The sequence below is a fragment of the Haemaphysalis longicornis genome, unplaced genomic scaffold, assembly GCF_048455015.1.
Source record: "Haemaphysalis longicornis isolate Haplotype H1 unplaced genomic scaffold, Haemaphysalis longicornis Haplotype H1 scaffold_8, whole genome shotgun sequence".
Classification (NCBI taxonomy): Eukaryota; Metazoa; Arthropoda; class Arachnida; order Ixodida; family Ixodidae; genus Haemaphysalis; species Haemaphysalis longicornis.
Window position 1 is genome coordinate 79,366,724 of NW_027526445.1, and position 144,179 is coordinate 79,510,902.

The 144,179-nt window shown below is 44.8% G+C and overlaps 3 long non-coding RNA genes across 3 annotated transcripts; 2 read left to right on the plus strand and 1 right to left on the minus strand.

Annotated features, from left to right (window-relative positions):
- The first annotated feature begins 8,546 nt into the window (after nt 1-8,546).
- On the plus strand, nt 8,547-51,225 carry LOC144148736 (uncharacterized). The gene is made up of 4 exons (XR_013318043.1): nt 8,547-8,684; nt 12,447-12,506; nt 37,630-37,806; nt 50,839-51,225. It is a non-coding gene; the product is annotated as an uncharacterized LOC144148736 (long non-coding RNA).
- Nucleotides 49,308-108,106, minus strand: LOC144148737 (uncharacterized). The gene is made up of 3 exons (XR_013318044.1): nt 107,864-108,106; nt 64,799-64,984; nt 49,308-49,564 (listed from the first exon to the last, which is right to left on the minus strand). It is a non-coding gene; the product is annotated as an uncharacterized LOC144148737 (long non-coding RNA).
- Nucleotides 108,107-108,126: 20 nt separating this feature from the next.
- Nucleotides 108,127-118,262, plus strand: LOC144148735 (uncharacterized). Its single transcript, XR_013318042.1, has 5 exons — nt 108,127-108,141; nt 108,202-108,370; nt 112,817-112,861; nt 114,438-114,614; nt 117,968-118,262. It is a non-coding gene; the product is annotated as an uncharacterized LOC144148735 (long non-coding RNA).
- Nucleotides 118,263-144,179: the final 25,917 nt, after the last annotated feature.

Here is a 144,179-nt window from a genome sequence, read left to right on the forward strand (position 1 = left end):
CGTCGTCTTCTACGTGTGGAAGCATGGCGTCAATCTTCGTGGTTGGGCGTCTTCCGTAGACAAGCTCGAATGGTGTCATCTGCGTAATTTTTTGGATAGCCGTGTTGTATGCAATCGGGACATACTGCAGCACTTTGTCCCAGGTCTTATGGCTAACGTCGACGTACATAGACAGCATATCCGTAATCGTCTTGTTAAAACGTTCCGTTTGTACATTCGTTTGGGGGTAGTACGCAGTACCTTTTCGGGGATCCGTGTTGCTGTAGCGTAAAAATACTTGCATCCGCTCCGTAGTAAAGACCGTTCTGCGGTCCGTGATTAGGATCTCAGGGCGCCGTTTCGCATCTCAACTTGGTTTATGAACTTTACGACTTCTTGTGCAGTGCCCCTAAGAAGAGCGGCGGTCTCTGCGTAGCGCGTGATGTAGTCTGTCGCTACGACAATCCACTTGTTGTCGTATCGCGACGTAGGAAACGGCCCCAGAAGGTCCATTCCCATCTGCTAGAAGGGCCTCGATCGGATGGCGATTGGCTGCAGGAGTCCGGCGGGTCTCGTAGGCGGCGTTTTTTGTCGCTGGCTGTTACGGCAGCTCTAATCGTAGCGGGTGACATTGGATGTAAGGCGGGGCCAGTAGTAGTTAACCTTGTTTTTTCCAATTGTGCGAGCTGTGCCGAAATGTGCGGAAGACGGGTTGTCGTGGCACGCTTCCAAAATTTCGTCACAAACATCAGCCGCGATGAGAAGAAAATATTTCCTTGTCGCACAGGGGCTGAAATTCTTCACGAGGACGGTGTTTTTTAGGCTGAATGCTGGTAGGTTACGTTTGAAAGTCCTAGGCACGGTGACGTTGCATCCCTCGAGGTAGGTGATTATGACGCACAAGTCGGAGTCTGCACGCTGTTGAGAGGCTAGATCGCTTTTTGTCACGACTCCGATGAACGCGCTGTCTTCATCGGTGTCTTGTTGTAGTGGTGGTTAGACTACGGAAGCACGGGAAAGGCAGTCGGCGTAGGAGTTTTTCCTCTCGGAGTTATAGACGATTGTAACGTCGAAATCTTTCAGCCGCAAGCTCCAGCCCCCAAAAAGCCCATAGGGGCCCTCAAATTAGCTTTCCAAGACAGAGCATGGTGGTCTGTCAAAACGTTGAGTGGTATACCATACACGTATTGGCGAAATTTTGAAATTGCCCTCATATTAGGGAGGCACTCTTTCTTAGAGGCTGAGTAGTTTTTCTCCTCCTTCGACAGACAACGGCTTGTATAGGCGATTATTTTCTCGCAACCGCCTTGCTTTTGGACGAAGGTGGCACCCAAGCCTATATTACTGGCGTCCGAGTGCATTTCTGTTTCGGCGTTTTCGTTGAAATGAGCGAGCGCGGGCGTGATGCAGCTCGCAGAATTCTTTTTCTTGGGCGTCTTCCCAGTTTAAAAGGGTGATATTCTTCGTCAAGCGTGTGAGTGGCTCTACAATGCTTGCGAAGTTTGCGACGAAGCACCGGTACTATGCGCAGAGTCCGAAAATCTTCGCGCGCCTTTCTTGTCTTTGGATATTGGGAAGTTGGCTATGGCTGACGTTTTTGCCGGGTCAGGCAGGACTCCTACGGCGTTGATTAGGTGCCCTAAGAACTTGAGTTCCTCGTGCGCGAAACGGCAGATTTCAGGCTTCAGTGTCAACCCCGACGTACGAATGGCCTCGAGAACAGACTCCAACCTTGCAAGGTAATCCTCGATAGTTCGGGCGAATACCACAACGACGGCATGAGCTTGAACTCGTATAGGCCGTCCGAGGTTATAAATGCAGTCTTCTCTCGGTCTGTCTCATCCACTTCAATTTGCGATTAGCCAGTCTTGAGATCCATCGATGAGAAGTACTTCGCGTGGCAGAGGTGGTCGAGGGTGTCGCCGATTCGGGGGAGGGGGTACACGTCCTTTTTGGTGATCTTGTTCAGTCGCCGGTATTCAACGCAAAACCTTAATGTGCCATCTTTTTTCTTCACCAGTACGACCGGCGCCGCCCAGGGGCTTTTCAACCTCTGTATAATATCGTCGCAGAGCCTGTCGTCGACTTGAGTCTGGATGGCGTTCCGCTCGTGTGAAGAGACGTGGTACCGTGACTGTCTGGAAGGTAGGGCTCCCTATTCAGTTAATATTTTGTGCTTTGCTAAAGGTGTCTGACCTAATTTTGACTTCGACGAAAAGCACTCTATGGCGACGTAACAAATCTGAATATTTCTTCCGTTTTTCTTGCAGTAACGCCGGATTCAAGCAGAAATGATTCGAAAGCTTAAACCCATTTTCGCGTGCGCGTTGAATGCCGGCAACCACGATCACGTCACTTGCTTCTTGCATTTATTCGAGGAGTGCAATTGCAGCGCGCCTGTTTGTATGCCTTTATTCCTCGCGGGAATGAGTGACCAAAACTTGGGATTGGCATTGCATAAAGCGTGCAATGCCTCTTGCGACGGAGACACTGCCGTCAAGGAGCAACCTTTGGTCGCTGTATACGGTAGGGTAGACGTCAGCAACAGCATCTTCGCCGTAGATGGGGATCATCAAGCTTGCGCGGGGTGGCAGGTTAACATGATCATCGGGGATCCTTAAAGGAGCACGGTGTTCAGGGTTCGGTTTCGGCGCCATGGAGTGATGTGAGGAAAAACTTATGAACTTGGCCTGTAGGTCAATTATTGCACCGTTGTCCGTAAAAAGTCTATTCCAAGAATTACGTCGCGGGAGCAGTTAGGCAACATGACGAACACAGCAGGGTAGGGCTGCCGTCTATTGTGGCGCGCGATGTGCGCGTTCAACTTGGCGTTAGGAGATTGCCTCCTGCTGTCCGTGTGTGCGGACAGTCCTAGGGTGTCGTAACGTTCCTCAGCTTGGGTGCAAATTACCCGCTCATTACTGAGTAGTCGACTCCCGTGTAGGTGAAGGCGACTACATTGGCGAGGGCGACTCATTATTGGTACTGCTGCTCGAAAATTGCTATGGCTAGGGCGATGGCGAAAGGCGGCGACGTCCAACTGGATGTCAGACGCCGGTTACCAAGAGTTTCGGGTGCGTCAGGGCATCGTATCTTGGGTTGTGCGTGTTGGCGTTGCGTCATTATGAGTCGTCGTTATCGTCGTATTCTCAGCGGCAGGCTTGGCCATGTTGGGTAGGCATCGCTTCGAGTCGTTGTCGTCGTGTTCGGGAGTCACGTCCGAGTTAAATCGGGTCGTCGGGCTGAGGGCATTTCATTAACCATGGTCTTCGGCGAGTCGTTGCGTCTTTGGAAGGTTTTCATTTTCCGGTGTCGTGCAACTTTGCCTGCAGAAGTTGATGCTTTTAGGGAAGCCTTCCACGTGCGAAGTCATCATTGGTACTGCTGCTCCAAAATTGTTATGGGTAGGGCGATGGCGAAAGGCGGCAACGGGCTGGGCCACGGCTGGGTTGAGTTAGGTAGTCGTCGATCTCATGTGGTCGCTGCCCAGGGAGAGGGAGAAATGCGTCGATTGAGAAACCACGAAGTGCGAGTGTCTTCTATGTGCAGCGACGGCAGATGTATCGGCCTCTCCACGGTGGTAGCACAGAGGACAATTATCCGTTGGTCACAACACTTCCGTCTTAATCGGCACAGGGGACGATTATCGTGCGTTCGCTGTTGTGAAAGAAGATGTTCTCCGATCCCCGCGCATGCTGCCATTATCATCATCATTATGTAAATAGAATTCATGGTTCCCTCTGCACGTCCCGGCCCTTTGTCTCCTGGTTTTCCAAAACATTGGTGCCGAAACCCCGGAACGAAACCCCCTCGACGACTCGGAAGTATCCGACCTTGGGTTCAACAACGATGGAAGCCAGAGGCCCCACCGATGCCGACGGACGTGCCTACATACCGAAGGGCCTATGAGAACTGTTTACTACAGCGGAATCTCATCGCGTGTTGTGGAATTTGGGTGAGTCAATCGAGAGCCGCATTTCACTGTGGAAGAATATGATGGCGGACTAGGGAAACGAGGACAGTTTATTGAAGCTTCCTGCTATCAGAATCATTACCATAAAACGACAGGCACTTCGTGCAATAATACAGAATATTCGAGCAGAAGCCCTTGCCGCAGTGACCTGCGCGCAGCCCAGTGACCTAGCGCTCAAAAGCCTTCTTTATCGCCTCCAAGAACACGAAGCCAAGCTGAAACAGCTTGACAAAGAGCTTGAGCCTCACGCAGCCCCCGAATGTCTCGAAGAGGAATTTACCACATGCTTTGAATATGAGGAGATTATCATCGACACGAGAACAAGATTACGGTGCGCCTTACAAGACGGGTTCACAACAGAATATCAGCGTACTGCTGATGTATTATCCGGCATCTCCGACTCTTCGCTCGTAAAGAAGTCTTCAGGTAATCGTGCTCCGCATAATTCAATTCTGACACCGCCCATTACAATCGAGTACCCCGCTAATGAAGCCGTTCCGGGTTTCGGCACCAAGATGTGAAATAACGCGAGAAAGAGGAAGAAGTAGGTGTGGCGCTATTAGAGAACACCCGGCCCTTGTCTCCTTCTCGCGTTATTTCACATTCGCCAGACGTCCGTCTTCCTCGGGTTCTGGTTTTGGGCTGCAGGGGGTCATGCGGGTGACAGTGGGCGGCCGTACGGCGGATCTTCTTGAGGACGGGTTGGATCAGGCCGGGGTAGACGAACAGCCGTGGAGTAGGTCATGGCTTGTGGTTCGTGGGGTGCTGCCGACGTCGTAGAAGTTACCTATGTGTATTGGACTTTTGGGATTACGTCGGTCAGGGAAGCATTTGAGGTTGCGCCGCCATTTGAAAAAGCTTCCGAAGCTCCTCCCTGACCACTGCTCGGATGGTCTCCCGCAATGTATCGGAGCTTGCAGTTGCGGAACCGATGGTCTCCAAGAACAGCGGTTTGACAGGGCGGTAGTACTGCTTTGTTCGTATTAAACGCAGAGCATTTCTTTAACTCACGATGTCACCCGGCGTTGGCTTGCCTCGGCGTCCGCAACAGCCGTTCCAGGTGCGCCCTCTCCCGCATCACGTTACCCTCCTCGCTCTCAACAACAGGTCCGCAGCCCTCCCCCTACACTATATAAAAAATAATAGTTACCGGCGCCTGGCTTCGATCCCACGACCCTGCGGGCGGAACGCAAGGTACATGGTGCTCTACCTACTGCCCCACAAAGCCGACACAGAATGAAAGGCTACGAACGCGCCTTATATCCTTGACTCATTCGAACTACGTCTAGAAGCTGCTGATACAACGCATTCACTACCTGTGGGCGGAACGCGAGGTACATGGTGCTCTTCCCACTGCGCCACAAAACCGACACAGAATGAAAGGCTACGAACGCGCCTTATATCCTTGACTCATTCAAACTACGTCAAGAAGCTGCTGATACAACGCATTCACTACCACCAACTCCCAAAACACTAAACGGTAACGCATTACACCCACCCCTATGCGACGCATTTACCCGAGTCCCCCCCGCGGGGAGATGGGCCCTGTTCTATGGTTGTCACCATCGCGGCAGCTTCAGACGCGAATTCTTCCACAGTTTTAGGGGGGTGGCTTACAAGGCAAGCAAATAGTTCTTGCTCTACTCCTCACATAAGAAATCTCAGTTTGCTTTCTTCCGTCATTTCCGGGTCCACACGGCAAATTAGCGCTTCATTTCTTCAACAAAGATCACCACTCCCTCATTGGCGTGCTGCGTTCGAGTTTCAAGCAAAAGTATAGCTCGTTCTTTTCTCAACACGGTAGTGAAAGTCTTAAGGAACTCGCTTTTCAATGGACTCCAGTCTGTCAAAGAGCTCTCATAGTTCTCGAATTAGATTCGAGCTGCATCTTCTAAGTAAAAGAGGACATGCCGGAAATTTTCTTCATCGTCTGACGTGTTGAAGATGCGGACGCGATGAAGTTTCTCCAACCATTCTTCGGGGTCTTTCACCATTTTCCCCGTAACGATGGCGGTTTCCTAGACTGCTGCAGGACGATGGGAGGAGTGGCTTGTTGCTTCATTGTGTTGGTTGCAGCGTTTGTTCTCTTAAGCCCTTCTGGCAGAACACCGAACACGGGCATTAAACCTTGCAATCGGCGGCTCGCTCTAGTTGGACTGACTTGGCGGCTTCCACACGTCGTATGGAGCATTAAGGGTGCGTCCCCACACCTTCACCAGCTGTGATGAAGCCACAGACGATGCAGGTGTCTTGAAGGAAAATACATTTATTGGAGCGAACGTGAGCTCCACAAACAACTCAAAGAATACACAGGCGGAAACCGCAGCGGGTGCTCTGGAGGCTTTTACATTTCGCGCGAGTACTTCTCCAACCGTGGATTTACATCCACAATATTGTAGATCACAGAAGATTTTTCGATGCTTCTGACGATACCGCGAAACGCTCTTCGTATCAGAATGAGATAACCCGTGCTGCCTAAAAATATAGAATGGAACACACGCTCCGCTTGGACACAGATAACACAGCTGGGCGCGGCCGGGCAGTAAAAACAAAGCATAAGCAAACAAACCCAATGCTTAGTTCGCGTCAATATATATGAGCACCTACATCTGCGTACATTCGTGCATACAACGTTACTCTATTGACATCGGTGCTATTGTCCCAACTTAGCGTGGGGAGGCAGAAAGACAAAGACTTAAGAATGTGTGAAAAATTTGTGAGAGGGAAGCATAATACCGATCCCGCTCGAGACAATCCACGGTGGCAACCAATCGCGAAAGTGTGAGGAGGAGACAGTGCGACATGCTATTCGAACACGGTCAAAAGGTCATGCTGGACGCGGCCGTGGCTACAATGCTCTCATAGGAAGTTGAGGAGGAGACTTGCAGCGTTGTCACTCTGTGCGCGAGCGGACGTACTTGATCACAATGGTGTATATCCCCGCCAGTAGTAACGCGGGGAGTCTTGCACTTAATGATGAGGCGCGTTGAATTCCTGAGGCTCAGTTCGCGGTACCATTCTAAAGTGCAGATCGCGCCGCTGACGCAAACACTGACCATCGCTTCCGTAGAGAAACGCCGTAAGTTGTGTCGCCTAGCGCACTGCAGAACTCAAGATAGAGTGAGGACAACGAGTGATGCGACCGGTGGATGTACTTCGCGTTCTCTTAGTTACGTGGCTCACCCCAAACCCATGACATTTGCGCGGCAGGATGATGCACAATTTACTGTTGCATGCTCTGCGACGGCGACGCGCTGCGAGATATCGGCACATAAGCCTGCGACGAAGCGGTTTTGGTGATCACGCGATGGATTTCGGAGACGCAGCAGCTATTCGCCGTGAACGAGAAGACTGCAGTTCGTGCTGCGAACAGATTTGGCATTAGGATGTAGAGCAATCGTCAGGCATTTTTAGTTTGCGCAAAATGTTTTGATAAATCCTAAACCACAAGAATATTTCACGTACAAAAAATATACAGGCGGTCTTATCTCGGCAGCGGGCCTAAATCCATCGTATTGGCTTGTTCCGGCCAGTGGTAGCCTTTGATTTTCCCAATATGTGTCACCCATTGGGCGTAGTGTGCCGATTGATGCTACTTTGATGAATAGCAGATCATTTGCTGTTTTCTGCCTAAACAAGGCTGTTTCTACTTCAGTTATGCTTTTGTCCCCCTTTTCGCCATTTGTTCTGCAATACAGTAGGCCAAGAAGCCCCTATAGTTTTTTTATCATCTTTTATTCGTGGAAACACACATTACAATGGCAGAAAACAGAAACTTTTAAATTTGACAGACTTGTGAAGTTTTTAATATCTGTATAAGCTTTCGTGCGCCATTGCTACGCAAACAGTGCCGAGATATCTTACGCCCTGCCCAATTCTTAGTATTATGAAAAACCGACCTTTGAATTTGTATTTGCACGCCGTCAGAGCAGAAAGATTGCTCTGGCTGTTTTTGTCCCTTGTAATGCAGAAATGCACAATGGGGCGGCAAAGTGCAGTTATGGGTAGCGAGCAACAAAGCAGACGAACCCAATTCCCGCAATTTTAAATCACAAGTGTGAAATGGACGAAGACATTTTTTGATATTTTGGTCTTCTGATAAAAGACATACTGGCCGAGTACAATATTAGCGCCCGTCTTTTGTTCTCGGTTCTTTCATGCCGTCCTTTTCGCTGTTGTTTCTTCAGTATAAAGTTATTCGAACGTGCTTGTGTCGTTGGCTGTAGGCGGGCTCCCACTAATGGCTGTGCGAGAATGCCTTTATCCCTCCTCACATTTTTTTGTATGTGCAACAGTGTAAATGTAAAAGCGAACTTCGCAACCCTAGAGGCAGCAAGAAAATACAGATTCCAATATGCCACTTTTGTAATGACCTTTAGGGATTGTTGACAAAAATTTTGCTTCAATTTTAATTATTTTTTGTAAACTTTTGTAGGTTTTTGTTTTTGAGCTCCTGATAACTTGTCATAAGAGCAAGAACAATAAAACTAGAAACTTGAGCCGCGCGACCCAAGTATTATGTTTTTCATAGCTTTCAGTAGCTATGACACCCTTGCACGCACTTCTGACGAAATCACTTGATACAACGGCCGGGCCAATAGCATTAGCGACGGTTGCTAGATTACTTAGCGGCTAAAAGTTATTATTTTACTGTTCGCAGAGTCTGGACATTTCTAACAGGAACTCCCCGCAATGAAGATAGCGTTTTGCGTTGTTAGTGTGGCTTTCGTAGGTAAGCCCAACATTTTTCTTGCGTTTGTTGTATGCACCAAGACCCATGAACTGTAACTTATTAGCCTACGAGAAACAGGAACAGAATAAATTAGAGACAGCGCAAGGATAAAGTATGCATGTTTTTAATAGAATACCGAACTAAAATAGTAGTATATATTGAAATGACACTTAAGACTTCTTAATAATAAGGATTTGCAAAGGCTGTAATAGCCCTATCATTAATATAGCGTTAATCTCTCCGGTTGCATCTTGCCCCTTCTTTTCTAATTTACTATGCTTCAGCCCCTACTCATCTTCGAGAAATAGAACACGTAGCTAAAACACACGTTACAAAATGCCATATTTGCTCATCTGTAAATAGCCTAATGTCTTTACCTCGATGTTTCCCTGTGTTTGTTTCTGACGTGCGTCCATAGCTAGAACCCAGACGGCATTCAATACACGAGCAACTGCCTCACCCTCTTGGACACCTTTCTTTTTTTCTGTACTTAATTGCGCCACAATACCCTGTTATCCTCCTGATTCAAAGAAAGACGTACGAAAAACGTTTTTCGCTTCTTTCCTAATTAGGTTATATATTTTGCCACATTCAAAAGATTTGTGCAACCGTCAGTGCATTTTCGCGACACCCATTTCTATCTCGAAAGATGTAACACGATTAGCTGTACCTTTACCGACCACGAGTGTTTGACATCTGAGGTTTCTGTAGGTGCGTGTTCCCTTTTTTAGAGTCTAGTGTTTCCTATTGGGATCATAATTGAACGTGCTTAATTCTCCTCTGAAGTAATGTTCTCGCTTTGTTAACTTGTCCACCGTTGAGCAGGGTACCGTCAATGCACGTACGCCCTACCTTTTGTATGTACTGCTTGAGCAATCGTGATTTGTTTGTCATCTTTCAGTAATTTTGAAGTCCGCTTGGCGTGCCAGGGATGTTCCACTGTTTACCCGCCGTGTTAAGCAATTTGTTCACAACAAACTGTGCGCTTCAAACAATTTCTGTCAAGTTACTCGCATGGAGCCTTTTTATCCTAATAGATTATTAGTGTCAGCACGACAAATGCCAAAAATTATTGTTTTTTATCTTTATATACGCAGGTGTACTAAAGAGCAACGGCAACCTTGTACTGCTGTTAGCCATTTTCAAACATTTAATTTCAATTCGAGAGTAATATATCGAATAAATTGTGTTTGAAAATTGTATTTTCAATTACTATTCATGTAGTTATTAACTTCTTTCGCAATTCTAAGCGGAGGGATTCAATTTTTGATACCAATTGGCTAAACGACTCTTGGAAGATTGAAAATAATTTAGGTTAAAAAACCTCACTGTACATTCCTGCATTACACGGCGTAAAAAGATGTAAATCGTTGCACTTGGTGCTTATGTCTTAATATGAAGAAGTGGCCTCTTTTTATAATGTTGGAGCAAAAGCTGCGGTGAACAATACTATAATGGTCATGTGGTCCATTTGGCTTTGTAAGAACTACGAGCATGATTTTCCAACGGCAAACGCTGCGACTTCAGGAGGATTTCATCATAGGAATAAATGGTCTATTGATCGATAATGTTGTCGCCCAGCTGCGTAGGACTTGCGGCATCTTTTTGCGATTTCCCAGTATCCCCAGATTAGAGAGAACCCCAAGGTACTCTTTACTTTGGAGTTCTATTTCTCATTTGAACATGAGAGCAGAAATAACGGTTGGAAATAGCCTTTTTACCAACCTTTTCCTTCATGCTTCCTATAATAACATTGGCTGTGAATAACGTGTATTCTCCTCTTTTCGAATTAGTGTATGACGAGAATTTACTCATGAAAAAACGGCTGATGTTCCTCATTTCAGACAGAGAAGATGAATATTCTTGGTGACGTGCGTGATGATATTACTCGGTAGAAGGTCCATGCCGTACCAAAAGAACTGGTAGTAGAAAAATCGCCATTTGGCTGCTACAAGATACATAGCTTATTCAAATAGTGGAGCGATAATAGGTCTTCCAAAAGTGAAACAGCTACTAATCCAGCAATGACCTCCAATTCTTAGTTCAAAACAGGCGATTCCATCAGGGTGACCTAATGAAAAAAATCACTGATGTTGTCTATCGTGAGCATCTTGTGCGCTCATTTGTGCCGAGCACAACCTTCGATACACGGTTTTTCCACTTCGAGACTCAGAAGCAGAGGAGCTAGTGGTTTTCTTGAATGACTGCATGAGGTCCTCCATTGTTTCACCGTAGTACGTGCCCAATACTTCTTGTGATATTTCTTTCAAATATATTTACCAGCGAAACACGTGTAGAAAAAAAATAACACAGCCTTTTATATAATAAACAACAAATACCTGTACCCAGGATTTTACACTGATGTATCCAAGTCTTCTTTCTGCGATGTCTTGTGCTGCCCATGGTCCCTATTTTTACAATTCAAGGACCTATAACAAACTGCACTGTTTTTACAGAAGATGCACACTGCATTTCATTTGCAGTATAACCCATCAACAAGCTAAAGTACAACATTCCGTAATCGTTACAGACTCTGTAGTGGTAATTGCAGCTTTCCGGCACTGCAAAACAAAAAAGTGTTCTCAACCAGCTAATTAAAACACCAAGAACCGCCCTTATCTCAAACCTCCGAATAATTGTTTCCTGGTTTTCGGTACTTAGCAGTATTTGGAAGAACCAAACTTCTGAACGGAATGTCATTGTAGCCACCCTTTGAGGCAGCGTATATTTACCTTGTTTCCCCCTACTTCGACCTGAAAGCAATGTTAAAAAGTGTTCTTTGTAAAATCTGGGCAGGAAACCTGGTATCAACAAAAACACAACAGATTACTTGCTTAGAAATTCATGTTTAAGCCGAATTATAACACACAAACCCAAGCGACACACGTAAGTGACTTTACCTAGGCTACGGATAGGTTACGTGCAATTGACACTTGTACTACTTCGGTGAGTCCTCAACACCCCTGTGTAGCAAGTTGGGCGAGGGCACACTTGTAGTCTACACACTAATTACATGTAAGGCACTCAAAACAACATCACGCAACACTTCTCGAAAGTCTACGGACCACAACTTCCACTCCACGAATCATGCTTTTCATCCGACTATCCTATGTATTCTCTCAAATACATTTGCAACCAACTTGACATAAGTTCTCGATTTTTCCTTAAATGCAGGTTTTCGTTACATTCAGGGTTTGAAATAAAGCTCGCGGGAATGAAGCAGAAACGAAGCCAAAATGCTAGACATAAAATAAGGTGAACTCACGCTTCAAGGATATATTTCTCAGCAATAAACTGAGTTTCGCCTCAGGCTGTCGGAAGAGTTTAGGCACCAAACGGTGCTCCAAAGCAGCAAGGTCACTTACTCCGTAATAAAAAAACTCGCTGAACAACCACATAAAACAAAATGTCACTTTTGAAATATATCACTTTTTTTATTGCCCCAACTAATTCAAAAATTGCTACACCAATACGCAATGTGTTATGCTTCTCACTGTATGGAATTTCACATAAAGGCCTCTGCACAGGATAGCGAACAACATCATTCTACTCGTATCATATATAACATAACGAATAATTGCAAACATTTTGCTTGCTTATTGTGAACAAAGTTCAGCCACTTGATATACCGTTATGTATTACAGTTGCTATCAGTATGCCTTGAATTTTGGATGTGTTAGTGTGTATTTAGGATTTCAATTGGTTGTGTGTTAGGTGACAGAAACGGCACACATAGTTACATTTTTCTTTATCTTTTTAAAGCGGTAGTCTGTATTCAATCAAGCGCAAGCGATATGGATTCTGTGGAGGTTACGACTAAAGGTGAGTGTCTTCCAAAAACATTTGAAACCGTAAATATGGAGCCGTGGAACCTTGAGAGATCTCACGCCAGACTTTCATATTGTCTGGTACGTTTATCAATTTCAATAATAAATGTAAAAAACTCAAGGACGCCAGTTTTATTTGAAAAGTCCATAAACTTAGCCTCAATCAAGCCACCGGTTTTTATTGAGTTTATTAACTCATCCGTAATATAAACACAAACTATGTGACAAGTGTGGGGTATTGGGCGTACAATTCCTTTTCGAAAATACGTTTTGTACCAAAATCTACGTTCCTCAGAATCCAGAAATAGTTACCGTGCACATTAGAATTGTAATGTGGGATTGCATATTCTTATAATTAGAGTTGAAACGGGGTTGATTTCTTTAGCTTCTCTGTGTATGTAGTACCAAAGTCAGGGTTTTTTTATGTACAAATAAATGAAACGACAGAAACTAAGTTTTTTGAAACACATGGTGTTGTAAACCCACAAGAATATACTATCATAAAGGCTGTTCAAGCGGAGTGTTATCCTTACGCCGCACCAAAAGATCTCTCGGAGCGATGACATGAACTGGAGTTGCCTTGCAACCCCTTGGGCCGCTGTTCATAGCATCCCTCTCGCTTCGCTAGCCAAGAAATGGCTCCCTTTGGAGTCACCGGTGACCGTTAGGCTGCGACGTGAAATGCTTTAACTTCTCGAGTATAACCGAATCGTCCATTGCCCAGGCTTGTGCGTGGAAGTCCGCCATGGTAGTAGCTCACAGAATATACTGAGTGCCAGAGCGTGCGCGCATCGTGAGGAGCGCCCAGCGTCGGCCAGCTCGAGCTTAGATAACAATCGGCGCAACATTTGTGCCGTAACCTCTGGCATGCTCTTCTGCCCACCAGTTCAAGTGCGTTTGCACCTGAAGTGGGGCGCACCAATGGAGAGTTCCCACTAGAGACGCCGAGTTCTCAAAGCCGGTTCACGACAGCTCTAGCACGTGCTTACAGTGTCCAATTTTGGGAGAGATGATAAGGCTGCGGACTTTTCAAACCATCCGGCCCTGTCAGGCTTTGAGAATTTTCAGTGCAACGTTCGAAAATTGTTGTAAAGTGCATAAGACAGATTTCCAATGAAGAGGGGCCGCCAGTTCTGCTGTTTTCCAGCCTTGCGCAACTAGCGCAAGCTGGGACAGTTTTTTTGTCATCTTAAACAGAAAATATTTACTTGGCCTTTTGTGCGAAAAACCTATTTTAAAGAAAATCTTCTGGCATGACGCAAAGGGTGCACAAAATTATCATTAAGCTCTACGGGTTCCCGGGCGTGAGACTCGGGAATGAAACACTAGAAACTAGCTCACCCGCTTCTTGGAAATGCTGGGGCATAAGAAACAGCGGGAAAGGTCGTACACCAAAGGGCAGTCATGATCTAAGCGGCATCCGCTTTGCTTGATTAGTTCACTTTGGAGAAACAGCAACGCCATCACAGAGCAGTTGGGCCGACGAAGCAACTGCTGCCGCGAAACAACGTCGATCCACCGGGTCTAAAGGCCAAACTAGACGCCTTTACTGGGTGAAACAGTTAGCGAGAAATCCGGCTTTCGCACTTAGACATCGTAAGAGATGCAATGTCGACCCCGTTGCCTTTTCATTATGCGCGACACTTCGGAAAAGTTAGAACACTTTACTATCATGCTAAAATAGTTGTGTTGCGTTAGGAAAGCGTCAAAGTGCAATACTTTGCAACAATGTTTCTCAGAGGGCCATTATTCTCCGGACAATAGGGATTATTAGCGGCAGTAAAAACATTTTCAGATGATGAAATAAACGAATGAAGTTACCTCAACAATTACTCTATTACTACAAACATGAGAAACCCTGCAAGTTGGATGAAAATATATAAGCACGCAGTGAATGGATTGAAGACACCAACAAGGGTACATGAAGGCATGATGTATTGGTAGGCCATGATAGCACGCGCACTGGCCGTATAAGCCATTCAGTTCGCCCTCTTCTTCTCATTAGAGTTAACACAGCGCAGTGCCCACTGCCGGCTTCTTCCCCCTCGTAGCAATAGCAAGCGCAAAATTGTGCATTGGCAAAGCTACAAATAAAATTGTGGTTGAAATTTACACAAGGGAGTGTTTCCGAAAACTGGCGTGGATTCTTCGAAGCTTCATTTTAAGGAAAGGGCTTAAGAAACAAGAATTGTGAGCGACATGCCAAAGTTCATTAGTGTTTTATGATTGTTTAGACGGGGAAGGATCATGCTGTACTGGCAGCTGGCCGCATCGTGGAGAGAGCAACGAGTACGCGCCGGCGATACATTAAAAAATTACTTATCCCTACTTCCCAGTGGGTAGTCATTGCGGTCAAAGTAATCCACACACAGTACCCATCGAGCGTTGACGATACAATTTCTGAGGCAAGGAAAATACTGAGGCCCCAGTACGCTGTCTGGAGAAGTCTGCCGGAATATAGCAGCTATAAAATGTAGGGGGAATTTTAGGGTAGCGAAAGCTTTTGTCGTGTTACCTTCGATGTCCGTGGCTTTCCTTGGAGACAACACAGCTCCGCTCAGTCCCTAAGACGTTCTTCCGCTGTGCGCCAGGACGCGGCTTGAATGACTCGTCGCGCTGTCTTCTTTTCATGTCAGAGGAAACAGCGAAAATTCCGGGGCAAGTTTATATCCACAGGAGGTCAAAATACTAAAGAGAGCCTTCTACCCCACACCTATTACCATGTCGGGGACGTGAGAAGACGTCCCCCTTCATTTAGTTAGGAAGGCCGCGTGGTTAACAGAAGACAATCTGTGGCGGAGATAGGCGAGCCAAGGCACCGGTGGTAATCCTGCGTAGCAGAGTGCGAGCGCCGTTCTGTCGGTGAGGTGTATCGATTCCAACTGAGAACCGCATAACTCGTGGCTCAGTGGATCGCGGCTCGGGACAGGATCTGCGGCCCCGCGGTGCACGGCTCCGGTTGCGCGAGCTCCCGCGGCTGCCGCGGCGGAGCTGCTCCAGGCACTCTTCCTCCAGTTGACTCGCGGTTTTGAGACGCGAGAGAACAAAGAACTGTAATGAACACAATATTGACAACAAAAAATGCCCTATGCACCTGTGCGCATTGCAACTATATACAAGTTCGTTAGAGCCCAGTCACACAAGGAGAAGAATGACATGCTGTAAACTATTTAAAAGTTGTGCCCAGTCCTTATCAGGCCGTTGAATCTGTCCGGTGGTTTGCCGCTAGATTGGGCATCATCTGAGGGTGCTCAGCGGTGGACGTGTCACAGGGCGGAAGATGTGCAGATGAGGTACAGGGAGCAAGGACTTGCGGTACGTCGTGGTGTTTCGCGGAAGACTTGAGAGCACTATTGGGACGGAACATGGCTGTTTAGGGGTGGAGCACCTGCGGTACCAATGACCGAAAGCTCATAATTTAAACCCAAGACGCGGTGTACCTGGGCACGCCTTTAGCAGAGCTCTCAGTTCAGGACATTCCAGGTGAAGGGCCTCTGTTTTGCAGCTGTGACGAACGTAATGTCGTTTGGTCCTGCGTTCTCATTGAACATGATGATAGAAGCCTCATGCCTGTGGTCGTTTGGGGTGGTGACAGATTACCAGCTGGTGCGCTGTCCTACCCGTCATTCTTGAAGACACGCTTGTCGAGGCGAAGGGCGTGCGTGAGCAAGTGTGTTGAATTACAAGTGGGAAGTGTGGTCCTCCAGTGAAGTTTATGATCCTTGAGATGGTGTTTAAAAGGCCTATCTCATGAGTGGAGGACGTTACCCGCACTTGTGCATCAGTAGAGACACAGTGCTTGCTCAGTGTTCCGGGCGTAGATCCCACGGGGCGCTTTGATGATGGCATTAGCAGGCAATGCAGGCAGTGAACTGATGGTCATTTCTCCGTCGTCGACGATGGTGCACTGTCATGAGTGCGGGGCGGACTCGGCATGTTGTCAGGGCCCAGTAGTGTTGCGAGTACTGAGCCTGGCTGTGGTGAATCCACGTGAAGGGGACTTAGGTGGCATAAACTCACTTGCGTTTGCGGTGGGGTTGTGGCAGGTGCGCAGTTAGGCATGCATCGCTGACTCACTCGTATGATGATGTCGAGACATGATGGGAACCCGCAGGTATGTCATTAGGAGTAGCCAGGACAGGTAGACATTAGGGGTAGACAAGTGTTTTTTCTGAATCCTGAAATACCGGCTATCTGGCTTTTTCTTAGATGAGGCCTGAGTATTTTTTCTGCATTACCCAAATCTTAATTACCTTGCCTTAAACGAGGACAATCAGAAAATGTGAGCCTAAATAAATCTTGCGTGCAGAAATCTCTCAATCAGTATTCTTGCTGAAAATTGTTCTCTGAAAGCCCGGGAACTGTTCGCCATGAGCATTAGTTGTGGCTATAGATATTTTATATAATAAAACTATTCTGATTGTCTAGTTGGGCATACCTTGGTCAATAACAGCTTCGGTGAAAAATGATTACTGTTATTTTACACCGTTAAACGGAACGATTACTGATTTGGTTGCTAACAATAACTAGTGAGCTTCACCTGCTAGGCTTTTGTGTTTCCAGCCCATTTCTGCGCTTGCTTTAGGTTGCAATAGCCCTTCATGATTGTTTAAAACTGTAGTGACAAAATTCACACTAGGAACAGCAACCCGAAATTTTAATACCAACAATGACAGATTTTCACGTTGAATATAGCCGTTGTGTAGTAACGGGAGGTGTTCCCGTTGTTGCTAGTGAATGTTTAGAAAGTGATCTAGGCCGTTGGAAGGACAAGCATGGTGAGGCGCAGCTTCGTTCAGGCGAAGTATGGGATCATCGGGTTTTTCGTTTTTTTTGCTTTGTTTTTCTAAACTGGTGGTATTAGTTGAGTATTGCTCATTTTGCAACGGTACTCACACAAACATTGCTGTTTTTGCTCGCCCATTCACGGGAGAATATACCGCTGACGAAATAGAACATATATACTGTTGACGCTTACGGTACGGGGCTCCCAACATAGCTTGTGTATAGGGTCGTGGATTGGAAACGTTGGCTGTCGTAAATCAATGGCGGTGCCACAATGATGAGACATTGAAGTTCGTGAGCGGGAAGCCAATGTTACTTCAATTACATGGGTAATTTGTTTTGCAAATAAATACCTCACACAAAGTTTTCAGTGTTACAATGAATTGCATTAGGCGCTATATTTCGCCTATGCGAAACAAATGCTATAATAAAGTTAACAGTTAAGATTGTTGCCTTCAGAACAAAGAAATAAAAATATTCGCCGTTGTCACAGTGAGTGTTGCTCTGCGTACGCAACCATGGTGTTCTTTTTAGCAAAGGCGCCACCGGTGCCGCATGAATATCTTTTCAGAAAACCTCATCGCCTTGAATATGTGTTTCTTGGGCAGGAGAACTAGTCGTTTGTCTCTTCGGAATCGTTTACTTTGAATCCTATTGTGCGAAATGATGTCTGAGTGAAACATTGAGAACCAAAATGCTCGTCCGTGAAAACCAAAGAGATCAAGAAAGCTAAGCGTATTTCTCTCCTACGGTGCAGCTGAGAGGCGCGTGCCCCTTCTAGCCAAGTATCCATCCCCGCAATTTTCTACGAATATTACCAGGCCTAAATTTTCGGAAAGACACGCATTACCATCGGTGGCTCCATCGTCCTGCCTACCGTTTCTTGCTGAACTATATCCAGGAGGCAAACTTAGTTACCTGGATATGGATCGGACTTTATACTTGTGTACCTATCCTTGAGGCTATTAATAAACAATAAAAACAAATTTGCCATGAGGTTGCTCGCATTTAATGCCGGTTCTTCCGATCTTCGGGTAAAGACACGTGCGTGCATAGAGCTTGTGCAAAGGTTGCACAATCAGACGCCACTAATTCACCACTCGGCACTTCTGCGGTAGATTTTTTCAATCAAATCTCTTGTTTCAAAGTCGGATCACCAGCGAGTAGCCCGGTAGAAGCCACGAGAATCCAATTACTCTAGCACTGTAAGAAAGTAAAACCCCATAAGCACACCATGATTGCGAAAGCTTCTGATACCGACCTTGATACTTTTTTAAGCCAGACCTACGAAACGATGCCAAACAGTTGCAACCAGAGAAACGACTGCAGATATGCTGTCACAACATTCGGCATTATGTCGCTATAAATTTTAGGAAACATTCTAGTCGAGTTGTTTTGTACCTTCATGATTCCCCCGACCCCAGACGGAGCCTAGTTGCGCCCAATCTGCAGAGACACCAGTCTACTGCAGCCCTGCTCCCATTCCTTGATCTCTTCTTCAATTTCCGCATTATAACCTGTTACATACAAACGCCCCAGCCCATGTTCCTACGAATATTACGGTAGCATTAACTCCAGAGTTTGATGTTCACCACTGAGTATATATTACGGATTCCGCAATAACGACGTTTATATGCTGAACAATAGTGACCAAGCTACATTCTGTCGTGACCCTCATGGTGTGATGCTAATCAGAGCTACGAAATGTCTAGTTTGGGCTGCAGGGCCACCAAGATGGCAATAATAAATTGTTATACCAGGCCATATACTTCATTTGACCAACAAAGTTTAAAATTGATTTTTCTAACGCGCAGCTAAGAAAAGTCGCGCTGTCTGCACATAATATGTCTGATTCGATAGCACGTTGCGACTACCACCATGTTTGTTCTGGACAAAAAGCGTTTCTTGGTCAATGCTTATGTCGACCTACCTGCTTTAGGGCGGAGTCATTTGATTCATAGCGCCGAATAAAAGGTGAAAATAATTTGGTTTTCGACATCAAGGGATCTCAGCGCATGAGATGTCCTGAGTGGCGCCCTCAACAAAACAGCTTTAGCCTCCTTAGCCTTCGACAAATGATTGCTGGAGCTCTATTGCCCGTTCCCTAGGTTGAAGTTTGAAGTGCGTGCGTATTAGTCTCCACGAATCCAAGTCTTTCGCGGCAGACATGCTATGCCAGCTGTTATGGCAGGCGTAAGCAATCTATAGCTGCATCCACACACGCTAAATGTACATATTGTAACGTGGCCCCATAACACATGAAACGAACCCATTAAGATGGTAGTTATGTACTACACTATTTACACGATGTTGGCAATGAGATAGCTCGCACAGCCAGAACTTCTTCCATTTCTTCTGTGAAAATTGTGCAAACGGACCTCTTCTTCTTCCCGTGACACATCCCCCTCTGCGAAAGTAACCGTCTCAGTGGAGGCCATAGAAATATATAGATTCCTTGACGATGCGCAATGAGAGAACAAGTGCAAAGTTCTCGTCACCACGATTGAGTATGATGGCAGTAGTTAACACTGAACCATCAACTGCAATGTCCGCTGACCCCGTCAAGCAACATCCAAAGGCCTCCGCGATGCGCCGGAGATCTGAGTAGGAAAACGGCCTCGTCTTCTGTTCGTGCCGCGGCTGGTCACGTCGGTTGGTTTCGGGAGGTCTACGGCTCGTCACACGGGACTTGGCAACAGTGCATGGGCTTAATTGGACACGTTATGCACTCTGCCCAAGGCCCCATTGAAACCAAAACTGCGGCCGAACCCTCCATTATACAAAACATTACACGATCTTTCTGTAGGGGATCCCTGAGTAGTATGCGAAGCAGGCATGGGGTCGATTCAAGTGCCCATTAGTTTTCAGTTTGTCGTTTGCGTGAGGTTGAGGTACGAATCTACCGTTATATTTACCCTTTGGTGTCCATGGTAACTACCACACTTTTCCCTTATCGAAACTAGGAAATGGGAAAATGCGTTGACCCCATGGGTGTTTTGCATAGTACTCAGGCTTCCCCTACGGGAAGATTGTGTAATTTTATTGGAGGGGGATGGAAGGTGTTACAGTGAAGAGGCACTAACAAGAGACGTAGTACGTTGTATGAGTTTTCTTTATTTGTGCATTATCATCGTCATGTTCAACGTAGATGACGTCCAGCTGTGGTTTGCGCTCCGCTTTATGACCACTTATGGTCTGGGAGATCCAAAGTCATGGGCTGTTGTGGATGAACCCTGAGTTGCTGAAGATGAGGTCGATGCTCGTTCCCCGGATGGTTGTGCGCTGCTTGCAATCACGGCCCGCCGATACGCGCCGACGCACGCCGCTGCCGAAGACGACGAAACGTCGAAGGCGCGTTAAACACGCTTTTCTGGTGCCGGCCGAGGAAGACACCGGCAACACTGCCGCACCAGGAGCCCTTAAAGGGGAAGTGTGGTCGCCTCGTGCCGGCCCAGAAAGACGCCGGCAACACTGCCGCTCCAGGAGCCATAGAAGGGACCAGGCGTTCAGCAAGCCGAGCATGCACCGTGGGGGTGTGTACGGCGCAACAGCAACGTCAACGACAAGGAGCGACATAGCCCCGACCATGAGATGCTTCGCATCTAAAAAACTGGGTTTGGCTTTACTGCACATTTCGACAATCCCTCGATATACCAACTCTGCCACGTCAGTCATTTTGCACATTCAGTGAACATTTCTGCAATTGCAAGCATCTCGAAGAAAGTGCGCGCAAGCCTAACTGCTGGGATGACATTTGAGTTTCCAGAGTCCTTCGTTTTATATTCGACGGTTTCAATGAACACTCGTTACCAAGGGTGATAAACACCGGTGGCATGATTATTAGCTTCAACCATTGCCTTTTGTGAGAATATTTTACGACGACAACGAAGTGGTAAGCGAAACAAATCGTTGCCTCAAAATTAGGATATTTCAGTCTTGATGGCTAAGGAACATAACGTCCTAGCGCATTCATCCTTGTCTTCAAAGATTCCCGTTTGTACACATCAAGTATTTGAGAAAAACCGCTGAACAGCTTTTGAACCCTAAACCGCAATGGTTTGAAACCAATACAGAAACCCCCCTTCCGATTTCGCAGCAGCTATAGTACGAGATCGGTTGCCTTGCACAAAAAGATTACCGGATGCGAGTATCAGTGCGTCCGGGATGTCTGTCCTACAAAGAAATGATGATGATGATGGTTGCGTGGTAATAGCGCATTGCCAACTGGGGCAAACAACGCCAAAACAATGGCTATATATGAGAGGTAAGAACGTAAACAATAAAATCACTCAGCAAGAACAAAAGTCAAATCAGTAAAATCCAGTGATGATGGCTGGTGTGTAAGGCCAGGTTCTCATCATGCATGGTATGAAATTCAGTCTAAAAATTTAACTTCTGCTATATATTTAATATCGCGTTTGACAGAAAATATGGGATCATCAGAAAGGAAAAAACGCTGGGTGTACGGGATGTGCTGTCTGTAAAGTTTGGTGAAGGGTTTGCGTCGTGTTGTGTCATGTGCATTGTGTTGAAGTAGTACATGGATGACTGTTAGGGCCTCTCCACACCCGCTACACAGACGTCTTGAAGATCAGCAGGATGGAAAGTTGGGCGAGTTGGTGTTGCGACATGGTGACTAAACAGCGCAGAAGACGAAACACAGAGAAGAGCAAAAACAGGACGAGCGCTGACTATCAACTGGGGTTTATTGGAAAAGAAACATATTTATATACAAGGTCACAAGTAAAAAGCGCGTGCACTCCGTTGGTATCACCTCAGACAATCAGAAAAAGAGTGAACAAGCAGAATCAAAACCTTTATCGGCAATCAAGAAAAGCTACTTCTTTCTCTTGCAAACATACTGAGGCATGGCTAATGCAAGCGTCACCGAGCTTTGTTATGTGTGAAGCCTCTATTATTTCACGTTTACGCTGATTAGAATGATTAAAAAGAATGACAGTTTTATCAAGAATGGGCTCGCATGAAGGCGTGGAGCATGACCGACAATGTTCTCACATGTGGGACGTCGGCGTTCCCTTCAACGAATTGAAGTGTTCCCTTAAACGTACATTAATACAACGGCCCGTCTGGCCGACGTATACCCGTCCACATGATAACGGTATTTGGTAAACAACACAAATACAACAAGTGACATACTTATTGTTGTGTTTAACCGAGCAATCTTTGTAGTTATTGGCGCCGGAACCTTGCTTCTTTCAGTTAACTAAAGCACACACTCTACCGAGTTTATTTGGGGCAGATATGGCAACCTGCACCCCATATCTAGACGCTATCTTCTTCAACCTATGGGTGGTCCGGTGAATATACGGAACAACAGCATACTTTTTTCGTTGATCTGGTTCCCTCTGAGTGGCGGGCTTATCACACCCTTTTACTAATTTGACCAGTTTATTACACGCTGAGGCCAAGGCACAGTTTGGAAAACCCGCCTCTGTAAGTTTTTTTACCTGTTCCTTAAAACTGGCGCCCATTGAGTGCACACATGATTTAAACAGGGCAGAACGTAGGCTAGAGAACGCTATAGAGTTTTTCACAAGTTTACTATGGCCTGACTTATAGTTTAACAAGGGCTTAACTGATCTGGGGGCGAATTTCCAGCACACATGTTCTTCGCCGAATTTTAGGGAGAGGTCAAGAAATTGAATGCAATTTTCTTTCATTACTTCAAATGTGTACTTAAGTCCCATACCATTTTCTTTAAATACCTTCAGTATATCCGCAATACTGCGGAGAATGGAACACTTATCAACAAACACAATATAATCGTCAACATACCTGTACACTTTTTTAACCATGCCCGACAATTCTCTCTCTAAGGCACGATCAACCTTACACAGAAAAATGTCACTTAATAATGGAGCCACCTTCGAGCCAATGCACACACCCGACTTCTGTAGAAAAATACCATCATTGAAACCAACAAACGTAGAATTCAAATAAAAAGAGAGCAGTTCTAGAAAGGATTCCACACTTATTCCACTACAGTTTCTGAAGGCCAATTCGTCATTATCGACCTTAATACATTCTTCCACTGCAACCAAAAGGGGGTTCTGAGGCAACGAGTAGTACATGTCTTCAACGACGATGCTAAAGGCTCCGATATTAGCAAGATGTTCATTTTCTAAATACTCTATTATCGTTTCTGAGTTCTTGACGAGAAAAGGCTGGGCAAGATTCAGAGACATAAGACATTTCTGCAAGTACGCGGACACGTGAATCTGCCAAGTGGCCCTCTCAGACACGACGGCGCGGAAAGGAATGTCGGTTTTATGGGTTTTGGCGGTAAAGAAGACCTCTAGATTTAATTTCGGGGCTTTTTTAACATATTGGGCTACACTCTCGAGGTTCAGATCCTCAAGTAGGGACAAGGCTTGCTGTTTCTTTTCCGCCAGGTTAACGCTAATCTTCTTAAAGTTCTTATCCACGGCAGACATGGCCTTCTCTTGATACATTCCTTCAGGTAAAACAAGAAAGAGAATTGTCGGGCATGGTTAAAAAAGTGTACAGGTATGTTGACGATTATATTGTGTTTGTTGATAAGTGTTCCATTCTCCGCAGTATTGCGGATATACTGAAGGTATTTAAAGAAAATGGTATGGGACTTAAGTACACATTTGAAGTAATGAAAGAAAATTGCATTCAATTTCTTGACCTCTCCCTAAAATTCGGCGAAGAACATGTGTGCTGGAAATTCGCCCCCAGATCAGTTAAGCCCTTGTTAAACTATAAGTGAGGCCATAGTAAACTTGTGAAAAACTCTATAGCGTTCTCTAGCCTACGTTCTGCCCTGTTTAAATCATGTGTGCACTCAATGGGCGCCAGTTTTAAGGAACAGGTAAAAAAACTTACAGAGGCGGGTTTTCCAAACTGTGCCTTGGCCTCAGCGTGTAATAAACTGGTCAAATTAGTAAAAGGGTGTGATAAGCCCGCCACTCAGAGGGAACCAGATCAACGAAAAAAGTATGCTGTTGTTCCGTATATTCACCGGACCACCCATAGGTTGAAGAAGATAGCGTCTAGATATGGGGTGCAGGTTGCCATATCTGCCCCAAATAAACTCGGTAGAGTGTGTGCTTTAGTTAACTGAAAGAAGCAAGGTTCCGGCGCCAATAACTACAAAGATTGCTCGGTTAAACACAACAATAAGTATGTCACTTGTTGTATTTGTGTTGTTTACCAAATACCGTTATCATGTGGACGGGTATACGTCGGCCAGACGGGCCGTTGTATTAATGTACGTTTAAGGGAACACTTCAATTCGTTGAAGGGAACGCCGACGTCCCACATGTGAGAACATTGTCGGTCATGCTCCACGCCTTCATGCGAGCCCATTCTTGATAAAACTGTCATTCTTTTTAATCATTCTAATCAGCGTAAACGTGAAATAATAGAGGCTTCACACATAACAAAGCTCGGTGACGCTTGCATTAGCCATGCCTCAGTATGTTTGCAAGAGAAAGAAGTAGCTTTTCTTGATTGCCGATAAAGGTTTTGATTCTGCTTGTTCACTCTTTTTCTGATTGTCTGAGGTGATACCAACGGAGTGCACGCGCTTTTTACTTGTGACCTTGTATATAAATATGTTTCTTTTCCAATAAACCCCAGTTGATAGTCAGCGCTCGTCCTGTTTTTGCTCTTCTCTGTGTTTCGTCTTCTGCGCTGTTTAGTCACCATGTCTTGAAGATCCTATGAGCAGGTGGGAGTGTGTAACGTGGGTGTGGCCTATCCATAAACTAGCAAGGGCAACTCCACTGTGTCTGTTGCGTGTGTCAGTGGTGCATGGTCCCAAGAGTGGCTTTATTATATGCAATTTGTTGTCTGTCTGTTGATTCCAGAATGCTCGCCATGTTTCGCGAAGGTGGTGTCTGATATGTGACTTGCAGTCAGTTTAGGGTACTGTTGCTACGCCCGGTGTTATTGTAAGTCCAGCAGCAGCGGCCATCTCATCCGCGGTCTCATTTCCGGAGATCATAGAGTGGCCTGGAACACAAAACAAGATAACCTCGAGATTTAATGCATACGCTGACCTAATGGTTTTACACACTATATTAAGAACATGGTCTTTACAAAGACTTGTTGGATGATAATGCATGTACAACACTCAGTGAATCTGAGAAAATGATAGACTTGGGTATTTTATGTTGAAATATGTGACTTAAGCCAAGCAAAACTCCATGGGATTCCGCTGTAAAAATCCTCTTTTCGAGTTTAGGAAATTAGGGGCCTTAAAATTGGGTTCGTGAGCGGCACACGGCACGGTAAGGGCAGTTTTTGATGCGTCGCTATAAAAGTATGCATGCCTGTATTTCTCTCTCACAAACAGGAACTCCTGAATAATTGCAGTTGTTGGCACTTGTTTTCTATCCATAACTAAACGACATGTCAAAAAGGTAAAAAAGAGATGATTTGCAGGTGTCTGCAAATGTGACACCAAAATTAGATGCTTCAGATGCACAGTGTGGGAACACAGCAGGAATAGATGGGGGATTCAAAAGAGGTTGGTAAGTAGTGGTATCAGAGATGGTTTAAAAGGATGGTTTGCAAGCAAAGAAACCTTAAACGCATATAAAAGATCCATTTACGTTCCCTGGTAATCCAGTGACCATTTCTCGCTTTAGACATGGAGGCTCTGTACGGGACTAGTCCAAAATGCACCCTAAGCAAGGCGAAGCCCCAAGTTCTCGACTGGGTCCAGCATGTTCAGCGCTGTTTTTGTGGCCGACCCCTAAGTCACACTCCCATAATCTAAGTGAGACCCCACCAAGCTGGCAGAACGTCGTAGAAGTAGCTGCTCGTCCGAACCATTCGACTGGTGCGACAAAACTTCTAGGGGGTTCATTGTTTTTAAACATTTATGTTTAAGTAGGCGAATGTGAGTAATGAAGGTGAGTTTTTCGTCCAGAACTTTTCTAAGAACTTTTGATCTTTTTTTACAGCAAGTAAGTCACCATTAGTTTAATGTCAGGGTCCGGGTGGATCCAACGGCTCTTTGAAAATATGACGCAGGTACTTGGGGGGGGGGGGGTAGAAAGCCATTTTCATCTGTTCGGCGAGCAAGACAATTAACGCCAAGCAGCACTCGGCGTTCACAGATGCACACCTATCAAGATTTAAAAAAATATGCACAACATCCACATACACAGAATAAGAGATTTTTGGTGGCAGTACCTTTCACAGTTAGTTCACCTTTCCAATAAACAATGTGCAGCTCAAACTCCCCCCTGAGGCACAGCATTTTCTTGTACGTTAACCCGACAAAACGAGAGCGTGCTTTCGCCCGAAGTTTTCGGTCACACAGGTAGCTTTCTAGAGTTTTAAACATGTTTCTTTATATTCCAAAAGATTTCAAATATCTGAGAATACCATAGCGCCATGCTGTACCATATGCTTTTTCGATATCGAATAATAGTCATGCAATATTGCTTATGTAAAAACCATCATTTATCTATGGTTCTATGTGACAAGTTGATCGTTGGTGGATCGCCCCACCCTGAAGCCTGCCTGGCAGTGGTTGAGGAGATCATTTTACTGCAAAAAGTCCTCCAGTCATAAGTTAATAATCTTCTCGAGCAGCTTGCACAGGCAGCTTGTCAGTGCAGTGGGGCGATAACTTGCGTGAGAGGAAGGGTCCTTCCCCTCTTTCAGAAAAGCCACTACCATGGCCTCCCTCTAAGACCCTGGAAGGTGCCCCGAAAGAAATATTTTGATTTAGAGGTGAAGGAGTGTTTCAAGTGTGCCTGCGTGCAAGTGCTGTATTATTGTGTGTGAAATCTTGTCTGCCCCTGGAGCTGAAGGTTTACAAGTACTGAGGGCGACCTTCAATTCATAAAGTAAAAAGGGGGTGTTATAAGACGAGGTGGATGAATTATTCTATTGCAAGGACTTCTCAAAGCATGTTTTGGGTTTTACGAAAGAGGTAGTGTAGTGCGCTGACTGGACACATGTCGGAAGTGTTGTGCGAGTGTATTAGCCTGGTTTTCCAGTCTGTCCCCGGTTGTACTAACCATGGGCAACCTGTGTGTCTGATGTCCCTTGCGTTTATGTCACCATCATCATCATCAACAACGTCACCACCAGCCTATCTACGCCCACTTCACGGCAAAGGCCGCTCTTATTATTCTCCAATTACCCCGGTGCTGGGCTAATTGCGACCAATTTACCCCCGCAAACTTCTTCATCTCATCTGCCCATCTAACTTCCTGAAGCCCTCTGCAACGTTTGCTTCTTCAGAAATCCACTCTGTTACCCTCAATGACCAACGGTTATCTTGCTTTCGCTTTACCTGCCCTGCCCACGTCTATTTCTTCTTAGTTTCTAGTAATATGTCCTTAACACGCGTTTATTCCATGACCCACTCCGCTCTCTTCTCGTCTCTTCATCTATTCCTGTCCAGACATTGTGTGTGTCCGTGTAAGAGTTTATAGATGTCAGGAAGCCTCACCAAATCTCCCTCTTTGCTTCACTGCCCACGCTCTTCCCCTAGGCCTTCACTCGTTTGAAAGATATCAGGTTATCTGAAGTGGGGTATCGGTGAAGGATACCCCACGCCTTGTTCTGGGCCTCTCGTGCCGGCCTGAACTCCTCGTTTCACCATGGCCTCCTTTGGTTGTGCGGGGCACTAGAGAACTGAGGAATTGAGTTTTCGGCGGCGTCAAGAATCTATGGTCTGAACTTTAGGGTTGCCTCCTCTATGTGTAGTTGTGTTATCGATGTGTAGTGTAGTTAAGATGTTTCTGTGGATGAAGTGCAATTACATCTCACTTCACTGAATTTCTTGTGGGAAGGGGAACTGTTTCGGCCTATATATGAGTGTGAGGTAGGCAAGTGGTCACTACCGTATGGATTCGTGTCCACCTGCCATTCTTAATATGGGAAGAGAACTGCTGAGCCAATAGCTAAGTCTATGTGTGAGTAAGGGTTGTGTGTTATGTTATGCTATGTAGGCTGTTTCTTGTTAAATAGAGATGCTCCTGATGATGTTAATAACCTTTCCATGAGGCAACCCCGCGCATCTGTGCGAGAAGAGCGCCAGAGTTAGTTGTGCACATCCAGGTCACCTAATAGTAGATAAGGTTCCGGTAACTAACATGGCACAATAGATGAATACTATAAAAATAAAGAAAGGACTGCAGGTCTTGCAATTGGGTTCAAAGAGGTACAAACTGAAGGTGTTCCAGGGCTACGCGCGCACATAGAGCTACGCGCGCACATAGAGTGGAACGCTTCTATGAAGATGTGGAATCGGCAATGGCTAAGGTAAAAACACAGTATACCGCAGTTATGGGGGACTTCAATGCTAAAGTAGGCAAGAACCATGCTGAAGACAAGGCAGTTGGGAACAATGGTCTCGGCTGTAGAAAAAAAAGGGGGACTTACCAGTCTAGTTCGCAGAAGGGAATAACGTACGCATAATGAATACCTTCTTTTGCAAACGGGAGAGCCGGAAGTGCATGTGGAGGAGCCCGAATGGTGAGCATAAAAAAAAACAGACCTCATATTATGCGATAAGCTCGGCGTCATGAAGGATGTGGAAGTGCTCGGAAGGGTGAGGTGTAGAGACCACTGGATGTTAAGATCTCGAATTAGGCTAGATTTGAGGAGGGACCGTAACAAGCCAGTACGAAAGAACCGAATAATGAGCTAAAAGTAAGAACTGGTATTCAGCTCCTAACGAGAAAGCAGACTTCATGACACAGGAAGACTGCGACAACCCTACAAGCATTATCACGGAGTGGCAGTAGAAGTCAGGGGCACCATGGCTAGACAGCATAATGGTAAACATTCCCAGGAGACGAAAGATCTAATTAGGAAACGGCAAACCATGAGAATCTCCACCCCAGCTGACAGAATAGAACTAGCGGTGCTTGCGAAGGTAATCAATAAGCGTAAGACAGCTGGCATACGGAACTATAATATGGGGAGGATCGAATACACTGTAAAAAACGGAGGTAGCCTGAAAGCAAAGAAGCGGCGCCATGGCATGATGAAATATAAGATGTAGCGCACCTAAAGACAAGCAAGGCAATGTCATCACAAATAGGGACAAAATTGTCATAGTACCAGAGGAGTTTTATAGGAATCTGTACAGTACCCGGGGCATCCAGGATAATGCCGAAAGAGAACGTGTTTCAGAGGAGATAGACATCCCACCAGTAATGACCAAAGAAGTAAGGAAGGCTTTTTAGAAAATGAAAGGGGGCAAAGCACCTGTTGAAGAACAGATCAGATCTGACACAGGATCAGAGGATCTGACCCAACCGTGTTGTTCAAGCACACTAATCAACATACTAGGGAAGTGTCTGAACCTTTTTTCCTATCGAAAAATTGCGAAAATTGTGTCAGCCAACCTTCTGTGTCCTTGCACAAAAGCGAGATCAGATAACAGCAGACCTCTGCAAGGATGGCGAAGAAATTGTACTTGAAAAACTGGCAATTATGTACACGCAATACCTAAGGACCACATGTATACCGGAACCTTGGCAGAACGCGAACGTCATCACAATCCACAAGAAAGGTGACATGACGGACTTGAAAAATTGCAGCTAATCAGCTTACTGTTAGTCGTCCAAAAGATACTTACCAAGATAATCACTAACAGAATTTCTGCAACCTTAGATTTCAGTCATCCTAAAGAACAAGCAGGGTTCCGTAAAGGCTATTCAACAATAGACCATATTCACACGATCAATCAGGTGATAGAGAAGTGCGCTGGGTATACTGGACCCCTATATATAGCCTTCATAGATTAGGAGAAAGCATTTGACTCGGTCGAAACCTCAACAGTCATTCAGGCATTACAGAACCAGGGTGTAGATGAACATTACGTAAGAATACTGGAGGATATCTTCAATGGGTACACAGCTACCATCATCCTCCATAAGGAAAGCAGTAAAATACCTCTAAGAAAGTGCGTCAGACAAGGCGACACAATCTCTCCAATGTTATTCACAGCATGTGTACAAGAAGTATTCAGAACGTTGGATTGCGAACAGATGCGAGTAAGGGTTAATGGGGAATACCTCAGTAAGCTCACATTTTCTGATGACAGTGCCTTGCTAAGTAACTCGGGGACAAATTGGAAAGCATGCTTTCTGCACTGGACAAACAGAGTAGAACCGTGGGCCTTAAAATAATATGCATAAAACCAAAGTATTATCAATAACCACGGGACAGCACAGCGGTTTGAGATAGATGGCGAAGCTGCGGAAGTGGTAACTGAATATATGAACTTAAGCCGAGTTTTGCCCCGGATCGCAAACATGACCGGAGATAATTCGAAAAATAAGGACAGGGTGGACTGCATACGGCCGGCATTCTCAGTTAATGAAGGGCAACCTACCATTGTCCTGGAAGAAGAAGGTGTATGATTGCTGCATCCTACCGGTAGTCACCTAGGGCGCAGAATCTTGGAGGCTCACTAGGAGGGTTCAACTTAAATTGAGAACAATTCAGCGGGCGATGGAGCGGAAGATAATAGGTGTAACATTAAGGGACAAGAGGAGAGCGGAGTGGTTCAGAAAACAAACGCGTGTAAAGTACATATAAGTAGAAATTAAGAAGAAGAAATGGACGTCGGCAGGGCATGTATTTCGAAGGCAAGATACACGTTGGTCATTAAGGATAACAGAGTGGATCCCTATAGATGGCAAGCTTTGCAGGTGGCGGGAGAAAGGTAGTTGGGCAGGTGCGATCAGAAAGTTTCAGTGGCTAACTTGGTCGCAGTTAGCACAGGACCAATGTAACTGCAGAATAATGGGAGAGGCCTTTTCCCTGGAGTAGGCGTAGGTAGGCTGGTGATGATGATGACTATGAACTAATCTATCACCATTTCGAAATGACAACTTTTTACCCGTAATGCGGAGGGATGTATAAGGACAATATTGTAACTAGCCTGTTGAGTATTATCGTTCGGATTGCTACACCCTCAAGGACAGTCCTCAGAGAGACTGGATGACATGCTAAGGATTTTTGGGCAATTATGGCAACACCATTAGAGAAAGTTGGGCACCCATCCCTGTCCCTTCTAAAACCAGATAATAGTTGAGGAAGTTGGTATGTTTCCTGTTGAAATGGGTCTTGTGTAAGCGCATGACACTTGTTTGGCTGGCATGCAGCAACTCGTATAGATAATCAAGACATGTAAGTTGGCCTCTGAAGTTTCATTGGATGATATTTTGTCTTCCCTTTATAGCCATTTAGGATCTATTGGAGAGTGTATGTGTGTGTGTGTGTGTCTGTGTGTGTGTGTGTGTGTGTGTGTATGTGTGTGTGTGTGTGTGTGTGTGTGTGTGTCCGCGACAGACTGGGCTTCCTGGACCTGGATGTAGCGCCTTGTCAGATGCTCTTCTCTTCAGCCACTACTGCTGAGGGCGTCGTAGGCACCGCGGGCTAGGCAAGTGTTCGGGCGAGGTTTGGGTAGTGCGCGGTTCCCTCTGTCTCTATTTTCTCAAGGTTCAGGGGTGTGCTTGAGACCTGTGAGGCAGGAAAGAAAGTGGCTCCGCTACATCCGCGTCAGTGGCCACCTCAACCACGGCCGGTCTAGCAAGTTGTGAGGTGCCCCCCACCAGACACCTCCCCCCCACTAGGCTGCTGCTACAGGCAGCCTAGTGGGGGGCAGGGACGGGAGCAAGTCAGCTGAGCTGTACTGCGTCGCCGCCAAAACCAGGCGCCGCTCCGTTCCCTAGCGAGCAGCGTCAGCGTACCTTCCGGAGCTGAAGAGTGCCAACCTCTCCCAGGCCTGGCCAATGCTTGTGTTTTCATTGACCTTCAACGTGATCATTTGCTTTTTGTTTGAACGTTTCGCACTGTCTCGAATATGCTGCGTGAAGTCCATGGCAGTTAGGGCAGGTGAAGGTGCTCGCGTTGAAGTTGTCTGTAAGATGGTAAAGTTTACCCCACTTTCCACAATTTGGTCTTCCCTGGCAAGAGTTCGTACCGTGCCCACACCACTGGCACTTGTAGCAGCGGCGTGGGTTTGGCACGTACGGGCACATCGGACATCACAGGTAATCTGCCGTCACGGATTCTGGTAGTGGGGCTCTGTGAAAGGTCAAAATGTGTGCTTTGGTGTGATCCTTTTGCCATCTCGTGTTACTGTGATGCGGCGGACTGCTGTGACCCCTTGGTCCCGCAGTCCTTTAAGTATGTCGTTTCGGTTTTGTTGATTATATCGAGTTCGGAGATAATGCCTTGACAATCTTTTATGGATCTCTGAGGTGTGATTGAATGTTTTAAAGGAGCTTAGTTGCCTGCTCTTTGTGGCTCAATTCAATCAGCACATCTCTAGGAGTAAGTTTTTTCGCCTTCTAGTTTTTCACAGCAAGACATTCATGGACTTTTTAAACAACGAAGAATGATTTTGACTTTCAGGGGTTTCTTTGTGAAGAGATTCTATATTCTGGAAGCGAGAAAAAATGTAATTCATTAGGAGATCAATGTTCAGAAGACCTTTGGAAGTTACTTCGATGCGGGCCCTTATCAGGGCGCGATCATTTGGTTTAGGGGTTTATAGAATATCATATCCTATAGTAGAAAGGAGGGGACTGGGGTTCTTTCCTTTCTTTATAAACCTTACCCTGGTAGCTTGAGAAGTTCCGCAGCTCCCTTCCTGGTAAACAGACAGTTAGCCCATCCGCCGGAGCTTGACCTGGGCTCCGACGGCCACCGTTGGAGGCTTCTACCTTTCACCTTACAACACATCGCCACGGTTGGTTCTAGCTTATGTTTGGGGCCTCGGGGTCGGTGGTGTCATCAATACCGTCACCAAGATTGTACGAAGAAATGACGAGGCACCTCAGTGGTTTTATTGTTTTATTTTTCTCCCCATAACAGGTATTTTGCGTGATTATATGACCAAGAACCTTAACCAGTATAATACGAATAATATTGTCGATTGAGCACAAAACCATTTCTGTATTGTTGCTCTAGTGATGTGCGATCTAAAAATATTAACAGGATTGCTTTATCTCAAACTTATTCCCACCATTATCACCTAAACTTTTTGAAATGGTAGACGGAATGCAATTGTAAACAAAAAATAATAAAAGTTCCGCTGTGCGGAAAAAAAGTAGAAAGCTTCGTGATTTGATCCTGGCCTGGGGAAGGATACAAAGAATTGCACAAAGGAATTCTGCAAGCTAATTAAAAACTTTTCACTGCTGGTTTTTATTGTTACCTTTAACAGCGCCACAATTTCAGCTGAAACCAGTCTACTTTAGATTGTGAACGTTTGTGCATCATGTGCAAGATATGCGATTGCTGAGCGCTATCTTTTTAAACGTCCCGCTGCAAAACAGGAAGGCCAGTTACGGGGAACAAATAATATTTTATTATGCAATCATCAAAATTGTGCTTTCTGCTATGTTACAGAACATGTCCTATAATAAAGCCATAGCTTCAATATTTTGTTCATGTTAATGGCTATTCCGTTAGTTTATTTAGGCTAATTAGCGTAAGAAACCACGTGCATTCCTAAACAAAGTTAAGCGATGTGATAAAAATAGGCGAAATTTTTGTTTCGGCGTAGGGTCAAAGCTAAGCCTAAGTGGCTTTGACACGTATGGCTCGAAATGGGAGAGTGGCCTTCAGACAAAAAAAAAACAAGATACAGTGAAACAACCTTCATACTTTTTTCACCGGAAGAGGAAAAAAAAATCTAAACACCAGGTAAACGCAGCAGCGAGGAAAGCTTCCAAAATGAATAAAAACAGTGTAACTTTGACTTCCAACCATGTATTTTTGCAACCTTGGCTTTAGAACATTAAAAATCGACTATTAAAATTGCCGCTTTTTGAGGTCTCTGAAAAGACTACACGTGGCAACGCAAGGTCCCCCGAGATGTCAACTCCCTTCCGCGCTCTCTGCTAGTGTAGTGCGTTTAGTATGTCAGGCTTTTCCTGAAGGCTGTGTCCAGCGGTTCGTCCAGGAAGCCTGTGGTTTTCGCGACGCCTTCAAGGCACGACAAATTAGCGGTTGCATCTTCAACGCTGCCCTCAAATCTAGAAACGCACAGTGACGACGATAGCTCGTGCTAATCTTGCGGTGGTGCGTTTAGAGGAAACACGTACATCCCGCATTCCGAAATGAAGCTTCGGTTGTAAGTGCAGTGATGATGGTGATAGCAAAGAGTAATTTAGGCCATCTAGCTGGGACGAATGGCACCCGCGTGTGGGTTCATGGAGTACGTTCCGTAGCCTAGCTTCGCCAATGCTCGTCAAACGTCAAAAAGATGGTTGTTGTGATGAATATTCCAGAACGTACTCTAAGCCACGACGTTAAAGTGAGGACTTTAATACATGCACTCTCTATGTTAGCTGCGCCGGGACAAGACAAAAACAATGTAGAATTCGGGAAAAGGCAGCTCTGAGGACCCTAAGAGCGAGGGTGTACTGTATAATCGAAATAAGACAATCAAACCACCACAAAGCATATTAAAAAATTGTAGTAATGCTGTAAAGGCTTTGTGTGGATGTAAATTTTATAGCAAGCGGTAACTGGACAAACCAATGCATAGTACAGAGTGCGGATTGGCATGTGTAGAATGTTTGCGGATGACGAGCATTCAACATATTAGGTATGTAGCGTGACCAATTACATGAAGAATACATCGACGAGTTGCCTTAGCACTTGATGCGAGAGAATATGCAGCAGATGGACAAAATAACACAGCAGTCAGTAAATAGGAATCTTAACGTGTAGGAAAACGCTATTGCGAATCCTGAAGGCATAGAGGTATTCTTATTCGTAAAAACTACTAACCCATTTTTACATTACCAGATGTGGATGTCACGTATTACATAATTGCGTTTCAAGCAGGGCCTTTTTATAGATACAAGTAATTTGTGAAATGCAGTCCTCCGCTTGAATAATACCGAACATTTAAGAAAACCGATAGCATAGGCTGGATTCTGGGAAAAGAAGCTGAAGAACGAATATTTTTACATTTATCTCGTAACAGAGGAAACTTTGCCGTGTAGAGCAGTTCAAGCATTGCGTACATTTTCCTGGATAGAAAACCACTGCAGTTAGTGCAACACATCTCTTACCGAACAACGCCAGACTACGAATCACAGGAATTTCATTACAAGGTTTAGCTACATGGGGACTTGTTCCACCTTGGCTGCGCGTTTAAATATATTTCAGGTATGCACTGTACACCCAGGACGTGGTCCAATAACTGCATTGCTCGGCCGGGTTCACCGCTTTGCCATTATGCTGCCCTTTACAGCGAAGTCAATATTGCGACCTTCAAATTCGATTTCTTTACTTTGTAAAAAATGTATTTGAAAACGTCCTGTGAATTTATCTGTCATGAAATCCTATGCCGTTTAAGAATGCGTGGGTTACATATCATGCTCTCTATCACATTAGTAGCTAGAGCTAAATCAGAATAGAACACAGTAATTGAAAGTAACGAAGCTAAAAAAGGGCCAACGTGTTTGATGAGGCCGGCAGAAAAATTAATTATTGCAGTGCAATCTTCCAATATATCAAAACCTGACTAATAAGCGGAACGACAAGTTGAAGACTGATTGAAGTAAGTAGAAAGACTAAGCAGTAGCAGACCACAAAAGACATCAATTTACATAGCAAGAGGCCAAATTCATTTCCGAATGACCATTCAAAGAATTTCCAGGCATTTAGAATGGTTCAATGGTGCTTTCGAAATCATATACAAGAAAAAGTTTACATTTTTTCTGGGCTAATTTTTGACCATGGGTTGGCTTTGAGGAAGCCATCTCTGTGGTTGTAGTCGCTGATTTCAAGGGGGGGGGGGCAGAAAATTGAGCGAGTCGTGCTTTTCGCCTTAGATACATTTTACTGGTCAAGCCACACTGGTCTTCACCAACATGCCATTTTGAAACTACGTGCAATGCTATGAAAATTCTAAAAGACTTGCTTTAGTAGTAACAATAAAGACCATTGTATAGCATTGCTGAAGAAAACCCCGTGGAACCGCCGGCAAGATTTTTTAACATGACGTTCAGAGCTCCGCTGGGCATACAATTAAACAGGGCGAAATCCACCAGGGCGTTTGTCCTTAAAAAAAGATCTAGGTGTATTAATCTGTGGATCTCTCTGCGTAAACCAATATCCGCTTCAATCCGTCAATTAGAGTCCAATTAAACACTACGCATGCATTGTTTTTGAAGAATCTTCTGGTCCGGACAACGGTCTTTTCATAAGCATTCAGTATAAAATCTCCTGCAATATTGAAGCTTTCAAAAAATCAGGCCGCAATTTCCAGTCTGCTTGTGGTCCCCATTGATAAAAGGTAGTTACGATAGGGAATAATGTGAGAAAAATATTGAATATTAGCTCGAGATTCGGGAAAAACGTGTTGTGAAAAAAATTTCCCCATCTTCCTGTAGGAGAACTCTGAGTAGAATGCGAAGCAGCCATGGGGTCGACTCAACTTCCCATTAGTTTTTAGTTCGATCGCGGCAATACGGCAGGATAATGAGGGAAGCGGAGCACGCGCACGTCATGTATACAGTGGCGTACAGCTACAGTGGCGGACCCAGCGGAGTATGCAGAGGCTACCGTCACGTCTCTAACCCCAAACTGCTTCGCATTATTGCGCACGGAGCCGCACGTGTTGCCATTCGTAGCGCAATCCCGGAAAAGATAGGAGCATCGGAGAGGAGAGGAGAAATAGCTCGAATACAACTGAGGGTACCCCTACCGGAAGATGATGACGGTGATTGAACGCGAAGCTCTTTCGTGATGGATTCTTTGGTTGGCCATTGCCTAAGGCATACTGTCACAATCATCATCAGCGGTGCCTCGCCAGGCATGCGCAGTGGGGGTGTGGTACTCAGGGTTCCCCTACGGGAAGATGACGATTGTGGTGGAACGCAAAGATATCTCGTGATGGATTATTTTATTGGCCAAGCCCTAGGGCATCCTGTCTCAATAATCATCAGCGGTGCCCGGCCAGGCATACGCAGTGTAGGTGTGGACGCCGCACAACGGCACCCACACAACGGCGGAGGGAACAGACAACACCATAAGCTGCTTCGCATCTAAAACATTCATTCGCATAATTCTTGGTATAAAATTTGCAACTGTCATTTAGGCATAGCACAGATAACTTTCATTTTGCTAGTCTTTTGAAACATAACATGTAACGTACTTGTGGTAATTGTAATTTTACCAATCATAGCGGCTTTATTATGTATAAAAAGTTTCACTAAGTTCAAATAATTGCGCAAAAATTGTTTGTTTCCACGCCAATTGTCTGCAAACTGTATATCCGGGAAGATCTGAATACACTAATCACAAATGCTGCTTCAACAATCGCTTCTTTTCAGGTCGAAGTATATGGGACATCCTTAAACTGTGTGAACCAAACATGTGGTACTGTAACCCACCGGCTCAGCTTTGTCACACATACTACAACGCTGGTGATAATTGCGATCGACTCCAGCAGGGACTAATACGAAATGCGTTCAACAGTTGCGAATTATGCATGATGTGCTGCACTCCTTGTAAGTACGATTTCGAGACTACTACATGGCACGCCTAATAATACCAGAAGGTATATTGTCACAATTCATCACTTCCTCCAGAACTGGTTTGACTTTCCAATGCCATCTCGAAAACCTGGAAAAAATTGTGGAGAAAGCCTGTAGAGGAGGAGCATCACAAATTATTTCTGTTATGAAATTTCCTTCTTAGTATTGTTGAAGCTCTAATTGAGATTCTCTATTAAAACCTCAGAAAGAAATGCGGCATGATAGGGGCCATCTGAAAAGCGAAAACGATTTTGACAAAACATTTTATGTTCTGTTTTTGCAGAATGGCTCCATATGAAGCTTAAACATGTAAAAATACTTCAACTGATGCACCGGTGTATGAATGTGAACATATATACACACACACACATATATATATATATATATATATATATATATATATATATATATATATATATATATATATATATATATATATATATATATATATATATATATACATATGTGTATATATATATACATGCAGCACGTGGAAAAAAACTAAGCAATTTCGAACTTGTTTGTTTGCTCGTAAACCCACTGTATGTGGTCTAGGCGTGAATGAGTAGTTTGCACTATACGACGACAGGAACACCCTAGACGATGCTTCAAAACATGCCGAAACTAGCTGAGGTAACGGTTACATAGGAATGTTTAAAATTTATACTAGTGTTCTGCTGTACATTGTACACAAAGCTGAAGCCTACGAAGAAAAACTTAGCTGCATCAAGTGACACCGCATTCCAGCGTTTGTAACGTTCGACAGGGATCTGGCTTGTCACTGATGGTGGGCGCCCGATACATCTACAAACATTAAAATAAGTATTCCAAAGCCATAAACCCTGATGACCCACAAACCAGTGAAGACACAACCTGTCAGTGCACAACAATCCTCACGTCTGGCAGGATAAGGCGCCTTGACACCCTTTTTTACATCGAAAGATTTATAAGACATAGATGGCATACTTTGTTTCTACTCGCCAGAACAAAGACACCCACTAGGACACCCAAGAAGCACGCCTGTAACATAAAATGGGTCTTGCTCTTACACGTTATATCCGGAACCACGCGTTCTACGCCATGATGAGCCAAAAATCAAAGTCAAGCCACATTCAACACTGTTATTTTACACTCCCCAAAACTAGTCAACCACGTTCGCCTCCTACTAAACACTTCCTTCGTCATAATCCATGTCATAGGAGCAACCGGCCTGCTTCGTCTTCACTTTTTCGCGGCCATAGATCTCTGTCCCTACACTAGGTGTATCTGATTCGTCCTCAAACTTTTATTTATAGGGCACGCCAGCTCAGTAATTTACGTCATGAATTATGTTAGAATAGGTTTGTTTCATACAAACCCTTAGGGATGCCGTATCTCCAATCTCGTGGATTAGCAATCTGGATTTGCAATGTTTCAGGGACTTGTGTTACATCCTCTGCAATGTAACTTCGCGAGTACCATCATCCTTTCTACTTACAATTTCAATGACGGCGCCGTCAAACTCTCGGCCCATTCCCCAGCGTGTAGTCGTACATGCGTTTTGCAGAAATGCGACGCCGGCTAAAGTCCCCACACATCACTGGAAATTGTGATCCTTGTGGCCGTACGCAGACCCTCAATTATGGCAGTTGAGGTAGTGTGGAGGGCGTGTGGCAGGTGACAAGGGATTGCGGTAAGCACATTTTGTGTGTGTGCCCGTGCACGCAGGCGTGTGCATTTTTTTGTGTTACCCGCTGGCCAAAGCACAATTCATCTACTATCTCAACGAAAAATAGTTTTCTAATGGTTTTATGCCGGCCCCTAAGTACAAAATTACCATTGTATTGATAATTTTATAAGATCTATTCTAATTCTGGAATATAGTGGAAGGAACGGAAGCAGCTGCTACGAGAAACGGAGACATATTACCAACGGCGCATGCATGATAAATAGCTACCTTAAAATTCATTGCTGCGATCACATACGAGTACAATCACTGACAGCGGTGGTGGCGCTGGTACTTGTTGTCTGGAATCAGGTTGGGTTATCCTGGCTGGATATGCCGGCAATTGCTCCGTTTAAGCTCCTCCTAAATAGTTAATCGTAGTGTCCTTTCACCACAAGTTTAGCAGTTATGGGTCCTGAAGGAAGCTTAGGAAAAGGCGCGACACCTCTGTGCGCCTTATCCAATGTCCCCTCGGAAAGACAATTTGGTCCAGAGTGTTGTGTGGGGTGGCCGCTTTCGAATTGCAGAGAGCATTGAAGTGTGCACGACATTATGCTCTGGGCAACACATTACGTTGTGCTGTACATCCCCTTATCACGGCTCATGACGAGCACAGAGGCGAGCGCACGACGCCCACCTTGAATAGCCATGCTTTGGTCTTCGCTGAGACCGTCCGGATGCGGTATAGCATTGTTGATTTTGATCTAGTAAGTCCCTTTGAGACGCAATGCGTGTGATATGTATTTCTCAAGGACCGGAAATGTTCGATTGTTCGATAACTGTTCGCCTGAAGTCCTTCAAGTGATTGGTGGAAACATTAACGATCGGTGCAAATTGCACCACCATCCATGCCATTTGATCAGCGTCCTCGTTGCCCTTGACACCAACAAGGGATGGAATACATCGTAACAGAACATGAAAACCCTTGCTGCTAAGTTCTTGCACAAGCCGTAAGGAACACTGACAGTCCCTTTTCGTGGGGATCCCATGCTGCAAAAGTTGTAGTGCTGCTTTCGAGTTAGTCAGAATAACAACTTCCTGGGGCTTATACGACTTACGTTTACTCAAACCAGCCGCGATGGTAATGCACTCGGACTCGGTGTAGGACACCACAAGGTCCAGGCGTGCTGCCGAGGAAACCTGGGCATCAGGAATAGCCTGCGCTGCTGCAATAACTCCTCTGTGCGGATTGACTAAGCCATCCATAAAATTTGAAGGTGATTGGGGTAAGAGTTCTCTAAGTGTTCAAGAACCAAAACAATGGCTGCTTCGACTAGCCTGTTTCGCTTCATTCTCATGTGAGGGACACGTAGCTGAGACTGAAGGCCCTCGTAAGACCATGGTGGTATTGAGATTGGAAGTTTGCCCCGCCACTGGTGGCACAGTATTCTCATAGTGTTAAGACCAGTACGCGCATGAGAGGCCGCCCTTGTTCGAAGCCGCCTTATTATTGCTCTTCCAGCACTGGTTTCCCCTGGACGTAATACCTGCGTCAGTAACCCCTGTGACCCCATCAAGCGGAGTGCAGAAGACTGGCTCTCCCGTGTGACTTTCTCGTTTGCCACTCCCTTCGGAACTGCATTTGCTATCCTCAGCCCATTTCTATGCAACGCTTCGAGGCACTCGTACTGGGATTCGGAAGGGGAGATCAGAGGCAAGTGGTAAAGAAGGCGATTCACAATCAGAGCTGAGTGCAGCTTAATCAGCGACGCCAGTTGATTACCCCATTTAGCTCCAGCAATCTTCCTCAAAATGTTCAAATGGGGAAGCAGAGCCAAAACAGTCTTGTCGACAGCCCGTCGCCTATACAGTCGGCTGTCGAGAGTCGCCAAGGAACCGCACGTGAGTGGCTTGACACATAGACAGGCTGCCCAATGTTAAATTAACACGAGTGGACTGTCGCCTGCTCCCCTGGAAAAGAACAAAACAGGACTTCTCGGCCGAGAGCGCCAGTGCGAATAGAGTCATTCAATGCTTTACTGGTCACGAAACTGCTCCGTAACTGAATGGGAAAGCTTTATATGCTGCGTTTGGCCGCCGCGTGGTTGCGCCACCATCTCACTGAGGTCCCTCCTCGGGCGGCGTTGCGCTGGCTTGAACGGCGGAGACGCGGCGAGTTGTGTTTCTTTTGTGCTGAAAAAAAAATGTAACGTGCATCTCCCGCTGTTGTGATGCGAATGAAGTAGTGCAACGACGATGCCGAATACGTGGTGTGTACCGCGTTGTCGTTGCGGGTACAAGGCTGCAACAGAAAACGTTTTCTTGTTCTCTTTGCCGAGCGACTGGGAGCTGCGTGAGGAATGGAAGCGCGCCATTCTAAGGCAAGAAGCGGAAGTTTCAGCTTCGACTCTGAGTATGTGAGAGTGTGTGAGAACGAAAAAAGCAATTTACCGTTTTGAGATAATCCTGGACCTATAATTCTACAAGGCTTCCTGAAAGCCGGACTTTTGTCAGATCAGTCCGGTACGTAGTACAGGTGCCTCATTACCTGTTTGCAAACTTCTTTACTTAGGGCCCAGGCTCGCATGTAAAAACAGCTTTGGGATCCCTTCGTGCTTTTATTTTGATGTTTCCACAAACTGCCCCTTATGGTTCGTTTTGTTTGTTTTGTAACCGCGCGTCGCCGCTTCCGGTTTTCTTAGCCGGTGTTTCAATTCCGAAGCGCCCGTTTTCTCTTTTTGTCGTGCCGTCGGTCAATATTGTTTGTATGGAAAAAGTATGACCTTGTAACTAACTTGATTTTTTGTTTCTTCGACAATGTTCTCGATCCTATTTCTACGGATGTGAAATTATTAACGTTCCGAGAATAATGCATGCATAGTAAACACTGCGCAACTCACTTTATTGACGTTCATATGTGCACGTCACGCTGCGGACTGCTTCTTAGACGTTTGTGTTTCTTTTTAGTCTTTCGTAGAGCAGGAGGTCGCTTTAATAAACTTCGTTCTGAAACACTTTGCGTCGTTCTTGGCTACGTGGCAATATTCTGCTTCCTCTCTGTGGTGCACCATATAGCGTAACAAAATATTTTTTTGTACGCGGGACCAAGCCCTTTTGTCTTCCTTGGTAATACTGAAAATTTTTGTTGCGTGTGATAAAAATGAGTTTTATTCTTCTTTTCGCGCTTCCTTTTTTGCAATGATTGCAAAGCGTGGTAGCGGAAAGATGCATGGTGCAACATGTATCGCTTCGTGTTCTGATCCTTTTCAGCGTTTGTAAATGTTCTGGAGTATGTCGCAACTCCTTCAAATGAACATTTTTTGGGGTTATCCGTTTCAGCGTTGTGTTCATTCCAGAGCAATCAATGGATTGATTATTAGCGTCGTCTGAGTGACGCGTACTTGGTTCCTTTATATATTTTATTGTATTATGGATAGGCCTGCAGCTGTCCGGGGCTACAGAGCTACCGTATATATGGTAGTTACAATTTTTGCTATGGGAAAAGAAGCACTAAGCATTTAAAAATCCATAAACACGACAGCGCAGCGCTTGTGCTGGAGGACGCAGAAGCAGTTTCCGTTCGCGACCGAAGTTTAGGGTAATTTATTTGGAAAAACAAAACCCCATTGAAGGCAGGTGATATACACAATGACTGGACGATTCATCGCTAACTACTACGAAAAAAATACGGTTAATCAGCGCACAGACACCAAAAGCCGCGAGCGTTTGCATGCCGCCAATAGCTGACAAACATGCCGCGCGCGCGGCGGCTGGATGCCCTTCGTGCGGCGGTGGCGGCAGTAGTGGCGCCCGCGGTTCCTATAAAAAATGACCGCCGAAGTTTCGTAACCAGTAAAGTATTGAAGGACTGTGGTCCAACGGAGGACAAAACTTTCTGCTTGGTGTGAACAATCCGTTCAGCCATGTTGATATTCAGGCAACCGAATGGACACACGGTCAGCGTACACGGATACTTAAGCTCGTTGTGCGAGACTAACCTGGTGGCTATATCGTCATAAAAACCTACCATACTGTATGACGGGGTTTCGACAACGCTTGAGCGCCAGGATAGTGTTCTGGACTTCATCAGCCATGTCGAACATAACCTAGTGCATGAACGTTCAACTATGGCTCTCCATTTCGACGTTTCATAGGCTTATGACTGTGTCCTGAGACAAGCAATAGTAGATTGACTACATGCAATGGAGGTGTTAGGAATCTTTCTTCGCAACGTTCACGGCTTTCTAACAGACCGGTACATGCAAGTACGGTTGTGGAGAGTGTTTAGCGAAAAAAAAAACCGTTTAAAGGTGGTTCTCCTCAATAGTTTTTTGTCCCCTATTCTTAATCTGGCTACGGCTGGGCTACCTGCAGCACTAAAAGAAGTTCGACAACGAAAAATCACTGACGGGTACGCAAAGCCTACATTTAGTTTAAGTTTCGCTTAATTTCCGCAGGATAAAAATGTGAACGAATATCTTCAAGTGAGGGTATAATTAACGAATATGTAGCGATATATTGTATGCTGTAGCGATATTCTGTTGGAGTGGTATGTCTTCATTGTGTATGCCATTTTCAAATAAAATAGTCTCGAACTGGTGTTTTACTCTGCTAATTCAAGGAGGTGACTTGCGGGTAGGCAGGCCTAGATTCACGGATTTATCCGGGGTAAGATGAAATGCTGTATGCAGTATGCTGATTTGAACAAAAACGCAAAACCAAGATAATATAGCCGTTGATGGATAAGGGGCCTTTCTATAGTAGTTTTTTGTGCAACAAGCGCCTCATTGCCTAACATAATCATTTAAACCAGCATTAATTGGCTCGTTCAGAGAACCAAAAAGGAAACAGCTCAGAAACAGTCCTTGGCTGCACCGGGTGACAATGTCATTAGAGCGCCTGGGGATCGCTGGTGAACAAACCGGGAAAACAAACAAATGGGAAATGGGATCTGTACTCAGTCTCATGCAAGTACGTAAACTGCTGCAGGAGAAGGAACAACGCCCACATTCGGTATAAGATTGCAGTGGTAAATAATATGAATGATGTTATGACAGACATTAATTTCTAGGAAATAAAATACTCTTGCAACTTTCCCGCGTCAAAGCCAAAAAGGGTATACAAGAGGAAAACTACAATTGGGTTCCCATTGCATAAAATACATTTTGGCATTCACGGGTTATGACGAAGTGGAACAACTGGTATCCGCTACAGCCCAGTGCATGTTGCTCTCCGCTAGCTTTTCTGGGCGCCCGGCATATATACAGTATTCGACTTGCGCCTGTGCATTGGCTGCTTATGCAAGTTGATCATAAACGAGGACTGTTTCATCTTAAGTGCTTGGCCTAATATAGTTTACATTAAACGTGCATTACCAATCTATGAACAAAATATCCTTGTTTGAAGCATACTCCAATTTTTTTATAGTTGGTTTCAATTACAATTTTATTTTTTGCCCATTTTGAAAAAATAATATCTCAACTCAGCTAAGCGGGTCGCAAGCCCCGATACATGTAGAAAACCGATGCAGTTTGTCGAAAAGTAAAGTTGCCGAAATGGGAAAAAATAGTTGAGGTAAAAAGAACAAACACAATTATACTTCTCCCACATGCCTTTTTTTGCCAACGCATATAATGAATGTTTAGTTTTGACCTGAATAAACAGAGCAAATCATGTTATTATGAACCTTCATGGGCCACTTTACTGCAAAACATTCATATCACTATCCCCGCACGAACACGTTTGTAGACGTCTGGGCCACGGACAAATACCATCGCCCATAAACCTTTTTTTCTGTGAATAATTGGCGTTTACTTTCTAGTTATTCGTACTACATCAATGGTGCGAAGCGGTTAAGGCACTCAAACGTATGCTGTATTTTTACGTCAAATACTTCTCTGCTGACTTCTTGTAAAAATGCACGAACACTTGACGTGCGCCAGATATTTTATTTTTTTTATAACGCCCATTATATTTCAAATAGCATGGCACCTTTTAGAGCACAAAACGTTTACTGAATTCTAGTAGTTTCAATTCTAGGTCCGTGTGCCAGAGTAAATCTCACTCACTTCCAATAATATTCGATGCAAGCTCACTCATACCGTCACTGTCATTCCAGGTTCCAAATTTTCGACAGGCCAAAGCACTCTTGCTCATCACTTTGAGTCATGGCGAGGCAATTGCAAGACCTAGAAGATAGGACGAAATCAGAGATTGCGCAGACGCGAATTAAGCAAACGAGCTCGTCGGAATCCCAAACGACCAAAAAAGGCAAAGCCAGGACAAGAACGATCTAGAAACACCGTTCGACTCCTCTACCAGACGCACCGTTCCGCCAAGATATTGAGAGCTGGCCGCCATACTTGACAACTATTTGTAGACTGAATCACGAAATACCATTGAAAGGACTACGCAGATTTCAATTGTCCGCTTTCCCTTCATGGTCCCGCATTATCCTCTAGGCTGCTTGATACTGGAAACACCACTTAAGAGAAAAGAGGACAGCCTTTTTTGATAGCTTCTGGAGGATACAGAGCACAGAATTAGACAATGATTAGGATTGCAGAGTAATTGTTCAACCACAAATTTTAGCGGCCGCAGTAAGATATACGACGAGCCGGTACGACCTGAAAGGACTTAGCTACTTTAAGTATTACGGGCAGGAGAAGACTTTATCGGTCAAACGCAAGACTGTACATCGAATCCAGAAAATTTCGTTTCTTCTTGCTGCTGCGCCACCACAGAAGGAAATATTATTGTACAGCGATGATAAGGTCAAGCTGCTAAGGTAAGACAGCGCAAAAGATCCGGCGGGAGGCTTCTCCACTGCAAGCTGGCTGTTCCAGACCGGCGGCAAGTGCCTTTAGAACAAGAAAGAATGACCGAGTTATCACTGGTTCGGTTAGATTTGCGGACTGCTAAACACAAGAGAAGCATAGCTGACCTTGCGATTTCGAGGAAAACGTAACACGTTGCTTTCAGTTCGTGTTTACTTGTTACAAGGTGCGATAGCGCCGCTACTGCGCTGCCAAGATAGCCAGCGGCGTCGCTAGCCTATATACAAGAAAAGGTACCCACTTTCGTGCGAACTACTCACACAAATCTCTTAACTTCAAGGGGGAATTGATTTCATTGTGAATGAGAGCGATACTTTGCTGAATCAGTGCGTCAGATGTGTACCACTATACTAGCATCCGAGGCTTCCACTCGCGCTGTGCGACGACATGCAGGCATGGCTGCGTGACGTTGTTATAAACGAACGTGCTATATGACCAAGGAAAACGTTTATTTTAAATGCAGAGCATTTCTTTAACTCACGATGCCACCCGGCGTTGTCGGCGTGCCTTGGCGTCCGCAACAGCCGTTCTAGGTGCACCCTCTCCCCCACCCCTCCTCTCCCGCATCACGCTACTCTCCTCGCTCTCAACAACAGTTCCGCACCCCTCCACCTACACTATATAAAAAAATAATACTTACCGGCGCCGGGTTTCGATCCCACGACCCTGCGGGCGGAACGCAAGGTACATGGTGCTCTACCCACTGCGCGACAAAGCCGACACAAAATGGAAGGCTAGGAACGCGCCCTATATCCATGACTCATTCAAACTACGTCGAGAAGCTGCTGATACAACGCATTCACTACCCGTGGGCGGAACGCGAGGTACATGGTGCTCTTCCCACTGCGCCACAAAACCGACACAGAATGAAAGGCTACGAACGCGCGTTATATCCTTGTCTCATTCAAACTACATCGAGGAGCTGCTGATGCAACGCCTTCACTACCACCAACTCCCCAAACACTAAACGTTAACGCAATACACCCACCCCCTATGCGACGCATTTACTCGAGTCTCCCTCGCGGGGAGATGGGCCCTTTTTTATCAGGGGCCAGGTGGAAAAGCTGTCGGCTCACGGATACTTAGCGTTGACGCAAAGACATTGGACCGAATAACGCACGGTGCGATCGTCGCACGCACGGGAGATTGCTAACTTTTCTGCTGGGTAGGCCGCTGTCATCAACAGTTCATCATCGAGATTCCCGTTTAAATAAATCTGTCATCCCCGCTTTAGGCACCGATGGGCGCCGCCTAATTGCGCCTTTCGTCATCTCTAACGCGTTTTTAGAGTAATTATTCACGTTTGCTGTTAAACTGGTTCTGGCCCCTCCGTGCTTCCGATGGGGTGATGACTTTCAGGTTGTTTTTTCGAGGACTGTATTAAAACGAAAGGGTTAGTTGACACCAGAAAAGTCAATTGCTCATTGTGTTGTTTGCACGTGAAAAATTTATAAAGCAAAAACAGAACACCATAAGCCGAATTTATTCTGTAAAGTACGCGCGCATAGGTACACAGTTCAAGCGAAACAAAAATATTGCGCTGCACATACACCAGTCAATTTTTTTAATTATGCTGCTGCAATTTATTACCAGAAAAAAGCAACGACCTCTATTATTATGATGTTCGCCATCTGAGAGGATTCATGGCGCACATTCGAAAACGAGATTGTACACAAAAAATGCGCTCTGTAAGCATTTGCGTTTTCGCACATGCTCCTGCTTTCTAAATTGAGGGAGGGTTACCAATCACCGCTTGAAACCTGGGAATCGAGCCAATTGGCTTCACAAGCCACTGCTTTATAAGCAATACAATTTTCTTTAGTTTTTTCCGCTTTGCAAAGCTTCCTTTCGGGTGAAAGTAACATTTTATCTTCAGCAATACGACGTTCTCTATCGTCATGTTGGTACCTTTTTCAGAATCGCAACAGGGGCGAAAAAATCATCAATACACTCCTCCGCCCCATAGATAGAAGCTGACGTAAGCAGCAACAAGGCTAATACTAAACAGAATAGCGGATAGGTCGTACAAATGGTCGAGGAAAATAGAGTCGCAATGAGACATTTCCTATGAAGTAAATTTCACACAACTTTGTAAGAAATCACGCCGGGTTTTTAAACTCCGAAATAACGCACTACAATTTGTGTGAAATATTTGTTTTAGTATACGCAGCATTACGTATACCCCACCCTTAGCGTTGATGTTTAAAAAATAAACTAAGGTTTCATTGTAGAAAAATGCTCCCCGCGTATCATTGTTGTTGCTGTACTACGAAACTCGGGTCAAACCCAAAAGCACTGACGGTACTCATCAGTATCTGCGTTTTTTGTAAGTGTACTGTGCAGGTCAAATTTCTTTTACAATTAACGTGCACGAACACTTTAAAGAAAACAAACATTGTTACCAGAATGTAACCTAGTGCATAGGGTTCTAAAACAGGGTAGTAGCGGATAATAATTTGTTTCGCATTGAGTGTTATTTATTCTGGCTTCTCAAGAAACCCCGCGAAATAAAAAAAAAGCCACGAGATAGTGCATCTGGCCCCAGCAATAATAGGAGCAATTACCTGAGCTGATTGAAAGCAACCAGTTTGAACTTCCACGTCACTTACCCGAATAGACAGCGCGGCACCTTGATAATGGCATCGTCTACTAGAGTCAGCAGAAGCCATTGTTTTGCGGGGCGCGTTTGGCGCATAAGGTGCGAACGTGCTCGCGATTTCTTCTGTATTTTCTTAAAGACCATAGTATTTCATGAGCTACTTAAACCCAGAAATTTGGTCTGTCTTTATGTTATCTGTCGGCCTGCCTGTGACTCGATTCAGCCACCCAGCCAAAGTAAAGTTTCTATTGCGCAATAGTTTTATATACTCATAGCCAAATGTAAACGTCTAAGCCCGGTTTATTTGTTCATACTTGTCAACTTTGTTAAAAAAAACATCCCGTAATGCAAATGTAAGAATGGAAACGAGTGCACAAGATATATTTACAGCGTTTCTTTATTATAAATTTATGGATCGTAGGTTTTTTGATAGCAAATGATACTCTACATCTACTGAAAAAAACCGCCGCCTCCTGGCGGCTAATGAAAAATCACGCGGCAACAGCAATGAAAGGTTCCACTAGCTAGGTTCCACGTTCTGCTTCGAACGCACGTAGAGCACGGCCACGTGGTTCTATAAACCTTGTAGTCGGCCGCCTCCATTCACGCACGTCTCCGCCGTACTGCAGCGCTGGCATCGAGGAAATAGGCCTGCAGCAGTGGAACGCAGTAAATTCAAATCGCCTTGCGAAAAACTTTAGTGTTTTTACCTTGGGATGAGCGCGACGGTACTGGAACAGCATGAGAGGTGAGCGGGAAAGCAAAGGGGGCATTTCCTTGGCAAATGTCTACAAAGACTATCGTCTTTTGACGACATTTGCAACAAAAGGAGCAGATACGCGGCCTTTTTTTGGTTCTTTTATTATGAATAAATGAGAGTGAGCCTACTCAAATCCTATTTTTGATTATGCGGTGGGAGCGCCGTAAAAGTGGTACTTTTAAATTTCGTTGGGATTCTTTATCTATCACAATAAGGGATCACGGGATACGAAGTACGTTGCTGAAAATACTGATGTTAGATTGGTTACCTAATCTTGGTTACCTCAATCTTGGTAACTATCTGGTACTACAGATTTTAAATTTGTTACCCCATCTTGGTTACCTCGATTGCGTCATCGGCACTTTCATCACTGAGAGAGTACTTCTTGAGTTGGATAAACATTTGCAAATATCCAAACAATTCGCAATTGCAAAAAATAAATTACTGTATGGTTTTCCACTGTACCGGAAAAACTGTGCTCCCGGCTTCCTTCCAGTAACTCTATTGCTCCTTGTTTTTAAACCTTGGTTCACGATCGTTGGATGCCCTCTAAAGAATTTTTGAGACATAGGTGGTACAAGGAAAAACTGCTCAGCACGCATACCCATCGCCTGTTAGAGCAGGCGGGCAGTAGTGCCTATATTGGTAATTTGAGAATATCTATGGTATGTCAGAAGCAAAACGAATAGATTAAACAACCAAAAACTTTATTTCAGGGGGTGTTGCGAAAGCTTTTTTCCATCTCTTCCACTGAAATCAGAAAATAATAATTTGCCAATATTCATGCTGCAAATTTCCAACATGAAATGGTTTTTAATATTTGAGCATTTGTATCAGGTTTCCCTCAACAATGGTTTTATTGCTCCAGAATATGCCCCCTAATTGTTTGATTGTAGGGTTTTACGCGCCGACGCAAAGCAGGCGATAAGGTGCGCTTTAATTACTAATAACTCAAGAATTGCAGATGTCACAAGTAGTGAAACTGCAGAAAACAACCCGAGTGTGCCCTGTGCGCTTTACTAATGAAACAAGTCTTAGTTCTCAGGAAGAGAGAGCCTAAAACATTTGCAAATAGGCTCACCAGAAATTCTTATGTTACGAATGACATGATCGGAATTCTATATTGTTTATCACAAGGTTTTGAAGCATCTTGTTTTTTTTTCAGATCTTGAAAAGCAGAAGAGCTGGTGCAATCTGACTGTGCGTAAAGTGAAATCATAGAACAAATCATCAGGTTGCACAAACCGATATTTGAAAATTGTGTTGCAACGAACTAAAGAACTATGGGACGCCAAAATAACCTTAATACAGAAACAGCCAACTCGGAAGTAGACTCTCTTGATCTGTATTATTTATGGTGCTGCACTGCTCAAACTAATACATCACACGTCTATTGTTGAAAATTTATCTATTGGCTGTTATACAGGCAATACAACTTTATTGTAGAAAAATGCAACTTTGATATTGGCAATACAAATTATTTTGAGTTGAACCGCAACAGAAACTCAGGAACATGAGAAAAAAGTGAGACGTAATAAAATCGCTTTTATACTTGGCATTGAGTTCTTTCGGAAAGCATCCTTCGTTTTACCGAAGGAATCAAAGCTTGAAAGGTATACAGTATTCAACAAAATTGGATTTCTCCTGCTATATATTGTCACGAAACGTGGTGGACTATCCTTATTTCGCTCCGGCCCACAACTAACGAACATGAAGCAGCAGCTGTGTGGGGGCGCAGCCACAGCGGGCTGATTTATTGCTTCACGCACATAGTCCTTACCTATATGAAAATACATTGTTTCAGGGCGACATTGTTGGTGTCATCAGCACAAGCAATTTTTTTTAACCTCCTTGCATCAGCAGCCACTTTACACTTGGTGTAGTGTACGGGTTAATACCCATCCTGGACTCCAGCATCGCAACAAATTGGCATGGACGCAGACGTCATGAATAACGAAGCCGTGGCGGGGCGGGACGAGACCAGAGCACGCTAATGTTCTCGTTTCGTGTCCACAGCGCGAGGCCGAAATCAAGATCAGCCTAGAATAACCATACCCAGACAAGCCGAATATGACAATTTCCCCGCCCTGCCGTCTGACGTAGATCCAAGACCTTCGGCGACTGGTCACGACTTAAGGCATGATTGTTGCGGCGCCAGTTACCACCAAAGTCGTCATCGTCATCGGCGAAATATTCGTCACTGCATGTTCTCTCGAAGCCCTAATCTGAATCAAACGTCAGTTTGCTTCAGCCTGAACGGGGATAGTAGTCGCGAGCAGGAATTGGATGTCACTGGACGTGGTCGACAATCCCCATCGCGCTATGACCCCCATCCAAGGACGATGATAAGGAAGAAGCTGTGTTGGGGGCAGCCACCCTGGGCTTAGTTACGGCTACGTTTAAATAGTTGTTTGCATTACCCAGATGCAATGATTCATCGCTTCGTGGTTCAGGTCATTTCCCACCATGCTGGAATATAAATAAAAATTCCGAGCTGTATACGAACTAATGTAAGTAGATACCCCTACGTAACTTGTGTACTTAAAGGGTACTCAAACATCAGCGTGGGACATATGTGCCGAGAGCGGCAGTTGTGCATGTCGTAATTGAATGAGAGAAGGGCATGGTTAAGAGCCTCAATAAACGTAAGACGTTCCATTTTACTGTGCTGCCATATCATGAATATATCATCTATATACCTTGTGTAGTACAGTGGCTTCACATTTTGTGCGGCGAGGAAGTTTGACTCTGGATATCCCATTAAGATATTCGCGTAGTTGGCCTCATTTTGGTTAGCATTGGCGTTCCGCTGACTTGCCCTTAATTGACACCATGAAACTCAGAATTGTAACGCTCAAGGATAAGGGGAAGGAAAGTTTCGAGGGTGAGACAATCGATAGGTTTGTCACCCTCCGACCCCACATACGCACATGATACAGCGGTGATTCCATCCGCATGAGGAATGTTAGTGTATAGCGACACGACATTCAGGGTAACAAGTAAACAGTTGTTAGGAATTTCAGTCTTCATGATATCTGAGAGAACATCATTTGTATCCCAATGAAGTATAGAAAGCTGGGGGAAATGTCGCGAATGAGAGTGTCGACATAGCGAGAGCAGTTCTCAGTGACAGTACCAATGCCAGAAACAATGGGGCGACCTCGGTTGTTATTTATATGAATCCTAGCGTGAAGGTAGAATCTACCAGATACTGGGATTAAGGGGATGAGACAGCAAGCAGTTGTTTCAGTTATTTCCTGATTTTGAAAAAGCTCAGTGAGTTTATTTATGACAATTAGCTTACAGTCATTAGAAAGATCACAAGGGAGTTCTTTGAAGAAGTTAGATTCTAAAAGTTGTCTGTAAGCCTCATTGACATAGTCAGCTTTGCCGAGGATCACAATGGCGCCTTCGTTATTGGTCGGTTTGGTTACAATTTCGGGGCAGTCTGCGAGTTCTTTCAGTGCTTTTTTTTATTGTGATGTTACGGCGGAAAGGGATTTGCTTTTGATATGCTGCTCGTACACCGCGATGAACGTCTTTAATGTACATGTCTAGGCATGCATCGCGCTGCGTGGGAGGGGTCCAGTGCCAATCGCTAGGTACAGTTCGGGCTTCGTCGGTTGGAGGACTATCAGGGAATTACTTTCCTAGTCTCACATTTCTACCGAAGTTTTAAAAGTCCTTAAAAAGTTCAAATTCGTCGAAACCACCAGCACCTGTGCAAAGGTTCTGACCTTTTAACATGGCGCTAGTTGACCTGGTGAGAGGATAATACTAGACAGGTTCATTACATTTTCAGTGAGATTTTTGCTTGCGTTGATAGCCTAGGGAGAGTTGACAGAAGGGAAGATAGAAATTTAAGTTTGCATTGGTAGACTGATTAGTATCAGCGCCAATGTGAGCTGGTGAATGGTCAGTATTTGGCGCGTTAATCGAGATAAACTGGCGATTTTTATGTGCATTTTCACATAATGGACAGCAATTAGTAGTGGGGCTAAAGTTCGTCTTACGGGGTGTAGTCATTGCTAGAACTATTATCTCTGGAAAATTTACAGACTTTTGTTTTGGATATGACGGATGAGATTTTGGATTCGTCGCTGCGTAGAAGGCCTGATTCTCTTTCGCTTAGCTCCTTACTAAGAATTCCTTCCTGCCGGAGGGAATGGAATATATTCTCGTAGTCTGCGTAGTTGCAAGGATGCATTGTCTAGTACCTGTTTGCAAATTCACTCTTTGCTTTCCGAGGTTTTGCTTGACTTCCGGCCCTCATTCTGTCGTAATTCCCAGATCCCCTCATTTGCCATTTCTGATTCGCCACATGCATAGTTAGGAGCTCTTTTTTGGCAGTCTTGGTGGCAAAGGTAGCTTAAGAGGGTTCAACGCTGGTAGATCATTCTCCACATGTCGTAGACACTCGAGTCATTGCCCGGGGGTGAAAAAGAAGGTCTTCTTCATACCGGGTAGACTGAGTGGCGTTTGCTACCACCCCAAGTGCAGGAAACAAAAAATACCTTAACATAAATACCCGAGAAAGTGGTGGAGAAATAGCCCCGCCGATAGCGTACTGGTCATCGCACCAGACCGGTACTCTGGAGGTCATAGGTTCGGATCCCACCCGGCAGGCATTTTTCACCACTTTCTCACTCAAGAATTTCTTCATCTGTTTCTGTGACCTAGCATATTCCCCTTTTGGTTTCTGAGGTTTCGCTTGACTGCCAACCCTTATTCTCTCTTAGTTCACAGAGCGCCTCATTTCTAATTTCTGATTCACCACATGTATAGTTAAGGCCTCTTTTCTGGCAGTCTTGCTGCCAAAAGTAGCTTAAGAATCTACGACGCAGGTCGACCACTCTAGACATGTAGACACTCGAGTCACGGCCCGGGGATTAAAAAGAAGGCCCCTTTCACCCCGAGTATTCCTAGTGGCGCTGGTTATCACCCCCAAGTTCAGGAAACAAAAAAAAATGCCTTAACAGAAATACCCGAGAAAGTGGTGGTGAAAAAGCCCCACCATTAGCGTAGAGGTCATCGCAGCAGACCGTTAATCTGGAGGTCGTGCGTTCGGATCCCACCGGCGGGCATTTTTTCACCACTTTCTTTCTCACTCAAAAAATTCTTGATCTGTTTTTATGGCCTACCACATTCTCCTTTTGCTTTACAAAGTTTTATTTGACGCCAACCCATATTCTCTCCTAATTCACAGAGCCCCTCATTTACTATTTCTGATCCGTTACATGCAAAGTTAGGGCCTCTTTTCAGGAAGTCTTGCTGCCAAAGTTAGCTTAAGAGGGCTCAGCGCTTGTCGACCACTCTAGACATGTCGTAGATTCTCGAGTCATGGCCGGGGGGTCAAAAAGAAGGTCCCCTTTACCCCGAGTAGTCTGAGTGGCGCTGCCTACCACTCCCAAGTGCAGGAAACAAAAAAATACCTCAACATAAATATCCGAAAAAGTGGTTGAGAAATAGCCCCGCATTTAGCGTAGTGGTAATCGTATCAGACCGGTACTCTGGAGGATATCAGTTCGGATCCCACCCGGGGGGCTTTTTTTCACCACTTTCTTTCTTGGTCAAGATATTCTTCATGTGTTTCTATACCTACCACATTCCCCTTTTGCTTTCCGAGGTTTGGCTTGACTGCCAACTCTTATTCTCTTTTAATTCACAGAGCCCCTCATTTCACATTTCTGATTCGCCACTTGCATAGTTGGGACCTCTTTTCTGGCAGTCTTGCTGCCAAAGGTAGCTTAAGAAGGTTCAACGCTGGTCGACCACTCTCGACATGACGTAGACACTCGAGTCACTGCCCGCGGGGGTTAAAAAGAAGGTCCCGTTCACCCGAAATAGTCCGAGTGGCACTGTCGACCACCCACAAGTGCAGGAAACAAAAATTCCTTAACATAAATACCCTAGAAAGCGGTGGGGAAAGATCCCCGCCGGTAGCGTAGTGGTCGTCGCACCAGTCCAGTATTCTGGAGGTCGTGGGTTGAAATCCCAGCCTGCGGGCATTTTTTTCACTACTTTCTTTCTGACTCAAAAAATTCTTCATCTGTTTCTATGACCTACCACATTCTCCTTTTGATTTCCTCAGTTTTGCATGACTGCCAACTCTTATTCTATCTTAATTCACAGAGCCCCTCATTTCCCATTTCTGATTCGCTACATGCTTAGTTAGGGCCTCTTTTCAGGCGATCTTGCTGCCAAAGGTATCCCAAAGGGGTACTGAGAAAAAATTTTGAAGGCGAGATAACTTCGGCGATAGATTGGCCAGAACGCAAATACATCATCTGTAAAATATCAGAGGTGAATACAGCCTAGAACATATTTAAAATCAATTTAAAGGTGTGCGAAATGCCACCGAGCAGCCAGCAGAGGACCACGCGCAATCGACATCCCGTGGATATTGTGTAAATAAACAACATCTAAACACGTCACAAGTTCATGTTTGCCGCTTCTGCACTGCCGTGGTTTTTCGCAGACTCGCCCGGCTCGCTGCTCCAATCGGAGGGCCGGAGGGCGGAGCTTCTTCTCTCGAGAACGAACGACCCGACGTTCGCGGCGGAGGCGCCGTGATTTTGTCAGCTCATCGTGCAGCTGGGCGCGACCAAAGTTCTACAGCGATTCGTGGCACTCTGTTTCTGTTACTTTTTATTTCCATTGGATACGCAAACTCGTCGGAGACATGAAAAGCCCACTGGGTGACCCGCACGGTCGCTGTGCAGGCATTGGCCACGGCCGCGAAGTGGCCCAGGCCGGCGCAGGTAGCTCAAGTATTAGCTTGTTACCGTTGCACGAAATTGTCCCCAAGTCAGAACGATGGCAGCTTATATGAGAAAGCAGTTAATGATGCGATGGCTAGTTGCATTACAAATTGTCATCTGCGCTGCTTACGAGAGCGGCATAAGAATATCGCCGCAGTGCTAAGCCGAACACATCTGTAGGCGGACGTGTAGGCAGACCGGCCGACTTCTCCTAGCGCGCGTCTTGCCACACACTGTCTCGAGCGTCGCGCGTCGTTCTTTAGCCATGGTAGCATTTGCACTCGCAGCGCCTGCGTCACGTCCACGGTTAATTTTTAATTAGCGCCTCATCAGATCAGTATGTGGAGGCATATGCAGAAACTGCCGGAAATTGGAATTGGACAGTGCTACGGCCGCTCTGCTGTGTGATATATCTCCGATTGTCACGTGGTCAGCTTTGTTCACAAAAAATCCATCGTTTCGCAGCACCCCCTGAAACCGACACTCCGACTGGCCGCATTGAAAATGCCTCTAATTAAACACCCGTCACACGCTGAATCAAATGAGGTTTTTACAGGTTCAAAGTTGGTCAATAGCTACTTATCCCACCATAAAAAAAAAGCAAGAAGCAATGTTTGTGTGTCAGTGCCCCTTTAAAAGGGTTCAACACTGGTCGACCACTTTCGGCTTGTCGTAGACACTCGAGTCATAGCCCGGGGGTCAAAAAGAAGTTCCCCTTCACCACGGGGAGTCCGGGTGGCGCTGGCTACCACCCCGAAGTGCAGGAAACAAAAAAAATACCTTAACATAATACTTGAGAAAGTGGTGGGGAAAAATCCCCGCAGTTAGCGTAGTGGTCATCGCACCAGACCGGCACTCTGAAGGTCATGGGTTGGGATTCCGCCAGGGGTGCTTTTTTTCACCACTTTCTTTCCAGCTCAAAAAATTCTTCATCGGTTTCTACGACCTACCACATTCCCCTTTTGCTTTCCTAGGTTTTGCTTGACGGCCAACCCTTCTTGTCTCTTAATTCACAGAGCCCCTGATTTCCCATTTCTGATCAACCACGAGCATAGTTAGGGCCTCTTTTCTGGCAGTCTTGCTGTCAAAGGTAGCTTAAGAGATTTTAACTCTGGTCGACCACTCTCGACATGTCGTAGACACTCTAGTCAAAGCAATGGGGACAAAAAGATGGTCCCCTTCACCGCGGGTACACCGAGTGGCGCTAGCTACCACCCCCAAGTGCAGGAAACAAAACAATACATTAACATAATACCGCAGAAAGTGGGGTGAGGAGAAGAATAGCCGCGCCGGTAGCATACTGGTCATTGCACCAGACCGGTATTCTGTATGTCGTGGGTTTGGATCCCACCCGGCCGGTATTTTTTCACCACTCTCTTTCTCGCTTAAAAAATTTTAATCTATGCATATATGATTTTGAAATTAATTACATATATGTGTGCATATATACATGCACAAATATATATATATGTATGTATATATATATGTATATAGGAGTTGGCAGTCAAGAAAAACCTCGGTAGGCAAAGGGGAGGATGTGGTAGGTCATTGAAACAGATATATAATTTTGAAAATACGAAAGAAAGTTGAGACAAAATGTGGTTCGTGGGTACAGATCCCACCTGGCGGGCATTTTTAGACACCTGTTCCCTAAAACAAGAACTTAACTCAGTCAAACACACTGTGGAACAACTTACCGCAAAAAATGATGACCTAGAAAACTGATCCCGGAGAAATAATGTAATTTTTTATGGCATTTCGAAAGCACCCGAGGAAACAATTGCGTCACTGCTTTGAAAGGTGTCACAGGCTACTAGAGAAGAACTTCAAATGAATGCCCCCGAATCGAAAGATGCTATCGCTTAGGGAAAGGTAGCTAAGACCGTCCTTGTTCTACTATCATTAAACTCCTCGATTTCAACGACAAAGTTGCGATTATGAAAAGTGCCAAGAACATCGAGGACCAAAATTTTCGCGTTACTGAGGATTTTACAGCTCGAGTACGCATAATATGTAAACAATTGTGGGAAGCAACAAAATTCACTTAGAGACGCTGGCACGAACGTCCGCATTATCTACAATCCCGTTTTCATTGACAATGTTCGTCACGACTGGGACAATGCTTCTAACTGTCTCATTAGGTCCAACAGCCACACAAAAGGGATTACATTACACTCCCTCCTCCAGGTCCCCGATGACTACCACAACAGAAGAACGCTAACTTACACCTCGTGAACATCAATGCTAAAAGTATAATAAACAAGTTTCCTGATTACTTATCAATAATTTCAGCACATGGAGCGCACGTTGTGGGCGTCACTGAGACCATGTTGCATGAGAGAATTCATGATAGTGAAATCACTCTCATTTGGTTTACCGTACTTCGCTCGGACAGGAATAGTGGGCGAGGAGAAGTTTCGTGCAATTCAAGGGCCAATCGGTATAGAGTCAGTGTGGTGCAAATTTTACTTTGAGCACCTCACTATCATAATAGGCGTTTTTTAAATGCAGAGCATTTCAGTAACTCACGATGTCACCCGCGTTGTCCCGTCGTAGTCCGCACCGTCGTTGTCCGAACCCCTCCCCCTACACTATATAAAAGAAAATACTATCCGGCGCCTGGTTTCGATCCATCGACCCTGCGGGCGGAACGCATGTACATGGTGCTCTACCCACTGCGCCAGAAAGCCGACACAGAATGGGACGCTACGAACGCGCCTTATATCGTTGACTCATTCAAATTACTGCTGACGAGCGCTCTCTCGTCAGCAGTTGCCACAAGTGCAACAACATTAACGTAACGCAAACTACTTACGTCGTGCGCCCCCGGAAATGCTCTGCATTTGATCTAGCCCCTCGCGAGGGGGATGTTTCACTACATCGCCATGCGAACAGTTTGCCACGCTTTAGTTCCCGATCTTTCTTTGCTGGGGTGCCGACGAGCGGCGCCACCTCCTCGCCCTTCGCTGCGGGCGGATCCGCGGCGGGGGCGAGAGATGGCGCTGGCGTCTTCGCGGCCGCGTCTGCGGCCTCAGCGGGCACCGGCGCCGGCGCGGGGTCATCGCCCTTCTTTAAAAGTTTATTTCGCATGCCACGCAGGAACAATTTCTTTTTTTTCGTGTAAAAACTGTTGATAATGCTTTTACCGACCTCCGGGATCGTCAGCGGATTCTTTGATCAGTTTGACAATTTTCATTAGTGAGCATACCTACAGTAGCGGAAATCTAATCAATATGGGTACTTTAATGCGCCTGGAATACAATCGTCGACCCTGTCTTTAAGCAATACGCCCTCGCTAGCACACACAGAACTGCTGAAATTGTGTTTGTTTCTTGGCCTAACCTAACGTGTTCGACAATTTACAAGAGTCTGCAGTTCTCGATTTTGTCTTTGTTAGTCCAACATTCTTAGACAGCACGTTTTACTGCTTTGTCACTAAGCGAATTTTCGATCATAAAGCCGTTTTCGTCTCACTCTGATGTCGTGTGCCAACATCGAATAGTGTGTATTCAACTCATCATGACTTTAGCCGCGCAGATGACGCCAGTATCCTGACAGTTCTAGAGGATTCATTTGAAAATTTCGAACAGCTTAGCGAATCCAGCGACGTTAACGTTTTGGTCTCTTTCTTTGAAAATCTTGTGAATTCTTGTATAACCCCCTTTACTGCGATAAAAACACAGAAAAGAACGTCGGGTTGTCATGGGTGACAAGGGAGTTGTTACAACTGACACGTCGCGTAAAAGGGTTACATCGTTCGACTAGACGCCAGATCTCCCCGTCACTAAATGAGTTCAATAAACTTAAAGAGGAACTAAGAGCCAAAACTAAAGCCGATAATAATTTCTATTACCAAGTGACAATGAAATCCGTGATGGTACAAATCCAAGAAAATTTTGGATCTCCATTTTGCCTAGTTCAACGGAACCAAATGCGATGGAAATTCATGGAGCTTCCACAAGCGACCCTGTCACAATAGCCAATGCATTTAATTCCTATTTTAAATCTGTTTTCACCATCAATAATTTGCACACACCTACCTTTTCCCTGACCAACCCTCCACCCTCAATTGGTGACGTATGTTTATCATAAAAAAGCATTCTAAATTTGATATTTAACTTAGACACCTAAAAAAGCCCTGGCCCAGATAATATTCCCGGCAACTTTTTTTGAAGCGACCCTGTCACAATAGCCAATGCATTTAATTCCTATTTTAAATCTGTTTTCACCATCAATAATTTGCAACACCTACCTTTTCCCTGACCAACCCTCCACCCTCAATGGGTGACGTATGTTTATCATAAAAAAGCATTCTAAATTTGATATTTAACTTAGACACCTAAAAAAGCCCTGGCCCAGATAATATTCCCGGCAACCTTTCTAGTACGATATGCTTCATGTACAAGCCGCTATCTTATGGTAATATACAAAAAATAACTAGCAACAACAACAGTTCCATTATCATGGAAACTTGCTAAAGTGCTCCCCTTTTATCAAGCCGGATGCACACCCTCGCCGTCTAATTACAGGCATATTTCCGTGACATCTCACTCATGCAAAATATTAGACAACGTGCGAAGATACTCTTCCAGCAGCTGTGGCGCCAGTGTATCCAGTGGGACGACCCTTTGCCGAGTGCCATTGCTGACGCTTCGGACGTGTGGATCCAAGAACTACGACACCTCCCTGAAATCCAGGTGCCGCGGTTTTACGGAGCCGTCATCTCAGGACAACAAACATCGGTATCATTACATCTATTCGCAGATGCCAGCCCAGCCACCTACGGAGCCGTGGCTTACATCACAGTCACTAACGACGAAGGTACCATGTCAACCATCGTGATGAGCAAATCACGTGTTGCCCCAGTGAAGGAGTTGACCCTGGCACGACTGGAACTGATGGCGTGTCTTCTCGCAGCCAGGTTGTGCCGCTACATCCTTAACACTCTGGACGAGCGACCGGCAACGGCCTACCTGTGGACAGACTCCACCATTGCCTTACATTGAATTTTCGGGAACGCGGACCGCTGACAGCAGTTTGTGCGCAACCGAGTCGTCGAGATCCAAAGACTGACCGGTGATCTTTCATGGAGGCACTGCCCTGGAAAGGACAACCCAGCGGATCTCCTGACTCGCGGGCTGCCGGTGGCCCACTTGACAACGGCAAAACTGTGGTGGGCAGGGCCGTCCTGGATATGCCTAGGGAAGAGCGAGTGGCCTCATGATGTTCTCGACTCGAGAGGCCACGATGTTCTCCAGTGGCCTCTCATGGTGTTCAGTGACTCAGAGCTTGAGCAGAAAAAGCAAGCGAATGTATTACCGACGACGTCATAAACACCGACTACAGATGCCATTATTGACGCGCAGAACTACAGTTCGTTAACGAGGATACTGAGAATCACTGCATGGGTGCTTCGTTTTGCTGGCAAAGCCAAGAGAGAAAATAACGAACCTGGACCACTGACAGCACAAGACTTGGACCGGGCTGAACAGTACTGGGTCCTTCAAGAACAAAGAAAAGGCTTCCAAGAGAAATTGATTCTCTCCAAAACCAAAGAAAAATGCCTACAGACTCACCCTTAAAGAACGTCTCACTTATGATAAATGACAATGGTCTTCTCAGAGTCGATGGAAGACTACAACGAAGTCAACTCGACTACAACGCAAAGCACCCTATTATACGGCCTAAAAAGAGCTGCCTCGCAAAACAGATGGTCGTCCAGTGCCACCATGGAGTTCTTCACGGAGGCATCCGTGATACATTGGCGCAGCTTAGAGAAAGGTACTGGGTGGTTGGAGCGAGGCCACTCGTTAAGAAGACACTGAGGGATGCATAACATACCAGCGCTTTAGCTCACGGCCGGCCACTCAGGTTACCGCGCCGCTTCCAGCCGATCGCATCTCCGAGGCAGCCCCCTTCGAGGTTAGGGTGTTGATTTCGCAGGGCCACTGCTGGTCAAGGGTGCCACTGCGACAAAGTTCTACATTGCGCTGTTCACCTGCGGTGTCACGCGAGCAGTACATCTTGAGTTGGTCAGCGATATGTCAGCGGTCTGCTTTCTTCTCACCTTCAGACGATTCATTGCCCGCCGCGGTGTACCAGGTACCGTTTATAGTGACAACGCCCTCACCTTCAAGAAAACCAGCAAAGACCTACCCATGCTATGGAGGGTCATACGAAACGAGATGACGTGAGAAGCTTTATCGCAAACACCCGTGTTGGATGGAAATTCATCGTGGAGCGTGCACCGTGGTGGGGTAGATTCTACGAGCGCCTGGTTGGCCTGACTAAACCAGCCCTAAAGAAGACGTTGGGTACTAGTTACCTCACCTTCGAGCAATTCACGACAACGCTCAGTGAAGTGGAAGCCATGCTCAATTCCCGCCCATTGACCCACGTCTACACCGAACCATCTGAGCCTGATGCCCTCTGCCCGGCTTTCTTCTTGACCGGAAAACGGCTAACATCTTTACCAGGACTACAGCTTAAGGAGATCGCCGAAGTTTTTTGCGGCAACCTACCACAAATGCTGACCATTCGAGGCAAACTGCTAAGCGACTTTTGGAAGAGGTGGTCATCAGAATACCTGAACGAACTGCAAGGATCTAAAATTCACCGAGGAACACCGAGGGACCTGAAGAGTGGGGACTTGGTGCTGCTGAAAGAGTCCCTGCAGCCAAGACAACATTGGAAAATGGGACGGGTTGAGCACACCTTCCCTGGCCGCGACGGAAAAGTGCGATCCTGTACGGTGCGGGTATCCGGGGGATCGACAGTCAGGCGCCCCATCCAAGTGCTCTACCCTCTCGCTGAAAACGTGGCCCGTCGCCTAAACACAACGTCTCGCGCACAGCTCCCAAAATCGGGCCTCATGACCCAGACAGAGAGGGAGAGCCCGCCGCCCGGCGGCGATTGGACTCTGAGCCCTAGCCGAGAGCGAGGCAAGTGTAGGACGGACGGGCAGTGCCAAAAAGGAACACGAGGGACGAAGACGTGAATTTGTATGGGCAGCATTTAGTCCAAATAAAGCAGTTGTTTTATTTGCTTACTGGAAGTTCCGATGCTTGTCATTCAAGTCAAGGACACACATTGGGGACGTGATTCAAAAGTATTGCGCGGGCACCACGCTTCAGAACCTACAGCTTCATCGCACGAAGTTCACTCGTTTGCTGAATTCAGCGGATGCTCCTTCCCTGAATAATGAACTCATTTCCAACATGACAGGGAAACAGTTCTCGCTCATGTTCGACGAGAACCATGATGTGGCGTGCGAAACGCTTCTTGCGGTGTGCACACGCGATTACAGTGAGTCGTCGAGCAAGATCAAGACTCCCTTCTTGGGGTTGTACTCAGTTGTGTAGGTTACTGGAAAAACCCTGTAGTCTCTCTGAGTGAATGCCTTCAACAGCTCAGCCTGCCGTTTGCGGCCTGTATTGAGATTCGATGTGATGGCGCTGCTGTTACGGTTGGAGAGCACAACAGTGTCTGGTTGAGAGTTAAAAAAAAGTCACCGTATAGTGTAACAAACAAGTCGCTCAGCCACTCTTTGGTCCTGTGTGTTCAAAACGCGTCTGAAACTTTGTTGTGAAGTTAGAGATTTTTCTGTGCAAAACTTCTGGGTGGTTTTCGCACAGAATTCTCCAAAGAACTACATAAAGCTTTTGTATCTCTTCGAGAAAACGAAAGTCAGGATGGAAAAAGTAAGAGTTCCTTGCCTTTCGTGAAGCTATCCACGACGTGGTGGTTAGTTCGAGGACGCGTTATTAAGAGGCTCTTGGACGACTGGGAAGAGCTGAATTCCTACTTAAGATGTAGCATGAATGAAGGTTCACAAGGGGGAAGGTGAAAATCTAGTACGCTTAATGACATGCTTCACGACGACCTGACATAACTTTAGTGTGTGTTTTTGTCTCCGGTTGGTATGAAATTTCAGAAAATCAATGCATTTTTTCAATCTATCATTGCTAACCCACAGAAAATGCAGAAGGAACTCGGACGCACCATACAGCAATAAAGTTGAGTCACCGACATGCCGGGGCAAAACTTTTCTGTCTCCATGACTTGCTTTGGTGAGCGTTTCTATAATGAGATTTCTCGCTGCTTCACCGGGGCCCAATCTAGCATAAATAGAACGTATGCAGAAAATTTGAAGCAGTGCTGTCAGGCTTTTTAAATGTCTTGCTGAGAGAAGTAGAAAACCATCTACCTAGCAACCAACAGCGTTTTGAAGGCATGAGTGTCATCGACCCATTAAAAGTGTTGTCCCAGACAGCACGCTTACCGTTTGATAAGCTTCTATTAAACACCTTTTTGAGGAAATCAAGAAATACTAGAAAAACAGTAGAGGAATATAATAATGCACACCTGAGCTGAAGAGTTCGTATTTTTGTTGCAAAATTCTTGATTGCTTCACGTTATTCTGGGCTGGGATCTTGAAGTATGAAAACGGGCTAGGAGAGAGACCATACGAAAAGTTAGCCCCAATCCGTTAGCTTGCCTCTCCTGCCCAGTGACAAACGCGGCACTTGAAAGGGTTTTCCGCCAGGTGACCTGCATGAAAACAATGTACCGAAATAAGTTGTCTGTCGCCACTCGAGAAGCTGTTGTCCGCATTCGCACAACACAATCATTTAATTTGGGTCACAGCGTGCAGTTCTTAGAGACTTGTGACATGCTTCGAAGATTCACGTAAGAGACGTACGAATAATTGTAATAGTGATTGCCGGCCATTGTTCTATCCGTCTGTGTTTTTCTATGGTCTTATGAATTATCACTGGCGTATTTGCTGGTGTAAAGTGATATTTTATGTCAGTGTGGCTCTTAATTACCTTTCAGGTACCTGGATTTGATAATGTTCTAAAAAAGTGATTTCAAAACCTTTTATGGACCAAGCAATGTCTTTGTGTTTTTGGACTTCGTTCCACTGCATTTTTTTGCTTACTTCTGAGCAAAAGAATGTGTGTATCATTCATGGTACAGGTGTTTTTAAATTTTCAAAACTGTTTATGTAAAGAACTATATTGTAGAACGTGTTTGGACTCTTTATTATGTGCTTAAAATTTGATTAGGTATATGGTATATAATTTGGCTTCAGTTGCCTTTAAGTGCAAAGTTTTCCTAATCTTCTGTATTTGCGCTGGCCATCATTATCTTCAGTACCTTTCAAAGAGCATCCAGCGCAAGAGGGCTTCTCTTTGTTTTTTTTTTGTTTTTATTTTGGGCTGTGATGAGCCTTAAATGACTAAACCTTGAAGTTGCCTTTACAGGTTTATTTGTGCTACTAATACCGTTGCTTTCAATAGGTAAATGGTCCTTATGAGCTACTAATTACGTTACCTACAGACTTACTCATAATATATTTTTTTGTTTGCACATTGTATCCAAAAGAGTATTCTCATAAATCAGTAGTAGTGTAGAAGGTTCATTATTGAGTTATTTTAGTCTTCTCAATTTTTATTTCCTGTGATAATTATTTATAATGCGTTCCAACATCTGTCCATTCCCATTTCTTAAACCGCTTTTGTTACAATTTATCTTGAATGATAATAATTGGTGCTTCACTGTATTGATGGTGATTTTCTCTATTCAAAAAATATCACTTTCCAAAGGTTCCCCAGTTTTTCGCAATGTGTTCACGCTGTGCTAACTTGTATACTCAGTTAGAGGATTACAATATTAATTAGGGAAAATACATCTCATTCTGAGATTTATTACCTGTCAGCTATAAGCAATGAGTTAATGTTTTGAACAGTGCTTTGCATGTTATGATTGGAGTACTGTCATGCCCTTAAATAGCTGAGTCAATTAGTGGCTGCATTTACGTTGTCGTGGGCTTCAAAACTATTTTCATTTTTAAAGGGACAAAAACGAGATTGTGGCGTTTATATTTCAAATAAACAACCAGTAAATGACACGGGTTTAGAAATTCTTCATGCATAAGGAACCGCTAACATTCTATTCATAAGGAATAACTACCTAGAAACCTTTGATAACTACAAAGTACAGTAGCTTCCTCTGTCATGTTATTTGTGCAGTGAACACAATGAAATATTAGACGCTCACATATAACTTGAAGGTCGACATTGTACTCTGGGCGGGTATTTGAATATGGTGGTGCAGAACACAGCGACCACTCAACTGAATGCGCACAACTCTGGCGTGCATACCCCAGTATTCTTCTAGTTCACTTCATCCGCTCGCGAAATGTTGTTTGCGAGTCTGCAGTGCCACTTAATAACAGAAACAAACAAATAAAAACACGGTATTTTTTACTCGATATGTATTAAGCAATTATGGCTGCTTGTATTTTAAGAAGAACGCAGACATTATATGACAAAAAGAGGAGTAGTCACTGTTGTGTTATTTGACCACGTGGTAACTGGAATATTCTGTGTTTTCGCAACTAGGCACTGGGGGAACAAAGTAATTTTGTTTCACTTCCATGAAGTCTATTTCGCAAGTGTGGGTTATTAGGCAATTAACATATGCCTCCGCAAGGATAGCAGGCACCGTATTAGGAAACGAAAACTCTATCTTTGTGGCTATTTTTTGCGAGGGCATGCTTAAAATGTCATCGTTTTTTTACGTCTTTATTGAAATATTTTTCCCCTGTAGGGGGCTGTGAAAATAAAAAGACGACAGCAAGAAGCGGTGATTTGCGGCCGACGATTTAAAAATAGGGCAGTAGCCAGAAAAACGTCATATCCACCTTTTTTAGTGCTCGTGAAATATGGCGAACTTTAGGCCGGAAGCTAGAACCCCTTTTTAATCTGGAAACGCTGCTGTTGAGGTGCGTGACAAGTGGGCACGCGTACCAGATAGCAGAAAGGCGCGTAGGCTGCGGGCCTGGACTTTTGCATTATGTCGAGAGTAAAAGCGTCTGGTTAAATCATTGCTTGCCAAATCCTTGGCCGTTCCCCAGTATTCCGCGAGGTAATTGGTTATTTGTTTTAACGGACCATTTCACAAAAGTGGGTAGACATGTTCCCGCTACGTACCGTAAGTACCCAGAATATTGGAGCTGCGCACCGCACCTCCATCCGCACAGCTCATATATTTCGAAGTGGGGGCATTACAGGAGCTGTGGTCAATGCCACGTGATGGCTGTCTACACCACCGAGTAGCAGAGACCAGGAGGATGCGCCTTGCAAGAGTGAGGTCAGAAAATTGCTGAGAGCGTGGGGATCAGCCAGTACGGGGCAGGACTGGCAAGCTTGGAACATTGGGTAACGGTACTTGGAGTAAAGGTGGGGTTTTTTGGGTACTCGGTATTGCTGTTCAGAGCACCGGCAACGTACTAGGACCACAGTACCGCACTGTTTACCATTATTCCAGAGGTTACCCTAACGTGCAGAAGTCAACAACCTATCCAAAAAATGGAAAACTGGACCATCGAGGCGAACATGGAGTGACAGGTATAGACATCATAAACATCAAACCCCTGACATCTTTTCACGAGTTTGGTTATCATAAAATTGTAGTGTCCGGAGTTTTCGTAAGTCGTTTTTTCGGTGGTTCTACCATAAGGGCGCTACGCCACGGGTATATATGTGATGTCACTCTAAATAAGACTCCCTTTGGCTTGACTCTTCAACTCGAGCGCACGTCTCCTGCTTCGCCCCTTCAGAGCCGTCACCGACGCGACACCACAATGGTGCAGCTGACTGAATAATCGTAGGAAATGTAAGCGCTCGAAATTCCTGCAATAATGTGTAAGTCGCCGGATAGGCCTCAAGTCTTATTTTCACGTAATGAGTGTCGAAACGTTCAGAGAGCCCGATAGACAGGTAGCCCTACGCGGACTACTGCCCCGGCAAGAAAACAGCGGCCAGCATCGCAGTCATGGAATCGGTGTGAGATTTTTAAACTTCAAGCAACACTTTAAGATCTCGCCAACGGGCACAAAGTAATTCTGGCACCAGGCTTACATAAAATGTACAGCAGCACCACTCCATCACTATTTTATCAAGATGGCTCACGTAGCCACGAAGCCACCTGCATTTCTGCCGGACCCGGGAAGGCCAACGAAGGTTCGAGCAGCACCGCTCGTTCGAAAAATATTTTATCCCAGCATGCTGCAATAAATTCGCTGCGCAACGAAAAGCAGCACTCTTGAAGACCTTGTTAGGAACGGAAGCGGATCGAATCACGCGCATGATTGAGTCAGCCAGACCGGCGGGCGCAAGCGATGCCGAGGTCTACAAGTATCTTGTCCAGGGCCTCGCGGCTTAATTTGACATCTCGGCATCACAGCGGGTTAGCCGCATACAGTTCCGAGGTCTACGCAAAGCACAAACAGAATGAGCGATCGACTTCGCGTGCCGTGTCCAATACGTGGGTCGACAGTGCAAGTTCAGCTCCGATGAAGCCGCCTCACTCGTGGATCAACTTTATGACGGGACTTGCGTCCGATCACATTAGAGAACGTCTGCTCGCAGAAGGCCCGGCACTGACGTTTGGCAAAACCATCCAAGTCATCCAAAACGTAATTGAAGTCCAGGATCATATGAAACGATATCCATCAGCCATGGAAGAGATAGTTCAAGTGGTCAACATCACTCAACCAACTCGACCGCTTTGATTTCAACATCGTGAATTTCAATCCACTACGTTTAGAACTAGACATCGACGTTCACCTCCAACAACGTGTGGCCGTTGTCACAGGACATGACATCCACCTCAACAGTGCCCAAACATCGAAAAAAACGTGCTTCAGTTGTGGTAAACGAGGCACTTTAGGAATGCCTGCCGTATGCCATGTCCTCAGACCACGCATCCATCGTCACCTTGTGTGAAACGACACATCCCCCACCATTGCGAAACATCGAGACCCCAACCGACGACCAGGATGCCATAGTCGTCAACCAGCTGGGCCAACACGCAAATTCATCACGGCAAGGATTCTGCGTGATGTCAAGGTGAAGGCCACTTTACACTCCCTTCTGGTAGACACAGGCTGAGCTGTCTCAATTATATCCGAAAAAAATTTTCAACCTTACTTTGCTACGCAGATAGCACTGAAGCTGCACCACTAATTCTTGAAAGATTATTTGGGTGGTATCATGCCTGTGTCAGGAGGTTTCGCAGTTACTGTTCCGTTTAAAAATATTCATGCACCCCTCTTATTTTGTGTTGTGCCAAAAGGGAGATCTCTACTGGGCGTGAATCCCACTTATGCTCTCTGTCTGGTACTTCCAGAAGATAAACCCCGATGCTGTTAAATAGCTACAGAACCTTTGAACCACAACCAAATAGAGCATGACTACAGAACCCTTGTAGATCGTGGCAACATACCAGAAAGAGATGTTGAACACGCAGGCGCCTTTCAGAACACACCCAAAAAGAAGTTGACAAACTTTGAATAATCGTTAGAGAACTGCTGCGTGAGCTACAGGCTCATGCATCCGAGCTAAAAAAAAGTCCAAGCTTTTCCGAAATATTCGAATAATACAATCTGAACTGGATACCAAAGAGGAGCTGGCAGCACAATAAAAACTCTTGGGTGACAATATAGAAGTATGTAAGCTGACTTATGAGGCTAGAGATCCTCGCGAGGAAGATCACACCGAGTACCCAAAGTAGGGGCACATCAATGACGTCGTAAAGAAGCACTCCCTGTTCGTCCGTTACTCGATCAAATCCCTCATCCGGAAGGAAGAAGACAAAGGAGCTGAGAAAGCCAAGTTTGGTATGGGCCACATTTAAAGGCGCAAAGACAAAAACAAGGTGGACACCGACAAGATGATGATGATGATAGTTGGGTTTTTTTGGCGCAAGGCCGACTATGGGCAAAGAGCGCCAAAGAAGAAGTTACTGAATTGTGAAGAGACCGTACATACTAAAACATGCGACTTAAAGTAAATGTGATGCAAAACAAAAGACAATGGAGATGGCTGGTGTATAGGGCCAGGATGATTACACGTGATATGACAAGAGCTGCAGAAAGTTCACCTCAGCTAAAAACGTAAAAACACGCTGACTAGAAAACATGGGTTCGTCGGCTAAAAAATATGATGGGTGCAAAGGAATGTGTCGTCTGTATAATTCAGGGAAATGTTTGTGTCGTGTTGTGTCAAGTGCCTTGCATGTGATTAGTATGTGGACTACGGATAGGCCCTTTCCACACCTGCTACACGTGGGTACTGAAGTTCCAGTAAGCAGGTGGGAGTGCGTCGCATGTGTGTGGCCTATCCGCAGCCTAGCCAGGGCGACTTCAGTGTATCTGTTGTGTGAGTCAGTTATGTAGCGTCCCAGTTGTGGTTTTATTACGTGTAGTTTGTTGTCTGTTTGTTGACTCCAGTGTAATTGCCATGTGTTGCGAAGCTGTCGTCTGATGTGTGTCTTTAGGTCGGTGTAAGGTACTGTTGTAATGTCAACTGTAGTCATGAGAGCAGCATCACCAGCCATTTGGTCGGCGGCCTCATTTCCAGGGATTCCACAATGCCCTGGTACCCAGCATATAGTTATTTCAAGATTTGAGGCATATGCAGACATTAGTACCTTGAAAAGAGCATTGATCACATAGTTTTTAAATGACCTTTTTAATGACAGTGCCTGTACAACGCTTTGAGAGTCTGTGTACACAATGGACTTGGGAATTTTATGTTTGATGATGTGGTTTGAAAAGAGTAAAATGCCATATGCTTCTGCCGTGTAAATACTGTTATGAAAAATCATTGTTTTGCTTACTCTAAAATTTGGTCCGTGCGCTGCACAAGATAGTGTAGAACCAGTTTTCGACGCATCACTATAGAATTCTGCGCACATGTACTTGTCCTGTAGGAACAGGAAGTGCTGCAGAATTGCATTCCTGGGTACCCTATTTTTTTCTACAAGAGTGAATGACAGGTCGCATGATACAGAACGAAGATGCCATGGTGCGATGAAATTATGAATGGGTGTCTTGTGCGTGTCTGAAAGGGGGACATTGAGTGCAGAAGCCTCCTCCCTAACTCTGAGAGAGAACGGTAAGGGAATAGATGGCCTGTTTAAAAAGAGTTGTAAATTTGATGTATCGTTCGTGGAGTGATTAAAAGGATGGTTGGTCAGAGACATGATCTTGGATGCATACAACAGGTCAACATACTCCCGCTGATGCCCTAGGCACCATTTGTCGCACTCGACATAAAGACTTTCAACGGGGCTAGTGCGGAATGCGCCACATGAGAGGCGAAGGCCGAGATGCAGCACTGGGTCGAGCATTTTCAGTGCTGTTTTTGTAGCAGACCCATACATGACAATGCCATAGTCGAGCCGAGACCCCACCAAGGCCGTGTAAAGGCGCAGCAGGAGTTGTTTGTCGGCCCCATATGATTGATGTGAGAGGACCCTAAGAATATTCATTGTTTTTAAGCATTTGCATTTGAGCTGTCTGATATGCGGGATGAATGTAAGCTTTTCGTCGAATAAAATGCCTAAAAACTTGTGTTCCTTGTTCACACGAATCGACATGCTATTAAGAGTAATGTCTGGGTCTATATGGACCCCGCGCTTCCTAGAGAACACAACGCAGGAGCTTTTTACAGGATTCAATTTAAAACCATTCTTGTCTGCCCAGCCGGCAAGCTTCTTGACGCCGAGCTGGACTGGACGTTCGCACATGGACATATTACATGATTTAAAAGATATCTCCACGTCATCTACATACATGGATTAAGAAATTGTAGGCGGCAGTGCCTTCCCAAGGGAGTTCATTTTTACTATGAAGAGAGTGCAGCTTAGAACTCCACCTTGCGGCACGCCATTTTCTTGCACGTGTACCTTTGACCGTGCAGAACCAACTCTGACGCGAAAGGTTCTCTCCGAAAAATAGCTAGCAAGGGTGTTAAACATATTACCAGAAACACCGAAAGACTTCAGGTCAGTAAGGATCCCATAACGCCAAGCGGTGTCATAGGCCTTTTCTAGGTCGAAGAACACAGTTAAACAGAACTGTTTATGAATGAAGGCATCCTTAATATATGACTCTATTGCCACAAGTTGATCATTCGTGGATCGCCCCGCCCTGAAGTCTGCCTGGCAGCTCTCGAGAAGGCCGTTATACTCCAAAAAGTACACGAGCCTCCGGTTTATCATCTTCTCAAGAAGCTTGCACAGGCAGCTGGTCAGGGCAATGGGTCGATAGCTAGCGGGAGAAGAAGGGTCCTTCCCTTCTTTCAAGAATGCTACAACTATGGCATCCCTCCAAGACTTTGGAATGTGCCCCGAAAGCCATATCTTGTTGAAAAGGTGAAGAAGTGTTACAAGAGTGTCTGTGTGTAAGTTCTGTAGCATTGTATATGTAATGTTGTCTGGGCCTGGAGTTGAGGGTTTACACGTGCTCAGAGCACCCCTCAGCTCATGAAGTGTGAACTCAGAGTTATAAGAAGTGGCTGACCTGTCATTGTCATGTAAAGGCTTCTTTTCGGCCATTTGTTTGTGTTTCATGAAAGTGTTTGTGTAGTGTGCTGAACTGGAAACGCGTTGGAAGTGTTGTGCGAGTGTGTCAGCCTGGTCATCGAGTGTGTCCCCTGTTGTGCTGACCAGAGGCAGGCTGTGTGTTTGTTGTCCTTTGAGTTTGCGTATTCTTGTCTATACTTTCCGTCTGTCTGTGTAGGAGTTTATTGATGTTATGAAGGAACGCCATCTCTCTCGTTTTGCCTCACGACGCACACGTTTTCCTAACGCCTTGGCCCGTTTGAACAAAATGAGGTTACCCGACGTGCGGTACCGACGAAGGACACCCCACGCCTTCTTCTGGGCCTCTCGCGCCCGCCTGCAGTCCTCATTCCACCACGGCCTCCGCTGGTTGCGCGGGGCACCAGAGGCGTGGGGAATGGACTTTCCGGCGGCGTCGAGGATGTGCGCCGTGAGCAGTTGGGTAGCTTCTTCAACGTGTAGGTGTCTTATGAATGTGTGGTGTGGTTTGGATGTCTCTGTAAATGTATTCCAGTTAGCTATTGCTTCATTAAACCTTTTACGGGAAGATGGACTGCTCGGGCCTGTACCTATATACGTTAATGAAGTGGGGAAATGGTCACTACCATATGGGTCCGTGCCCACACCCCACTCAAGACATGGCAAGAGAATTGCATAGCCAATAGCCAGGTCAAGATGTGAATATGTGTTGTGACCCATGTTATGGTATGTAGGCTGTTTATTGTTGAAAAGGCATGCTCCAGAGGATGTAAGACACCTCTCTATCAGGCGACCTCGGGCATCCGTACGAGAAGAGCCCCAAAGAGAATTGTGAACATTAAGGTCGCCTGTTAGAATGTATGGTTCGGGCAGCTGGTCAACCAGCGCCTCGAAGTAAGAACTCAAAAGTGTAATATCAGGAGGAATGTATATGGAGCATACCATTATCAACCTATTAAATATTATTAAGCCTATTGCTACAGCCTCAAGGATAGTGTTTAAAGTGACAGGGTGGCATGCTAATGATTTCCGGACGATTATGGCTACACCGCCAGAAGAGTGTGTGCAGCCATCCCTGTCTTTCCTGTATACCAGGTAAATATTCAAGAAATTCGTGTGTTTAGAATTCAAATGTGTTTCCTGAACACACATTACACTTGGCTGATTGCTATGCAGAATCTCATACACGTCGTCAAGATTATTCAGAAGGCCTCTGCAGTTCCATTGTACTATGTTCTCTCTTCCCATTATGAAGTGTTCGGAGCTACTGGACTAGGTTGTTTATGTGTCGTCTTTCGGGGCGGTGACTCTCGTCTTTTTTGGCTTGTCGGGAGGCTTTGGCGTCGGGACGCGTTCCTTGCGGTGCACCGCAGGCAAGAACGGACCGACGTCCATTTCATCCTCGGATGTCCTTGGAGCGCCTGAGGGATCCGGCTCCTGGACCGCGAAACCTTTGGGGCGCGCTTTTCCTTGCCCGCAACCACCGAGGGATTCAGGAACGCCTCGGATGGCGCAGGCGGTGCGGTGGGGGTGGGAGCTGCCGCTGGCTTCCCCAAGTCCATCTCCTCTGCGCCTTCGCCTGTGGCTTGGGACGCTGGAGTGGAAGTGGAGGATGCAGCATCGCTTCCACCAGACGTGGTTGCCCCCACAGCCGCTGCTGGCTCAGCGAGCGGTGCGGAGGCGGGTTGGGCTGCCTGAGGCAACCCAGGGGGGGGCAAGAGCGGGACCAAGTCCGACTCGCGGTACTGGGGCCCAGCAGAAACCAGACGCCGCTCCGCGCCCCGGCGAGCTGCGTCGGCGTAACTCCCCAGAGGGAAAGAGGCAAACCTCTTTCGCGCCTCGGGGAAGGTGATGTTTTCAGTGAATTTGATGTTGATGATTTTCTTTTCTAGTTGAAACTTTTCACATTTTCGAGAGTAGGCGGCATGGGGTCCCTGGCAGTTGGCACAGGTGAGGGTTTATGATGGACAGTTGTCTGATGGGTGATCATGCTGGGCGCACTTGCGCAGGTCAGACGGCCATGGCAGGAGTTGGTTCCATGCCCGAACCGCTGGCACTTAAAGCAGCGGCGCGGGTTCGGAATGAAAGGACGTATGGAGCATCGAATGAAGCCTGCATTTATATATTGTGGAAGTGCCGAGCGGTCAAAGGTCAGGATAATGTGTTTGGTAGGGATTATCTTGTCGTCCCTGCGCATCGTGATGCGCCGCACAGCTGTGACGCCCTGATCCTTTAAACCTTCGAGAAGGTCGGCATCTGTTTCCGTCAGGACATCTGTCTCAGAAATCACACCCTGGGAGCTGTTTAGGCTCCTGTGGGGCGTGACCCTGATGTCCAGATCATGGATGCGGGTTTGTGCAAGAAGAGTGCGGGCTTGTTGTTCTGCATTGAGTTCTACCAGGATTTCTCCGGTCGTGAGCTTTTTAGCTTGATATTTGCCACCTCTGGTGCTTTGCAGAAATTTAGAGATCAAGAATACGGACATGGAAGCGACAGGTCGTGCTGCGTCAGCTGACTCAATCACAAGAAAACGAGCATAGTTATTCATGGTTGTTGACAAGACAGTTGTTGTAAGAGGTGGGAACGAAACTTCGGTGCGGCCCCTTTTCGGGGGCCGATCACGTTTGGGGGGGGGGGGTTTGGAAAATGCCATGTGATAAATTGGAAAGCAGGGAGACGGGGGTACTTTCTTCTTTGACCTTACCCTGGTAGTCAAAGAGGTCCCGGAGCTCCCGGCCTGGTGAACAGGCAGGGAGCCCATCCGCCGGAGCTTGACCTGGGCTCCGACGGCCACCGTTCGTGGTTTCTAACCCTCCACCTATAAACACATCGCCACGGTTGGATCCAGCTTATGTTTGGGGGCTCGGGGTCCGCGGTATCGCCAGTACCGTCACCAAGATTGCTCAAGGTGCCCTGTGCGGGGTGGACACCGACAAGGCCGACGAAGCCGAGAGGCCAGACGGAAGCACCGAGAAGGTATCCGAAGAGGGCAGTCCCAAGATCCAGGACGTCGAATATACATCTTCATCTTCATCTTGCATCTTGGGAAACAGCGCGAACTAACAGGGACACAAAAAGAAAGAAGTGGACAGGAGTAGCGCTGACTTTCAACTCGATTTATTAGAAAAGACATAACTACTTATACATACACAGAATCCTCCTCCCCCACCACGCCCCGTGGAATATAACTACGAGTCCGCCGATAAGGACAAGAAAAAACAAGAAAAAAAGGGGGAGATGAAGGTGAGAGGAGGTTCGCCAGAAACAGTGCTGTGTGCGAGCCGTGAATGTGCGGTGCGCTGAAGTGCAGTTAGTACAAATGAAGTATTAAAATAATATTTCGTAGGGACTTATAAACTCTGCAACGTGTAGCCAACCGTCCCCGAAAAGTGTAGACAAAGCAGAGACTACACATTTTGAGTAGTTGAGTTTGTGTCGCTATGTTGAGGTGTCGCTATTTGTGTCGCTGTTTGAAACTCCCAAGGGGGAGTTTCTTTCAAGGGGGTAAGTGTGTACCATCCGGGGTTTTCGCATCTGGGCGTTTCCGTTGTTCTACCACCAGGGTGACATGCCGTGGGTATATTTGTGACGTCACTCTTAATAAAGCTCTTTTTCGCTGGACTCCAACTCAAGCGCACGTATCCTGCTTCGGACTTCGGTGGCGTCAGTGACGCGACACTACAAACATGTTTAGTGCTTACTTCGCATTTCTTTCCAATATTGTGTGTCTAAGTATTGCATTGCTCATTTTTTATAAAATCGTGGTTGGTTGTCCTGTCCGTTTTTTTGCAATTGGTGCTTTCTGCTTCACGCACAGAAACCTACCAGTCACTGGTCAGGGCCGTATGTTGTCTTTGCTTCGGGATTCTTGCGCTGTTCCGATTTAGCTTCCGCGGTCGGTGTTACAGATACCAGATTGACGTTTGGAAGCTCAGTAGCATCCTCGCTTATTAGAATCTGTCACTGCTCTGCTACATATCTTACGCAATATTGGGCATGTCGTTACCGCCGATGCGCAGCCCAATATAAATATTAGTCAGTTGCAGAAATTGCAGTCGTAAGCACACAGCTTGAAATACTCGACTTCTTTCCAAAATAAACCTGGTGTGACTGACTGCCTAGGATTTTACTTGTTGTATATATAGTACCCTTCTCAAGATCCGAGGACGATCGATTTGTAGCAGAGTTGAGAAAATTACTTGAATTTAACCCAACAGACTCTTTCACCCAATTCTGAATATGGTTTTCCCTTGGGAAAGCTACCACTGACGGGTCATAAGAAGGGGATATTCTTAAGCCACTCTGAAAAAGTATCAATATTGTTCGTATTGTTTCGCAGAAGCAGCTGCTCTTCTTAAAAGTGTGAACTGGAAATAACCCTAAACTATAAACAAATCACTCATGTCGCTGATGGATATATGTTTTCTTCCTTTTGTGCACTTGAAGGCAAATGTAAAAAGGGGCATTCATGCCAACAACGTTATTGCATATATGACCAAGTGGCGGGATTATTGAGTAGAAGCGGAAGACATTTTATCAGAAACTGCGTTATTCACGTGCCCACCGAGAGGGAGAAGTTACGCAATCTAAATCACCCAAAATGTGGCCTGAGTTTCGTAAAGATGTCACTGAAACGCAGCTCCAAAAAATTTATATTTCTAGGACGCAATTGTCGCGCAAGAGAGTGTTATTTACCCCCCAATATTTAAACACCCGCGTAATCAAGACTTAGCGACCAAAACCCAATAGTTGACCCTCGTTGTACGAAGCTTTTTCGCGTTGAGACGTACTTTGTCCTGACTTCATTGGGTATTTATACTGTTCCTTCCAAATGTTTAGAATTAGAAAATGTGCAGACCCACATACAAGATTACCTAAAATTACCCAAAATAGAAAATCTCCAAAACATGAACTTTTGTTTTATGAATGCGTAATTTATATCGCCAAACCGAAACAAAATGAGTGATCAGTAGAGACCGGAACTTTAGGCAGAAAAAGTCAAGGATTTGAGCGCCTATAATGGGCACTCAAAAGTGTTTAGGTAAATATCCAAAGCGAAAATTCTACTTTCTGTATATAAGGGACATCTTCACAGATACTTCCCAAGAAAATTTTATGAACTATTCTTCCTGACCAAGGACAACAATGGACAAGTCTTGTGCCATGACAAAGCAATTTTCTTTTCTTCTTGAAAATCTCTATTACAAGGGTCGACATTTGAAAGATTTACGTGAAATTTGGTTTGTTCACTGCTAAACCAACGGCTTCGAAGCCATAGAAATTCAACTGTGTCAAATTTTCACTGCCTGTACTTCAATGTATTTTAGTTGACATTTGCGCGCAAAAAGAAACACTCGACGTCCACTGAAGTTGGCGGATAGTACTTGTACGTTGGAAAGCTCCATTTGGTAATTTCACCTGGGGTATGAATGTTTGCCGCTCGGAACCTTTGAAAGATCTTTTAGCATAGAATATGCAGGGCCTTTATGCGATATTTCAGACACTGATTTACAATTCCAAGTGGATTTGTCAGGTAACGGTACATCGGGAATTCCAGATGACCGGTCCTGCACCTCCGAAATGATCTGAGCATTCCCATATAGAGTTGTGAACATGTATTATGCCGGTGGTGGCTTTTATCACAGAATGTGAAATAAGCACACAAATGTCAGAGTTACGCTAAGGTGCAGCCTCGTATCATTATATTCTTGGCTGCTACAATATTGTGAGCTGAAAAGCTTGGAATACCCTAGAAGTGTTTGTTGTGAAAGTCTTGCAAAGTTAGCCGTGTTACTCGGAGTTAAGACCAGGTTTAGGGGGAACAGGCACATTCGCTCATTTCCCCTGGACTGCAACACCAATATATCCCAAAGTTACGGTCCCACAACACCCATGAATACAAGGCTAGTGTAGTAAAGTGCAAAAACTCCGGATAAAAAATTAAGGCATCCTGTTCTTCAGAATTCAATGCCGATCCAAGCGGCTTGGACTAAGATCATTCAGTAGCTATGCTCTTTGTACCAATTAACAATACTAGACAACCCGCAAGATGATTTGCAACAAACCCTTAGAGCAAGATTGTAAACGCTCTTGAAAATTACCGGGTACACCAGATAACAGTTGTTCCATCCAGACTAAAGTAGTCGCCAAATTCTCGTTGTAAAACCTCTTTCTCTTTTTCCTTATACGGGCTATACCTGCTGTGTCTTGACGGCTGGCGATTTCCCAGTGATCACCTACTGATTGAGCACGTGTTTGGAGGACAACCTTGCAACTGACGCGTGTCAGATATTCACGTGGTTTTCCTTCGTCGGGATCTTTTCTCTTGATCGGTGCATGCGCGGTTGTGTCACATTCATTCCCTTTGTTGCGTGTTTTTGTTTGTTTCAGAAATAGACAGGGAATTTGGACATTTCTCGCTGTTGATACTTGGACACAGTGTGAGACAATACAATATCACACAAAGATGACTCTGGCAATCATCGGTGAAGTTCGCACCGGTAATACGGCGTTCGGGTCTCTGGAGGTCGACTTTAGTCGCTAAGGGTCACCCAGAGCCAAAGGGTAGGTGATGGAGCGTAGAGTTCCGCGTCTAACCATGTGAGGCACAGCGCGGGGATTCTCCTCGCAAACAGTGTCACAAAAATACTGAGTAGCGGGCTTCTGAAGAAAGAACCTTTCTAGCTGAACATGGGCTCGAGAAAGCTAGAAAGGAAATATATACCCCCGAAAAAGGCATTTTTCGGAACTGAACAAAATTAGTAATTGACCTAAAATTTCTGTCTCTAGTGAAAAGTCACGTTACCTATAAAATCATCTACTAGAATTCGCACGCGCAAGATTGGCAAGTCTTATCTTGCCAAGCAAAATAAATTGCAGTGCCCGCTTGTGGAAGCAAATTCCCGCAAGAGTGTTTTGCCAATACCTAGTGTCTCTACAAGTGCAGCAATTACGGCGCACGAACTAAGGAGGTACGAAGACATACGCCACTATACCACTGTAGCGTATTGCTCTCGCAACGAATGGCTTTGTAGCGTATGGGTATTACCTTGCATTGTAGAGTCGTAAGACCTTGCAATCAGGGCATACAACTGTATAAGCTATCAACCACACAGTTCCAATTCTTCATAGCTCTTTTATCATTCGGCATGCCCATCAGTAGAAATCCCCAATTAGAGGTAGTATTGGACGAATGGTTTACGGACGACATTTATTTACAATTGATGTTGGATACGGAAAAAATCTATACCAGGAAATGAGAAAACGTCCTTCCATATTCGGTAATGTCAACGAGGCGATTTTCTTTAAGCTTCCGAGCATCACTTTAGACAAGTTTCACAAGTTAGAAAACATGTACAAGAGCTTAACTGCATTATTAATTTTCCTAACTGTGACGGATTTATTTGACATCGGTGAAATGCGAGCGGATCTGAACATTCCTTCTGCAAATACAATGACAGGTAAAAAATGTGGTATATTACTCGTTATATATAATCATCTCGTTCCTGCAGATGAAGTGTCTCATTCATAAAAAATGCGATTATTCTACCCAACCATTCATAACGCCGCCAACGCTTTCCTATTTGTTCCACAAATTTAATATTGCAACCATACTCGAAAAATTGTACTTGTCACTCCGCCTGTTACTTGTCATCTTGAATTGAATATTGCAGCAAAGTTCACGCGTCGTATTGTCGCATTGCAATTATTAACTGTTCGTTAATAGTTTTGGACGCCCCTCTATAACTGAACTCTTACATCGCGCCAATGAGCCTTCACCTACAGAAAGAAATAATTTATTACGACTACAATTTCTTTATCAATTAATTAAAGGGCATCACAAGCTTGATGTTTCCAATATCATTTCTTTTTCAACTCGGTACGCCACCCGCCAAAGGCATCAACTGACACTAATCCCTTTCCGGTCCCCAAATTACTGCTTCAAATATTCCTTTTTCCCGCGTACCATAATTTAGTGGAATGAACTAACTAACAACCAAGTCACAGAGCCGTCCTTATTGTTTTTTGCAGCACATTTGACCTGATTATTCAGATCTTGCTGTTCTTTTTTTGTTTTTGTTTTATCCATTCTAGAGTGCCAACATTTTAAAAATTATGTCTGTAACCAGACTGTAAAATCTTTGTAATGGGGATAGCAGTAAGACTAAATAAATAAATAAATAAATAAATAAATAAATAAATAAATAAATAAATAAATAAATAAATAAATAAATAAATAAATAAATAAATAAACTAATCTGTTATTCAGAAACCCAGCATAAAATGGAGCCATCTCCATTCCACCACCTCTGCTAGTTTTGATTCCCCTCATTTTAAAGCTGCCATTCGTGACGCTCTTTGCGTTAGAACAGTGTCACTCCATTTGTGGCACTCTGTTGAACGAATCTTTCACAACTTGTTCTTCATCTCTTTTTGAATGCTGTTTTTTTTTCAAATACAACTACACTTAAGTTATACTTTCCCACTGCGGTCAGTTATGCCCTAGGGCCCTTAAGAGTATTTTTAGTCAATAATAAATAGGCCGACGTGGGTCTGGATACGGCTGTGTAAGCATGAGTGACTTCGGGGGGAGGAGCCGTTGCTACTTAAAAGTCTTGTCTCAAGAAGCGAGTACATTCCTACGTGGCTTCGACAGTTTCGCCAGGGAGACTGGAGTCTCTGACAACAACATACGTTTGTGAGGACTGAGTAGATAAAAGGATCTTTCCTGGCGCGAATGAACTGGCGAGATATCACGCAAGCGATGCCACACTCCACATCTGCAGGAACTGGGAGCGTTGTCTTCGTTGTGCATCAGGGGATCAATTCGCAGATTGGTTGAAAAGAATGTCCACATGCAACGCAACAATGACGCTCTTGTATATTATTTTAAATCATTTCACAGACTTTCGTGTATCACGCAGTGGTGGCAACAGACGCATCAAAAAACTTCTTGTGCGTACAATCTTCAACACGGGCTTAGGGAAGACGCCATTTTGTCATGCTTTACTTTATGGTATGAAACATTATGAGAAAAGACTACTACCGCAAGCGACCATGCTTTCGTGACAAGTATTTGCAAACACCAATTTATGGGCCTTTATGGGTTAACCCCATAACACCTAAGCAATCTTCTCATACTCCAGCATGGTGCGCAATAAACGATATATAGTAGACGTTTTCGCCTTGTGAAGAAAGCAAAAAGCGGACATCAATGGGGCATCTGCACTTCTATTCTGTTTGAGACGTACTTCTCGCGTGTTTTCTTGATAAAACGCGGGTTTTACGAAACATGCACATGTACCTCCTTTAAACGCTCTATTGTGTATTTGCTGTCTTTGTCCTAATATCTGCTAATATTGTCACCGATAGGACGATGAGTGCATAAAGTTTACAAGCAGCAAACATTTTTATGCACGTGGTTTGCTTGTATTAATTCTGTGAAAACACTGCAACCATTTTTTCGTGATTATATTTTAAAAAGATAGCCCGAAATTTATGCCTTGGCTTGTAGGACACTTAACTCGAAGATATTCAAGAACTAGGCCCAACCTTACTGCTTTTCATTATTCCTTATTCATTTTTTCAGCGGCTTCGTGTAAAGGAATTTATGTTTGCTTATATGGAGCAGGAGCGCAACACACGAGTCCTCCATTCTATTTTGATTAAGGTTTGTTCCATCAAGAGTTTGTATTTTTTTTCTAGTTCTAGCACCTTCCTTTTTAATGACAAATCTATGAAGAGCCAATATATTACACAGCTGATCTGAACAAAGCGGCCACAATGCCCAGCCTGAATAAAACAGTGTCAAGTCATAGGCTTCAATCCCATCTTACAAAGTAGTCATTCGAGACCAAGGGAAGGGAAGGACATCAAATTGGGTGTGCAAGAAAACAGTTTTATATAACTTAATCTCCCACCTCAAACGTATCATCAGACTTGTATCGGCAGTGACTACCTGTATCTAGGGGACACAGCAGGTATCGAAGTGCCGCTTAAACAGGTGCCAAAAGTACCCCGCGAAGATGGTAGGCGGAGTAATACCCGTTGTCACGAGAGTACACAGGGAGCTCGGCTTCGGTTTTCTGCATACTGTTTTGAAACATTTTTTTTCACGGTAACTCTTGTCTACAGCTGTTTTCTTATTGGGTACCATTTGACAGGTTTGTTTCATGTGGCACTAACGAAGGACTTGTTTCTCCCACTGCATGTGTTCTATCTGTGTTATCATAAGAAGGAAATTATCTTTGTATTAAAATTGCAATTGCCAGAACTTTAGAGAATACAGGTTCATCTACAGCTTCGGGCGAGTGCTGGTATATATAAACGTATCAGCCGCGTATGATTGGTGGGAACAGGGCAACGCGCATTCTGAACCCGCCCGAACGTGGTTTTTCAATGTCTTAGTGGGATATGAGCTTAAAGTGCAGGATGCAGTTCGAAAAAGCTTCACCCCAGTGCACGGAAGGATGTCGCTGCAACTGTAACAGTTAACGATGAATATGTCTATCGTGGATTTTTCTTTACTGTGTATTTTAAACACATCTGACTAGCTACCATGATGGTTGAAGGCGAAGCTTTCTTATGATCGATTCTAGGGATGGCCAATCCCACGCTGCGACTAAGTGCTACTCTGAAGCTACACGCCATTTTTCTAAAATATTCACAGCATTTCTTGCATTTGCACTCCGTATGCATAAGGTTTAAAGTCGGGATGTATGGTGCAAATCGGTACCTGCTGCTTGGCGTTCGCTTTGACCATCTCGAAACGCCGCGATCACCTAGACGCCGGCTTCCTAACGCAAATACCCAAGTTCGATTCTGGCCGGGGTACGACTATTTTTTCTTTTACTTCCTCCACGATCATTCATCTTCATATTCTGAGAATGTTGGCTTTCCGGCTGGGTTTACTGGCACACAACGGCCTCAGTGAGAGGACTAAAGCTTCGCTTTAAAAGGCACTGCGAGATCCCTTAACCCAACACTGAAATCAGCACAACGCAGCAAAAATACGATGTCCATCCTTCATGACATCGCATGCCTAAAATTTCAAAGAGGTAGGCATGGGTAGCGAACCCCTCCTGCACTTTACATTACAAAAAGGGGCAGGACATACGTCGAAACAGTGCTGCGAAAACAATACAATCAAATTCATAAATAAATAAACAAAAATATCGGTGCAAGTGACTCACAGTGCTTAAACATCATTATTTGTTAATTTAGCAAAATCAAACGTCGAAGCCTTGTAGTCGGGTTATATTGACATAAAGCCCTTACAATATTTATGTTGAATATTTCTTGCCGACGGAGGGAATTTCTCGCCATTTCCCTCTAAAAAGCCAGTCCGACCAACTAAAAGGAGGGCGGTGAACCTCTTTCGTCTAGCCTCTCCGCGAGCTTCTTGCAGGGATCTGATACCTTGCATTCAGCGATATCTTGAAAAATATTTCGCAAGACAACGCAGTTTTGTCAAATAAAATTGAATAGTTTTGGGATATCTATACCCTGGTAACTGAAAATGAACTCCATTAAATATGATCCTCGTGGTACATTTACTTGTTTTAGCGGTGTTACCTCTTCTGCCCGGACATTCTCTTTGTTATGTTGTTTAACACGCAGTCTACTCTACACGCTTGTCGTGCATAAAAACGTCAGCGGTTTGTAGTAATTGAAAATAATTAGGCCAGGGAGCTTGGTACAGTTGGTGTGAATACTCGTTGAGCTGGGGGATGACTTGAGGTGCGTTGGAATAAAGCCTGTGGTACTTACGTTTATGGTGCATATGGTTTGCGGTGGTCCGATTTCTTAGCGATTATCGAAATCAAATGAGAAAGTTTTCTAAGGAGAGAATGGGAAAAAATATTTTCTATCGAGCTGTTGTCGAGACAATCAGTCCATTCGCCATCTCCCTGTATTTTAAAAATAGTCGCTGTGCCAATCCACGCAATAGCATTATTTCTCTGAAAGAATAGCGCAACTTCCAAAGCAGTTATCCACAGTTCTCACATGATATTTGGTGGCGTATTGCTGGTGGTTCTCATTGATGCGAAATCAATTTCCTGTGTTCTTTGGTGCACGGTTGGCTTCTGGGGACCGTATGCTTATAGAAAGAATGTCCTTTTTTGTTCCAGAACTCTGTTTTATGAGCACAACAGGGTGTGGAGCTTTGCGAGTGTAACGATGTCCAGTCTTCTACGTGTCCTTGCAATGTCAGAAGGCTTAAGGGTAGTCATCTGCAAGGTAATTCGCGCTACAAAACGTGCTGTTAAAGTCTCCTGTGGACGTTGTGAAGAGGTCAGCATTTCTTTGCGGTTCTTGGGTAAAAGCTTCTAGGCCAACAGAAAGATTGAGCCAGGTGGTGGGGTATATATAGTTTGTGAACGTATTTCTCAGTGTTTTGAGGTCGCTGCCCAGCCTACGTTATGCGAAAAAAGTACACATATTCTCCATGTCGTTGCAAGCAGGTTAGCCATAAAAGACTATTCCAAAAGAACCTGCAACCCACTCGTCACACATGAAACGATGACCTCGAGCTTGTCGTATTGCTCTGTTTCTTTCTGGGCGCTTGCGCATGCAGGACAATGCAGGAGGAAAATGACGCGTTCCGGGGAGACACGCAGGATCTCGGCCGTCAGAAGCAGCATCTAATTACACCACACGCATTGTTTCACGGAGTCAGTCTGGTGGCAATAGCGCAACAGTGATTGGTGGACTTCTTTTAAGATGAAGGTAATCTGGTCTTGTGAATTAAAAATCCCGCAGTATTTCTTGGAGATTCCAATGGTCATTTTGTATTTCTGCGTGAATGGTATAACATAGCATTTCCCTCTTGTTGACTCAGAAATGATTGTCTCCCTCGCAGCTAACACGTAGAGCATTCTGACTGTTTGGAGTCAATGAGAGGCCTCTTTTAATATGAGCCAAACTAGCGCGCAAAAGAAGAAATTCGATGATTTTACCGAATTAGGAAAAAGTCGGCAGCCATTGTTCGTCAGTTGTGTCATATAGGCTTGATATATATTTAAATTTCTCGGGTTCTTCTGTCGGTGTTCTTTAACGTAACGGCAACGATGACCACTTGTCAAGGTTCCTGTGTGCTCCATCTTTGCAGCAGTGAAGAGCGTTGTTTTGGTTGTTGTTGCTGCAAGTGTCTAATTATTATCAGCAGATTCTCTAAAAGAACCATTCCCCGTGATGCTCATCCGTTTTTATTTTGGTCGAAGAAGATACTGAAATATTTCTCTGAAGTAAAAACACGCTTTTACGACCGTTTCCTTGTCCATAGAAAGAAGCGTTTCAAAGCCGTGGAGTTTTTCCAAGTGCATGTTTTTATGGTGCTCGAACCATAATTCAACCCAAATGTTACCCGTTAATGTGGCCCTTGGAGTTTTAAAAAAAGTGGGAAACTACTATCAGCGTTAGGCAGGCTAGGGGACGGTCCTTGTTGGCTGTCGCCTTCAAATACAGTGAGTTCTCGTGCAGCATATAAAAGTCTATATGAAGTCTACGCAGGCAGCAGCTGGCTTTAGTTGAATATGGGGCGATGCTGTTTGTTTCACAAGCTTGGAATATCTGCATCTTAAAACAACTTCGGTAAGACAGGCGTGACCCTAGCTTCTCGATGTCAAAAAAGTGGGCTTTGAAACTTTAGTCGTGCGGAGAAATAGGCGAATAAATAAATTTCACCATCTTCTCGTAGGAGACCCTTGAGTAGTATGCGAAGCAGCCATGAGGTCGACTCAATTTCTCATTAGTTTTCAGTTCGATCGCGGCGTTGCGGGAGGAGATTGAGGGGATCGGAGCACGCACGCGCGTCATTTATACCGCGGAGCTACAGTGGCGCCCCCCGCGGAGTATGCAGCGGCTAGCGTCGCGTCTCTAACCCTGAGCTGCGTCGCATTATCGCGCGCAGAGCTGCTGGTGTTGCCATTCGTCACGCAATCCTAGAAAGAAAAGGATCGTCAGAGAGGAGAGGAGGAATGCCGGAGAGGAGTGGAGCGTCGGAGAGGTGAGGAGGAATGCCTCGCATACTACTTAGGGTTCCCCTACGGGAAGATGACGACGGTGGTTGAACACGACGCTATCTCGTGATGGATGTTTTGTTTTGCCGATCTCTAGGGGCATCCTGCCACAATCATCATCAGCGGTGCCTGGCCAGGCATGCGCAGTGGGGGTGTCGACGCGCCAAACGACGCCCACACAACGGTGGAGGGAGCAGGCTCGACCATAAGCTGCTTCGCGTCTAAAAATCACCGTGTATCTGCTCAATCCGCTAGAAAGGATGTGTTGAGACAGCACCCGTCTACTGGCCCTGGTGCATGAACGCCTCTGTTCTCTTTTCGCCCATCTCTCACGCTCTCTCCCTTTGGCTCCTGCCAATATCAACGCCGCAGAAGATTGCTCAAATCACTTTAATTTTGCCCCGTTCCACTAGATGCGCGCTATCTTAAGAAATCTATTGTTACGGTTAAACTTCTTGGTTTGGAAGCCGTCCCTCAGGGGTTACCTGTGGACGGTTGTTGTATTTCCGGGTTAAAAACTCGCTTTGAACGTGCTTTTATTTTTTTTTTAAATCGACAAATCAAAAAGCCATCTTAACATCACAAAAACGAGACTGCCAGTTACACTCATTTATTCAGTTTTTGCACAGATGTGCCTAACGTTTTCTATGTATTCTGCAATGCTGACAAGCACTTACATTGCCCGAAGATTTAGTAGTGAGAGAATATTTTACCTATGAATCGTCTCGTTCAAAAATTCTGTTAATTTTGGCCGGGTGGCTGAATCGGCAGACAGAGAGACACTTCGGCAGAAAAACTATCTTCTTTAAAATGAAGAATCAGCAGCCAAACATCACGCTCGTTGTCTATGCTGGGTGAATTATGTACGTCGGAATAATATCTGCCCATTCCATTTTACGAGCGTAATATCTAATAGAGAAAATTTTTCATTAAACAATGAAAATTACGGTGAGTAGAAAGAGCCGCTTTACTCGTTTTTTCCTAATAGATAAAATGTAAGCGCTTGACTATTTATAAGTTACGACGGCCCAGGTGTTTTGGTTAGAAGAGTTTACGGTGCAAGGTTCGGCGTTTCACTTAAAAGCAAATACCGCAACTTGACATACCTTACAAAATTTGTCAGACTCAGTCGCTTGATAAGTAGCAATCGCATCTTCTTTCGTTAAACGAACACTCGAATACAGTATTTCTGAAATAGTGTGTTATTTGAACAATCGATTGACTAACGTAAAATCTGTAACGTGCAATCGGTGTAATGAATATGAGGTTTAACGCATGCAAGCTGCACGTGGGCTGTGAGGCGCGCCACAGTGGAAGTACCCGGAAGGATTTTGACCTGCCTGGTGAAGAAAACGAGCCTGGTGGAAAAATCTTTACCTGGTGGCGAAAACGAGACACCCGGGTGTGTTCGCTTTTCAGCGCCATCAGAAAAGCCGCCCCAGCGGCACCGACAAAACCCGTGTTATTAGGCTCAGGAGAGCAACTTCTTAGCTGCAAAGTCAGCGCGGTTAGGTATTGCGGATTGTTATATATTTCCAAATTTTACTTTGCGGCAGGAATTAGGCTTTGGGACAAACACTGCCCCCCCCCGCCCCACCACCACCACCAAAAAAAAAGATCTACAGGGTGCTCGCGTCTAAGGTGCAACTGATAAACGGATTATCAAGATTAACGCACCGACTCTATGCAGGCGATCAGCCGCGCCCTAGAAGAGGGGTCCTAAATAATTTGGACCATTTCGGGATCATGAACCTGCGCCTAAATACGGACCACATGGGCGTTTTCGCTTTTCACCTCCATCAGGAGAAAGCCCGCTGCGGAAGAGAATCGAATCGGCATTTAGCAAGGTGCAATTTTGGGATCTCAAGTGCGTTCGGTTAGAATAGAGATTTCCCACTTCTTTTAGGAAGAGATAAGCTCTTCTATTTACAGCGTCATCTATACGCGGTCTTTTGTAAAGCTGTATGATATGCCCTGCACTTCTCTTGTGGTGATGGCACTGTGATGGCACAAATGATTCCGAACTCATGAGTCTAACGGCACGAAATATTTCAACCAAATTACCGGACTCATAACAACCACAAATGTCCTTTAGAATGCTAAATATAAACGTCTTATTAACATATATTCCATCACATGTTTTGTCTCACAAACTATGAGCAAAGAGGAAGTCTCCTAATGTTTGTTTAACAGAATCTTCCCCACTGATTTTCACTCCCTAGAGAATAGCGAATGACGCCCACTTCAAAGTTGAAGCAATAACGCCATGCAGTGCATGCTTTTGCTTTGATTGTAAGGCAGACCGTATTTTGTAACAGTGCTGACGCGGAGAAATATTTTAAATATGTACTCCTATTAGGTATCACCAGCACAGGCGCCATCCGTGGTTACGTTTAAGGCAAGTGTATCCCGAGCGCCTATACTTAGGCTTTTCAATCCATGAGGATAAATGTTAAATGCGAACTGTTAAAAACAGCGAATGGTGGCGGTCATAGCCCTACTGAAAGTGCTGTAAATGGGTTATTTGTGTGACAAGCATCAAGAGGGCTTCTTAACATCTCTAAGCGCAAGGATAACCAGAGTGAACGTAATACACTCTGACCATTTTATACAACCTGTACTGATTGTCCACGTCCTGCTAACGATTATTTCTAGATATGGGACCCTGCAGAAATCAAATTCATACACCTAGAGTAATAGTCCCTCTCAATTTACACTGGCTTCCGTGTCGCCAGGGCGTCATTTAAGGAAGTCGGTGTTGCCTGGTGTAACGTGAAACTCCGCGTTGCGCCTTGCCACCACATGGCGTAAGCAGCTATTTCTTGTGAAACAAAAAAATAAAAATAGCAATCTAGGCTATGGAAGAATATCGGCATGAAAGTCGCCAAGCCTGGCATTTCCTCAAGAGCAGGAATGGACATAACACTAATGCAGCTAGAAGGTGATGTGCTTGACACTTGTCGTATTTCAACATAGACTGACATGCAGATTAAACTTCCAGTATTGGAACCCCTTCAATACCGGCGCTTTCTAGGGATATAAAGGCAGCCCCGTGGTGGTCCCACAAACAATGGGCACTGCGGGCGCCATGGCGATGCACTCTTGTTTTTAGCAGACCTCGCCGTTTAGTCCTGCTCTTTCAGCCCCCTGTGCTTCTAACGGTGTGGAGGCTATGGACAGGTGTACCTGCCCATTTCAACCTCATTTACAGGCCTTGCCTGCGAAGCTTGCGGCTGCAGATACTAGCATTCCTTCAAGTGGCCTGTACAGACAGCCTAAATAAGTAGCCCCTGAGGGGTCACAAAATTCCAGAATTTATTCAGCAACGCGGTCCTCCTCGCTCTAAAAAACGAACCCTCTTCAAATTCTTGATGCCAAACGAAATCTCGTGTTTTGTAATATTGCATACACAGCGCATACCCTATGGGATAAAAATATCTAAGAGACGGTGACAACCCAAAATTACTTGAATAAAGAGCAGCGGCATTGACCACGTACCTCATCCTTTCTCCTCCTTCCTTCCTTGCCAAGTAAATGCCTTTATTCGCTTTCCACCTTTCCCGATCATGCTGTCCCTTTTGCGTCGCACTCCTCCTAAGGTGAACACGCTATAAGTTTGCTCAAGTGAATTTAAATTTACCGCGTTTCACTGCTTGAGGGCGCGTGCCCCGATGCCAGCGCTAGCGTACGGAGGAGGCACGCGTGAGTAGAGGTGTTCGACCTCAAAGTTTCTAGAACCACTTTGCCTTAATGCACGTGCGTTCCAAGCAGGACATGGGACCGATCTAGTGGAACGTTTCCTAACTGTTGTTGCTTCAATTCTTGAAATGCCGCCAGAAACTATAGTGGCGCGGGTGACAGCAGTTGAGACTGTGAATTTTTTTCTGTGGAATATTTGGTATTTTTTCGAGAAAATCAGGCATCTATTATTTTTTGTAAAGGAACACTGTAAGTATCTCTTTTATACAGAGGTCGGCGAACTCACTCATGAGTCCACTCACTCAACTCATTTTACTCAAACTCACGCGTGAGTTTGAGTGTGAGTGAGCGCGAGGCTAGTGTGGCATGGTGAGTTTGAGCTTGAGTGAGTTCGAGCCGAGTGATTCCGACTGAGTTTTAGTCCAATTGAGTTTGAGTACGCCTGAGACCTAGGGAATTCTGAGTCCATTTTGAGTTCTGAGTACATTTTGAGTTTGAGTTCATTTTGAGTTCTGAGTACAGTTTGAGTTTGAGTACATTTTGAGTTTGAGTACATATTGAGTTTTGAGTACATTTTGAGTTCTGAGTACATAAGAGTTTTGAGTCCATTTTGAGTTTGAGTAAATATGAGTAGCCTAGCAGGCAGCTACGGGTGGCTTTTAAGTTTCATGCGTCACTGTGGGCTCGGAATTCAGGTTACCTGCGGGTACGGCACCAATCGCGTTCTGCATAATCGGTTGGGAGGGAGGGGGTGTCTGAATTTTTTTTAGTTTCTTGTTGAATTTTCATAGCCATAAGCACTTGCGGTATACCTAATTTTCGCGGCTGGGCGCGTGAGTGATAATTGACTGCTGAGATCATAAAAAAGGGTTGTCTTAACTTTTCCTCGTGACGGATCCACTAAAAGCGTGGGAAAGGGTGGTGGGAAAGCACACGGCGGCGCTGGCGTGCTGGTTGTTCGCCTGCTAATGTTAACGGCTTGATATACTAGGGGTCACAAAGGAAGAGGTGAGAGCCGGGGGGAAATAGGGGCGGGGGCTGTACTTTCTGCTGTTTCTAATGAATTAGCTTAATTGACTGGGCTGCGCCCCGTAACACAGAATAATGACCACATTAGGTTGGTTGAAAAGTGAAACTGATGAGGCTAAGGCGTGTAAGGTATCAAATGAAAGGTCCGGATTAACGGAATCACGCGGGGTAAATAAAAAAAAGCTTCCTGATTGCAGTAATCAGGCAGTCATAATAAGTCATAGATTGGGTTAAAATTCAAAATGACCCTGCGAGGGCATGTGGGGAATCAAACTCAAGGTCTCGTTGTGGGGAATCATTCGGGACAAAAATGCGTTATGGATATATCATGGCGTAGTCATGGTAAGTAATAGATTCCGTTAAAATTCAAGTTCATGATGCTAGGGCGTGTATTGTATCAAATTAAAGGTCTCGATGAGGGCAATCATGTGCTTCCTGATTACTATTATGACATAGTCAAAAAGGGTCATAAATTAAATTAAAATTCACAATCATGCCACTAGGTGTACAGGGCATCAAATTGAAGGTTCCGATAAGGGAAATCACGTGGGACGAAAAGTGGTAGGGCTATATCATGAGATAGTCATAGTTATTCATTGATTGGTTTAACACTCAAATTGATTCCGCTAGGATGTGATTGGTATCAAATTAATGGTCTTGATGAGCGGAATCACGTGAGAGAAATACAAAAATGCTTCCTGGTTATAACCATGAGATTGCCATGGCGGGTCTTATATTGCGGTAAAATTCGAAGTGACACCCGCTAGGGCGTGTAGGGTATCAAATTTACGGTCTTGACGAGGGGAACCACGTAGTACAAATAAAAAAAGGCTTGGTAGTTTGAATCATGAGATAGTCATTATGAGTCATAGATTGGGTTAAATTCAAGGTGAGGCCGCTGAAGCATGTCGGGCGTCAAATTGAAGGTTCGAATTAGGGGAATCACGTCGGACACTTAAATAATGCGTCCTGGTTACAGTCATGACAGTCGTGGTTATTTTGACTGGTATGAATTCCATATGACCCTGCTAGGGTGTGTGAGGTATAAAATTAAAGGTCTCGTCGAGGGGGATCACATGGGACAAATATAAATATGATTTCTGGTTATAATTATGAGGATATAGCAAAAGGTTCACACTCACACTCTCACTCACACACTCACTTACTCACTCACACTCACTCACTCATTCACACTCACACTCTCACTCTCACTCTGACTCCCACTCATACTCACGCTCAAACTAACACCCTCACTCTCACCCTCACTCAAACTCTCACACTCACTCTCACACACTCACGCTCACACTCACACTCTCACTCACACTCACACTCACACTCAACTAATACTCAACTCACACTCACACTCACACTCTCACCCACAATCACACTCTCACTCAAATTCACACTCTCACATTCACTCTCACTCTCACGCTCACTCACACAAACTCTCACTCTCACGCACACTCACACTCTCACTCTCACTCTCACTATCACTCTCACTCTCGCTCACACTCACGCTCACACTCACACTCACCGTCTCACTCTCACTCTCACTTTCACTCTCACTCTCACTCGAACTCGAACTCACACTCTCACTTACACTCACACTCACACTCACACACACACTCACACTCTCACTCTCACTTTCATTCTCTCTCACACTCACACTCACACTCTCACTCTCACTCTCTCTCGCTCACTCTCTCTCTCACACACTCTCTCACTCACACACTCTCAAACACACACGCACACTCACACACGCGTGCATGCTGGAAGTTAACAGCTGGGTATGGTAGTGGTCAGTGCTTACAACGACAGCGTGGTGTTTTTCCGAGCTACGAGAGCTCATCCCACCTAGCAAATGCTAATAAAAACTAATACAAGTGCCTCAGCAAACAACGAGGCACTTTTTTGTTTGTCCCACGTGATTTCCCTCCTCGAGACACTCAATTTGATACCCCACATTCTTTAGCGCCACACCTCTCTGCAATTTCACCCAATCTGAGACGATCTATGACTCCCGTGTTACACGGTTCGCCATTTTCGATATTTTTCCTATTGCTTTTTTAGACTTTTAACATTTAGTTTTATCAATTCTCTACATTTACGCTTTTGTAATGATTACAGGTTGACCTTCCGTGATATCTGCATTTTTGTGTATATGCAGGGCGTTACAAGATCATTGCGGGGAGAGGGGGAGGGGTGTACTCGGCAAAGAATGCTATGCAATAAAACAGCAAAGGTGTATCCATGAACGCCTCGCCCTTCAGGGATTCGCCGGGACAGTTCGCTTTGACACAAGGCGTTTTTTCAGGACGCAGAGGAACAATGCACGGAACCGTAACCCTAAACAGCTTCGACATAAATGAACGGAGCAGTCAGTGCACGTCCCCTCACCTAATCTTGCTTGTTTCGACCTGGGGACCCAGCACACCATCGAGCCTGGACCGCCTCTGTCATAAACATGAACAGGGAGCCTACATCAAGAGTTTGGTATCCAATATATACGTACAATTTCTTCCAACCAGCGCTACTCTTCATGGGCAGCAGGTAAAGCGGTATTAAATCTGCAACGAAAATTGTTTCCCTCCTCACAGGAGCTACGGTGTCATGTCGTGGCGAATGCAAGAGTTTGAGCTCGCGAATTTTCACCCGTAATATTTTTACCACGCGTGAATTTGAAAACACTGACTGCTAAATAAATCAGAGTCCATCTGACCCCGAGTAGATTCCTAGCATGGGAGAGTTGTGAGGCCATTTGAGTTCTGAATTCATTTTGAGTTCTCAGCCCATTTTGAGTTCTGATTTCATTTGTAGTTTTGAGTACATTTTGAGTTTTGAGTCCATTTTGAGTTTGAGGACATTTTGTGTTTTGAGTACATTTTGAGTTTTGAGTACATTTTGAGTTTTGAGTCCATTGTGAGTTTGAGTACACTTTGAGTTTGAGTACATTTTGAGTTCTGAGTACATTTTGAGTTTGAGTCCGAGTGAGTTCTGAGTTTTGCGCTCAATGTGAGTTTGAGTGTGAGTGAGCGCAGATGTGCTGCTCAGCATTGAGTCTGAGTTTGAGTGATTGGTGATTCGACAAAAAAAACTGTGAGTGAGTTTGAGTGAGCCGCGCCAACTTGCCGAGGTATGCTTTTATATAATTTTCTCTCTTACATTTGCGTAACGTCTTGTTCTTGTTGAACACTGTTGACAAGTATGAACACATGAACCGGACTTAGACGTCTAGAGTTTGCTGTTACTACATAAGACTACTACACAAAATTTGTTTAACGTTGGCCGGGTGGCTGAATTATTTCACAGACAGGTAGACAGACAGACCAAAATGTCTGCGTTTAAGTAGCCCAAGAATGGCTATCGTCATTAAAACCTGAGCCCGACCACTTAATACTGCACTCTTTGGTATTTTGTGTACGCAATATATCGGCAATGGACTCTTAACAACGCCCACGAGCAGCAGATGTGCAACGGAATCGCCTACACAAACGCGGGGCTCAAGAGAAGCGGGCGTGGCGGAAAGGAGTGAAGAGAGCCAAACATAAGCTAATCAAGCGACAAGTGTTGTCCATTCGCCCGCCGTGAAGATACCTCACGAGCACGATTAGAGACAGCGAGAGGAATGTATCATGACGGAAGACCGTGAAGAAGCGGGCGCTTCTGCGATAAACTACGTGACCTCTACCCACAACAGCGACCGCGCAGAGCTGCCTAAATTCATGCCGCGCAACAGCCTGTACAAGGCAAATCGATCACGCTGGGACACCATCACCGATGCAACAAGCACCCGCACACAATGCAAAGATACATCTAAGATTTAAAAGTAAGGATTCAAGAAGAGTTCATCGCCAGAGTTCTTGAGCATAATCTAATTGGATTTCTTCTTGTTACCTTTTGGGGGAACGATGCGCCTTGCAGTTTGTTTATTGTATATAAAATTTATAGTTGCCTTGCGATAAAGCCCACTAACAGGATGATCACTGTAACAGTGTTTTCTTTGATGAACGGGTACACTATTAGAATGACGCACTCTGCATCACAAAACACAGCTCGGGAGAGTGTGTAAATATCGTATTCTGCCTTGTGAAAGTCATTTAGAGTTTCTGGCCTTGTCATATTTTTATTTCTGTGCAATAATTTGCCGTCTTTCAAGTATTTGTTTTATTTATTAGGCACTGCATTCCGTAGACCAAGCAAGTGTACAAGTACAAAGAGTATTTAATTCAAAGCAAAACATTTGAAAACTATGTTTGTGATACATATTTACAAAATGGTGATAAACCTGAACAAAAAAGAAAAACAAGAACAGAGAACGTGTCTTTGGAGAAAAACATGCACCAGTGTCGGCAGCAGGGCATAAATGCTAATGCACTGCAATAACATGTTTTTCAGAATAGGAAACATTAGCTGCAGAGAACACTTTCTCCGTAAACACATTCCATTAGTCGAAAGAGCATCGGAAAAAGGATACCTGAACTGCTTATTGCGAGTGAAAATTGAGGTTAAAGTGTGCTTGTCTGTGTGTCCGTGTGCTTATGTGGTGGAAAGGCAAAGAGTGCAACCCCAAAACAGCAAGACCACAGGGCAACCCCCAAAAGGGTATGTGCCTGAGTACGCGAGATAAAAAGAACTCTGGCGTGGGCCGCTGGCGGAAGGTCTGTTGGAACGTCTGTCGCTGCGAACAGTCCTGGCAGGGAAGACGCCAGTGCCACACGAGAGGACGAGTTCCGCACGGAGCACAACAGGCTCGGCATCCCGCTCGGCGCCCGGTGTGGTTGTGACCTTCGTTCGAGTTTGCCTGGACCCGGCCCGCCTGAGCCCCGCCGGCGATGGCAACAACGAATATGATCGCGGTACAATTTATCAGCAGACGCCGCCACGTCGACGGTACCCAGCTGTATCCAAAGTCCAATGTAGGACAATCCGATTTTTGTGGGTCTATCTTTATTGTTGAGTGAACACTCCCGCGCAATTTTATCGTTCCTTGTGTAATTTCCATGTGCATTCGTTTGGTGGCTTCCTAATAAAATCCCCGGAGTGCACCTATGATCAACACCTAGTCTCAAAACCTCTGAAAGAAACCTAACTTGGCCCACCCCTTTACAAATATTGGCGAGCCTGTAAAGATCGTGAGTGTTTCGAGTGGAGATCTCAGTGACATGGTCGTGGATGCAAGGCTCGGGCATAGATCTGGACAAACTGACAGCATCCGTCCGTAGAGCGCTTAGACCTGTCAGGCGGGGAGTTCCGCACGCGCGTAGAGATCGAGGGGGCTATCCTCAAGGCCGAGCGAGTAGCCGGACGTGATGTCGGATGAAAGGGAGACACATCTAGAGCTCCGACCTCATATGCAGCAAGGGGGCCAAATTCAAGTGCCAGTGACAGATTCGTTTGCGGCGGCCGCCTCGACGACGCACCCTATTTATCCCGAAAAGCTCCTGCCCTTGTTTGATAAGCGACGCGATGACCTGCATGCCTACTTGCAGTGTTTTTAACTGGTTGCGACTGGACAAGCCTGGCCGCAGAAAAAATGGGGTACCACCGTGAGCATGTGCCTCACTGTAAAGGCTCTGTCGGTGATTGGTCGTATAACCGCAGGCGAGGATCTCGACTACCAGAACGTCAAGACGACCGTGCTACAGCGCTTCCGATTCACAGCGCAAGGCAATCAGAAAAACGTTAGAACGGCACGGGCTCAAGACGTCGAGACCGAAAAGCAGCCAAATGCTCGGCTCTCTGGGTATTTCTATCATTGGGTTGAGATGGCCGGAGATGCGAAGGCGTTTGACGGTGGCCGTGATCACAGGATCTCGCAGCAGTTCCTTCGCTGCTGTCACTATAAGCTCGGCGTTTTTCTAAAAGAGGAGGAGTGCAAGTCTCTTCCTACGCTTGCAGTGTATACGAACCCCTTTTTGGAAGCTTAGTGTTTACCCAACCTAGGAGAAGCTGCTGATAATATACGGGACCTACGCCAAGAAGGAGCTGATGTGAATAAGACGCCACCTGCAAGGTGCTTTCTTTGAAACCGAGTCGAACACCGTCCTGCGAACTTTCTCAACACACCTAAGCTTTCCGACGTGCAAGATATGCGGAAAGCTCGGTCAAGAGACAGAGAAGTGCGAGAGTGGCGATGAGAAGGTCGTTGCTTGGGTTAAGCCCAAATGTTTTACCGCTCGTCATGGCTGCTCGAAACCCCAGCGTCCCCAGAAATCCGGCCGCCAGACCGAGAAGAAGCGCCTGTTGCGCTAGGATCGTGCAGAACCCAATAAGATGAATGCTGGACACACACACAGGACGGAATGTATTCACAACATATTTAGCCACTGAAGGAAATGAAGGTCACTCAAAAAAGAAATGCTCGCAAAACGGGTTCGGTTAGCTTTCCATGGCAGTGGCTGTCGCTAGACCCGCAAAACAGTTGCGTTGAGCACGGCTCACAGGTATGTCTCGTTGGGGCGCAGTGGTCGTCGAGGGTGATGGTCGCAAACTTGGCCGGCCGCTCCGCGGACAGGTCACCAACGAGCTGGTGTGGGACGCTCCGGAACACCTCCGCGACCAAGCACACCAGCCCCGGAAGTCGTGGCCAGGACTTAGTAACCCGGCGGTCCGAGCAGGAGCATGAAGCAGCTGACGCACCACGAACGTCGGCCTCGCAGCAGCAGGAACCCTGGCTCAAGCCGGAACGTGAAGACGCGGCAGAGCCTTGCGATCACTCGTTCCCGAGCCTAACCCAGAAGGAAGCTCGCCTTGGTCACCGATGGCGACGGTCTCGTAGCGGACGGCACGTCGACCGGACGTCTGACGTGGGAATGCCCAGTCCAACCGTGCCCTGTCTCGGTCGCCCTGCACTTCCCGGGTTCGCACCGCTTGCTCGCACCATGCCCTCGTCTTCTTCTTCTCCGTGGTGTCTTTTTCCCAGCGGCCGCTTGGTGTCTCGCGCGAGTGAAATCTTCTTCCACTATTTTCCCCGTGCCCCCTCCAAGCCACTCATCACAACACCCCCACCTTAAGAAAGTTGTTAGGAGACCAAACAACTATTCTACTAATTCCTAGGCAGGGCAAAAAAAGTGGCACTGATAACAATGCAATCACGCGCAGGATGCCGTCACTTCAAAATAAACTACGATGAACGCCGTTATGTCACCGTCAAGTTACACACGCGCCCGCACAACACGACACTGCTGGACGCCTGTTTACTTGCGGGACCCCTTGTGTCGTCGGCTTCTCTGGTAGGTGCATGGAGTCTGCCACCAGAAACAAGGTTGCGTATCCAGGTGTCTAAGTCTAGATCGTGTAGCTTGCCTGCTTGCATCACCTCCTGGGTTGTCGGGAAGTTGATTACGCGTTTCCGTTGCGATACCGGTGTGCTGCAAGCAAGTTGCGGCATTAGGAGCGTTGAGTAAAAATGCCGCAGCAACTTGCGGTTCAGGCGTTTTCCGGTTGCAGACGTTGCATGATCGCACGAAACGCTTCACATCTCGTCCCAAATCCGGCCGGTAGAATTCTTCTAAAATCCGATAAGTTGTCTTCCGGATGCCGGCGTGTCGAGGCATGAGGCGCTCATGGGCCGCTCGAAGGACTGACTCTCTGAAGGTCTGGGGCATCACTATTTGCTTGAACTCATTTCCATTTGAAAGGCAACAGACCCGATACAAGCGGTCCTCACTTTCGAGGAAAGTGTAGTGGTGGCCTCTTGCAGAGCGAGACTCCTTTCCAACTTTCCGGTAAATAGACCTCAAAGTGGGGTCTTCGCGCTGTTCCTGGGCTAGTTTTACACGGTTGAGGTTACGGTTCCGGAGTAATGGCGCTCTTAAGCGTATGTCCAGCCGGGCTTCAGCGCTTGCCACGGCGGAAAACAGGCAGTGCGGTTCCGAAGGCAGCGTTCGCCCTAGGGTGCTCGTACCCGTTTCACTGTCGCTAATAACTCCGTACTCCCAGTCAAGATCTGGACCGTGAGGCTCCCTTACGCCTGGAATTTTGCCTAGAACCAGGTCGTAAAGGGGACAGGCCATGCAGGCAGCGCTAATCTCTCCTACAAAATACGGCGTCTGTACTTGGATTTTCGCCTCCGGTAGTTCATTTGCGGTTCCGTCTAGAAGGACAACACGACGTGTCTCGCCAGTGAAACATTCGTCGTCGACCAAATCACGGCGGACGATGGCGGTGTTGCTCCCGCTGTCTCTGAGGACTCTAGCGGCTTTACCGAGCACTCGTCCTGGAACCACTGGCAGCCCCTTTACCAGAAAAGGTGAATTCCTGTGGCTGACATCCTTAGAGTTGGGACCACTTGCTCTCGCGTCCGACGACTGGGCTTTGTAGGACTTGGTTTTGGCGCACCTCCTTGGAGGCTCGTGAAGGACACACGCAGCTACCGTGTCTTTTCCTCCCGATCCACTTCGACAGTTATCGGCACTGTGACCTGATCTGCCACACTGAGAACAGGTGGTTTTTCCTCTTGCCACAGTGGGACAGTCCTGTGCGCGGTGTCCGGGTCGATCACATAGAAAGCACTTCTCCGGTGTCCTTTTTTGGGTATCGGTTGCCCCCTTGGGATCATCTCGCACGTCAGCAGGAACCTTCCCTAAGTTCGCAAGGTTTTGCGCCTCCAGGAAACGGTCCGTGACGTCTTCCAAGACATTCAGGGTGACACATTCGCGTTCCTTGAGGAAAACGACGAGTTTGGGATGGCAACAACTGTAAAATTGCTCCGACAGTACCAAATCGCGGAGACCTTCGTAGGTTTTAGAAATGTTGGTTATTTCCACCCAATGGTCAAAGTAGCTCGACAGCCTGGCTGCAAACTGTTTTCCCGTTTCGCCGTCTTCTGCCCGGGCTTTGCGGAACTTTTCTTGGTATCCGTGGGCAGTGAATCTGAACCGTTGCAGCAATGCATTTTTGACTTTGCTGTAGTCCAGTGATTCCATTAGGTAAGCTTTCGCGAACCACCACAAGAGGCATAAGAATCTCACCCTTCTCATCGAAGACATGCCCGTTGTCGAAGGACGGGTACTAGGCGAAAGAGAAACCGTGCTGAGGGATTCGGAAAGCAATTCAACGACCGTAAGAATTGTCTTGGGTTCAGAGGGCCGCCTGACCAGAAAGACCAGCACAATGCTTCTTGTCGATGGTTCAGTAAACACCCTGCAGGAGGCGGTGATTCATATTTGTACGCCTTAATTCAACGGGGAAATAACCGCTGCTTGCAAGAACAAGCCTATTTACGGTCTAGTCCTCAGCAATATACTACGTGTGCGGGCGCCTCGGAATCAGAATCTGAGCCGGGACGACGAGTGCACTGTATTCAAAAAGCAATTAAAATTAAGGCTGCCCAACAATTCGCGTTTAAAGACAACCCCGAACTAGTTTCTGCTGTCGCCCAAAAAGAGACCTACCTTGCACCTTTAAGAGTAACAGTAACGGGCTGCTTCTACGCCTTTAATTGTGAACTGGCCGAGGAACAGCGCAAAGATGACACCCTGAAAAGCTGTTTCAGGAATATGAACAGACACTTTTCCTCGGGGAACGGCAATCGCTGAACTTTCTTTCTAGATGCCAACGTTTTGTACCGGGACTGTGAACTGCCGGCCGGCGGAAGAAGTAAAAAATTACACCATCTTCCCGTAGGGGAACCCTCAGTATTATGCGAAGCAGCCATGGGGTCGACTGAAGCTCCCATTAGATCAAAGTTCGTTGTTTCCGTTGACGTTCAGCCTTTATTGCATCAGTAGCTTCTTGACGTAGTTTGAATGAGTGAAGGACACAAGGCGCGTTCGTAGTCCATGCTCCCGTCCCGATTTGTAGCGCACTGGGAAGAGCGTCAGGTACCTCCCGTTGCGGCCAGAGAGTTGTGGGATCTAAATCGGGCGCGGCCTAACTATTTCTTTTTATAATGAACTGCGCTGACGTCAGCCCAAACGCTGATGGGCTGAAGGGACGCGCATTCGCAGTAGAGTGAAGATGGCGGACAACGACCACGAGGGAGGGAGGGACACAGCCACGAGCATGAGATGCTTCACAACTAAAAACTCGTTGTTCCAAGACCTGCCCGGATGACAACCTCGAAATAGTCCGCGAGAACGCCGAACATGGTCATGAAGGTGTCTGAGAAACCGGGTACCATGTTCTAGAGACCTTCTATTGGGCTAGTCTCCGAGGTGATACAAAACGCTTTGTCAGGTCATGCGATGGTTGGTAATCGACCAGAACTAACGAGCTAGCCAGACAGTGCTTCCACAAGTGTTATGCTGAGATGCTGTCCGTCATGTTGTTCTCACCAGCCCCACTTCTATGTCAGACTGCAGACTGTGTGAGTGAAAGAACCTAGCGAGTGAAAATGTCTAGCTTTATTGAGATAAAGCTGTAAATCGCTTTGCGATGAGCCTAATTATATAGACTGATGTGTTTCCTGCTGAGCATAGAAAAGAGAGTGCCAACCTTGGCGTCACCTAGGTTAATCCTGTTTAGAAAACTAACGTTTCAAACCGCCTGCGCAAGAAAATGTTTCAATTTGTGTGGTGCATTTGTTCGCCCCTTGGGTGATAGCGTTCATGAGTGTATGCCCTGGGACTTTCTCAATTTGAAGACTTCTGAGCAGAACATTACTGTTTGGTTATTTTAGTGCTCCCAAGTCTTCGACTCGACCCTCTTCAGCGATGGAGACTGTGCGTGGATAGTTCTGCACTACAAAACGTCCAATACGTAGGGGTCATTGAGACAATGTGGCCGAAAGGCGAAGAGTGCAACTTCCACGCAGCAAGACCCCTGGGCGATTTCCAACGGGGTATTACCGGAGTACCCGAGCGAGAACGAAGTCTGGCATGTGTGGCTGGCGGAAGGTCTGGTGGAACGTCTGTCGCTGCAAACAGTCCCGGTAGGGAAGACGCCAGTGCCATCAGAGAAGACGAGTTCCGGACGCAGTAGAACCTGCTCGGCAGCCGGCTCGGCGTCCTGTGTGGGAGCGACCCGCCTTCGAGTGTGCCGAAAACCGGTGGTCCAAGTAGCTCTGGGGCAGCAGCCGGGTCCCCGCTGGCATTACTCACGCTTGCGAGGGTGAGAACGGGCATGATCGCGCTACTATTTACGAGGCGATGCTGTTGCGTTGACAATGTCCGGCCGCATCAAAATTCCCATGGAGGACGTTCCGATTTCTGCGTGTCTATCCTTAGTGTTGGGTGAGCCGTCCCGTGCAATGTTATCGTTCCTTGTGCAATATCCATGTCTCTTCGTTTGGCTTCAGAACTAATCCCCTGCGCGTACCTCTGCTTATTTTCTGTTTCAAAACCTCTGAAAGACCCGAACGTGGCCCACCCCTTCACAATCTAGTATGGCGAGATAAATGGGGCTGCATGTAAAATTCCGGATTAATATTTATTTGATGTGAGATAAGTGAAAAAATAAACTTGATCTGTGCAATATGCCCTTCTCTTTTTCAAAGTTATATTGTTGTTATCCATGAGGCATAAAGTTGACGCACCGCTGTCAAAACAGTTATAAATAAATCGGACAGCTTCCTTTGTACCATATCTAGTTTATGAAAAACCCTTTCTAAAAATGGTTCCAGAGCTGCTCATACGTGTTCCAGTTAAGGCCTCACAATTGAATCATAGTCTAGTAACTTCGCATGACCAGGTGCGGCTTTTTGTTTATGTCTTTAAAACCCGAGTTTTCTAGACGGTGACCCGCAATTTTTTTGTGACTTTAGAAACTCAGACGGCTAGTTATTATAAGCCCAAAATATTTATATTCCTTCACCTGTTTCCGTGCATTGTTATTAGGCCTGTAAGAAAACGATAATATGTGCTTTAGCAGGCTCCTCCTAGGTGTTGTGAAATCGCCCCCCCTCCTACCGGATAATGGCCGCCGCGAGAGCAGTCTCTCTTGATTTTACCAAACCAGCCAAACCGCTTCCGCTGACTGACTATCCAGAGGCACTGTTATTATTGATAGTGACGCTGGATAGTCAGTGAGCGGAAGAGGTTGGGCTGGTTAGGTAAAATCAAGACAGACTAATCACTTGCAGTTCCGGAACGACACCAGCTGTATTGGACGGGAGCAGTCTGTCTTGATTTTAGCTAACCGGCCAAACCGCTTCCGCTCACTGATTAGCCAGCGTCACTACCAATAATTGACAGTGACTCTGGCTTGTCAGTGAGCGGAAGCGGTTTGGCCGGTTAGGTAAAATTAAGACAGGCTGCTCTCGCGGCAGCCATTATCCGGTAGGGGGGGGGTTTCACAACACCTACGAGGCGCCTGCCAGTGCTTTTAGGTACTTAAAACTATACAGATTTGTCACAGTAGAATTCCATAGCCCATTTCACACACCACTCAGTGGCGTCATCACACAAACATTGGAGGTTAACGTGGTCACAAGGGGATGAAATACTCTTTAGGTGTACAAAGTCTCCAGCAAATAATTTTAAACCTGTAGATTATGCATCAATACACTCAGTGGTACCATTATTGTTAATCAAAAACAGTACTGGTCAGAGTACGCTGCCCTGAGGAACACCAGAAATTAGGGGGAGGGTGCCGGACCTGGATTCATTTATTGCAACAAATCACTTTCGATTATGTACATAGCGCTAGATTTTTTAGGAGGGTTATTCCAAGGACAAATTGTCCAGGATACGTTTACTGTGCGGGACACGGTCGAATGCTTTACTAAAGTTCAGAAACATAGGTCAATTTTTTCAACCGTATGAAGTGAACAAGGGAATTCGCGAATATTGACAAAAAGCTGGGTGTGTGTGGATAAGCGTTTTCTGAATCCGTGCACCAAAGGCATGAGAATATTTTTAGCTTTTAACAACAAGACAATAACATTGGGTACTACGTGTTCAAACATCTCGGGCTTGCTAGACGTCACAGACATCGGGTGATAGTTGTGTGCCAGTGGGCGGTGTCAATTGTTAAAGGTTGGCACGACATATGCCATTCGCCAGCCATTAGGGATTTTGCAGCAATCGAAGGATAGCCTAAGAAGATGAGTAGGAATATGTCCTTATGGTTTAGGGTAACGATGCAGAAAGGCATTGGGTTTATTGTCACGACCAATGGAAGATTTAGTGTTTTGATAGAGTAAAATATTTATAACACCTCCAAAAACTATGAAGTCAAAAGCTAGATTGGGAAGGGGTATATAAACGATGTACTTTCTTGGATTGGGGAGAATACGGAGTAACAACATTTCTTGAGAGTGGTTAGCGATGACAGCTCAGTCACTCATGAGTCGTTAATGGATACATGATCGGTATTTTAGTTGAAACGCCTAAGTACCACCAAAACAAATCGGGACAGTGCTTGATAAATTTTTGGAGAGTGCGCAAGAAATGTTTCTCTTGGGCCTCAGAAAGAATTGCTGCAAGAGTTGTCAAACGAGTTACAGGGCTTGGAATGGCGCCGTTTGGCACGTTTATACTTGCGATGTTGCTGCATTATTTTACTTGATATCCACGGATTGTTTTGGTTGGTGCGGTGAAGCCTGGAGGGAATATATATGTCGATGCAAAAGTGAATGGTAAATTTTAGGGTATTCCACAAAATATCAACTAAACTGGGGAGGTTGTCATAGAGGTTTTCAAAAATTCTCTACGATAGATGGGTCATCTGAATGACAATAAATGTTCACAGTTTCATCACCTTGCTTAGTGTGTTCTTTATTACCCCCTATAGGACAAAACAGCAGCACGAACTTGTGCTTGGATATACCATTCTAATAGCAACCGTGAAAGAAGGCGTGCTTTATTGAAGGAAAACTAGGTTTATTACTAAACGGGCATTACCGACTACTTTTCTGTAACCGGAAACAGTCTGTACAATGTACAAAATACCACATGAGCATAAATTGTAGGAGGGGGTTGAAAACAGCAGAAAACACTGATATCTTCTGCACCAGTCACTTTGTGCAAGATTGAATTTCCAAGATATAAACAGGCAGTCATCGTTGTACATACACAAATGGCCCTCAAGCATTTGCAACAAAGTCTATATCCAGCACATACCGGGAAATTAAAACCGCAGCTGTTTACCCTCAGAACAAACACTCATGGTAGGGTATGTACTGTAGAATAGTCTAGGTAAGCAAAAGCAAAAGTTTTACCAAATTAGCTACCCTACCCTCGCGAGACAGGCAGTAACGGCGGGCCATTTGATAGGGTGCACGAACTACCACAGAATCTGGGATGTCCCTATGTATCTACGTCTCGGTTACCACTTTTATTTGTGGATCGCATAGAAGCAGAAAATATTCGAATAACATATTCAAGTTTGCAAAACTGGGCGTTTAAACCTTAAACAGTTAGTTCATTTTAGGCGGAGCGCAATTAGCGCCAGTCAATACCGCAACCAGTTCGCACATCCTTTGACGCCACTGCTGCTGGCTTTATTGATGTGCGCTCCTTTTCATGCGCTGTTAGAGTGCATCAAGGCACGTTTTTTTTTGTTAGCTCAGAGCCACACTTCATCACCGATTTTCAGCTTATCGTGAAATGGCAAGACGCCCTTTTCTACTATCCCACTCAGGTTTTTCGTTTTCCCAAAAGAATGTTCGTTTGAGCAAACTGCTTCGCTATAAAGTTCTGCACAAAAATGTAGTTTCCTACAGCTTATGTTTATATTTCAAAACAGCCTGTTTTTTACAAAATCGTTGAAGTAAGCAATAAGAGGTCTCCGGTCTTGTTTCGGTTCAAGGCGGCAGACGGAAAAAATGTCGTTACGGTTCTACAGTGGTATTTCACCTATTGCACTTTGAACGATTCATGTGTTGTATTTTTCAACATTAAAAAGTCATTTTTTATAGTACGTCTTCGTAACAGCATCTACTAAGGTTTTATACTAGAGCCATCATCCTGCAGTGAACTACACAATAAATAAAATGCCACTTCTAAGAAATTATTAAAATAATATAACGCTTCCCTAACGCTCCTTTCGAGTCTTATTGAGTTTTTGCGATGCTCTCCCTACACAAAAACAGCTAACAGAAAAACAAATGTCCGTGTATCTGCTCATTTCGTTGCAAATGACAACAAAATACTATTGTCCTGTTACCATTTTTCATTTCTTTTGGCAAGTAAATGCCTCCCTTCGCTTTCCCGCTCATCTCTCATATTGTTCCTCTTGCCTCACGCTCCTCCCAAGGTAAACACGCTAAAGGTTTGCACAAGTCAATTTAAATTTTCCGCGTTCCACTGCCACAGGCGGAGAGCCTCGATGGCAGCGCTGACGTGCGTGAATCGAGACCCCTAATTTACCCTTTATAGAACAGCGTTGCCCTCGTCCACGTGCGTTCCAAGCTGAACGTGGAATCTACCAGCGGATGCTGTCGTTCTTAAAATACCGTCAGAAGCTATAGTGGCGCGGGGGACCGCAGGCAAGAGTGCATTTTTCTGCATTCGGTAAAGTATTTCATGTCGCATAAATCAAGCATCTATAGATTTTCTATAAAGGAACACTGTAAATATCGTTGTGCATTATATTCTGTCCTAAAGTTTCTGAATGTCTTGTTCTCGTTCAAAAATGTTTAAAAGTATGAACATATAAACAAGATTTGCAAGCTTACATTTGACTGTGAGTAAATGAGCATTGCGCGAATTTCGTTCACACTTGGCCGCATGGCTGAATCGAGTCAGACATAGGCAGGCTTACGGACAACCAAAATTCTGGGTTTAAGTAAGACAATAAAGATTATCGTCTATAAAACAGAAACTGTTCAAATTTTCTCCACAGGTATCTAACCACCTCGTAAACAAGGAACCATTGAGCTCATTATTTTGTGTTATTTTTGAAGTTCTATAAATAGTCTTCACCAGATTGGTGTTTCTTCTAACAATGTTTCGTTCCTTCTTTATTGTGCAAATTAAAAAGTAAAGTACCACATTTATTTCACCTCTTTCTGCGTAATTTTACACTTTATTAAGAAAGTATCGCAAGTTTTAAATAATTATCAAATGTTTTTTTTTTGCCATAACAGAGACATGTTTTCCTAAATATTTCAAACGCGCCAGACAATTTGAAAGTCAGAACACTGCCTTGAATACGCCAACAAAGCGTACGTAACAAAACGCGTAGTAAATATCCCACTCTCACCAGATTTACTATGAAACAATTTACAAAAGAAATATAGCTCGGCTCTAGAAAATTCCTTAATTTGTTAAACAGGTATGGTTAGCGAATAAGTTGTCGATTCAGGGACTAGAAGAAAAATACATTATTTGGATTTCTACGATTTTCATTCAGGGGACACGCTGATAACCCCTTGTCATTTCGAACGCTTCTGCACACTGACCTGGTGTTTTTTTCGGTCTAAGTGAAGCTTTTCTTCTGCACCTGGCATGCACTTGCACCGCTCGTTGAAATATGCCATGTTTGAAGAATGATTGATTTGCTCCAAATCTTCTTTCCTGCAAGTAGCTTGCGAATCTCTACCTGTACAGACCAACCAAACCGCAATTATTCTGAGAAATTTATAGATTCTCCCGAGGGCGACCAGTGAGATAACAATAGCAAATGCAGGATTTCGATGGCTTGTCAAGGTAGAGGAACACGCGTTTTCCCAAAAGAAGGGTAGGATTGTTCTGGGTGGGTGTTTTTTTTTTTGTGGAAGAATAATCGTTTTCTTTACAGGGCCCCACGTATGACGAGTGCCTGCTTTGGATCCTCTAAATGTATTCTAAAATAAAAGACGGACTCCTACTAATGTTGCCCCCACAACGTTTCCACGCACATATCGGCTGCGTCATGAAGTCCGCTATGTCTGCTCTTGTGCTACTGTTATGCGTGTTGTCAGCCACATGTAAGCTCACATACGTTTCTTGCCGTAGACGTATCGCAAAATAGGCGTGTGTTGTTTTTGCTCATTTTTTGCATAAAATAGGCGTAGGGAAGTTTGGAAATCATCTTTGCTCAGTAGCTTCCATTAAAATATTGTTGGCAATGTACAAGTTCGTTTTTCGTCTCCAAGGCCACAGTTACCTTAGCCATCAGTTCCTCAGTCACCCATTCGAAACGTAATGACACAGAGGCTCTTGAGTATTTCGTTAGTCTCTCATTATTCCTATGAAAGCTCCACAATTAGAGACACGCGAGGCCCTTCTCTATCAGTCAAGGCGTACGCACTTACATTCGTTATCAAGCTCTAAAGTATTCCCTTATACACAGCTGATATCTGTTCCTCTAAAGCAATATACTAATGCTAGATTTGATCCAAATATTCAATGTCTTTATCATCACCATAATCGTAATAGAAGTAGGCGTCGTCATAGTCACCCTCATCTTCATTATCACCGCATCTGCGTCAAGTGAACGACTAGGGCATGTACACGAGACCGCCGACCGATTCTGCCAGTACCGTCCGAACTGAACCTGCGTCCTAATATTCGTTTGTCCCTCCATCCTAAATATGTGCATACGTTTCATGGCCCCATCTAGGGTAGCCGCTTTAAATGTTGCTCTTGGAACGTCTGACCACTTCTATATACCTGTAAAGGTATGGTACCAACTTTCTGATCCTTGTTGACCACGAGAGAGTTTAGTTTTCCGAAATATAATAATTGTAGATGGATTACATACATAGTAACGGGGATGAGGTTATGTGCATTTCAGTGGTACATAATGTGGCTATACTGGAGAAACTTTCTGCGGTGAAACAGTAGACACCGCACGGAGAAACGTGCATTTAAAATTTATTCAGTCGAAAAATATTTTAACGTATCGTGTTATTTTGTTTCACGTAATAAAACTGTAATTCTTCATTCATACCAATTCGCACTTCCGGCATACTAAGACACGGATATAGTTTCAAGCGATGAGCAGTATTAATGCAACTTTGCTTCAAAATCAAACCTGCCATTTTTTTACATGCATGTTTAAAAAAAGCTTCCTGAACTTTTCGTCCCCGAAGAACTTGTGACAATTCGACCATCGCTAAAGACAACGTAGAAAGGTTTACTGTTGCGTAGAACAATATTTGAAATCCCTCGTCAGTCTTGTTGAAGTACGCTCTGAAAACATTAACAAAAGTTTTACTATTCCGGGTGGTTTCTCTACTCCCCAACACGAAAATGATCAACTCGCTGGCCGAAACCACATCTTAATAGCCGCTTGCTAATACTTCATTACTAAATCTTGCTTGCTGTCAGCCCTGAATTTCGCACAGCAGGTTGCTCATGTGTATACCTTTATTCGGAGAAGATCCAAGAATATATTTACCGTGGGAGCGCTGATGGTCGTTGAGACAGGTTTTCTGCTTTGTTACCTTCACTGAAAATGGTCGTTTCACGCACATAATTTGGAAAAAAATTGAGTTTTTCATAAGGTACCCCTTTTCGAGGTCCACTCCATGATTTCAACATTCCGTAATTACACAGTATCTGTTTTAAACTTCAATACGATGCTCACAAACGCCAAGAGTTTTCAATTTTGGTCATCTCCTCTATTCAGTTCTACCAACCGAGGATATGCGCTCGCCCTCGTTAGTACACAGTGACAGTATAAAATTTCATAGTGCGTTTTTAATATGAAGGTGTATTTGCGAAGGCCTAAACACGAGTACACACGCGGGTAATAATGAAAAGAAAATACTTACTCCCAACATTCAGATAACACAAATGCCGAAAATATATTGCGATACTAATGCTGAAGAAAGTAGAGTTAAGACGAACGGGGAGAAACAATGATAACCTTTTCGTCTTATCAGATATTTGGCATAATACATGCTCATCAAAAAAAAAGAATAGGAAACACACCCAGGTGCAGGAAAATGTCTTTCCTCAAGATTGTGAATGAAGTTCCCTAAGTGTAAAGAAAAATTACAAAAAAAACATTTATTTGAGAGCGTAACTTTATAGAAGACGGAATTCAAGTGCTCTTGCCTGATATTATCAAGTCCAAACGGCGACACCGATCTTACAACCGCTGCCTCAAGCAGAAACGCAGAAGAAATACAGAGGAAGCTCCTCTAATTTTAAGCAACCACATAATTCAACTCATTCGAACTCACATGCTCCGCCTGAGAAAGAGCATCGGTTTAGACGGCTGCTTCGTTCCTGAACACGAACTCTCCGTTTTGTTTTTGTTTACATTTTTGTCTTCCTAGTTGTGCGCCTCCCACCTCCTGAGCAGAGCTGCCACAAAACCAGCCCCGCTCTTTTTTTCTTTGGTTTGCCGCTGGCTCTGAGGGTTGAAGGGTGGGAAAAGTGTTAGCTCGATGTGCTTGTCTTTTTGTCTCTCACCCTCCCTTCCTCCTCAGTGGGAATCAACTAGGCATTGTGGCCTTCTTTAACATTTCTTGAGCTCTGTTCGCGTGAATACCCCGCCGCGCCCCGCCAAGGCTTCTATCTTTGCTACCCAGAATCGCTTTTAGTCGCGATCACCCCGAATGCTCTACGTCTTAACCGAAAATTTCCTGTGAGGGTGTTCCCTTAAGCGGATTTTTTGGCATGAGTATATAGAAAACCAAACAAACGTTCCCGTGTGGTTCGTCATAAGCAAGAACTCGTCTCTACAGATTCGTTCTAAATGCTAGTCTATTATGAGGTGTGTAGTGTCACCAATGTTGGCTTGCACTATTTAAGCTATCCAGCTGGTATCTCAGAGCAGTCGGAATAACTCAAAAACCAAAATTACCATCAGTGCAAAATTGCATCTACCAGAAACTCGTCCTTTTGTGCATATATGAACAATATTTGCAGGTTAAGCACACGCCTTCAAAACAGTTTTCCACAAATTCTTCGCAAACACTCTGGGAACTGGGGAAAGGGAAATACAATAAGCTGCAATCCAGAAAAATAACTGAGGAGGACGTTGTGCAGTTTAAACAAAATTTACAAAATAACCTGCGAATCACGCTAGTTGGCATCGTAGAAAGATTTTTGTAGTACCTGCAACAGCATCGCACTGCAATAACAGTAACAAAGACTACACGTTTAAATAAGCTGATCGGCAGATGCAAACATAAATACCGCACGGTTGAACTAAGTCTGGTTTTGGCACAGCATTAAATTGCAATACAGCAGCGAAACAACATCATTCAGGATTCGTTAGACACCTATCACAGGCATTTCAGTTCATTCCACAGAACAGAGAAGCTACAACAGGTTTTTGATTTTGGATATATTTCATGAGTGCAAAATAACATGCATGAGGCGAAAGCGTTTAGCGTTAATAATTATGCTATAGTTTTACACATCGTTCTGGTTACGTGAATGTTCCAATTTTGTTCATGGCATACGCTTACGCTCATGTTTTCACAATTGTCAAGATAGTAGTACTTCTTCGTCTAAAAAGCTATTTAGGCGCAGAAAAAATTCTCTTGATGGAAATGCATGCAGGCACAAATACAAGAAATCTCTTTGGAGAGCCCTAGTAATTACATAGCACTTATTGAATCAAACGCCAGAGATTTAAAAATAGGCATCAATCAACGGCATTTGATTATCACTTGATATCTATTAAGGAGATGAATAAATAACCGTCAAAGTACCTTCTGAAAATTCTACCTGTCAATTAATATCTTGTCATCAATTATATTACACCGATTCAGCGATATTTCTTTACAAGAGAGAAATGGCTAATGCACGGGATGCAGGTTGTGTACACGTTTCATAAAAAATATTTGCTGTAAACGCATAGTGAACTACAAATAACATCGCAATAAATACGGCAATGATCCCAATTTTGTTAGAAAGTTCGGGCAAACAAACATGTTTCTTTCTTTTTTGATAAATCAACCATTCATTAATAGCTTTGAAATGACGATTCCGTAGTGCCAAAAAATAATATTGTCGGTTATTTTATAGAGTATTTAAAAACTTAGAACACAAATTACAATGCCATTAGACTGTTAAATAAAGTGTACGAAGACTTACCAAGTTTCCTCAGCTAGCTCCTGTCGATGTAGCATTCAAGTGAATTGTTTGTCTACGGACGCCTCTCTGGGAATAACGAAATCACATGTATTACGCGTATAGCAGAAGCGATCATTTTAATACCCAACGCAAAATCATACCGTCTCGAGGAATAATATAACACATAAGAAAATGTTACCGGGGGGAGAGGGAGTAATAATGTTGTTGCTATTATACTGCTGTACCATGATAATAACTTACGCTTTAAGGCTTATCGATTCTCTAACAGCAAACCTAATTTTTATACAATATGGGTCACCTTACTCTTGTCACATAAGCGAAACAGATTCGGTAGAGTTGTCAACTTTTGTTACAATTTTCTGACTTTGTTTCAGGGTCAACCGTACATTGCGATAGCTTCTGGGATGATGATTGGTGGGGTAAGTAATGTTTGAAAATATAAGTTTGTTATTGCTAGTTCGAAACGTGATTGCCGTAAGAATTGGCGAGTTATTGTCATATTGCGCAGATGTCGCCAAAGCACAATATCAGCATTCAATCAAATAACAAATAATGTGCGTTATGCGCATATTTCCCCCTAAAACCAGTGAAATTATGTGATTTTTACATTTTTTTGTGCAACGATTCCAAAAACAATTGTAATAAGCAGGTACATAAAGTTCGCGTAGTATGTGTACAAAAGGTCTTTAGGCAAACCGCTCACAAAATAATGTTCTCCTCCTTATCAAAATTACTGCCCGTAATATCCAGTCTACTTTCCTCCGAATATAAGAAGGAGGTCTTCTGTGCAGTGTATTTTAGGCCAGTGAGTTCAAACCATAGAGTTTCATACAATACAAATACAAATACAAATACAAATCTGGCGCTGCGACCATACGCCTCCATGGGCGTAAAGGGTAGTTCTGGATTCGGATTGGCGCTCGATGACTTGTGGAAGTTGCTATGAATTTCAGGTAGTTTCGTTTTCGTTTTGGATTTACATGAACGCATTTGCTCACACTGGGTGTTGGGGGAAGCGATAAAAAATACGTTTCTCCTTGAACTGCATGCCTCGCGTGCACTGACGCCACCCTCAGTGGAATGTTTTATAACCAGAGTTGCGAATTCGGTGGGTTATCAATTCGTTGCCGCACAGCGAGCACGAAAACACAAATTACAGTGCTCTGTGCGGCGAAGTTGTCTGTGAATTGGGAGTTGCGGCGCTGCTCATTCGGCGGAGCAATGTATTGTCAAAGCTGAAGACCCTTGCGAATTGCTTGGAACAGCCACACCTTTCGAGCGACGCCAGCTCCTTCAGCGTAGAACAGCAGCACCGGCGGCTAATAGGAACGCAACTTGATTAATGTCGCTAATTAGAGCAAGAAAAACTTCTGCACAATTGGTTTCTTTTTTTTTTTGTGAGCACAAAAGTTTCCTCTTCCTATTACAAACCACCAGGGCCTAAACTTACAATTAGTTTTTAGAGAAGTCTGCGTCCTGCTGTAGTTGGGGGCAAGTGGCAAACCTGTTCCACAAACCTCCTGAACTACGCGTTTTCTTTTTTTTAACGCGCCGTTTTATTTCGTACCGAACCAGTTTTTTGTCACTAGCTTTTGTCACTAACTGTCATGCAATTTGCAAACGCATAACCAGGCAATACGATTTTTTTTTTTGTAAAAAAACACAATTTGCACAGCAATAGGCCCGTTTCGACCCAACGCAATCCGGTTCCACAACTACCCATCATTCCCATTGAAGCGTAAGCGCCGCGGCCATGTTCGCGTTCACACTAGTGCCAGTTTCCCCTCTAGGTATTTTTATAAAACTCTATGGTTCAAATGAAAGGAAGGTAATGTTTCATATCCCAACAACCATGCGTCAAAATATTGCTAAGTAAAAGTTCACTTTTGTAGCCATGTTTTCATAATATAATAGCAATAACCATTGTACAAGTCGCCGGTAAGCAGATTTCTTATTGGTAGAAATTGCAAATTTGCTAAATATTTTCTTCCGCAGGTGGAGGGCGACGGGACGTCTGCTATCGGCGACCGAGCACTGGTCCATGTAGGGCTTCTTTAGAGAGATGGTTCTACCTACCCGCCGACGGCAGATGCTACCCATTTGTTTATGGAGGATGTGGAAACAATGGAAACAACTTCCCCACATATGAGACCTGCATGCGGCGCTGCAGGTGTAAGTATGCTTTTTATTTTTATTATTTGGTTATTGGTAAACGTCAGGCATATCGCGACATTTTACCTCCTACCATAGAATTGAATTTACAAGAGTGTTTCCGTTGGTCTACCATCTGCACCTTATTTTTGAAGTTTTTTTTGTAGGTATTTACGGGTGTAGTCATTAAATAATCACCATATAAATTTTTGTATTGAATAGTTTCTCTGGTTACAAAATTCTATTCAAATGTTAATCTTTTTAAACAATGAGACAGCATCTTTTGATAGCATGCTTGTTTGAACTGACGCAAGTAATTCCCTCCTGATGTGTTTTCTTTGTTGCGTAGTAGGCTACGTGCATTAAGAAAACCTTAAAACAAGCCTTTGAATATAAACAGGCTGCTGCAGAAATAAAAATTATTAAAACAATTTTTGCAGGAGAACAATGTTTTATTATTTTAAATCTCCATCATTTGAAAAATTATTTGTGCCATAAACTCCAATACACTAACTTCTAACTTTTTTTTGGTGGAGATACTAACTTTAAATATCCGAGTTGCGAGGAAGCATTACCTAAGACGCCTTTAGCCAATATTTCCCGAACCAGTTTCTCATTAAATGTGTTATTCTTGAGTTAAAAGGCGTAAGCGCCATGACGTACCGTTTCCTAATTGCAGGGATTATTGTATCCCACTTCGAAATCAGGACAACTTTACTCATACTCATCTCTTCTTTAGCAGTGAATATGATGACAAACAAAGAATTTTTGAGTTGTAGCAGTCGGTCAAACAAATTAGGTTTTGGTAAAGATCCATTTCATAGCTCTAAACTTGTTAGTGTAGCTTAGTCCACTAAATTTCAGCCTTGCTTAGCCTTCTGGTATTCCTGTTATAGGCTGACTATTTCAGGAAGTTCATATTTCCACAAGTACGTTCCTCCTGAAATAAAAATCTACGAAATTTAATACAAATCGAAATCCGAAAAGGGCACACCGGTGTTCTAGAAGAAAATTGAACAAACAAATCTTTTCTTAGTAATGGTTATATAAATCCGAAGGTGCCCTTATAAATCTTTCTCAACACGATCAAATGTCGAAGTCAGAAACGCACCGTTGCGCAACAGTACAGACATCAAATGGTTATGTAACGGTGTGGATCGCGAATAAAATATTCTGCGCTAATATTCTGTCACTCGTCTCCACTTCATTTATACTCCATCGTGGTTCAGAGAAATGTTTAGGACTAGTAGGAATAGGCGAACTGCGGCGATTTTGTCAGAGTTCGGATAACTGTAGATGTATTCTAAATACTGTCAATTAAGCCACCATGGTTCGGAAATGAAGCGCAGCAATAGTAACCCTGAAATATTCACTAGCAAAATTAGTGTACGTGTCGTGTTATGAACCGCAGCCAGTAAAGGTAACGTTACAACAGCCTAATACAAATCAGAAGAAACTTTCTGTAAAATATGCGTGAGAACGCCGACTAAAACACTCCTGAAAATATAGTAGCCACTTCGCGTTCACACGAAAATTCAGAAAAGCTGACGAGAAGTGTAATGTGAAATATAGAAATATCGTCCCTAAATTGTTTTTAGGACAAGTACAGAAAAGTTTCTTATGTATTCTTCCGCAAAAAAAAAACATCCGGCCAATTTAAAGGACGAAAACATAAGGCTGTAGTGGCTGCGGCCCACCGTAGGCGCGACTGTTCATTAAAGGGAACTCGTGCCAGGGGCATGGCCGGTGAACGGGCCCCAGAGTTTTTTATTCCCACCCATCCTAAACGTGGTGGGTGGGATACTTTATAACAAGCTCTACGATTCACAAAATGCTTCCTTGTGAAGTAGTTGGGGATAGTAAAAGCATATTATTTGATAATGTTACTTCTCTCACCTCAAGAATGCTAATATTGTTGCGGTAATTGCTTATTGCAGCTGTACTCGTTATAACAATGAAAATGTCAGCTGTGGTAGTTTTCTTTTATATTTTAAAATATTGATGCTTCCTTGAGCATCCTTGATGCTTGCTCGATGTTTGTGGTGTGCCCCATATTAGCGCCACTCGAAGCGAAAGTTGTGCTACAGTTGTGCTACACACAGTTGTTACATGTGCATAATATATACAAAAAGAAATAATCCCTAACCTCCAGCAAAACGTATTTTGTGTCACAAATCATAGACCGAGGGACTTGTCTACCGCTAGTTCCTTGACACATTCCTCTCCAGGCATTTATGAATAATGCATTTCTTTTAATTGAAATTTTTCCTGTGCGAATAACGCTTTTTATTATTATTCAGATATGCGTCTTATGAACAAATTCAGTAGTCGTGTCGTTCATCAGTACTGTATGCTTGCAATCTATGACCTGGTACACCTAGCAATGACCTAGAGTTCCCGTACAAAATTTTTAGGGTGTCGTTTTGTTTACACTTGTTCGTCGTATTTTTTCGCAAGTCAGGGTTGTGAAACTTTACCCCTTGCCTCTTTCAAACATTTTAGATGTTCTTACCCCTACAAACAAAACATATCTGCTGCATTTGAGATTGGGAATGTAACTCGTAGTTTGTTCTTTTGAAGTGCATCTTATTCCAAAATTTTTCGTTAGGGATATTGAACACGCCTTCATATGCGGACATTCTACACACGCGTTTTGAAACCTAACATCCAAGTTGCCGCTCCCGCCACTGAGCAACATCCGGTTATTTCAGTAAACTTCAGTGCAGTTTTGCTATGGCATATTTCCTTTCGATGCAATGTTTACGCAAGGAATTTTACATCAGTTTCGTTGAACTGAAGACTTCATGAATCAATTCATCCCTGAAAATTTAGTCTATCATTGGGCTTTATCCATACATGTCTGATTTTTGCATTCAGGCCATATATAATGCCATACTTTGAGCGAAAATTGAAAAATCAACATCTTAAGACAATACATCCAGAGCAGTGAAATATGCACCTCTAATTTTCTTCACACCAATAATACTAGAATATTTCCCTTCAGCGCAAAATTCCTATGCGAATTCTCGTTTTTTTTTGCAGAAGTAAAGGATTTGCATACAAGCTAAAAAATACTAAAAGTACAAAAAATTAAATTTATTACCACCAATAAAACGCGTACTTTAAAATAAAATACATAAAAGGAGCTTGAGAGTTTAGTTACCAAACAACACTACCCGTAGAGAAACGAGGCAGCCTAAGATGCTCTTTCTGTATGTAGCAGTTAATACATGATACATTAGAGAGATTATGAAGTTGATTCAAAGCAGGAAAATTTATTTAAAGCATAAATTTTCCTGACTCAAGTAAGAACAGATAATTTTCATACATCACAACAAAATAAACTCCACTAATTGACTTTTTTGTCTTTTCAGATGGAAGTGGCTGGTCCTGGGGAAATGGGGGAGGCTGGGGAAACTCGTGGGGAAACTCGTGGGGAAGCTCTTGGGACGAGTAATTTTAACAAGAATATACTTTGATGAAATAAGATAAGCTCAAGCAATTATATGCACCGTGAAATCTCCTAAAGAAAATACACATATTGTCAGTAAACAAACCTATTGAAAATAAAATTATTTAGTCGCTACCAGTGCTGCTAAAAACAATTTCCAAAATAAAATATGTTCTCTTACTTTTTGTGAAAATAAAGATTTCGTAATGCATTTCGAACTTTTGTACTTTGTGCATAGTGCTCGCTAATTTGTTGCGTGTAAATCAATTATTTTTGAGTCCTCTAGTTTTAGCTCTGCGACTGTTAGCCAACCTAGAAAACACAATCTCACAAGAAAACCTGCAAGCGGTACTTCCAAACACAGTAAGTTTGAGAAGTTAAGTAGACATTTAACCTTTTATTGTTATGCCCATACCGCCATCGGTCTATATCTGAATATACCTTCTTCGTTGTATTTATAAAACAGTAAATACAGGATCACTGGCAGGTATGCAAATTCTTTAAAAAAAGCGTAATTTGTATAACCTGCCAGGGATTCCAGAACTGTTAAGGCAAAAATAAAACAGTAAACATGTCAACTTATTCCTAAATATGTAGCTGAGAGTAACGTGGTATGATAAAAAAGCCGACGACATTCTGTGGTTTACTCGGCATAAACTAAAAGAATTTTTTTCTATTTGGAGGCTACATTTAAACAAATGAACAGGTAACTCTCCCGGTTGTTCATCTACAACATAATAAAATATCCCAACAAACGGCTCGGCAGCTATGCAGTCCAAGTCAGCAAACCTGCCGAACGTCATCTTAAAACCATCATTGGGCAAGGGAGACAGTACCATTGCAAAGGCAGGAGTTGGAGGGGATGGAGGGGTAAAGTGTTTAGTGGCAAACTTTGGAGGTGACAATTTTCTTTTGACTACATTTGCGGATAAAAAATACATACTCAGGCAAGTCGTGAAAACGTGTGCCGCAAAAACCATTAGTGTCTCTCTAAGCGACTCCCGATTATCCGGTTTCTCGATCTCAATTTGTCATTTTTAACATATGGAATCATCCCATGTTGAAATCACGTCCGGTGTGCTCGGTCTCTCTTAATTGTTGTATTTATTATAATGTTGAATTCATTGCTTGATCACGTGTAAATATATGATTCTGTATCGATAATTCTGTGCTGTATTAGTACTTTTTAAGACCAGTCAATGTTAAACAATGCATTTCTATTATTCCGCGTTTGGAGTTCCCGTAGCATGTGTCTGTAAACTACAGAAAAACTGAAGCTATGATTTCTCGAATGAAAAGCAGCCTCTCAGTTTCAGTTATAAGAAAAATGCGCAAATTCCAAATCATGTGCCCAATTTCAAATATCTCGACCTCAGTTCTTCATGTGACCTTAAATTGGCCAAACATAAAGAACCGATGAGTTGAAAAGCTCGAAAGCAACTCCGTTACCTAAAGCATAGAATGCACTACTCCAATTCAGAATGCAAGACGAAGCATCACAAAACTTTAGTGAGACCGATTTTCCAGCCCACCACTGGATTTTGTCGCCTAATCTCGAGCAACGTAAAATCAAGTTTTGATCAGTGCAGCAAAGGCTATACGGTTGACACTTAATTATTCCGATCGAGACGTTTTACCGTCTTCACATGTTCACTCGTCCCCTCATTCACTAAAACACTACAATATGCGTGATGACAGTGTTAGTTTGTGGCACAAGATTGTACACAAACAGAGCAGCATTCACACGCCCCTTCCTTTCACTGACAGTAGCAGTTCACAAAACCCGTAGTGCAGATCGTTTGAGCATTGTACCGCTCAGGTATACTATGAATTGCTTCAAATTATCTTGTTTTCTGTGCAAGGCGAAAGTGAGGAGCAATTTTATTGGTCTTAGAGTGAATTAAGCAATGAAGAAGTAAGGAAGAATGTTTTGTGTCACAAAACTGTGAGTACAGTCGCTTGCTTTCGTGTTTTTATTTATTTTTCTCTAATCTCTCTTGAAATGTCTCAGGGATAAGGTACAACTACTTGTAAAAAAAAAAACTTTGTTACCTCAACATTCTAATGACAAAAAAGATCTGGTCATTAACACCTGGTAAAAGGAATACAATGGTCAAAAAACATGTATATTAGTATGTCATTGCTTTTATTTGCGTTAAATTACAAATGACCTGCTTATGATTAACCGAAAAAGAACCGGTCCGTACGGAGAAAATAGCTCAAGAAAGTTTTCACATCGAACTTTTGCATTGAAGATAACCTCAGGCCGAGAATAACAACTTACAGCAAAGATGTAAGATTATCATCGCAAACCACGTAATCCAGTTCAACTTTCTGGAAAAGCGTGTTTTATATTCCTTTAAATTGTCACAAAAAAACATGAAGAGGGCAGCGGGGCTTGAATTGTTGCCATCCCACGATTACGAGGAAGCTATGTGAGGCTGCAACGTCTACGGGCTCTGTCACGGTCATCATGGAAATTTACTGTAAATACACCATTCACCTGGCTTGTCGTTAAGGGCTTCCGTGCCACCCCCCCCCCCCCCCCGTAAAACATTTCGCGGCGTGTGTGGTTTCATCCCCATCCTGTCCCCAGCTTCCCCAGCCTCTGCGCACCCTCGACCTGAACTTGACCACGTTCGCCGCGAGGTGCCCCAACCCCTTGCACCACAGATCATGCCCTGCAGATAGCACACGGCCATTCCCCGCCGTGCCCAGCCCATCAAGACGAGTCGAGACAACCCAAGCATGCCGCGTCCTAAGCCCTGTTGACTGACGTGGTATCAAGAACCCTAGTTGCTTGGCGCCGCCTGACGGGCGCTGCTGCGTGGTGGCCTAGTGCTTCTCCATAATATAAGCATCTTGTGGGACGTAAAGAACTTTGCCGCATGTTCTCATTACATGTTTCCTTGTCTCCGCATCGTCTAGCTACTGCGCTTTAAAAAGAAATTTCCACTTCTTATTGGGGCACATGTTGCGATTAAAAAATAAAGAGGGAAGTGTAGGGCAAATTGGCGGTCCCAGCGTTGGACTACGATTGACTGTGTGGGGGTGCAGCATGGGAAGGCTTTGTTTAGTTCATAATGTAAACATACTGCAAGAGCATCATTAGCCTATATCAATCTTCATGTCTTCCTTACTTCCGCCACGTAAAAATATTTGCGATGAGTTGATACTAGCCGGAAAGCATGCTGAAATAAACTTCTATTTGGTCATTTAGCCGGGATGAACCAACGCTATTTGCAACACTCCGCAGATTGAAGCCCAAACAGCTCATGGACGGTTTACGTTACCATCCTGAATAGTCCAAATGATGGCAACACAATTTTGAAATATATTACGCAATATCAAAATTTGTTACAAGGTAACATTTATACCTGGAAACTGCAGAGCTATCCCCAAAATGGTTGCTAAATAAGTTAGGGAAAATCACATGAACCTTCTCAATTCTACGATGCTGGAGGGGCTGCATTTACAAGCTTCCTTTACGGTGATTTGGCTGCACATTTGAGAAGCGAGATGGCTATATCTACAACAATATCAAGGTGCTGCAACACCTCGCGCATTATCAATTTCATGACCTACTTTCTGTTGTCCTTGTGTATGGTTTATTTCCGGGGGATTACAGAGGTTACGATCAGTCACCAACGATACTATACAAAGCTTTAGGCTGAAAATAAGTGACGTTTAGAAATACTAAAATCAATTTTGGGCAACTAAGTTTCAACTACAAGAGATGACGTTGGAGTGGCAATATAGATTACATGCGAAGGAAATTTAGTGCAAGATATACTGCAGGTGTATTCCCCCTTTGATTCATCTTCACTGGTAATCCTTCATACAGGGGTGTTTGATGGTAAAGTGTCTACTAACGATAAGGCATAAGTTTTCATAACAAAGAGAGAGAGACAGACATAACTCTGTTCTTCGCCCAGGACGGGGACAAGGTTGTCGTTGGCTGGATGTCCCTTCCTTCTCTCTTCAGCCATCGCCCAGAAGCCCCTGCTCCTCGGCGGCGGCCTCCACCGTTTGTATAACCCAACACTGAGACTCAGCGTCAGGCCTCTGCAGTATTGTATCCCACTGCTCCGTTCGAGTTATCATTATCCTTGCTTTATCTGTGGTGCCTTATCTGTGGTGTCTGTCGTTGTTGGCAGGCATGAATAGGTGATCGGATTCTTTGCAGCAAAGCTTGAACATACTGAAGATCTTCCACTATGTTGATGATTATCTTGTTGCTCTGGATGGCAGATTTCAGTACGAACCAAGCGTGCGCGCCGTAAAAAATGCTTTTAGCCGATTTTGGCGCCACTTTGTGTGACACACGCACTTACGGTGGACCGAAAGACAAAGTTCCTAGATTTAAAGCGGCATTTCTTCGCGAGCAGTACGTGCTCGCAGTATGAGCCTCGTGCTGGAAAACCTTTACTTGCTTATTCTTCGGATCATTCCAAAATGGAGAAGGGGGCGTTGCCAAACTGTGCTTTATAAATAGCATTACGAAATCATGTGTCCACAAAATGAACAAAGTCTGAATCATCCAATTTGGCCGCCTTGAGCGATGTTTTTTTCGTACATGATTTGACGGCTGTTGCGCAAGATGTGCTCAGAGAAACAAAGAAGTGTATGCGTGAGCGGGACTGAGTAAACGAAAGGCAAAAACTAAAACATGCACTCATTGCACACATTCATGGGTGATCGCAACAATTAAAAAATATTGGAACCACAACTAACGTCGATGTCGTATTTTCCGCACAACTGAAGCTTGGATACTTGTACAAAAGGAACTGCTGTAAATACTGTTGTACCGGGGTTCTTGCACCCGGCCGCGGTTCCCCAGAAAGACACTGAGCCCCCTCAATCAAACCTTTACTGGGAGTCCCGCTCCGCCAAGGTCCAATGCTCAGCCGATCCGGATGCGCACACCTCTCCCAGCCCAGTCCGCCATATTCTGACCTAGCTCGTGTCGCGCCATTTCTTCCTCTTCACCCGGCACATGTCCATCCTTTGGGATTGTCCCCCGCCACTGTTGCCCGGTTACCACAATACAAAAGAACAACTTGTTAAATCAACCACAGGGTTAGGTTTGTTGACAGCGCTACCTGTGTAGTGTATGTCATTCCGTTACACTGCAAAAAGGTAAACTTGGAGCAAACGGGGAGGTGGATGATTGATCGCCTGCGCAAACATGGCAACAATATGAAAAATGCCAACTCAGGCCATTTGGCTGTCCACTGTCGGGATTGGAAATGTACCCCCCTGTTTGATAAGTGTTATATTATAGCGATGAACAGTAACCAAACGACCCGCTATATAATTGAGGCCAATCAAATAGCACGTCATGGGGACTACTGTGTAATCACTCCCGCCCTCGCACTTACGGAAAAGGGGATGCACTTCCTTGGGCGAGGCAATGGTTCGTCGTTAAGCCACAATCGCAGTGGCACGTGCCCTAAGAGTGTGGTAATGCACAGAGTAGAGGAGGTGTTTATTCCTTGTTTTGGGGATAAGGGTGTATGAGAGAGAGTGGGCAGTATAAAGTTAGCGATTTCTTCTTAATTAGGTTGTTGAAAGTGCGCTCTGTCTCGGGTCGTCTCTCTCCAGTCTTTCTTACCTTGTTGCGCAATTGAAGTAAAGAAGGGATTGCCAACTCTACCAAACGTACAACCTACTAAGCTACATTTCTAGTACATCGGGCTCTTTTTATGTTTTATTCAGTCTCCCTATTGCTTAGTAACACATATCGCTACATCCATCTGCATGCACGTTTGATTTCATACTGCTACGGGTGCAACAGCTGCCACGAGAAGTTCAAGCATTTTCCGGTTTCTTGCCGCCTTCCAAGGAAACTGGCGCCAGGATCTGCGAAATCCGTCACGCCGAGTGCAAGAAGCAGGATGGGTTGTACAGGGACCGTCTACATCCAGTGGTGTTCTCACAGCCCGGCAGCCCTTACAGTAAGAAAAAAAAGTGGACTGAATGGTGTCGCCTCGTCGACAGTAGGGTGGAAGTGCTATGAAAGCCTCTCCTGAGCCAACTCAGGCACTTGAAACCACGGAAACGTTCGCTGCGCAGGAAACAAGTCCACACAGAAGATATTGTCCGCATTCCGGAGCATGTTAGAAGCACTCTTGAACTTGGTCCAAAGTTTGGTGTTGAACCGAACATGTCCCGGCCCGAACACCTAACCATGGTCCATACAGTGGCAGACAGAGCCTCTGGGGTATCAAGTTCCTGATGTGTTTCAGCAGGTGTGGGTATTCTCTTGCGCAATACAGCGTCATATAACCATGTGCCCGTTATGCCCGTCAACAGTTTTTAAACGCTAGTAACCTTTGCTTCTTGCAGCTGATATAGAGGGAGGCTTTGCTGCGCTCCCGGATGACACTTTCCAAATAATAGGCGTTGGATGCTGTGAATGGTGTGTTCAATCTCCAGATGGGTGTGCCAATACACAGGGTTAAATCTACTGCCAAAGGGGTCTGCATGGAGATCCACTTAGATATCCTGGGAAAATCTGTTGAAAGGATTAAAGCCAGCAGTTTCAGGATGTTCTTTTTGGTCAGAATCAACAAAGTGGATAAGCTCCTTTAGGTCATAACTAGAGAGCAGGGTACCTGGCAAAAAACAGTTGCCCGCTTTTTTAAGGCAAGCTAGAAACGCTTTACGTGGTTTACCCGTTTCTGAAAAGGAGATCAGAAGAAGTAGCCAAGTTCCTTCCGAGCAATCATGACGTTCCATACAAGGCCTTTTCAGTTGATATAAAAGATCTATACTATGACCTTTTGCATGAACATTTGTTTGAGTGTGTGGAAGTAGGCATTGACAGGTTTGGTAATGTGAAATTCCATGCCAGCTATTTGAGGGTCTTGCCCTAGGTTCTTTCCCTTAATCGCATCCCGTTTGTAGAGCCAGGTGGAGCGGTGTGCGTTAAAGACCCCCATAAGCATCAGACCATTTTTTTGGTTATGTCTATCACCTGGCGGAATAGGTTTGCGAACTTGTGTTTACTTCGGGGCTGTTGTACACGGTGGTCACAAAAAAAGTCCTTCCTCCATTTTTGGTTGAAATGATTTTCGTGAGGACATGGGCGATTTTCTATAACTCTGTCGTGTTTTGTTACAGGTATATTGCGCTTGATGAGAGTAGGGACCACTGGTGCCGTATCGCTATCGCTAGCAGACAGTTCATTTTATGGACAGGTGGTTTTCTAATTCGGAAGTTTATCGGGGCCTCAAGTTTCTTGCAGGCACAATAAATCCGCCTTTTCCTCTATGCGGTTATTTATTATAAATCAATCCAAGTTTTCTCTCTTCCCACGGAAGCCCCTGAAATTCCACTTGAATATAAGATATCTGTTGGTGCAGATATTGTCCAGAATTGAGGTGTTCAGCACCGTGAAGGTGGTTTCTAGTATTTTCTGGCTCGGGTTGCCCGGCGTATGGCTTGGTCATTTTGATGAGACCTATTTGATCACTACCTCGTTCAAAAAACCCGTCATTTCCGGAGCGGAAATTCTTGCGTTCATGCTTCGTGAAAATTTTCTAGGCGAGTTCTCAATATTTCCTTGAAACTGTGGTAGTCTAGTCTAAAACAGTTTCTCGTCAACAGCATTCGTTTAGCTGCAATGTTGTCAGTTGCTTCTGTTTGCTTACTATAGGTTGTGGCCCTGCTCCTTGGGAGGGGAGATTTATTTCCTCGGTTGGTCCCATTGTATGTAACGGCCTTTGGCTATCAGGTTGCTTTGCATCTCCTATCTTTGTTCTCTCCTGGAAAGACCCAGTTGCTCGATCGTTCTTGTGGCTTGTTTTTTCTGTATGGCAAACCTCCAATGTTGAGTGGCATCAGTAGCACCATCGTGGGTAATGCGCGTGAAGTAATCGCTTGGGAGATTTAAAAATAGTTCCCCTGGAATATACTGGTTACACAGAGCTCCCAGGTCTGCCTCTTGCTTATGGCGTACACATACAGCCATCTTAAAACAAGTCTAAGGCTGGTGATCTTCATCTCCAGTGCCCTTTTTTCTGTTATTACTGTCGCTAGAATTTGTCCAATTTTAGTGATTTCTGTTTGCTCATCTTATTGGCTTTGAGTATTGGTATGTGTCGGCAGTGTGGCGCGCTGGGAGAGTACACCAGCCAAGCTCACTTTACTTTGTTGAAGGCTGTTTTTTTGTAGGTACCCCTTCTCTTGCGCCTTGCTGGTCCCAAGCCTAAGCTTAGATTTCGACCCTGACCTCGACCTTGATCTTCACACTCCTATGCCAGGACCGGTCGTCAGCTGCGCCGATCAGGAGCCGCGTTGCTGAGGGTGCCGCCTGTGCAGCTTCTCTTCTTGTTGCCGTTGCCTGTATTGCCACTTGCATTGTCTTGGGGGGATCGATGCGGAAAAAATGACACCGGCCTCTTCCGAGGGCTTCTGGAATCGTCTTCACGGCAATGTATTTGAGAATTCCGGAGAGGCTGTCGCCGTCGCTTGGCTGGGTTTCTGGGTTTACCTTATCACCGCTGGTTTTCTTTTCGAAGAGTTTCTTGCTCTCCCCTTGTCGATTCTGGAGTAGGAACGGCATTTGGTAGCATTGGCGGCACTTTTCCTCGCCTGTTCGGTGGTCCATGCCGTAAATCACGCCCTTGTGGCCACACGTGCTTTTTTGCGTGTTCTCGGCTTCGCAGCACTTGCAGATCTTGTTTTGTAAAGCGAGGTACACGTCTGCCTTTCGGCCGAGTCTTCTCAACGTCTCACATACCTCGTGCGTCTTATTATGCAGATAACACCGATATTCCGCGCCCCTGTAGAGGCCGTACAACGGCACCACCTCTGCTCAAATACGACGATTGCTGAAGTTGTTGGGATGAGTCTTCTGGCCTTAAGAGTCTTCGGGTTCCGTTTATTCACCAAGGCACAAGGGACGTCGTCGTCACTATCGCAAGGCAGTATATTGGGAACAACGCCCTCGGAGGTTTCTTCACCTTGGGGCGGCGTATGCCATTACTTCGTGAATTTTGTCACCGACTGCGATTTCCTTGATTCTTGATTACGTTGAAGTTCACCACCTTCAACATGCTTGGGGTGCTTCCGAAAATGATGATTTTTATTCTTTCAGAGCGCGTCTTCCTGCGAATCTTCCGCCATTAGTATCATGGCGCGCGAAATTCTGTCGTGAAGCACTGCTTGTCTGATCTTAAAAACATCTGTGACTCCCTTTCCCGAAGCGCGACTTTAATCTATTCGCGAGGTAGCTGCAGCTGCCGCACGGTGCGAGGCGGGTTGCTTTGTTGTTCTAGAGCACGCGAAGCCCCGATGTAGGATCCGGATAAGGTATCGTGTTGTCCTATACCCTGCTCTGGGCTCAACTGGACCGATCGCTTCAGTATTGTTTGCTCGTCAGCTAGCACGACTCGCTGTTACGTTGTTTGGGTGAGATCGACTCACCCTCTGCTTTGACGACCTCCATAGGCCTTCCGGTCCGTGGGGGCAGTTCCAAAGAACACTGCAGCCATGGGCAGCAGTTGCAAAGGCACGGAACACCTTCGGTGGCCGCCACTACAAAACACGCACCATTTTATCACGGGTCACGCATTTGTCATTTTGTGTCCGTGTAAATTAAAAGTGTAATCTGATACTCTGATTGACAGCGGAAGTTATGCTGAATTTAAATGCGTAAATCTTGCTGCTCAGCTATATCACCCTACCCTTAAACCCATATTTTTTAATGTCCAGTTGAGTACGTGAACGGACACTCCTCCCAATCTTTCTTGTGAAGGAAGGTCTTGTAGTCCCGATTCTTGAAAAGCAGAAGCACGTCCACAGAACAAATTAGTTACCTAGAAATATATGAGAAGTTAGGGAAACGCACATTATTTTAATGGAGGTATGCTTAAAAAATGTGTGGGAAAAATGAAGTGGAGACATTTCCAATCAGGGTGTCGAACCAGACTTTTTGGGGGTTTGGTTCAAGTTCGAGTTTAAGCTTTCGGGTTCGGTTCGGGCCTTAGTTCCGGAGTGCGATTTGGTACCGGTTCTAACGGCTTAAAATGGGCACGGGAAAAATCACCAGTAATGTCTTTTTTTGGGTTCGATTTTCGTTTCGCTTTCACTTCAGCATAAAGACAAATTTGTAATGTAGGTTTCATTGGCCAAATGTTTTAGCCTTGCCAAACTAAAAAGGCACTGCAACCCTTTTTTCAATGTTTTTGATCAATCTCAAATGCTTGCAGAGCGCAGTCTTCCAACACCTTAGGTACTTAGACTGCGGGGTTGCAAAGTACTTGATACACATGAGATGACATACAAACTTGCAGAAAATATTTTTCCCTCTTTGCCGGTGTTGGCGTTCTTTGACTGCTGTAATTACCTCATTGCAGCAGTGTAGTGGCTATGGGCCTGATTTCCTTCAGTTGCATCAGAGAAGGCATTTCAAAGCCACATTATAAAGCCACAAAAGGAAAGCAGAAACGAAAAGCGTATTCGATGCGATGAGCAATTCACGCGTTGCGGCTCCGTGCTGTCGATAACTACAGCTTTCGCAAGCCTCCAGGCACAAAAAGGGGGTTGAAAGCGTTTGGTAAAGTCGTCTTCGCTATTACACATGTGTTCAATGTAGAAAATGCATTTTGAGACGGGCAATGTCTTACATCTAGAAGAATGTAGGTGCAATGTATCGTTATAGAGCCCCTTTGAAGGCAACTCCAACACGTAACACAAATGTATTTATAGCGCATTATATTACGCACCTTGCCTAATATTTCTCAATCCCACCTTATCTATTCTGAACGTTCTAAGGATATGCACTATTATAATGAATAAGTCTGACAACCTTACCAGTTTTGCATTCTGTTTTGCAGATACTACCCGTAACGTTAAAAGCACCCTGTTTTTCTCGTCATTGCATTTGCCAAGGAATATTTGCGCATTAAATAATCAACGGTGTCAGGTGGTCGCCTGCCACTTTACGGGTATTGGAAGGAAAGACACCGTAGACGGAGGGAAGGCGGGGGCAGGCTTCCGCTTGTTGTAGTATCGGAATGCCCATTGAAGCTTTAAACGTTTAGAGAACTGCAGCGTGGTGCACTGAATGGTGATACCTATCATATATTTCTCCACAGGGAGTACTTTAGAGCGAAAATGCAACCAGTGCAGACTAAATGAAGAGCACTGGACAGATTGCACGATGCAGCGGATTAGACGACATGGCGCAACCGCTGAGCCCAGTGTTTGTGCTTTTGATTTCAGCTTTGTGGTTTGTTTAAGAGGTGCATAGTAGACCTGAAACGCGAACTTGAATTGTTCGCGAGCGACTTTAAAGGAAACTTCTAATTTCGCTATATCTAGTGCGACTAGCCGGCGGGGCGACTGAGCACTGGCGTAAAGTGTGTGGGCACTGTGGAGCAGCAGCGGTCGGTCTGCGATGCACACCACCCTTCGGAATGAGAAGGAACATTCGCTTTGCAACACTGGGTGTGGTCATGTGGAGGAGGATAAGCGAGTAGTTTTTGCCGGACCGTGGCTCTAACACGTTTCCCTCACTGCATGTTGAGAGCAGCGTCGTGTACATACTGTACGTTCTTAGTTCATTACTTTAATCTGTACCGTTTTCAAGCAAACCCTTACATGGCTGACTACAGCCGTTGGTGTAGGCCGTGCGGAAATTCGTTTCGGCAAAGGCAACCATATCCAAATGCTATAATGACGATTCTGATTTCAACCCCAAGGGTTTAGAAAGTACCTACTCGTGAAAATTGTAGGAATGAAGTGTCGACCTTGCAGCTATCGGAATTTATAAATTGGATGAGAGTTTGAAGCCCTGGGGAGATGCCGATTCTTTGGTGCAGCTCTCGCTCGCCGTTCACACTTGGGAAGAGCGTGCATGCACAAATGTTGCGCAATTTCACCACCCAATGGGAGCAAGTAAGCCTTGCCACTAACATCAAACGACATTGTAGGGGTGGTCGCTAGGCCTTAGCCCTCATTACCGCCTCACTCGCCGTGTCTACCCTCCGGAACACACACAACTCTACATCCATCAAGAACACGCATGGCATCTTATACAACCGAACACATATCCCAATCTCCCCTTATATTACACCTTCTACAAACATGCATTCAGGTAAAAAGTGGTGAACTTAAAAAAAAACTTTGCTCTTGGTTGATCTATGGTTTTCTGTTTGCGATTTCGTCATGACGTTTTCATCTTAGCAGAATTCTTTTGTGTTCTTGTACCGGTCAGTGCGGCTTTATCTTCGTCGTTTTCGTACTTACTAAGGTCAAGCTTCGTCTGCACCCCTGGTACAGTGGGAACAGGTTACATTGCATTTTTATGTTGTTTCTTAAAGAGAGTACGATCTCTCTTTTCGTACGATCTCTCTTTTCGTAAATGAAAGAATTGGTTCCACGGATACTTTATTTAAGGCGAGTAAGAGAGCATCATTACATTACGCAAGTTTCAACAGAGCGATATGGATAATGTCTAGTTTCGGTTTGAATGGTCGAGGCTAATTATTTGCACTTTTTGTTGGGTTTCAATTGAATAAACCGTATTTTTTTATTCCCTTGCGCAAAAAAAAAATAAGAAATGTGAAGCAGCTATTTTTGAGACCTTTTAACAGTAACATTGAAAGTAATGGGCTGTTACTAAGCAACCGAATGAAGTGGCTTTTGTTCCAGTCTTCAAACAAAAAATATTATTTCTTTAAATTCGCGAGAGATATTGGGGTTTCATCATTGCGGCCCTGCATTTTCTTTATAGTAAAATAATCTAAAATCTAAGTAACGCGAACGAACGTTGCTGGAGATTGACTATTGCGTCAGTTCGCCAAGCTATGTGAGCCAATACTCCTCGGCTTTAGGAAGGCTGGCGTAGCGACCAAGAATACGAAACATCTAAAACACACACTTCCTCTCCTAATGATCCAGAACTCGAGATAACCACAGTATTTTCACAAAAGTCTACAACAATTTTCAAACCTTCCGGTATTGTGGTTTCTGCGGAGCTTACGCTTCGCGTAACATTTTTATCAGGCACCTGAGTAGGTTCCCTACTTCTTTTATTTCTACATTTAGTATTCGTAAGTGGTGCTACAACACTGCAACCACAAAACTTGATATTCCACGCATGCAGTATTGTATGGCCGTATAAATATGGAGGTACCTCAAACGGAAAAGTACGCTGAATTGAAGATGGCAATGTGGCGCGATGACTTGCCAGGTTTATTTCCTGGATTCGTGAGTGTACTTCGCGTAGCAGCTGCTGAATGCGTGCGTTAACAACGCTGTGATATAGGCTACATCTCCACATCATAGCGCGATCAGTCAATCAATTACAAAATGTTTAACGCAAACTTAATTAGAAGAAGCAGGCTGCTTCAAAAACTTTGAATCCTGTCACGTACCTTGGTGGGTTCAACATTCTCAACGAAAATTGATGATGGCGTATGCTGAACAAGTGTCCAAAGACGGGTTCTGAAAAAAATTATTCATGCTGAAAATAGCAAATTTCAACTTCGTAGTAAACATTTAATTACATTAGGAGCACCGATCATAACCGCGATTTTTAATTTCAAAGAAATACATAATCACTTATCGTTCAACAGAAAGCTTTGCAAACAACTAGAAAAAACTGTCGTATAAATTTTTGCAGTATTTTCGACATTTCTCGCAAGCTTCTTTTCGCACTTTTACCACCGCATGTACATCTCCATATATGTCAGCCATTGAAGCTTTAAAACGTGCAGCCTCAAATTAATTGTCTGGCAATAAAGGCACAAGGTTTTATTGGCAAAGTTCTAAATTACTTCATAACCCGTACATAAATTTGATGTGGGCATACCAATGGAGTAGACCTATAATGTCCTGCAGACGACGAGATACATGCAAGCGCATTCGGTGCTTATTCAGCGCTTTCTGCGCGTATAGTAGCGCTTATTCGTTGAGTAAGCGCCGCTTTTCAGTAATCCGATATTAATGGCAGCGCCTATTCCTTGTGGAAAAAAACTAAAAAAAACATAAACACCCCACAGACCTTGGATCCGTAATATAAAAAATGTATACGCTTGTATATAAGGAAGGATATTGCATCATATAAAAACAGTATTGCAATGAGGTCGCTATTAGGTGTGCCCAAGAAATGGCTGTAGCCTTAACGAAGCATGGCGCTACGCGTAACATTAAATGTTCTTGCATATAGTTTGTCCGGATCGCACTCCATGGCTGCGAAGACGGGGCACCAATGCGCAAAGAGTAACCCCAAACTAGAGCGTGCTTTAGAGAGAACGCGACTGAATGCTAACACCACAAGAACTATCCAATACCATACTTATTTCAGCTCCGTAAAAAGCTTCCCTCAGCGTTACAAGTAACGCATTTAAACAGACCTCCAATGGAGCAGAGAGTCCCTAGCCTAGACACTACCGCCGGTGAGAAGTAAGCTGAGCCCTGCCTTGTTGGTGTTTCACGCTGGATTAACAGCGACAATCTCTGCCTCTAAACGCCTATCTCGTGGTAGAACATCTTGCACTCAATACCTGCCGGAGCCAACCCATGATAACTAATACTCGGATGCCCATTTTGTTCAACATACAACGGCTACGCCATCAGTTGGGCCCCGCACAGCTCAAGAACAGCATCACTAGTAGCTCGCAGATCACAGCTCACGAACCACTCATGAACAGCATTCCATCTGTAACCCCATAGCTGCTGAGACTCAAGCTATCGCAGAAGCCATTATACTCCACCACCATGGGGTCGACAACAGTATAGTCCGCACTCACCGCCAGGGAGCACTATAAAGCTTCGTTTTGAATGACATTGCATCCCCAGTGTACACTAACCTTGCAAAATACGTGCAGGCTGCTCCCAAACTACACATTTTCCTCGAATGGATTCCTGGCCAGCCACGCCCAGAGGGTAATCAACGAGATCCCTCTCTGGCCGGCGACGCTCATTTCCTGAGCAGCCCTCATTCGTGGCCTGAAGAATACAGTCCAAAAGAGGATAGAGTAATGCGCCACAAAAGACTCCGCAAACATCGTTGAAACCTCCGGACAGCAATATTGCTACTTCCCTCCAAAATAAATTGATGTCACGAAGACACACTACGTACATTAGATCGGCGCAGACACTGTCGTGTGATCTCTTTCTTCACTGCGCACAGAAATCACCAGGTGGTTCGCACTGCCAGGTATGTGGTCGTTATCCAGACAATGAACACATATATCGGCGGCATATACGGGCCACCTCGTCACTGTCGTTTTTTTATACCAACTACGTTCTTTCTGATATTTCCTACTCGTGATATGGTTGCCTGCTCCCAATCGAAACTTACAGGCTGCCTTGTCGTCCCTGTTAGCTACCCACATTCGAATTCTCTGAGCACCTCCTCCAAACCCGCCACCGTCGGAGGACTGGAACACCTCCTCCCACCCAGGACTCGTAACTCTGCCTCTCAGACTTGAGCTACGGCATAAACTACACTGTCTCTCTCTTCCGCTCTCGACGCCTCGACGTGTGGTGAGGTGCTTGATATCGCCTTAAAAGCAAGTGTCACATAAAAATTTTAAAAGAGTACATTGCGCGATATAGAGATAACGGCAATGAGTTTCAATACTTTTCCACGAACGAACATTGTGCCCCTTCCCTCTCGAGCATATGAAAGAAACATAGTCTGTATTTCCCGAGAGTTTCAGTTGATCAACATCTCTCACAACAATTTCAACGATTAATGTACACTCTCGTATATATAAACTATGCATCTTCAATATACAATTCCTACACACACTTTACTAGCGTGAATATGTTTATTCCCAGCTAATAGAAACTTCTATGACGTAATTTACTATGGTCGTTGATATGGTCCCTGCCACTATAGGCAATTTACGTTATACAGATGCAAAATCTTATGCTAGGGCGCTATTCCACGAGGCCCAAGATCAGACTCTTTTTCAAATTTTCAGCTGATTAGGAAACTGGTGACAGTGGGGCAACCGATGCACCTCGGACGGAACTGGCCGAATGGCACGAACTAAGCATTCCATATTCTTTATTCTCTTTTGGGGCAGCGTCCGTTGAAAACGTACAGCATGTGCTCTCTCCGAATGCGGCCATATCTGAAACAGGGCTGTAATGTGCGAGTCTTAGCTATAAGTAGATTACATTGAGTTTAAATGCCGTTGTTTTGGTAGTTTCCTTATACCACTCCTAATCCCACTATCTCTAACTAAGCGCCCGTGCAAACTTGTGTATGGAGACAAGAAAAATAATGGTTCGCATGTCGACATCTCAAGACAAAACTCCCCATATATACAAAGATCGGGCAGAGAAGTTCTCCCTTTAAAGAGTCAGCGACAACACGTTGCACATTTTCGTTAAGGCGAACTAATATGGTGCACAATGCCTTCTCTACGAAACAGCGAAAATCAATATATTGATAAACTGCACAACATCATTCGTCAAACACCGAAAGTGGCACTTCGCCTTCTACTCACCTCATGAACACTGAAACTGTTAAATCTTGACACACAGAGCAAGTGGTCTGCACCCCAAAAACCCTATTGCACACCTTATGTGCGTAGAAACTAGTCATATTGACACGTGTTTCTTAGCACCGGCGCCAAAAGACGACTGTGACGCCGAAGTAGTGGTTGAGTGCGCGTGCTCTTTCATCATTTTCATTCGTAGCTCTGGCTCTCGCGCTTGGAACCCTGTCCTCGAGCTATCCCGCAAAAAGCTCCGGCTGCTTGTACCGGCCTGGTCGTCTTCTTCAAAGACCCCGTCTCAGCAACTGCGTGTTTATACCCTGCGACAGTGGTGAATGGTGCGGGGAACGACTACCCCATGCAACGGACCCCTTCGGCCAGCCCGGAACGGCCATGCCCTGTCCGCACACCTGCCCATCGGGCTAGTCATTGGCAACGCGGAATGTCTCTGTAGTGCGGTTACCTTGACTTCACGGCACCTAGACGTCAAGCCCAGAACCTCAAGTAATGGCGCAAGCACGTACTCCCCAGGTAACTCTCCAACAGCCACGTACTCCGGCCATCTTTCACGGTGAGGTGTTTGATGACGTCGAAGACTGGCAGGAGCGGTTTGAGCGGGTCGCTCAATTGGAGGCTCGTTGGTGGAGACCAGTTGGAGGTTTGTCAAAAGCTGCGTCAGGTATATTACTCGCTCGAACATGGTGCAACTACGCGGTTCGAGAACCGCGAGGCGAGGTTGTATACATGCGAAGAATTCCGGCAGGAGCTTCTGGAAAGTTTCGCCACCACAGACCGTCGGTACCTGCAAAGCAGCTGCTGGAGTCGCACATCCAGAAACCCAATAAAACCGTGAATATGTGTACGGAGGACATGGCGCGGTTTTTAATAGGGCTGACCCTGAATGTTGGATTCGAGTAAGCTGCGATACCTCATGGACGGCGTTAAAGAACCGCTCTTCACAGGTCTCGTACGAAATCCTCCTCGCACAGTGAAAGACTTCTTCAGGGAGGCAACAGCCATTGAGCGATCCCTGCAAGAGAGAGGCCGGCAGTTCAACCGTGTAGAAGGCTCTTCGTCCGGTACCGCTGGCGCCCTAACAAGTATGGCCAATGACACAACCTTTCGAGACATCATCCACTCAATTGTACGACAAGAGCTGGAATTGAGTGGCATTCGTGGGCTGGAACCTGCGCCTGCCTCGGTTGCTGATGAGGTTCTCTAAGAGATCCGACAAGCGCTTTCGATCGCGGAGCAGTAGATACAACCGCCACGCGCGAGTTATGTAACAGCTCTCCGTCGCCAGCTGCCCAGCGCACACACGCCACTGCCGCCCCTGGCGCCTCGAACGGACCCCCGACTCCAGAGAGCAGATTCCGCCACTACTGTCCGTCCCAAAAACCGAATTCATATGGAAAGAAGGTGCGCAAGACAGTCGTGTGGCGCGATAACAGCAGCCAGACGCCGTGCTATCACTGTGGCGAAGCAGGTCACGTCTAATGCCGTTGCCGCCACCGTAAAAGTGGGCTTCGTGGCTTTTGACCCGCCACCTCACGACCTCGCTTTGGCCAAAGATCTGCGGAAATCAAAGCTTACCTTGTTGCCAGACAAAGTCCCCCGCCGATTCTCCGACGTTCGCAGTCACCACCCCTACCAATCCTCCGACGTTCACATTCACCATCTAGCGGCTCGTCACCTTACCGTCGAGGCCCCCGACGACCGGCGCGTGGAATATCCCTTAGCCCTCAGCGGGTAAACTAACCGCTGCAACCTCAGGAGGCCAGGTTGCTTCCGGCAGACCTTTGCAAGACTTTCGAGAACCAACTACGCCGCTGAACGAGCACAGGAACTCACCCATACCACAGAAGATGACCTCGTCGACCGAACACGCACCGTCCCCATAAGAACAAGCGAATTGGTGTTTTCAAGAGCCTTGCGGCATTTTGTTATTTTGCAGCTTAGCTGGAGCTTGTATGCAAGGTGTTGACCCGGGTGGATACGTCATCACGCAAGCAATCGTCCTCATTAGTGTAAATTTAATGAAAAAGCCGCCTCCAGTGAAATTATCTTCACCCCCTTTCCACCACATCTCCTGCGCAGGAAACGTCGGAGGACTGCTGAGAGGATAACATGGCTACATGACGCGTTTGAGGTACCCCATTGCCAATGCGAATAACCTTTTGCTGGTTTTCTCAGCGAAAACTTCCTGATTTGTCATTAAATCACGCAAAACGAATATAAAACGCAGAACAACAATGCGCGTGAGCAAACGCCACATTCTTTATGTATGTCGTGGCACGAAGCAAAATAATATTTATTACCACCGAAAAGAGGGAAGTGAGTGGCGGCGTTTGCAAACCAGGCAGTTTTCGGTTTCTAGTACGCAGTCAGGGTTAACAATACCGGCCCAAATCCAAACTTGTAAAATTCCCAATGACATATCTTGTACAGGGAATAACGAACTAGTTGCATGTGCCGGCCACTGAACTTTTGTTCTACCTGAAGGAGTAGATGCCTCTTCAAGGGCTAAAATATAGGAGCATGTGTTTTCTTTAGGTGACATGCTGGAATAGTGCAATGTAATTGTGACACCAGCACGACGTGGTTACAGTCAGTGGAAAAAGTGCAGAAACAAGATTTTGCATCAGCTGTCTAGGCCGTAATGATTGTGTTGCAACCAGTTGTGATTTATTTTATGGCAGAACGTTCTATAGAGCAACTGCTTTGCCTCTTTGTGTACTTTATATCAAAGGTAATTTCTTCTGAAGGTGCTGAGTATTCGGTAGACGACTATAAATTATCTGATAGGGAGGTATTTCTTTCTTTATTGATGACACCATCTGGCATTGGGTTTCTTCTATAAGATAGCCTGTTCTTGGAAGTTATTTTCGCTCGGAAAACTGAAATGGTCCACTGTGAAACTTTATTTCGTTAGCCGCAGAAGGAAAGCCTTGTGAGTTCGAGTGTACTGTTTTTCTCAAGCAAGGTAAAGAAAATATATTAATGTTATTACTTGTATGCACCCGTTGGTACAGTCGCATCTGCTTTTTGTTTGACCTATGGAACAGCCAATCTAAAGCGATTTTTCTCTGTACAGAACAGGCGCAACGTGGCGATAACCTATTTTTAACGGAACACAACATTATCTACAACCTATATGCCAGGCAGTGTTCGGTCGTTCGGCCTAAATTGGGGGACAGACTCGTGCTCAGGACATTCCAGCTCCGATTAAGCAAAGAAAATGGACAAACGCAGGGAGTCATTTCTGTGAATGGCAACATGTGCAACGTCCTTTTACAGAGTGACCGCCAAGCGAGCGTGAACAGAATGGGGTTCCCAACAAGGACTCGATATACCCATGGCCTAGGAAATTGTGAGGAACAGTAGAAACCGCTGCCCTACGTTAGCGTGGCTGGACATCCTTGGGACAGTCCTATATCGTGTAATAAAAGAAACAGGGTATGATGATGATTATAATTGTGATGACGATAGTGATAAGTTGTTGGAACGAGATGTTGCAATTCACGATTAAGAAAAAAACGGCAGGCTGAATGCTCAACCTGGACCCATGTTGTAGTATTGTTGCTGCAGGCAAAAGATGGAAACACTACGATACACTGAACACACCTGAATGCTCCACAGAAGCATTGGTTTCTTCTCGTATACAGCCGTAACGGTGCCCCAGGCTTTCCAGGCTGCTGCGGTGAAGGCAACGGCTGCTGCCCAGGGAAGAATTATTTGCTCGCAAAAGGGTTTAACATGACAATTTGCCACCATTTGGCGTGGCACGCAAAGGAACACCTGTGAGATCGGATATCCAGTGCGTATGGGGAAAGCGTCCCGAAACAGAGCCGGGAACGACGTCTGTATCACAAACTGAACGATCTCCGTAATACGACATCTGACTCGGTCCGGAGCATGCGGTTAGGGAAGTCCTACCATCTTAGCCCATCCGCGAGGAATCTATAGCAACCGAGGTGTTTGTTAACCAGTCGTCCAACGCAGACATACGTCACTCCACCGTGCGCTGCCCTGATCGCACTTGCACTCCCTTGAGTCCCGCCGTGTTCTTTCACTGCCTGCGCTCATTCCTTACAACTGCTGCGTTGGGATTGTTCACAAAGTCATTGTTTTGCGTCCCCAACGAATTTATTACTTTTCTCTCACGTTCTGGTGCAACACGTGTTTTCTATTGGGTCCGCAAAAGCTGCCCTTACTGTTTCCGTTATAAATTGTGTTTTTACGGGGAGTGTGAGAAACTAATTATTTCCTTTTGGACACGCTGACGTGCGTCTTATATTGCCATGTTGCGAAACACGAAGATATAGTGTAGGCTTGCGTAACTTTAAAACACTGCTCATAAAAATGGGAAAATTGTTTTCTTATATTTATATTATCTTCAAATGAGGTGGTCGAAGAATACCACGAGTCAGCAGATTTGCTGCGTCACCCTACCACAGACGGAAGCTGAAAGCAGCAAGTTTGGGCTGCTATCTTTGATAGGAGTACTTGTGTGTTGATTTTTCTACAGCTTTCCGAAATTGAATGACGTATGAAAGGAAAGATTTTTAAAATATTTTTCTATACTCTAATTATGTATTTGCTGTAACTGCAACGGCCGCCATCGACGGCGGGAAAGAGAAGCTGTTGTACGGCACTAGCTAACACCAAACCTTTAGAACACACAAAAAGCACCAAATGAATAACAGTATTTGCGAAGAAAACACGAACTCAAGAATGGATAAAGTTATTTGAGAAACGTCTGCATTTAAGCCAAAAAGCATACTCGCCTACTAGTCAGCACAGAGTTATGAGACGTCCCCGGAATGAGGTAAGGTCCATTAGCACTCGCCAAAAAATTGCGTTCCTAGCTGCATTCTCGGCTCGTTCTAAGCTGCAGGCGATCGCATAAACAAGGCCATTGCTAATCGTACGATAATAGGGCGCAGTGCAGAGGTAGAGTGACAGGGGGTTCACGGATCTGTTAATGCCGACTAGTAAACCAGAGGTTGGAGATGGGAGAAACAGTATTGAGTAGGTGGCAAATAATCGCCATTGCATCACCTGCCAGAAAATGAGCGCGTAGGACCACGAATTTTCAATGCAAATTTCACAAAATTTTACTACTTTTCGTATTCTTTTACCCTCGCTGTTTTGAAGCTCTAAATATAAGGAATAAAATGCTTATTTATCTATACAAAAAATTTCTACTACACTGTGCTTTCATACTCCTAACGAGAAATTATATTTATTTGGGTGGTGTGTGTGTGCTGCCATCGGTAGTCTATGCTTGCTTAGACAACGTGATTTGTGGGAGGCAGAGCAGCCAAAAGGGCCTTGACCGATTTAAAAATGTTGGCTCCCTCAAACAAAGCTTCATCGTTTTTCACTTGCGGAAACTGTAACAATGGCGTAACGTCCTCAGAAATAATAAAATGAAAAAAACAAAAGACGGGGAGATCATTGTCTTTGCCTCATTTTCGGAATGCATCTAAAGAATTCGATGAGGGCTATCGAAAGCAGCCGCTAGTGTATTTTTAATTTGGCAGCTATTAACGCTGAAAGCGTGGCGTAAACAGGGCTGTGAAAGAAGGTCACATAACGGTATTCTTGTACCACCTGTACAGTTACTTTTGTGATTGGAGCCGTTAGTGAAGCACACAATCATTTTGTGAGCCGTTAGTGAAGCAAACGTTAGTGAAGCCCACAATCATTTTGTTCGAACAGCACGTTTACCTAAATATCTGAGAATTATTCTGTGTTTTGGAGAACGGCAGAAACGCATTACAATCACTCTAAGTCTTAGACCTAAAATCATGTAATTCCCGAAAATTCTGCCAGAGCTTTCGCTTAGGTTTTCTCGCAGCATTTTTTAAAGAATAAGTTAAAATAATTGAAATACCATTCAAATAACGTGCTGTAACTCAGGTTCTCTTTTTGGATAAGAAAGTTTGGCTGAACCGCCTCAGATTTAAACAAAAAGGGCGTGTTCGCTCTGCGTGAGTACTTCGCGCCGGTGTTAGGCTTACAAAAAGTGCTGGGCGTTGAGAATGAAGATAGTGAGTTTAGGCTGTAACGTGGGGTAAGTGTTCACGTCCAATTCAAAGACCGCCTATTACATAACAACGCCTGCTCCCACTTTACTCTGATCTTCCGTGCTCTTTTATTGACGGTTCCTCATCTTTGACACGACTGTGTCAACATGATGAACCGTCGCTGTGAACACTCCCCCTTTCCTGCAGGGTTATCAGATCCTTGCAACCACAAACCGCCAAATAGGCCTACGCCTTAGCCCAAAAGTAGCCCAAAAGTGGCCAAAAATAGGTATATGGATATATATATATATATATATATATATATATATATAAATATATATATATCTTACAAATGATATTTTGCAGATATAAAATTACTTATCCGAAAGGCATTTTTTTCAGGTCATGATATTTGAGGTGCGGCCGGCGTGATTATCTCACTGCGCGCACAATATGTTTATTCTAGGCAAAATATCATCACAAAGACCACGCGCCGCGAGAAGATTACCGGGGTGAGAATGCAGGGCGCATCACTGGCCGCCCACCGGCACAATTTTTCAACATTTGTTTCTGGATGCACGCCAGGAACAACTTCAAATCAGAAACAGGTGTATTTTGACACATGGTTTACATATACATTTGTAGTTTTTGCTCAACCGGATGGCGGGATGACTGCATACGATTTAGAAAATAAGCTTGTCACTTCAAGCAACACAAAAAAACTTTAAAACAACAACAGCAGAGAGAAAATTTATTTACAATATGTACAGATACATACAGAAACTGGCGAGGCTTCGTAGAATGACATAACTTGAGGACACAAAAATACCCTTAGGAAAAACCGCACACACCACATCTTTTTACAATCTAAACAGCTCCATAGAGAAACTGACTAGGTTTCGTCGAATCACATAACTTGATCCAACACAACAGGTACCTTAAGGGACAAACAGCAGGCTGAACATCAATTTACAGTCTATACAGCTACACAAAGAAATGGCCACCCTTCTCAGAATCACCAAAATTGACCGAAGATACAAAACCGTGAGCGAAAAACAGCACAATGAACCATCTATTTACCATATGCAGTCAAGTCCACTTATAAGGATACCGTTTATAACAATATTTTGGATATAACGATGAACAGCTAAGTCACCGTCAACTTTTGTATTCTTTCAATGGTAAAATAAACCCCTTATTACAATGCTCTAGCACCACGATATCGGATATAAAGATTGAATCCGGTCATATGGTGCCCCAGAAATGCAACAGTGATGACTCTACTGTTGCAGTTACGCAGCCTACTCAGGTAGTTTTGTAGGAGGGTAGTTTCGTAAGAGGCGCAATGCGTGGCACAGTGCCTTGGCCAATTTTTTTCCGCCAAGGACGTTTACCTGAGCTAGGTGAAGCACCTATAGATTCTCTTGGAAAAGATTTGTTCTAGCTTCACACGCGGCAAACAAGGGAGACCGACTGTGGTTTCTTTTCCTCAATTTAGTAGTAGTACGACCATGCTATATAGCATACGAATAAAATGTTTTGAGCTCTGTTCCGTCTTTTTATTTCGGAACCCTCTTATAACAATTATCTGTTATATCGATGGGATTTCCTTGACACTTAGATATTGTTATAAGTGGACTAGACTGTATACATAAAGAAACTGACGAGGCTTCGTAGAATCACCCAACTATATACAACAGGCTTAAAGTCTATTTAAAAGCACGCATTCATACCTACAAAAACTTACTGAAATTGACATCAATAAAAGAAAATACACTAATCAGAGAGCATGCAGAGAGTACAGTAGGCTAGAGAGAGATCTCAGCCATCATGATCTTATGTGGAAGTAGAAGGGATCGCTCCATGCATAAAGTTTGAATTAAAACTGGACAGTAATTCTTGGCCCGGTTCAAAACTGTTACAGCTGCCTCCGTTCCTGACCAGACAAAATTTCACGTGAAGGAAATCTTCTAATGCCTCGTTACACATTCTATTTCGAAGCTCAGTTTTAGTAAGCGAGACTTGGTAGAAACATGCTAGGAACAACTTCAAATAAGAAACACCTGTACTTTGAAACAAGTGGTTAACATATACATTTCTATACCTCCATGAACGGCCCGGCCACAGGCGCCGCCGTCGGGTTCAAGCTGGACTCCAGCGCCGACCCTCTGCGCAACTACCGGACCACTAAATAAAGTCCTTTCTCTCTCCATCTCTCTCTTGGCTGAACGCTCGTTCCACGGCAGCGTTTGACACGGGTAGTGATAGCAAAGAGAGCACTAGCTCAGGCATCACAGGGAAGGTCGGGTTTCTGGCAACGTTTTTCACGTTTTTCGTGATCACCCAATGTTTTTTTTTTTATTGTATGGCCATAAACCCACTGTCAGAACGTCGATGTTCGTTTGGAGCAAGCTAGACTCAGAATATAGATCAAGTTTTCTGTATAAAAGTACTTACGGGCAGGAGAAAAAATCGAATAAATATTATTTATATTTTGTGGTTCAAGAGCTGCAGGTCAGTAAGAAGCATCAGGGCCACAGGAAGCTGTAAAAGAAAACTTTTAATACAACCTATATTAAACTTGCGGCACCTTTACAACAAACTTTGTCAGAATCACTAAACGAAGATTTCTCAGGCCAGTGGAGAAAAAGAAATCCTAACCCGCGGGCTCTGACATCCATCATTTTATTCCTCCTATTCTGTGTTGTCAGACTCTGCATAGCCAGGCATTACAGCTGTTGCCATGAGCATTTTCACAAAGAAAGTCAATACCTCATTCAGCCTTGTAGGGTCCGGGTTCTAGCACTGATATAGCTTGTTCATTCGCTCGAATTCGCCATGTGGGTGCTTATAAATTTAACAAAATGTAATTTTTTTTATCAGTGTACATATCGCTTAGTTATTCTGCTGCATAGCAACGTTCCCTACTTTTCGTTGCTTCGAATGGGGATTTCAGTGCAACCCCCTGATCCAAGATTGACCGCAAGGCAGGTACTATCGACGTCAAATGAAACGCGAACACGAAAATATGATCCTCAACACACAAATACCGCGATTTCGTTCCATGCAAGCCAAAATGAGTTATGGCTTACTTACAAAAACAAAGTGGGGAAAATTGGATTTCCAAACATACAAATAGCAAGCCATTATATAAACTCTATGAACAGCATTTTTCAATTTTGCACGTTTTAGTTCATAATTTCGTGTTCGCGTTTTATTTGACGCCGATAGTACAATGCTTAGTATCTTGTCGCACAGACACCTATCAGTTTATTCGGGGCATCACCCGAGGTGATCGCACAGTATATTTCCTCGTATTCTTGCTTCCATTTTCGTGAATGGGCGAACCAATTGAAAGCTTCGCGTACAAGGTAATAATGTGCGTGGGTAGCATATCGATCGCTTCATTACGGGCTGACTGCAGTGAATGACACACACACACACTTTATAATCACAAGCCAAGAATTTTCTGCCTTCATTTTAGTGTAACGGCTGTTGTGCTGTCCGCCCATGACACTTGCCCATGCAGTCTGTACCGATGCCTATAGAACATTTGACCTGAAGCTTGCGTTCAGCTAGCACATCCTTCGGTTGTGAAACATAGACCTTCCGAACATGCATCAGTTACAGGCAC